Source organism: Peromyscus eremicus, chromosome 6, assembly GCF_949786415.1.
Source record: "Peromyscus eremicus chromosome 6, PerEre_H2_v1, whole genome shotgun sequence".
NCBI classification, from domain to species: domain Eukaryota; kingdom Metazoa; phylum Chordata; class Mammalia; order Rodentia; family Cricetidae; genus Peromyscus; species Peromyscus eremicus.
The window spans coordinates 87837588-87981766 of record NC_081421.1 but is presented as its reverse complement, the minus strand read 5'-3'; the positions used below and the strand labels follow the sequence as shown (position 1 = coordinate 87981766).

General features: G+C 41.5%; 2 protein-coding genes and 1 non-coding gene across 3 annotated transcripts; 2 read left to right on the top strand and 1 right to left on the bottom strand.

Moving 5' to 3' along the window:
- The first annotated feature begins 17750 nt into the window (after positions 1 to 17750).
- LOC131913952 (small nucleolar RNA U13) lies at positions 17751 to 17854 on the top strand. Its single transcript, XR_009380021.1, has one exon. It is a non-coding gene; the product is annotated as a small nucleolar RNA U13 (small nucleolar RNA).
- A 32194-nt stretch (positions 17855 to 50048) lies between these two features.
- On the bottom strand, positions 50049 to 69878 carry Extl2 (exostosin like glycosyltransferase 2). Its single transcript, XM_059266131.1, has 5 exons — positions 69322 to 69878; positions 66923 to 66996; positions 53786 to 54213; positions 52729 to 52799; positions 50049 to 51396 (listed from the first exon to the last, which is right to left on the bottom strand). The coding sequence occupies exons 2-5, from the start codon at positions 66925 to 66927 to the stop codon at positions 50911 to 50913; spliced, it is 990 nt and encodes a 329-aa protein (XP_059122114.1). The 5' UTR covers positions 66928 to 66996; positions 69322 to 69878; the 3' UTR covers positions 50049 to 50910.
- A 590-nt stretch (positions 69879 to 70468) lies between these two features.
- On the top strand, positions 70469 to 143548 carry Slc30a7 (solute carrier family 30 member 7). Its single transcript, XM_059266130.1, has 11 exons — positions 70469 to 70732; positions 70951 to 71052; positions 85135 to 85248; positions 88195 to 88282; positions 88891 to 89017; positions 91942 to 92103; positions 99524 to 99574; positions 103072 to 103207; positions 126667 to 126757; positions 129434 to 129583; positions 137894 to 143548. The coding sequence occupies exons 1-11, from the start codon at positions 70653 to 70655 to the stop codon at positions 137939 to 137941; spliced, it is 1149 nt and encodes a 382-aa protein (XP_059122113.1). The 5' UTR covers positions 70469 to 70652; the 3' UTR covers positions 137942 to 143548.
- The last annotated feature ends 631 nt before the right edge of the window (positions 143549 to 144179 follow it).

Below are 144179 nucleotides of genomic sequence, written 5' to 3'. Positions count from 1 at the left end.
AGAAAAACTAACAGTTAAACCTTACAGTACTGTGGCAAAGTCCTTCCTCAAGAGGACCTGGCCTCCCCTTCATTTCAGAGACTCTGAGTTTGTAAACTGACTCCAGTCTAGATATTGTTTGAAGAGCCTTATTCTCTGTTGGTATGATTCAATGTATGTAGCTAGAGTTTTTCTCTCCAGCTCCTACCGGGCCCACAGTCAGGACAAATCTCTCTCACCCTCCAGTCCCCAACCGAGTAAACACACAGAGACTTACATTGTTTACAAACTGCATGGCTGCAGCGGGCTTCTTGTTATCTAGTTCTTATATCTTAAATTAACCCATATCTATTAGGCTATAAGTTGCCACGTGGCTCGTGGCTTACCGGTACCTTACATCTCATTTTCCATCGCGGCAGCTGGCCGAGTCTCTCTGACTCAGCCTTCCTGTTCCCAGAATTCTCTTCTCTGCTTATCCCACCTATACTTCCTGCCTGGCTACTGGCCAATCAACATTTTATTTATACAGAGCAATATCCACAGCAAATATAGCCTTTTTATTAACTTGTTCTTGAATTGTTCTGTCCAAACTGTCTCATACAGTTTTAAGGAGTCACTGAGTAATGCTCTTTTATTTATTTATTTATTTTTAAGAGAAGTCTTACTATATAGTTCTGGCTGACCTGAAAGTCACTATATAGAACAGTTTGGCTTTGAACTCACAGAGCTCTGCCTGCCTCTTCTCTGCGTGCTAGGATTAAATGCATGCATCAAGACACTAGCTGAGGAAACACATTTACATTTATAGCATGATGCTTAGGGATCTAAGTTGATCTGTTTCATTCACAAATTTGGGTTCTTGTATGTAAAACCGAGTTTCTCGAAATGTTGGTCTTCAACATTGTACTCAGTGTAATAAGCTGAATTAAGTTTGGGAATGGCAGAGAGGTCACTTTAAGGCATCAGCATACTTTAGACACATTATTTTTAGGCCTTTCTGTGTTATCTTGTGCACAGAGCCCTCCTGGGAAGCTATTTTGAGAAGACTGTCATTAGTGACACACTCAGTGCTGAAGTATGCTACTACTAAAGGAATCTTAATGCGAGTTGAACCAAGCAAAGAGTGTGAAAGTGGAGGCAAGATGTTCAACAATCTCATGAGCTGGGGGTAGACATGGTATATATCTGTGATCCCAGTACTTGGGAAGCAAAGTCAAAAGAATCAGTTCAAGAAATGGGCATGGTGGCACATGCTTTTAATCCCAGGGGTCAGGAGCCAGAGGCAGGCAGATCTCTGAGTTCTAGGCCAGCCTAGTCAAAATTGTGAGTTCTAAGACATCCAGGGCTACACAGAGAAAGAACGCTTGGAGTGAGGGGGAGTCAGTTCAAGGCCATCCTTGGCTATGTGGTGATTGTGATACCACATTGAGATACATGAGACAAACAAACAAAAACCATAGTCAGCTCCAAGGAGATAATCTGAACTAGTAATTTTCAGCTTTACTTCTCCTTGAATGTAGATTCCAGACAGGCTAGTTTTGAATGACTTGGAAAGTAGCTTAAAAAAACAAAAACAAAAAGTGACTGCTTGGTCATCTTTCATATCCATTTTCTGGAAATAGAGTCAAAGGAAGAGACTCACTCCCTACAGTCCAATCAGGGACCCAAGTCCATGGGACATCCTTTTCCTTAACTTATTTATCATTAAGTAAGGGAAAAGAGAAAAATCTGGGGAAAGGGAGGTTTTACCACAAAAATTGTTATTTTAATTTTAAAGTGATTTTACTCTGAATTCATTGGTCAGAACTAATCACATAGTCCCATTCTTAACAAAAGGGGGACATAGAAATACACACCTTCCACCTTCTCAGAAAGGAGCAGTAGCAGGAATATTTGACAAATAGTATTGATGATGAAGCTTGACATTAAGCCTGAGATGGGATTAGTTGTCCTAGAATTATAAACTCAAGTTGGGACCTGAGGACAATCTCTCTCTTAAACTAGCTTGCCTGATTCTGTGTATTTCTTACATTGATTAAGTAAATAGACTTTTGAAATGAGTCAGAGATATAGAGCCCATCTGAGATGAGCAAGCCAGTAAGTTTTATCCGTGCTCTATCCATGCTTCATTAATGGTGACATTATAGAGTCGTCACGAGATCTTCCTGGAAAGCCACTCTGAAACAGTCCTGGACAGGAATGCTATCTGCTCTGTCTTCACTGGGTATGATTTACTTTTCAAAAGTTAATAGATACATGTCTATCTACGCAGACATATTCATGTATATTTTTTCTTACTGTAAATACCCCGTGCTCACCAACACCTACTCATGAATAGTTCCCACAGCTGTTTGTATTTCTAAATACTAAACCTGCTAAATAAAAAATTCTCAGTAGATCCTCATAGAACCACCAAACAACCACAATAGCACAGAGCATCTACTGGCACCAGAAATACAAGAGAAGCGGTAGTGCTTACCATAGAAGTAATGAGGTATTTCATCAGGAAGAATATTTTTGTAACGTGTTGCAACAACTGCCAAGTTGTGGGGTGTTGAGGTCAGAACTTTGGGGTTTGCTGCTCAGCTATGTAAATACAACTGGATTGATTTATGTTCTTCCATCTGCCTCTCATTCCAGGTTGAAAATAGACTATTTGTTATTGGAGTGTCCCTCAGCTGTAGTTATGTGAGATTTCTGTCAAACCCTGACAAGACAGCAATTCATAGAGAGGACTGATGACACTAGAGTCACAACAAGCCCCATAGAACATCCCCCAAAGTTCTCAGTTTAGTACTAAGGAGAAAGACGAGTCCACTGACTTCAACGTCAGCTGTATAAGTCACTGTGTCACTGCACCAGATTATGTGGATCATCCTATGGTTGTGGTGTCCATCACCCAGCATCTACATACCTGTGCTCTACTGGCTGGGTACATGTCAATGTCTTCAGAGGACTTCCCATGAACTACTGGGGTCTCTTTGCCAAGCTGTCCCAAGAGCAGAAAGTAACCAGCAGCCTCTACCAATGATGGCCTGGTGCAGGCGCAGAGAAACTATAACCCAGTTGGCTCTAGACACTGGAAGGTGGAAGAAAACACAAAGCTGATCATGGTGTAGTGGGGGTATCCAGGACAGAGCTTACCTCAAAAAGGAGGAAAGTGTCCTTGCAAAAGGCACCATCTTCCAAATGGCATATACCATGTGTCTACTTCATTAAAAATAACACGTGATGCTGAGGCCTTCATTGTTATTTGTTTTTTTTTCAGAAACAAGAGTCAGAGAGACATATGTAAAATGTCAGAGAATACAACAGTTAATTGTAGATGTGAGGTTACCAGTGTATTTAGAAGGTGAGCTGGCCAAAGAAAAGATTGAAGAAGATGATATTAAAATAAAAATAGCAGGATAATCCATGTTAAAGTGCATGCACACACACACACACACACACACACACACACACACACACACACACACACATACTTGAGATTTTGACAGGCAAAAGCCCTGAAATTCACAAAGAAATTCAATCAAGGTAACGTCACCGTGAAATGGGCCCAATTTGAAAGCTGAATTATGCTCATGTGCTTGAGCCTCTAACAACAAGACTAACAGAATGGAAATACCTGTCTTGTCAACAAGACTCAGGTCCTAGGGTAGTGCCTCAACAAACTGTCTCCCAATCTCCCACCTTTCACCTACTGGGAACTTAAATGATGGCTTAATGTCTGGAGATGTGAACTCCAGAATCAGTACTCTTGTGCAACTGCAGTTTTTTGTTGGTGCCTCATACTAAAGTTGTATAATGGTGAGTGTTATGTAGGTGCTAATACTCCATGCTGCTTGTGAATTTATTTATATGACTGTATTTTATCATAATGAATTACCTTCGCAGGCTTTATTCTATTTATTTGTGTATTTTTGTGAGACCCAGTTTAGACCCTGGATATCATAAGGAACAGATTGCTGTGGGTGAAATGCACATGACTTGTGATAAGAGGTTAATTCCTGTGTAAAATAATCTCATGCTTGCCCTAGGCCTGAAAACAAAGATAGCAATATGTTCAGCCTTTGTCAAGTAGCACTCCTTCCTGAATTGAAAGTACATGTATGTGTGAGGGGTAAATATAGCCAAGTTCAAGGACTGTACAGTTCAAGTGAACAAGAAACGGTAAATGAAAATAGACCATAAAGAAGATAAAGTAAAAGGAAAAAAACAAAAGGAAGGAAATATATGCAAGAAAACATTTACCATTGTCAAGTGAAGGTAACTCAACGGAAAAACCAGAGAAAAATCCTGTTTCTGTAATATTGAGGTAACATACAATTGTCAAAAAGAAAAAAGCCTCCAGAGAAACCCCGTCTCAAAAAAAGAGAAAAGAAAAGAAGGAAAAGGCCTCTAAGAAATCTATTATGTCTGAAAAAATAAAAGTTTCCCATTGTAAAAAACAAGTTTTTTTTTTTTGTTTTTTTTTTGGTTTTTTCGAGACAGGGTTTCTCTGTGTAGCTTTGCGCCTTTCCTGGAACTCACTTGGTAGTCCAGGCTGGCCTCGAACTCACAGAGATCCGCCTGGCTCTGCCTCCCAAGTGCTGGGATTAAAGGCGTGTGCCACCACCACCCGGCAAAAAACAAGTTTTTAATAAGTCAATAGCTAATATTTACTCCCTGTTTTCTTTTTAAAATTAGTTGTGCTTCATATTCAACCCCAAACTCTGCCCAGATCCACTCTCCCCTTCCCTACTCACATACCTTTGTGTCTTAAAAAAAATCAAGACTAATTTGTGCTGACCAAATATCCTTGAATGTGTGGTCTTCTACTGGAGAGTACTTGACTTTACCAGGGACTACACTCTTAGAGAAAACTCTTTCTCAGCAGCTAACAATTGCCAATAATTCCATGGCTAGGGGTAGGATTCTGTGACCAGTTCCTCTACTCATTCTGGGATTTGGTCTGGCTTGGGCTTGCACAGGTTTAGGACATTCTGACATCTGGACACTATGAGTTCATATGTGTTCCTGCCCTGCTGTGTCCAGAAGACATTTTTCTTAGATTCATTCATCATCTGCGAATAGAAACTTCCAAGACAAGGGTTAAGAGATACATTGGCCTATAGGTATAACGATAAGGAGTTGGTTTAATACTATGTCCGTTTAGTAGCACAACAATAGTAGATTCTCCCCTAGGGCCTGTGATTTGTCTATCTATAGGTTCTGAGCCCAATAATGATGCAACATATGAATCTCATTTTGTGGAGTAGGGCTTAAATCCAATCAGAAAATTGTTGGTTGATAGGAGCCATAAGCCTAAGCGACTCTTGACACACATGCTGCCATATTTGGGCTTCTCTCCTCTTTTCTTAGATGTAGGCCTTGCTTAAGTCTCCATAGCACCAGAACCTCTTCTCACAGATACCAGAACCTCTTCTCAGATATCAGGTGAACGAGCTGCAGTTAAGCAATTAGGCAGTTAGGCAAGAGTAGATAGATAACCCCCAGAGCAACATTCCCTGCTGGCTGAACAGCCCATAATTAAGTCCCTTCCCAGTTGCAACCCCCATAGTTAAGTCCCTTCCTGCTTGCAACCCCCTTTGCCTACCTATATATGCCTTGAGAGAAAAATAAAATTTTGGAGCTTGATCAGACGTCCTGTCTTGCTCTCATTTTTTGTGTCTCTTGTCCCTCTCATTCGCCAGCCCTCCCTTTAGGCCCTGTTGAGGACCCTGCTGGCCAGGGCAGTTGGTCGCTCCCATGAAGTTTGTGCCAGTAGTGCAGCAGTAGGTATGTCTCTCTAGGTTAGTATTTGTTGTAGCTCAAAGGGTTCATAGCTGGATACAACTGATACATACTTTTCTCTTCTAGTAGTTTGCATAGTACCTTCCAGCACTATGAAAGCGAGCCAGTAGTAATGAGGTTTCCAGGTCACACCAGCTGGATTTTTCCATATTCTATGACTCAAGTTTGTAGTGTCTTTAGTAAAAGGATCTTACCATCAAGTTTGGAAGATAACCAAAAACAATGGCGATAGCTTATAGCATTTGGGGGTCTACAAGACCTCATGGCCCACAATTGCTAAAGAAATAACATATTTCTGACACTGTATTTTTTTTTATTAGTTTGCCTCTAATGCTTTCTTTTTTTTTTGTTTGTTTGTTTTTTGAGACAGGGTTTCTCTGTAGCTTTGCACCGTTTCCTGGAACTCACTTGGTAGCCCAGGCTGGCCTCGAACTCAGAGATCCGCCTGGCTCTGCCTCCCGAGTGCTGGGATTAAAGGCGTGCGCCACCACCGCCTGGCTCTCTAATGCTTTTAGTAAAAGCATTGTTGCCCTTTTATAGGGTAACTCTACTTTAACTCTTTTTATGAACATATATATGTAAACTTCTACAGTAGTCATAGATCATAGATGTCATAGATCATATTTTGAGCATGCTCATGACTTGCAAATTTTAATACCATGACAAGGCTATGCTATAGGGAAATATTCAAATGTGACTCTGTGTAAACTAATTTCAGTGGACCAGGCTTCAAAGCACAATACAGGATAAGCAGAGCTTGGGGTACTATACAAGCACCTACTCAAGATCTGTGTTTGAGAGATGAATTAGACTACTGTAAGTGCTGACAAAGGTCACTGACAGATAGTATGAAGGACATGTAGAATTTGTTGTTAAACATAAAATCTGTATGAAGTCATCCTGAAAATTATTGATAAGAAAGAGAATTAACCATAAGCAATAGTCAGTAAAAGATTTGGCAGAAATGAGAACTTGGGTAAACTTAGAGGATTTGTTAAGACTGAAGCCTTACTCATTGATGAGAAAGTGTTTGCAATGAACCCTGTGTGTCCAGGCAAGTTAGAGTTTGTTATGTCACTGAGGGTCAAGATCTGAATTAGCCACAGGACTGCAGGCAATGCAAGTAACCATCCTTTGATGCAATTTCACTAGGACTAAGGTCTTTTCCAAGCACAACACAGTCAGTTCCTTCATGGAACATGCAAGGAGAAAATCAGACACTCAGCTCAGCACTAGGAATATGGCAATGATCAAGATAAACATTTTTATGACTCCCAGAATTATGGTCTAATCAGACAGATTCTATTTTGAAGAACAGGTCCTGTGGAGGATTCACCCTGGGATGCTCAAACTGAGAACTAGAACATATATTGCATTTGAAATGATAAGATGTCTACAGGAAGAAAGAAAAGCAAATAAAAGGCTTCTTGAAATATTCTCAGAATTGAAAGGGAGCCAACAATGGGAAAGGAGAGGATGAAGAACATCAGGAAGAATCTAGGCTGGTCCACAGAATCTTGGTCCCCACAGCCACCCAGACCAGAAGCTCTACTGTCTTAACTTCAGCTTCTAAAAATGTCTCCTGACCTCACCTTCCAGGCTGATGCCTCTAATAAAATTCTATGTGAACCCAAACTACTAGATCTCAGAGATTATTTCATGAATAACCATTAAAGGTTTTGAAGCAAGGATGTGAAGTAACTAAGTTTTCATGTTAATATGTTAACTTCTTTGTACAGGACACACTAGAGGGGGCATCTTTTCAGTTAGCAGTAGAGCAAGCCACAGATGACAGTGATGGGGCTAGGGTGGCCTATGTCTATTGATGTAGATTTATACCTAGTGAGACAAACTAGTAATAAAGACTAGTCTGTTTTTCTGGAGAGGACCAGATGACTAAGTATATTCAAAAGGTAAAAATAATAATTGATAGGACATTTAAGATGGATAATATAGATGACTTTTAATATATTTCCTGAAGCTCCTACAAAATATTGATTTTGTGAAATTATTCATGTATATTCATATTAATTTGATTAGATGAATACTTTTTTGAGTATGAAAACTATTTATGGCATCGTTATTTGAACCCACAGCAGCCCTTGGAAAACTTAAAAGTAGCAGCCACTGAACCATTGTGAGTTCATCCTCAGAAATATGGGTCCAGAGGAAACAGCATTAAGAAGTCCCTGACTTGGAGCTGCAGGAGGAAGAAGCAGGAAAGTATATCTGTCTACAAATTTCATTGGGGCTTAAAACAGGAAGCAGGAGATGAATGACATGCCCCAGACAGCTCCCGATAAAAATAGAACACGTCTCCTTAAAATAAAAATTTTAAAAAGGTCAGGAATTTAAACTTTGGTCTCATTAATATTCAGATTTCACCAAAAGCAATTAGTCACCCTGAGGACTGATGGATGACTGACTTCATCTGGGGACCATTTCAATTCTAATGAGCAGCATTTTGTTGGATATAGAGTGCCAAACTAATAAAAATCAAATAAAAATATTGATGGGGATTATTGAATGTTGCTAATACATGACTATGAAAATGGAAATTTCAATTTCCAAATATAAACCAATAGGGACAGCTTAGCCCGTGGTCAGTTCCTGAGTGAGAATCAGGTAACCTGTTGCTTCCAAGTTGATTCCAAGTGCCTTATTGGTATCTCCAAGGGAAAGAGTTCAGACTGGAGATTTCATAACAGCAGTAGGGAGGTCAGCTGTGGTGAATGGTGACCCACATAATTAATCCCTGCCTAGTATTCTCAGCAACATGCCTGCTCTGTTCATGTGTCAGTGTACTAGCACAAGAGTGGCTAACAACAGAGGCTGGATGATGTAACAATTGTCTTTTTGGTTACTCTTTCCATATCAGATGTTCAAATGTGGGGGGAAAAAAGGTCCTCCATACTTCATATCCAATCCCTTAAGAGCTCGCCCATACGCCTCATCTCTAAACTTTCCTGTTCTTTATCTTCAAGTATTTCTTTTTACAGGTCCTTAATAAACAGATAAAAGAATACTTTACTTAAAAATCTATATAGTCTCACTTGGGACACTTCTATCCAAAGAAAAAGATGAAGTATGCAGTGATATGCTCATTGGAAAGATATCTTTCACTGCTGAATTTTTGGACCAACTATCCATAGGACCATGGAACCATGGTGCAAGACTCTTTAGCCACACATTAAGCCAACCTATCTTTAAGTTAAGACTTCTGTTTTGTTGTTGTTGTTGTTGTTGTTTTGTGTTTCACTAGCTTGTTGTAAAGGACTGCCTACCCTTGTTGATACAGGTATAAGTAAGGGAGTGGGGACTATGCTTTAGTCATTGATGATAATGTGGTTCTGGAAGACTTGTTCATGAAGCTACTTGTGTCCTCTAGACATGCTCATGCATTCTTCCAGATACCCATGCCATTGTCATAATTCAGTCTTTCTAATCTTGTGACTCAGTGGGTCCAACAAAACTCAACATTTCGTAAGCAACTCCGATCATGTGCTTGTTCCTGCCTCCCTTATAAGGTAGGTCTCTTGATTTAATGTTCCTTTTGTGCCACTTAGACATCAACGATTTCTCCTCTTTTTCTCCTCTATTACTGACAACAGAGATGACAATTTTCTAGGCCTTTGTGAAATAATTAGATTATTCTCAAGGGTAATAACACAGATCCTAAAATTGGTTTTAAAAGGTGACCAAATGTCTTTGAAAAATATAACATGAATTTAAAAAAAAAATCTATCATTGATTTTTGTGTAGAAAATTAACAATTCTATCTTCTTTCTTCAACAGTGACTATCATACACAGATTTTTTAAAGCACACAAAAATGTTGAACAGTTATATAGTGAGATTTATTATTATTGTGGTGGTTATTATTTTATTAAAATCACCATTGAAGTTTTTGTTGTTTTGCATCTTACAGTTTCTCATTATTGACTTCATAAAATCCATTTTGCAAACTATTGGCAGATACGTGATGTAGTTTATGGATAGTAAAATAAGGGAACTGTCCTTAATTTTAATATCATATTACAAGATAAAGTGGGAGCATATCTAACATATGGTTGAACATATTTCACTGTTCATAACTTATATATTTTGAATAAACCAAGTAACTCACCCAATAAGCTGTCAAGAATATTTCAAAGTTTCTCAACTCCTATCTTTTCTCAGAACTTTTATGAAAGTGCACCCTTTATTTCTTCAGAATTTCAGGGTGTATGACTACAGGAAATGAGGTTCAAGCATAGGAAAGAAAACCAACAGGTGAGAGACACAGATAACAAGGAGGTTTTAATTTGTTTGTTTGCTTTTGTTTTTTTGAGACTTCTCTGTGTAGACCTGGCTGTCTTAGAACTCTCTCTGTAGACCAGGCTGGCCTTGAACACAGAGATTCTCCTGTCTCTGCCTCTTGGGTGCTGGGATTAAAGGTGTGCACCCACACCACTCAGCATTATTAAGAAAATATTTGAGTTGTGTTATCAGAGAGTCCAGAGGAGAACAAGCAGATGATGATGTCATGGACACCAAAGCAAGTATCAGGGGGATTGGACTAGGTGGCACACTATGAGAATAGTGTAAAAGATACACTATTATAGGTCGGTGGCTAAGATTTCACTAATGTCCTTGAGGAGAGCATGTTTAGTATGAGCTGAGGACAAAATAAAATTGTGTTTCACCTGAGAAGCAAAAGTGAGCTGAGAAAAATATGAAGTACTTTTTACTTTTTACCATTTTAAAAATGTTTTATCAGAGTGTATCAATTACACATAAAGATAGATTTACTTTTGACAGTTTTATACATATATATATATAATGTATTTTGATCATATTCACCTCTGATTACCCCCGAAGCTTGTGTAGAAAGAAGAAAGATATTTTCAAATGATGTTAAAGCAGTGTTCAGCAAAACTTTTTCTTTTGTTGTGATAAGAGAAACAGCAACTTCCAAGAGCTTTTTTTATAGAATATATGTATATAATAGGTTTTCATATATTCATTTTTTAATCATATAATCTTATTGAATTTATTTATTACTTCTAGTAAGTTATATGCTGAGTTTTTGTTTGGTTGATGGGTTGGGTTTTGGTTTATTTTTATTTTTTTGTAAATTCCTTAGTATTTTTTAGGTAGGTACATGATTATATAACCTGGTATTTTGTCCTTACTACTAGATACTTTGCTTTTCTTCTCTTTTCTTATTGTTTTGGTGAACTAATATAATGTCCAGTAAAAATGTTATGGGAACATATCCTTGCCTTGTGCTTGAACTTAGAGGGAAAGCATCCCACATTCAGTCTGCTGTTAGCTGCACATTTTTAGTCAGTAAGCTTTGGGGTTAAGAAAATTTTCCTTTATTCATAGTTTAGTACAAAATTTATAAAATACTTCATGCATTTCACTTAACTGTTGAGATTATATGCTTTTTGTTTTTGCATATTAATGTGATGATTTACTCAATTTAGCAGGAATACCACTTTGCATTCCCAGGATAAACTCTGCTTGATCATGGAGTCAAAGCATTGCTCATTTTTGTCTGCCCAAAATCTTCATATATAGTGAGTTGGGAAGTATTTTTTTGCTTTTATTGTCTATAAGCTATACAATTAGTATTACATGTTGCTTGAATTCTAAATTGCTATTGTAATTAAAAAAAAAAAAAAAACAACCTGGAGCCAGATATTAGGGTAAATGCTGAAAGATCAGAGAGACAAAGGAACAAGCCACTGCCACGTCTTACCTCTAGGACTCCTCAGCCAGAAAAGGCTTTAGTTCCTTTCACCTCACGCCTTATATACCTTTCTCCACCCTGTCATATAACTTCCTTTCTAGTGCTGGGATTAAAGACGTGTGATTCCAAAGTACTGGGATTAAAGGTATGTGCCACCACTGCCTGGCTCTGTTTCTTTCCTAGACTGAGTCAATCTCATGTGGTCCAGGGTGACTTTAAACTCACAGAGATCCAGTCTCCTGAGAGCTAGGATTAAAGGTGTGTGCCACCACTGCCTAGCATCTATGTTTAATCTAGTGGCTTATTCTGTTCTCTGATCTTCAGGCAAATTGTATTAGGGTATACAATATATCACTACAATTACATCTTTCTTAATGATTTAGTAGAATGGCTTTTTTACCATATAACTATGCCATTTTTTTGGTAGTATTAAGATTGAATTTCTTTAATAGAATATAGTATCCCAATTATCTATTTATTGTTTAATTAAGTTCATGAGTTTTTTCTATTTCACTTCATTGAGATTTATAATATGCAGTTGTTCATAATACTTACTTATCAATATTATAATAATATAATATCTACAGAGTCTATGATGTCTGTTCAATCCATAAGGGGGAAATTGTGTTGTGAATATTCCCCTAAAGACTCTCAGCTAGAGTACTAGGAATGTTTGTGAGGGGTAGAGGGGTGAGTGACATTCTCAGTTGTAAGAATCATTCCTGGGCTTCTGCATGATGGTACCAGTTCCATAACGGTGGGATCAAAAGTGTCTCCTGACATTACATGTACCCTGAAAATCAGGGAGGGGATTGACTCTGATTATAGCCCACTAATACAAAGAATTTACAATCATAGTGCTCTTCACAAAAGTCTAGTTTGAATTTTTCCCTCTATTGTTTCTGTTTCCTGTTTCGGTGATTTCTTATTTTTAAATCCCCCTGCTCCACACATTGATCACAATTTTTAAAAAGAGCTACAGAGGTGGAATTGTTGACAATTGACTTTAGATATTTCTAATATAAGCATCTAATAATGTAAAGGTTTCTGGTAAACTGTGGTTGGCAGCATCCCCACATATTGTGGTTTTGATTACACTCCAAAGAAAATATTTTCTGATTTTCTTTATGACTCTTTGCTTTTTAAATTATTTTTATTTTACATGCATGAATGTTTTGCTATGTAGGTGTACTGCATGCATGCCTGGTGCTGAGAGAGGCTAGAAAAGAGCATAGGATCCCCTGGAACTGGAGTTATAGACAGTTGTGAGCCACCATATGAGTACGGAGAATTGAACCCTGGTTCTCAGCCAATGCTCTTAACCACTTAGCTATCTCTCCAGCCTTACTGACAGTTTTATTCAAGTCGTACTGATGTATATCTATAGGTTTATCAGCTTCTAAGAGTTCTGGTCTATATTCCCAATTTGGCTTTCTCTGTTTATCACTTTAGCTCTAAATATGTATTTTAGGTATAGCCCATGTAGGATTTTTCTAATTTCTCAGAGGCTTAACCCTTCAAGAAAGTGCCATTAATCTGTGGCAATCGTCCTGTGTTAGAGCCCACTTTGATGTTAGTAAGGCCACTCCATGTGCCTGTCATCGGGTTTGCAGCATCATTTTTATATCATTTTAATCGCGATCCACCTATGATTCCAGCAGTTTGTTTTATTTTAATTTTTAGAAGCCACGTCATCTTTGGTTTTTTTATCCAATCTAATAATTTCTACTTTTTAAATTTGGAGCTTTTAAACTAGAGTTCAGTGGTTATTTGTATGAGTAGCTCAAGTCTCACCTTTCGCCACTTGTTTTGTGCTAACCTCTCTTGCTCACCGTTATCCAGCCCCCAATCCCCCCACCAACCCACGCCCTATGTCTTTGATTACTTTCGGCAACATTAGCTTATTAGCTCCGCTCCCTCTTCTGGAGTGATTTCTCGGAAGTATACCAAACGTATCTTTAACTTTTCAAATCCTACCTTCATGTGTATTATCAGAAAGGACGGGCCATGCACTGCACTTTGACCACCATAGAGCTGACTTACACTGCATCACAAAGATACTAACGCTTTTTCTTTAAGCACTAATAACTCAAAGAGATTAAATTTAAAAAGAAAAAAGGTCTGATATTTCTTGTATTTTTTTATCTTTGTGTAGACATATTTTCCTTGTAGTATTAATCTCCTACTGTCTGGACAAGTTTTACACACACACACACACACACACACACACACACACACACACACACGTTGTATATATGTATGCATCATTGTACATCATATTGCATTTGGAGGCTGCTTTTCCCAATCTCTGTCAGAATCATGGGTGGAGTTTTCTCCATTATTCATTGTGGGGACCAGATTTAGCTCCTTCAGTCAAAACTCACAAGTCTGTGGGGACGTCCTCTTGGGTCTGCACGCTCCTAGAGCCTTTAGCTTCCAGGCTTCTCTGCGCTGATTTTCCAGCAATTCCTGTAGCTTTTCTTGCCAGGCATTGGTTCCACAGAAACTTCTGCCCTGTGACTCTCCTTGCTTGTCTTTCTAACTCTGAGAACAGTGACATCACTTCTTTGGCAAATCTATTTTCCTCGCTTTGGCAAATCTAAAAGGACATGCTGGTTTTCAGTGTGTTTAGCCTTTTGTGTGTTGTGAAGATGGGGTGTTGGTTCTAAATGCCTCACATACTAGGCCAGAAGCTGAAGTCAATTTTTTTTTAGTATGATCATTATTTTTCACTCTACCAAATCTGTCGTGTTCAGACTGGTAATGTGTATTGTGCCAAAAGCCAGAGTTCTGGCCAATGGAGCAGGGTGCTTTGTGGGAAGAAAGTCTTCGATATTTAAAGGAACAGAGACCAGAATTAGAGGAAGAGATCCTGGATCTGAGGGTTTCTTGTCATGTCAATAGTGCCTTCTCTTTTGATTCAGCCACTTTGACTAGTTGCTTCTAATTAATGTCTATGAGTTTAATCTCTAAAATGATTCATAACAGAAACATTAAGGATGCAGACATATATAACCGAAAGCCTACTTCAAGTACTTACAAACTGACTTCTTTAAATCTGTACATACTTTCTCATTTAAAAAAAAAAAAGTCTTTCCACAGGCTTGCCTGGTGCTACTCGGCTCAGGTGGGTGAAAGACACCCACGGGCCAGCCTGGGTCCTCACAGTCAGGACTGGATGAAGGCATCCACACATTGGAAGGCACTGGGCAGGGAGGTGCCATTGTGATGAGCAAATATGTGATGGAGAAATGTGGGAGAAAGAGAAGCAGAATGGTTCACGTGCTGTGGAAAGAGGCGGAACTGAAGAAGAAAAAGTGGTGAGGAACAGGCTGATATGGGAGGCCTGCTTGCCACCCGGGGCCAAGGTGACACTGTGAAGGTCTATGACTGGGTCCACGGTCCTACTGCAGCCAGAGTCTATGTTGACATCCATTACCTATGTTGCCACCGAAGACCACAAAGCTGTTCCAGGTCTGGGTCGCCACGTGGAGCCATGTTGGTTTAAGAGGGCCACACCACTGCTGGGGCATTGCTGATCTACGGGGCCTGTGCTGCCAGCTGGGACCATGATGACATCCGGGCCTGAGCTGCCGCCAAGGCCCTGTCTGGGTCTGTAGCTCTGTAGCAGCTGTTCCGCTGGAATCTCCGGTTCACCCTGCTTAATCCAGCCATTCTTCCCTCTCCAAACCCCGCCCTCTCAGAAAAACTGCCAAGCAGCGGCTCCTCCTCCGAGGCTGCCAGCTCCCCAAGTCCCCACCCAAAGTTTATCATTGGGCACAAAGCCAGCTTGTGGAGGGCGCGTCATCCCCCAGCGCCTACAGGGTATGTAAGCCCCTCCTTTAGAATGGCCATGTGATTTCTATCCTCCCCCATTCCTCCTCCTCCCCTCTCACCTCTGGGGGCAGGAGGACTCACCCAGAAGTTGTTTTGCTCAAATATATCTGGTCTTTTATTTTTTAATTTGGCTTGATCTGACTTACTGTGTTGGCGGAGAAACCTATTATCAGTCTACAGAAAACCTATCAGCAACAAGGGTCTGTTTTGACGTCCATGGCTTCAGTAACCACTGAGGGCTGTGCAGATGCCTGGGGTCTGCTCAGCCACCTATGTCCATGTTGGTGTCAGGGGCTTGCTGACCTGAGTGGACTGTGCTGCCCCCCGGGGCCATGGTGATGTTGAGGCCCAGGCTGCTGCAGAAGGCCATGTCTGGGTCCATGGCCCTACAGCAGCCAGGGTCTGTGTTGATGTCCGTGGCCCATATTGCCATCAAAGGCTACATGAATGCCCAGGATCTAGGCCACAACCTATGGCCGTGTTAGTTTCCATAGGCCATGCCACTGCCAGGGCCATGATGATCTGAGTGGCCTGTACTGCTACACAGGGCCATGGTGTTGTCCAGGCCCAGGCTGCTACAAAGGGCCAAGTCTGGATCCATGGCCCACCACAGCCAGGGTCTGAGTGGATGTCCATGGCTCCTGTTACCACCAAGAGCCATGCACATGGACGAGATCTAGTGAGCCATCTGGGACTATGTTGATGTTCAAAGGCCATGCTGCTGCTGGGCCTATACTGATCTGGGTGGCCTGTGGTTTCACCCAAGGCCATGGTGACATCCAGGTCCAAGGTGCTGCCTAGGGCCATGTCTGGGTCCATGGCTCTGCAGCAGCCAGAGTTGTTGTCCATGGCCTGTGTTACCACAGGGGGTCATAGGAACCATGTGTGTTGGAATCTGAGGGCCATGCTGAGCCAGCCCTACCCTTCACTGGCCCCTGGCCTTGCCCTTCGCTGCACGTTACAGCAGGAAAGATGGCCCCGCCTCTCACCACGGGCATGGGAGAGCTGGCGCTGCCCCCTCCTGAGGGAGGTGGTCCCAGTGGCCTGGACTGACCCAGTCAGCTACCACCCAGACCTACATCTTGGGCCTTGGGTTGGCCCACCCTAACATCTACCTTACCTATGACCTACTGGAGCACATGAAGGGACTGTTCTTGCAGAATGATAGCTGCAGAGTCTCCATGACTCAGGGCAACAGCAGGATGTCCCAGAGGAGTTTTGGTGAGGGTCCAGTGATGAAGGTGTGCCAGAGGCCAGAGGCCTTGAACAAGATCAATGACTAATTGCAATGAACATTTGTGGGTGGAGCTGATTGGACAAAAGAGTGTGACACACCAGAGCTCCTGATGCCACTAGGACAAATGAGGAAGTGTTGAAGAGACCGGAAAGATGGAGGAGGTAGATTTTTTGTTTGTTTGTTTTCTTTTTAATTAATTTTGGGTTTTTTTTGGGGGGGTATGCTACAGGGGTGAGGGGTGAATACCGAGGAACTGAGAGGTGAGTGAGATTGGGGTACCTGATGTGAAATAAAGAATTATGTTATGTAAAAAAAGATCAATATGGAAATGTACAAGGGAAATAGTTTTAGAGGTGATTGTATGAATATTTACAATAGTGGATAAAAATTTACCAATTTTTGAAACATTAAATTGGATAGGAAAAATATAGGTTCACATAAAATATTCTCAAAAGAAAACTTTGCTCCTTAAAAAAGAAAGTCAGTCCTGAGGCTGGAGAGATGATTCAGCAGTTAATACAAGATACTGTTCTTTTTTTAGACTTCCATTGTTTTCTTTTTTCTTTATTCTTCTCTCATATATTACATCCTGAATGCAGTTTTCCCTCCCTCCTCTCCTCTTAGCCCCTCCCCACTCCTCTCATCTAGATCCACTCCTCCTCCATTTTCCTTTAGAAAAGAACAGGCCTCCCAGGGATATCAACCAAACATGGCACACCAAGTTACAGTAAGACTGGGCACATATCCTCATATTAAGAATTGGATGAGGCCACCCAGTTGGAGGAAAGGGGTCCCAAAAGTCAGAGACCGCCCCCACTGCCACTATAAGAAGTCCCACAAGAACACCAAACCACACAACCATAACATATGCAGAGGACCTAGCTCAGACCTGTATAGACTCCCTGATTGTTGGTTCAGTCTCTGCGAGCCCTGGTTAGTTGATTCTGTGGGCCGTGTGCAGCATACTGTTGTAAAAGACCCAAGTTCAGTTCCCATATTGGTCCACTTAAAAGTGCTTGCAACTCCAAGTCTAAGGGGATCCAACTCCTCTGGCTTCCATCTGTATGTAAATGTACGTACACACAGACACAGACACACACACACAGAAATGCGTGCGTGCGCGTGTGCACACACACAATTAAAAATAAAGATTAAAATGTGAGTGTTAATTATTTTGTAGTTCATTAGCAGGATAGCTGGGTTGTCACACAGTTGTGTGAGGTGTGCCTCTCTCAAACCTTGCCACAGTGTTGGCACAATATCCAAGTGATGGGAACTTAGAGGGGAAAGAAAAGTAATGTCAATCCTCTGCCAGAAATTTCCTTCCATCCCCTCAGCTTAAATGATACACAGCAACCGACTCCAGCCAATCCTTCCAATGCATCTGTTTTCTTCCACATGCCTTAAAATGATCCCCCCACCCCCGGACCCTTTGTGTTTCTGAAACAGGCCATAAATGTTCATCACCAGTGTCATTTAACTGGAGCTATATAATACAGCCAAGCATCTTCTAATGTTGACAATTATACATGAGTAATTACATGCAACTAAAAAATGCATCAAATGGTTTATTGAGGAAATGTTACAGTCCCTTGTGATGACTAAGTGTGCATATTATATGAACTAGTGATTAACCTCGAGTCACCAATAAGGCATCGGTGTCACATTAGGGGAAGAAATAAAAGCACTTCCCTTTGAAGTTACTTAACCAAGGTCAAGTCCAGATTTGAATTCTCTTCATCATGCTCCCTGTGTCTTCTGTCCTCTGCCTGTCTGTTGCATGTCTGAAATCTGGGCCTGCCTGAAGTCTGTCTTGTAAATCTGTCCCTGTCCCCATGTCTGTCTCTGTGTTTGTGTGTCTTTGGCTGTTGTATGAGCTCTGTGTGTCTGTTCCTAACAAGGACAGGATATAGATCTTTGCTCTATTTCTATTGAACAGTACAGGAAGAGTCATGTGGGGGAAAGAACAGGTCACTTTACAGAAAACTCTAGTAGAGTTTGAGGGATTGTTAGTGATTCCAACTGATCTAGGTAACAAACACTACTGTCTATCAACCAGCATCCATAAACGGTTGCTTTTAACCTCTATGGTAGGGTTTTGGAAGTTGCCTTCAGCTTCTGTATTTGCTGCTTTCAGCAAATGATGCATATGCATTTTCTGGGTCAAGGGCATGGAAGAGTTCATTTTTTAAGATTGTAGCTATGCATTAGCTTTGGTTGTAAAAGCTCTGGAAAATCCAAGGCAAGGGAGGTTAACCGTTACATTGTACTCCTAAGAGCAGGTTAAACAGTTTGAGTACACAGTAGGCTAGCAGTCTTCGGTGATCTCAAGGTGTATTAATTATGTGAGGTCTAGCAAAAGTTCCAGTCTCTTAGGATGTGTGAGATAATTTTAGACTATTGTATCTATACAACTAAAGAGCATGGATATTCGGTAGGGGCATCCAAAAACATTCATGATCTACTTTGATTAAAATATGGTTATTATTGTTGATGATGTCTGACCTCACATCAAATTTAACACTTTCAGCTTTTCTGGTACCATAAACACTTTTAAGATAGCCGCTATGAAGAGACAGGTGATGTTGTGTGCACAATGCTTCACACTCTACTGATGTCCCTTTCTCTGACCCTGACTCTGTCACCTTAAAGGCTCTCCATCCTCCCAGCTGACATAAATTCAGAGTAGATTAGCATGGGAGCTCTAGACCAGTGGTTCTAACCTTCCTAATGCTGTAACCCTTTAGTACAGTTCCTCATATTATGGTGAAGCCCCCACAACCATAAAATTATTCTGTTTCTACTACATAGCTGTAATTTTGCTATTGTTATGAATTGTAATGTAAATATCTGATATGCTGAGAAAGGTCCATTCCTACAGCTAGATTCATCAGATTTTTTTTTAAATATGGTTATTTCTAGTTGGTAGAACTAGAATGGTCAGTAGCATAGAGTCACAGATAGATGCATGGACCTTCATCTAAAGTTAAAACAGAATGTGGCAGAAGCCCAATCTTCTGTCCTTCCCACTCCAAGAGAGGTCCTGTCATAGAAATGCTAACCTGCCCCTTCAGAGAAGAGCAGAGAAGCCTGGATCTGAGTAGGTGGTAGCCTCAGTCATTCCTGGGCTAGCTGGTCTCCCACTGATCAAGCAGACATGCATAGGCCCAGAAAAAAAAAAAAGAGGAAGGCAGTCTTGCTGGAGGTAGTATTAGTAGAGACAGAAGAAAAATCAGCAATCATCACTCAGGTAGCTATCCTTCTGATCCTGGGGGCCTTTCTCACTAAGGGGCAAACCAAGCTCCCATACTTTCTTGTTATTAGGAATTCTTATATGGACTGTAGATGTTCATCCAGCACTGATAGACAGTGCCAGCAAAGACAGCCCTAAGAGATTAATCGAAATGAAAGGTCCTAGAGCTGAAAGGAGAAGTGGACACATGTCTCCATCCCTAACCCGGACGCTGTCTCCAACTGATAACCACTTGCAAATAGAAGTTTAGTTTTCTCCAAGGGAGTGTCACTGGGAAACAAACCACTCTTAAAAGCAGGCTGCATGCCCAGCAATAGATGGCCAACAGAAAACTAACTCAGTGGCATTTTTGGGAAGTTTCTTGTCTCATAATGTCATGTCAGGGTTTTTAAAAAATTTTTTTATCTTATTTTAATTATACAATTTTTAGTTTTTTTCTCTCCTTTAACCCTACAGGTCGTTTGTGCATATCTTATGGATTCCAGTTTAGTGTTTTGTGTTATTCCTGAGGATACAAATACGGTGGTTTCTGCATCTCTGTTTCTTGTGCCTTTTCTTGGGTTCTTTATCTTCTGTTTGTTTTGATTTATTCCTATGTGCTAGTTTTATCTTATTTATATTAATTTTATTATTATCCCTTTGAAGCTTGTTTGTTTTCTAATGAAAGACAGAAAGGGGATGGATCTAGATGGGAGGGGAGGTAGGAAGGAACTGGAAGGGGTAGAGGGAGAGTAACCCATAATCACAATATATTATAAAACAAAAAAAAATCTACTTTCAATAAAAGGGAAAAGAAGTTCACTGTGGTCAACGAGTGTGGTGATACATTGTGTACCCCAATATATTATTTTTCCTAATAAACTTATCTGGGGCTCAGAGGACAGAGACAGCCACTAGATTAGACATAGAGGCCAGACAGTGGTGGCACAAACCTTTAATCCTATCACTCAGGAGACAGAGATCCGTCTGGATCTCCTTGAGTTCAAGGCCACACTGGAAACAGAGCCAGGCAGTGGTGGCACACACCTTTTAATCCCAGGACTTGAGATCCCATGTCTTTGCTTGGGAAGGACACACACCTTTAATCCCAGGAAGTAATATGACAGGACACAGAAAGGTATAGAAAGCGTGAGGAAACAGGAACTCGCTCTCGTACAGTGGAGGATTTCATAGGGGTAAGAACTAGTGGCTTGCTCTCTGCCTCCCTGATCTTTCAGCTTTTACCCCAATTTTACTCCAGGTTTTCTATTAATAAGACCTTTTAAGATTCGCGTTACATCCAAGGAGATGATATTTCTCTGAATAAACTTGTAGATGTCCTACCATATGCCCTGGGCAAAAGTCATACATATCTCTCTCCTAAAAAGTGTACATATGCCACCCACTGTTTTGTTTGGCACTTCAGTAGTTACAGGGAACCGCATAGACAGCCTCTCTCAATAGATGTGGATATGAACGCTGGACTCCTGTTCTTCCAGGACATAAGCACACTGATTGCCCTCTGCAGACTCACGGGTTCTCATCTGAATATCGCTCACTCTTTTCATCTCTGCTCCCATTTGTGCGAAAGAGATAAATTCTGCACTTTATTCTCCTAATTATCATAATAAACCAATGAAAGGACATTAAAAAAACCCCAAAACTTTCCTCTTTCTGACTGCCGGGTTTTCTAAGTGGTACATTAGCCAGCAGCAGTAATATAGCTCTGCAGGCTTGTCGTCAGCATTAGCTTTCATCTTAAAACTAATTACTGCATTACAAAGGAATAGATGAATGTGAGAACAAAGACAGCAGACATGTCAGCACCACCCCACCATGCACAGGAATCAAGCACAAAAAGATGAGCAGAGAGAGTCGCTGAAGATGAAGTCTTTAATTTAACAGTAACGTGGTGTGGAAAGGGGTTTTCATCATGTTCCTTAATGTAAAAGTCTGGACACTAAGTCAATATGATCTCTCCTTAGATATATGATTCTTGTCACACAGGTTATGTATTTGGTAAGAAGATGCTAGGAAGTAAATTAACTAAGTAAAAATATAAAATGTGTAGTAACTAGCGTTGGTGTAGCAAGGCGCAACTCATTTCCTGGGAGTCGGGGATTTGAGGGGTTGTGTTTGTTGTTTGTTTGGATAAGCTGGTTAGCTAGGTGAAGAAATGTGTACTCCTCCAGGCTCCTCCAGGACTGATGGCCAAAGGCTATAGGATTAGGCTTCAGACTACCTGGAGGAGCTTTCACAGTGGATCCCCAACCCAGTACCTATTAAGTTAGCCTTTGCCAGTGGTCCAAGTGGTCATTCATTGGCAGTTCTCCAGCTGATTGTAAGGAGTAGTGAGAAAAGAGATCCTAGTATAGACCTCTATAGTAATTTAGGACTTAGTCTCTTTCTCTGTTTCTGTTTCTGTCTCTCTGTCTCTCTCTCTCACTCTCTCTGTCTCTCTTTGTCTCTCTCTGTCTCTGTCTCTGTCTGTCTGTCTCTCTGTCTCTGTCTCTCTTTGTCTCTCTGTCTCTGTCTCTGTCTGTCTGTCTCTCTGTCTCTGTCTCTCTCTCTCTCCTCACCCCAGTGTGTGTGTGTGTGTGTGTGTGTGTGTGTGTGTGTGTGTGTGTGTGTGTGTGTATGTGTGTTTCTTTAGTATGACTAATGGGAAAATTTTGTTCATTCGATATTTGAAGACCAAAAAGTCTATTAGGTAGAAATAAATGTTCAATGACTTGCTCAAATAAAAAACAAAAATGGAAACTAGAAATAAGCCATTATTTTTCAGAGTAGCAGTCATGAAATTCAGCAGTACTCTCATGAGCCATGATAGATCATTCATGACAGGTACAACTGAAGTATCTCCATCATAACAAGAGAATGGAAAAAACATTAGACTTGATTCAATTTGAAATTCCATTATGCTGCTTGCTAGTTGTAGGAGGATGGAAAAATTCCTAACCTTTCTGCAGATAATTGTTTGTGAGGTAGAGTCCCTCTTTTATGCATGCTTATTTGTTGCATGCTAGACAAATTTTATATCACAGAGATACATCCCTAACCCTAAATGCAGTCGTTTGCATGACTGGAAATAGCTATTCAATTGAAGGCAGTTTTCAGCTCAAATTGTATGCCTACTTCCTGAAAGCTTTGTAACTTTGATGGAAGTTGCTTACCCTCTCTTAGCCCACTGGGGAATAGTATCAATCTCAACTCACTGAGTTGTGAAAAAAATGAAAAAATTAGGGCAAGAATAGAAAGTCAGTGAAGAGGTCATTTTAAAGAAGATAATAATGGATTGGTTACTGCTGTGACTAGGAAGAAAGGTTTATTTTCGCTCACAGTTTCAGAAGGTTCATGGTAGGATTCATGGCAAGAGCATGTGACAGTAGTTTCTCACATCATGTAAACCCAGGAAGCAGAAGGTGCCAGCAGGTGGTCACGGGCTGAGCCCACCCCTGGCGACATACTTACATGGGACATCTCCACACCTTAGATTCCACAGCCTATCAAAAACAGTACCACCGTGTGGGGAACGAGCATTTAGCAGATGACCCTGCAGGTGACAGTTTAGATTCAAACCATAACACACGCACCTTTTGGACACTCATGGACTAGTACAGTGACCAGCTGTGGAGTCCAGTAGGCCCGATGAACTGTGTGACTCCTGGCAAGTTCCTTAATGACTTTGAATCTGTTTACTCTAATCACCATGGAGACTAAATAAAAGTGCCATGTTTATGATGTGAATACTTGTTTTCAGTGGCCACTTATTCTTAACGTGGGTGAATGAATATGATGAAATTAAGAATAAAGTTCTCCAGCTTGCTCCTTTTGGCATCCGTGCTTTTGAGGATAGCAACAGTGATGCTGACTAAGAATGCCTGGTCTGGTCACAGTTTGTCAAAGTCATGAGACTTCAGATTTGTGTTTGTTTTGAAGACCCAGTGTCTCCCGACTAATAAATACACCTACCTCCTTGCCTAGAGATGTTCTCAAAGTAATAGAGAGTTTCTAAAAGTGCTGATGAATATCTCCAGCTACTACTCAAATCCAGCAGCACTCAGGAACGGGCTGGAGTCACCTGCTGGCTTCTTCCCTTTTCAACTCTCTCCCTCAAAATGGCAAAGCTGTGCACTGTGTTGTGATAGAAACTGTGTGTCTCATTTGTGTTGCACCAGTTAGAGGTCTCCCAGGGTTGTGTTGCTGATAGCTACATACTACCGAGTTCCAGTGGAAATCCCTCCTACTTCTTCCTGACCCAAACAGGCTCCTAGGAAACACGCCCACGTGACTCGGGGCTGAATGACCTCAGGCTTGCCCCTCTCTCCTGATAACCAAGGCTTTGGTGTTTGATCATGTGATATCCGACTCTTCCCCCACTTTAGCTCTTGGCCAGGATCTTTTCAGCACCTTCATGGAAATAGATTTGCCCGAGTCTGTTCAACATGCATCAACTGCGTGAGTGGATTCTCTTAGCTTCACGCTGAGCTGTCCACTCGTGCATGTATGTGAAGCCAGGTGGACCACTGCCATGTGTAAGCCCCATACATGATGTTGTGTTGAAAGCTGTCACCAGCAGCTTATATGACAGATTCCTCCAATTTAAATTTTCCTTTCTTCTACTCATAGTGGCCCACACCTTCAATCCCAGGACTCAGGAGGCAGGTGCAGGTGGATCTTTGTGAGTTCCAGTTCAGTTTGATCTAGTAGCAAGTACCAGGACAGCTAGGGGTACATTGCAAGACCTTTTCACAAAAATAATTAATTTGATTTAATTTTATAAAGGTTCCTTTCTGTCTTGGTGCCTGTTCTGTATTGGATGCTTTTGAATCATTACTGTCAGAAAGTTTGGTTGACTTTGGTTTTACATGACATAATGGGGCAGCATGTCCTGGACGCTGAGTTTGACTTACTTTTATATCTGATAGGAATCAAGTCAGAAAAATGGACTCAGAATGCCTCACATCCGGGCCAGTTCACCCACTATTGTTTTAAGGTCTGTTTTTAAAACAAATTGTTGGTGAATTTTCTTTCAGTTTTCATGAAATATATAAATCTTTAAGCTTGGCGAATTTGATAAACCATGGTGATTTCCCAAGGAAAATGAGAATGTTTGATGCTACAGAAACTTTTTAAGGCGTTTGATCTTCCTTTAAGGAACTCTTCAAGCAGAACATGTTTGCCAAACTTTCACTTAGCCGATATTGCCACTGCCATGAACTATCTCATTTCCTGCAGAAAACATTAAAGGGAATTTTCTGCTGCTTTTAGTAGGCAAAATCTAACAAAAAGCGGGTGTTAGTAAGTATAACAAGCCTTTGGGTGTTACTTTTTCCTGTGTTAGTATAAACAGTCCCACTTATAAACATTAAATCAAGCTATTAATACCAATGGAATTTAAAACTAACAGTAATAATTTGTTACTTTTGTCTTGACTTTTTTCTAAGTTTGTTTACTGATTACAAATTTTATTGCAAATGAAAGCCTAAATAATAGAATATTTGGACTGAAAGAAAGTTTATTTAACCTAATCACCTTTTCCTTTTCTTTTGTAGTGCTAGGAACTGGGTTTTGCACATGGTAGGCAAGCACCCTACCACTGAGATACAACCCCAGCCCTAACCAAACCATTTTAGCATACATACTAACATGCTAGCCAGAGGTATTTCATCATTTACTCAAAGACATTGTTTTAGTCCATTTGGAATGCTATAATAAAATACCATGGACAAGCTGGTTTAAACCAGAAACAGTTCTTTCTCACAGTTCTGGAAGTTAGGGAGTTTAACTTCAGTTGAATTTATGTGTAACAAGGGTTTACTTTGTGTTTCACAGACTACAGTCTTCCTGGTGTCCTCAAATGGAAGAAACAGCAAGGGAACCCCCTTCCCAGGTCTCTTATTCCATTCATGAAGGCTCCACCCTTATGGCCCTCACCTCCCAAAAACCATACTTGCCAATACCATCACTTTTGAGTTTGAGATCTCAATATATCAATCTTTGGGAGAGAGAGTAAATGTTCATTTCTAAAAGATACGAAGTTGGTTAATGAAAGAGTCAATTCATGGTAGTTTACATGTGTTATATGAAAACGACTTTTTTAAAATAAGCATTCATTTATATCATAAATACTTATGCTCAGATAGAATGTCAGCAAGAGTTAAGCTAACCGTTCCTCACATACTATGAGTATGTACTAAGAGTTAAGCTAACCGTTCCTCACATACTATGAGTATGTACTAAGAGTTAAGCTAACCGTTCCTCACATACTATGAGTATGTACTAAGAGTTAAGCTAACCATTCCTCACATACTATGAGTATGTACTAAGGCTCATTCAACTCTGTCACCATTCTGTAACAGCTGCACACATCTTCTACTGCTAAAGATACGTTAAGAAAGGGAAAGAGAGAAGTGTTTCAAAGTAAAATGCTAAAGCCTAAATTCATGAGAAAAGTAATGTTAATCTGTTTACCATCTTCACCCAAAAGGACATTGTATTTTTAGAGACTCTCAATGTCCCACTGTTGACTTTATGACTTTAGTATTTCACACTGTTGCACTAAGAACATGTAAATTTCAACTTTGTTTTTTTTTCTTTGCTCTTATGGGGGGAGGGCTGCCACCCAGCTCCCAAATAAATACAGGGAGACTTACTCTTTCTTATGAATGGTCGGTCTTAGCTTGGCTTGTTTCTAGCCAGCTTTTCTTAACTTCAATTATCTTGTCTCCTTTTTGCCTCTGGGCTTTTATCTTTCTCTATTCTATATACCTTTCTTTACTTCTTACTCCATGGCTGGCTGTGTAGCTGAGTGGCTAGCCCCTGGTCTTCTCTTTCCTTCTTTTCTTGCTCCCTCCTTCTCTTTTTCTCCTCCTATTTATTCTCTCTGCCTACCAGCCCTGCCTATCCCTCTCCTGCCTAGCTATTGATCATTCAGCTCTTTATTAGACCAATCAGGTGTTTTAGGCAGTCAATGTAACACAGCTTCACAGAGTTAAACAAGTGCAACATAAAAGAATGTAACACATCTTTGCATCATCAAACAAATGTTCCACAGCATAAACAAACGTAACACATCTTCAACTAATATTCTACAGCACAACTTCATGTTGACATGCTGTACTTTCCAAAGCAACAAAAGCATCAGCCTCAAATGAAATGTAGATATTCATCTGAAACCTGAAACAATCCAGGGCTATGGTATGTAAGGGTCTTCACGGGGGTAAAGGAAGGACTGTGTGTACTGGCACATATTTAAAGACTCGGTTCTTCAGGATGAACCATAAATCTCTCCTTGCTAGTCCTACCTCAGTGGTATTGGGAATTTCTTTTGTGTTCAATCCTTACTTATATCAAATGTCTACTGGGCACTGCTTAAATGCTTTCAAGCTCTTGTTAACCCAGCCAGCACTGTAGTTACATAACACTTGCTTTAGTCATTCCTGCTAGACTAATAGTTCCTCTCTCTGTGCCTCTGACTTCTTCCTTTGCTGGGAGTTTCTCTGATATCTGCAGGTACAGGACATCCATGGAATCCTGCTTCATATTTATATCTGTTAAGGTTCAATAAGAGTAGCAGGGCCATTCCTATGATTGTCTTATATTTATAAGGATTACAAATATATCTTATAAGAATTTGGCCTTATAAAATCCTTATATCTCATATGGATTCGGTCTTATAAAACTGATGCGGGTTAGACTACCAGTGTATGGCTCTGGTTTGTTTTATTAGTTTTCCTTCTTTATTAGTCTATAATCTCATCAAAGGTAAGACCTTGGATAGGTGCTGGATGTACTTATTTATATATCTACCCATAAGAAAGGTATCCTGTAAACACATACTTGTTAACTAAATGCACTAAAATGTTTGAGTGAGTCAGCTCATCTAAAAGCTATTATTAAGACTAAAATACACACTAACCTAAAGGTTTATTAATGGTATTTTCTTTAAGAGTAAAAACTAGAACTGCCCTCCCTCAACCTTTTAAGAAATAGTCTCAGAAAATACAATATGGTAAAATATTTTGCAGTTTTAAAAAGTCTCTTCTTAATAAAGGAATTAAAAATCTATGTAAGTAGCATGAGATTTTTAGGGTTGTATATAAGATGAAAATTTGTACTAATTTTCCATATGGATAGACATACCAGACTGGTGTAGTAGAGAAAAATTACTAAACTATAGACAAAGGCTAACTGGCCAGGAAAGAGCCTCAGAACTGCAGACAGCCCGAAGAAGTCATGATCTCATGCACTCTTCTTTTCAAAAGGCCCACCCTCATCTTACTTAAGAAGGAAGCTGCAAGTGGTGGCACTATGATGAGCTTCTTGAACTGTTCAAAAAAGGAAGCTTCATCCCAGAGAGAAGGGTGGTGCTGTGCCATTCTCCAGGGTGTAGGTGGAGTTTTCCCATCCCAGGAGCCACTTCCAAATTACCACACTGGGGCTTTGATTACTTATATACGCTCGGCCAATAGCTCAGGTTTATTACTAGCTAGCTCTTACATTTTAAGTTAACCCGTATTCCTTATTTATGCTCTGCCATGTGGTGGTACTTTTATTAGCATGGCACTTTCATCTCCTGCTTCCTCTGCATCTGGCTGACAACTCCTCTGACTCTGCCCTTCCTCCTCCCAGAGTCCTCTGTGTCTGGCTGTCCCGCCTATACTTCCTGCCAGCTACTAGCCTGTCAGCTTTTTATTAACCAGTGAGAGCAATACATATTTACAGTGTACAGAAGGATTATTCCACAGCATTTACTCCTTTTTGACTAATTAAAAAGGAAGGTGTTTTTAACATAGTAAAACTATATATATATAACAGAACAGTTATAAGTAAGAATTACATTTAAAGTATCCAGTCTATTTGTATTTGACAAAATTAGAGAAAATACTCTATTATGTATCTTATCTTTGTGAGTCCAAAGTTTTGTACCTAATTTACCTTTTACCATAACTGAGAAAAACTATAACTATCTAGTCTTCAAAGACCCCAGAAGGATGAAATGTTACCTTATGACAGGGACATCTTGCTGCCTAGACAGTCACCCAAAGTTTCTTTGTAATGTTGGGGCACCCAACTCTGGCCTACAGGCCTAGCATATCTGACAGACTCTTTTGTGAAGCAGGAAATTCTGAAGGACTGTCCTACCTTGTCTTGGGAAAGTTCAGCAGTCACCTTTCTTGCATTGTGCTGGTTCAGTTTGGACAGTATAATGTCAGCAATTGAAGCAAGGACAGTTTCTTTGCTCACATGGCTAGCTTTTGCCATAAAGAAAGCAAACTTCATACGGAGTTTCATTGGTGCCCATCATCTTCTGTGGAGCAGATTGGTGCTGCCAGGAGCAGGCATGTCTCACTGTTATGAAAAGCCTTAGATTATTAAACATATTAAATGTCATATTCTGTAGGTCTTTGAGTTATTTGAAGACCATCTATCTTTTGTTTATGACCTTGAAAACATATCTAACATGAATATGTTTGAGTATTATAGATGATTATTAATCTGTACTTTTTAATTATACATGACATTTTTGAATGAGCTGCATAAACACAATATTTTAAACAAGAGTAGAAATATGCATACAGTATAACAAAATTAACTTTAAATTTGTATCAATAAACTAAAATCCATACCAATATAAAATATTTAATATTAGTAGTTTTTTGGATTAAAGTGGATTCAATAATCTACCCTCTTATCCTATCATTTCTATATCCTCCCATTTTCTTTTCAGAAAGAAATCCTTGAATCTAATCTCCTTTGTTCAGCTTTTTTTTTCCTGACCATTACCAATAACAACTTATAATCAACCCTCCCCTTAAATGATAATAAATATCTATAAGGTACTTTTTGGGGAATATGGGCATAGTTCTCTAGACTACTTCCTGTTGTTCAGGGGCCCTGGTAATCTTTGGAGGACCCTGAGAAAATTTAGGATTATGGTCAAGTCCTGACTATGAAGCTGGATCATCTCAGCCAGCAACCTTGAAGCTGTCCTAGATGCAGAGTTCTAAGAAGATTGGAACACCAGGGTCTGTGGTATTTTCAGCAGAGAGTTGTGTAGCAAAAGGATGAGCCCCTGGTTAAGGTCAGACCTATTATTCCAGTCACCCCATGTCTGTCCCAACTGATTCATCTGCTCTGAATGACGATGCATGTGATACAACTGTTTCTTGAGTGAATGCAGAGATTTAGGCACAAACAACCTGACTCTAAAGCCTTTCCTCATAGAAGGTTATTATGTTTTATATCTGAAACAACTCCTCAAAAGCTGGTGTGCTGAAGACTTGATCCCCAGTGCAGTGATTTGCAGGGATTTGCGTGGATCATGAGGACTCTCACTTCATCCGTTGGTTAATCATTGATTGATAGCTTTATAATTTGGTGAGCTGCAGGGAAATGATGGAGGTTAGGAGGTGAGACCTTCTTTTGCCTGCCTGCCTTCCTTCCTTCCCTCAATCCTTCCTTCTTTTCTTTTTTTCTGTAATAAAACACTCTCCAGAAGAAACAAGATGACAGAGAGAAAGAAAGGGCTTGTACTGCCAGGTCATAGTCCACCACTGAGGAGAGCCAGTGGAAAAAGTGATGCAAGAACTTGAACCAGAAGCCATGGATGAGTGCTGCTGTCTGACTCATCTGTAGGCTTATACTTCGCTAGACTTTTTATACAGTCCAGAATGACCTGCCCAGGGGCTGGTGCCACCCACAGTGGGCTAGGTCCTCCTAATCAGTTAACAGTTAAGACAGTCCCCCAGAGGCCAATCTGATCTGGGCAAACCTCCATTGAGACTCCCTTCTCAGACGACTCTAGACTGTGAAAAGCTGATAATTAGAGCTAAAATTGGCCTTGTTGAAAAGAATGGACTCTTGGGGACTAAATCTTGTCTCTTCTTCTTAACCTTGCTCACCTTCCTGGCTTCCATGAGATGCTTTCCTCCATCACACTCTTCTTCTGTGACTTCTGTCTCACCATAGATCACCTCAGAAACAAAGAAGCCAAGACACCACAAACCAAAACCTCTACTACTGTGAGACAAAAGAAATCTTCCTTTCTTTCCATTGTTCTTCTCAGGCATTGTGTTATAGTGATATGGAACTAAAACAGTGTCATTGGTTTTTAATATTGAAATTTTATAACACAAGTAAACATATCCTTTGTCATAAAATACCTGTGTGTGTATCAGCAAGAATGAATCGGCATTAGCTGATCATATTTGGAAAAGTTTAGACCTCTATTTCCTCAAAATTGTTTTCTGTCCATTAATCTGTCCTTTATCTTTTCTCTTTTTGAGAATCTAATTGTGTATGTGTTATATTAACTTATTTAGTTATTTATGCTTAATTATACTTTTTAATATATATTTTCCTATATTATCCTTAATATCCTGTAATTTCTCGTGATTTATTTTTTAAATAATTTTTTTTTATTTTTTTGTTTTTCAAGACAGGGTTTCTCCATGTAGTTTTGGTGCCTGTTCTGGATCTCGCTCTGTAGACCAGGCTGGCCTCAGACTCACAGAGATCGGCCTGGCTCTGCCTCCCATGCACCTCTACTGCCCAGCTTTTTAAATGATTTTATATTTTGGTTTAAATTTTTAATTGTATTCATTTTTAGGGGGGCCACATGCATGGCATAGTGTGCATGTGCAGGTCAGAGGTCAACTTGTGGGAGTCAACCCTCTCCTTCCATTGTCTAAGACCTAGGAATTGAACTCAGGTCATTAGACTTGACAGCAAATGCCTTGACCTATTGAGCCATCTCAGTAACCTGTTTCATTTTTATTATTATTATTATTATTATTATTAATTCAATTTATTCATTTATTTTTACACCCCAACTGTAGTTTCCCCTCCTTCCTCTTCTCCTATTCTCCCCCAACCCCCATCCACTCCTCCTCTGTTTCTGTGCAGAAAGGGGCAGGCCTCCCATGGGTGTCAATAAAACGTGGCATATCAAGCTGCTGTAGGACTAAGCTCCTCCCCTTGTATTAAGGCTGGACAAGGCAGCCCAGTATGAGGAGTAGGTTCCCAAAAGCCAGCCAAAGCACTAAGGACAGCTCCTGCTTCCACTATTAGGGGTCCAACAAGTAGACCATGTTATACAACTGTCAACATATGTAGAGGTCCTAAGTCGGTCCCACGCAGGCTCCCTGGTTGTTGATCCAGACTCTGTGAGTTCCTATGAGCCAGGTTAGTGTTTCTGTGGTTGCCTTGTGATGTTCTTGATGCCCCGTGGCTCATACAATCCTTCCTCCATCTCTTTAGCAGGATTCCCTGAGCTCAGCCCAATGCTTGGCTGTGGGTCTGATGACAGTTGGGGTAGTCACCAATCTGTGAGTGTAGCAGGTATCCTTAGGCATCGTTATGTTGACTCCCCCCCCCCCCCATTGCGTTTGGTTCTTTCCTAGGTTTCTGGGCCATTCAGACCTATTTTGGTTTTAATCCAGACAGTTTTTATTGACTTATTTATAAGTTCACCAATCCTTTTTTTCCCCTAGTGATCAATCTATTCTTAAATATGCTGAGTGTGATTTTTTTTACTTCAAATATTATACTTGTCCGTTTTAAAACATTGAAGGGTTTGTTTTGCTTTTGAATTCACTTATGATTAGTCCAACATTCTCTTACATTTTTTTAATTAGATCAAGTTAACCTGGGGGTCAATTGTGTTTCCTTTTAAGATATTTTTAGTTCATGTTTTATGATTAATAAATTAGGGCTTACAATCTAATTGCCACAGGAGTGCAAAAGACTACATCCCCCCTCCATCCTTTTTGAACTCTAAGGAAGCTTGCTGTGTAGTTAGAAATTTGCCTTTAACTTTTTTTTTCGCAAATAAAAGTATTTATTTATTTATTTAAATTATTTTTTAGTTTTATAATTTAATTTAATTTTACATATCAGCCATGGATTCCCCTGACCTCCCTCCTCCCACCCACCCCCCACCCTCTCCTCAATCCACCCCATTCTCATCTCCTCCAGGGCAAGGACTCCCCTGGGGATTCAGCTCAGCCTGGTAGATTCAGTCGAAGCAAGTCCAGTACCCTCCTCCCTTCACCCAGGCTGAGCAAAGTGTCCCAGCATAGGCCACAGGTTCCAAAAAGCCAGCTCATGCACTGAGGACAGGTCCAGGTCCCACTGCCTGGATGCCTCCCAAACAGTTCAAGCCAATCAACTGTCCCACTTATCCAGAGGGCCTGATCCAGTTGGGGGCTCCTCAGCTATTGGTTCATAGTTCTTGTGTTTCCATTAGTTTGGCTATTTGTCGCTGTGCTTTTTCCAATCATGGTCTCAACATCTCGCTCATACAATCCCTCCTCTCTCTCGCCGATTGGATTCCTGGAGCTCAACCTGGGGCCTGGCTGTGGATCTCTGCATCCGCTTCCATCAGACACTGGATGAGAGTTCTACCAGGACAGTTAGGGTGTTTGGCCATCCGATCACCAGAGTAGGTCAGTTCAGGCTTTCTCTCGACCATTGCCCGTAGTCTATTGGGGAGGTATCTTTGTGGATTTCTGGGGACCTCTCTAGCATTTTGCTTCTAACTTTTATTTAGTGTTCCAGGCTTTTCTAAATATCATTCTGTGTTTGTCAATGACAGTTATCGGCTAACATGCCTAGTTCAGTCTCTGCAACAACAAAAGACTGGTTCTTTCATCAATTTATTCATATGCAAAGGGTGTCTGTCTTTCCGTCCTGGGAGAAAAAGCAGCCAAGGCTCTTTGTTGGAACATAAAAAGCTCACTCTCTTGCACAATTTAGTTCCTCAAAATCTTCTCTGGGTAACCGGTCTGAATCTCAGGGAAGAAAGACTCCATAGTTCCAGCTACTATCCACCATTGGGAGGAAATCACAGTGGCAGGAACTCGGGAGAGCTGTTCACGGCATATCCACAGTCAAGTGTGCTCAGCACCCTCTTTTCTTTTCCAGTCCTGGATTCCTTGTCCAAGGAAATGTGCTGAGCATGGTGGACTGGGTCTTCCCACATTAATTAGACTGCGTCTTCCCACATTAATTAGCACAAGACAGACAATTAACTATGTCTGTATATGCATACAGGCCAAGCTGATTGGGACAGTTCCTCACTGAGACTCTCTTCGCAGATGATTCTAGATTCCATCAAGGTGACAATTAAAACTATCACCTGACTTATTTTTTTTCCTCCCTGGTCCCTTTGCTTTGTCTCTTTTTGGAGTCGGCTATGACCTTGAGGTTTATATTTATGTGAAGCCTTGTATTAATGTGACTTCAGAATCCACAGAATATATTTTGATTTTGAAACTCAGAAAAATGATATCACACAATATGAACTGCTGTCAGTATTCCTTCACTTTAAATAGACTCTCCAAATAAGGGCTCTTGTCTATTTCATTCACAGATGTATCTGAATTGATAATTAGCATTAATTCATGATAGGATGCACACATATTTGTTACCTGAGTGGATGGGAGTGAAATCTTCCAGATAACTTATTCTTCTCACACATGAAGCTCAGAAATTTGGCTGAGCATGAAGGTCAGATGCTTTTGGGGGTGCTTACTAGTCTTTCTAATGTAGCCATTTCCCTGTCTTTAAATAAAACTAAGCTGTAATAAGTAAGTCCAGTTTATTAATGTGAAATGTCTTCCTGATTATCTTTCTGTGTGATTATACTGTGCCTAAGCCAGAAATAACTTCTCAAAGCAATGAATTTTGCCCGTCACAGAAGCACAAAGATAAGACAAAAGTGATTTTCTTTTATCTATTGCTGACTTTTAACCTGTTCTAGGTAGAGAATTCTTGTTTAACCCAACAAAAGCTCAGAGATTCAGATGTCTGACTAAGCATTAAAAATATTAATATATACAATGTCTATACCATCTTTTGATATCCTCATTAACATATTATATACATTATTTTTTTTCAAACCAAAGTTCTCTGTGTAGCTCAGAGGGACCTCAGACTTTCAATGTAGCCCAGGCTGCACTTGAATCTAAACTGACTTGGCCTCATGGCTCACTTTTTTTTAAAAGATAGGGTCTCACATAGCCTAGGCTAGCCTATGTAACTGAGGATGACTTTGAACTTCTGATTTTCCTGTCTTCACCTGCCAAGCACTAGGGTTACAGGTGTGTACCACCACCCCATTATATGTGGTTCCAGGGACTCAAACTCGGGGCTTTATGAATATTAGACAAGCTCTCTACATGGTGCATCATTTCCTTCAATTAAATGTTTTCCTTAAAAGAGTACTCTTTTTAATTTTTTTTTTTTTTTTTTTTTTTTTACTGTTTCTTACAAAACACATCTTAGATGCATGTCACATAGTTTCTGTATTGTAGAAGAGGAGCCTGAATTCTGTGTGATAAAACTTCCAAAATGCGGGATGCTTACTTACACTTGCATTTCATACGAAAGACACCACATACAGTTTGAAGCTTCGCAAATGAGGAAGCCGTGCAGTGGGGGAGAGTCGGCTGCTTGAGATTGCAGGAGCTCTGTAAGAGGCAGAGGGGAGCCAATCTTCTGTGCCTCTACCATGTTGCCATGGGCTTCTATTCATCAGCGAGGCATTCCTGTGTATTCTGCTTTGCAAGACTGGAAATTCCCTGAGAACGTTCCCAGAAAGCTGCCTGCCATTTGAAGGGAAAGAAAACTGAAACTCTGTGTGAGCACTACATGTGGGAAATAGACTCAGGAAAGCAGATGATGCATGGCCCTGTCTAAGTGGTAGTATTTTCGAAAGCTATAGCAATGCTCTTTCTTAGGCGTGGGGGGTGTATGCATTGTTGTCTCTTGTGTTAGATTGTCCTGATCTGTAATCAACAAAAAAAGTGTCTTTTGACTTGTAATACTTACTTAGCTTGCTTGAGACAGTGGAATTTCTACCGAAGAATCTGTATATTCCCTGCCCTTTCAGAGCTTTCCATCAAGGACAAAGAATAAAATCAACATATTTAAGGCACAAGGCAAAGCAAGATGGTACTTAATTGCTCTAAGTGCTAAATTATAATGTACAAGCTATTAATACCATACAATTGATTGGAGAAGGATACTTAAAGTTCAGGACTTGCTCCAAGAAGTCTGATAATCTATTTCCTGTTTCAGAGGGATGCATGGGAGTTCTTTTCACAATCAGCGGTAAACTGAACTCATTAGTTTTATTCACTTTGTTTATTTTACAATTCACATTACAAATCTTAAGAGGAGATGAATAAGACCTACAACAATTTGGGGGAAAAAAACCCGTGGAGAAAATAGAATTATTGTTGCTACTAAAGTTGGCAAAAAGAACAGATCAGTGTAAACACAGTGGGTGAATAGGGGTGCAGAGAGGGTGGGTGCTGGCCAGAATGGACTGGGAGTTTTGTGGGAAAGTCCAAGACCCAAATGAAAGCTGAACAATTTGAGAGTGGGAGAGAGGAATTAGAAGGCTGAGTGACTTTGGATAGAGGCAAACGAAGAAACTTGATGGATATTTTAAGATATCAACATGTCATAGATTTTCAATTTGGTTACAGGTGGATGACAGCGGAGCTGAAGGAAGAGGACTGTAGCTGTGGTATCCTTGTAGGGGAAAATGGGAAGCTGGAGTGATAAAGAGAAGCAGAAACTGAATCACCAAGTGATAAGGGCCTCCTCTCACTACTGCTGGAGAGGCGTGGATGAGAAACACTACAGAGAAGAAAATGCCCGCCACTGGCTAGACAGCAAGATGAAGGAATGGACAGGAATAATGAGCTCCATGCTCTACAGTGCCTGGGAGATTATGTTGCCAGGACAGCACAGAGGTGGCGAACTAGACCTAGACCAGGTAATTTGATCGTTCCCAGGTAGAGTTAACATGACAATGAAACTGGGCAATAGAAACATGGTAATGCTGCAAAGTTGCATAGAAACATTCTTGTGGGCAAATTGCTAAACAGTCTTATTAAATAAAAAACACGGAGCCAGATAGAGGGGTGAAAACCTGAGAGATCAGGGAAATAGGGAAAGCCACAGCTAACCTTACCTCACCAATTCCGCAGCTTCCAAAGAGACCTGCTCCTGTCTACCCACGCCTATATGCCCTTCTGTTCTGTTCTCCCATTTGCTCTCTCAGCCCAGCACATCACTTCCTCTTCTTGCCCAGCTCTGTCACTTGCTGTCTGTCTGTACAGACCTCCAGACCACTATGGTTAGTGCTTGGATTAAAGGTGTGTGTTACCATGCCTGGCTCTGTTCCCCAGTGTGGCCTTGAACTCACAGAGATCCAGACAGATCCCTTCCTGCCAAGTGATAAGATTAAAGGCATGTGCTACCATTGCCTGACTTCTGGTTAATATAATGGCTGGCTTTTTCCTCTGATCTACAGGCAAGCTTTATTTATTAGAGCACAAATAAAATGTCACCACACATTCTGATGAGCATATTTAAATGTAAAATATCCCAGCCATAAGTGAAGCTCCATACCATATCGTATGCTACATGATATTAAGTACCTATATAGTAATGCTACCTTTTGGTGGAATGAAGGATAAGAAAATCAAGACCATTTCTGTCCCCTGGAAGTTGTCACCAAACTCACCATTATTCTCGTCCCTTTCTATTTCAGAATGGTCTGTGCTCTATCCATGCTTGAATTAAAAAAGAACAACTGTGTGTTTTACTGGGTGGTGGAGAGGGAAAATTTTTCCTTCTGATTGGTGGTGATTTTAGGTTAGATGAACCATCATAGTAATATTTAAAATAAATTTGGTTCTATGTCTTTTAAAAATTGTGAAGAATAAATAAGACCATAGAAATGAAATTTATAAAAGTCCAAGGGACAGATAGAACCAAGGAGGCAGATTTTTAATTCAATACAAAAAGCACTTTCTAAAAATATGAACTACCCATAAATGGAAAAAGCTAAGTATATTCCCTCTTCTGGAAATATTGTGGCAGTAGCTCATCTCTGCAGAGATGCTATATATAGAATTCTTACTTGGGGCTTAGGACTCAGAGACCTCCATAGCAACTTTTCTATTATCTTCCTTGAGTGTACCACGGGTAAGCAGAAAGCTTGTTAAGACTACTAATCATGTCCACTTACTCATGCAAGCAGGGGTTTGGGGTTTTTAATTAGACATTGGGGACGTAACAGTGCACAGCCTGACCCAATCTACGTGACTTGGCAGATAGTAAGAGATGCTGGTAGTAAAGGGCTAAACACTGTCCTAGAAGTAAATACATGGCATTCAGGGAGCATGTAGCTCAACCTTCCGGAGCCAAAGAAGACTTTAGGGAATAGGTGACATATAATCTGAAATATCAACTGTTATACTGAATCTGATTGATGAAGACAGAGAGACTTCAGTCACTGTAGTCTGTTTACATGTTCAGTGCTTACCATCTGAACACAAGTCTACTGACAGAATATAAAGTTTAGGAAGAGGTCTTTCTATATGACCAAATGAACTACGTTCTCAAGAGTGTATTTCTGTTTTCTAGAAAAATCTAGGTCTACTTGCAATTAAATATTCTTTAAAAAAATTAAGTGCAAACCAAATCTTTACACATGAGATAATGTTGTGAGGTATTCATGTCTTTCTCCCATATAACCTTGACATTGAATCTTCCCTCTCCAAGGCTGCTAGATCAAACTGGATTGTTCCATTGCCCTAAGCAGAGGCACGAGAGGGAAGCAGAGTCATAGCAAAGCTAGAAAGTAACAGCATCCAATTCAAGTAATACAAAGATTGAATCGAGTATTTGCTGATAAAATTTCCCTCCTGGGAAACAAGATTCTAAAGACGTTACTGAAAACCTCTATCAAGTGTTACCTGTTCCAAAGCCGACTTTCTCATGCCATTCTTTCAATTGTTTGCAATGGCTCCCTCCCATTGTAGTTCTCCCAGGTAGATGAAAAACACCCCGAGGCTGCCTTAAACAAGCTCTTACCCTTCTTGAGTTTCAGTTTCTGTATTTGTGTGACAGGCATCATTATTCTTACTCCTGGGATGACGGGAAGATTAAATAAGACAACATGTTAAACCGCTGCCTTGTGCCTGACCCACTGTAAGCAAGGAGTGATTGGAAGCTATTAAAACGTCTGAGGTAGTAATTGCGAAGTTGAGAAAAGTGGGTAAGCCTCAGAGATGTTAGGGACAAGCAAGCTTGGGAAAAACTGACCATTTTATGTTTGGGGATAAGGGAGAAGAAAAGCACAGCACTTGGAGTCTTGACACTGGCAGCCTTGTAGACAAAACAAAGCAGTCGCTGTGAACTTTCTGAAGAAGAAGAGACCGGGTGGTCTCTACTGCAGAAGGAAAGTCCCTCCACTTCCATCTTTCATAGTTCCTGTTCCCCACCGTCCCGCCTTCCTTCCATCTCACAGTTCGAAACTTGGTGTCCATAGATCTCCTCAAGTGCCACATAAATCAAATTTAAGGCTGTGTTAGGAAAGAAAAACTACAACTTTAATTTCACCGCACTAAAATCTAGTGTTTTCACCGTCTGTCCGTTTGGGGACAAAAGAAAACTACAGACCCTAACAGTACCCTATGATATCAAAAATGCATTTTGGCATTGGTGAGATGGCTTTGCAGGTTAAGGCTCTCGTCACAGCCTGGTACCTGAATTGGATCCCCAGGACCTACATGGTTGAAGGATAGAACCCACTCTCCCAAATGGACATGGTCGTCGTGATATATGCAAGCCCCTCAAATAATAATAATTTTAAAACTATATATACATTTTATATTATTTTTGAAGTTGCCATAAATTTCTCCAAATATCACTTTTAGAAATTGTAGTATTCTGTGTATTTTTCACGTAAACATTATTTAAGGAACCCCTAGACATCTCCAAATGTATTTGGCAGGAACAGGTTAAAACTTCCTGCTAGGTCGTTACATAAGTCACACATCTTTTTCACTCTATTAATTTTTTTGCTGCTTGTTGCTGTGTATTGCTGCCCTTACTCCTATCCATAAGCCTCAGTCATCCAAGGAAAACAGCCTCCAATGAACACAGCCACATGACTTCAAGTGTTTGTCAATTGTTCTGATCACTCTTTGGACCTTTTACTTCTCATTCAGTCTTAAGACATAAGATTGAATCAAGTATACTGTTCACTCACTTTTCCACATTAGTGAGCAGAGGGTCTCATGCTACATGGCTTGCTGTTTAACACGAAAGGTAGCAGCAATGTATCACTTGAGAGTTGCAGTCAGAAAGGGAGACTTGTAGGGAAGTTACCAGACAACATGGGAGTTACTTTGCTCAGGATGAAATTTTATGGCGTGTGAATTCCCAGAGATTTGTCAGGAGGTGACACTGAGAAGAAAGGAAATTCCATTAGAGGACTGAGTTTGCCAAGATTGGGTAAGTAACGTTTGTAAAGCTGTTCCTGCATTTTCTAACAATCTTTGAAACATTAAACAGAGTGAAGCACATTTTGTCCTCGGATCGAGGAACAGGTGGACTATTTAGGATATTTTCATTCCTTCAGTCATTGGTCTAGAGTCACGATGTTGATGATCACTGTAGATACAAATATTAGGCAAACATTCACTTTAAAAGCAGTTTGCGATGTGTTGCTGGTTTTTCCTAAAGGAATGCATGACACCTGCTGGCTGACTGTGGAATTTTACTTAGCTTATTGAAGTGAAGAAGTTTGTGAATTTTCCATACAGTGAAATCCATCAATTGCCAATGTACAATTCTATGTACATAACCACCGTCACAGTCAGGATTTAGAACAGTCCTAGCAACTCCCAGAGCTTCACTGCACCCTTTTGTAGCCCATTTCATCCTTGGGACCAGGGGAGCACTGGTCTGCTTTCTGTTCCCCTAGCTTGACATTTTCAAACTGTCATGCGCGTGGAATCGTGTGGTATGGAGCCTTTTGTGTCTGCCTTCTTTCCTTTAACTCAAGGCTTTGCAGATTCGGCCTTGCTGTTGCAAATATCAGTAGTTTGCTCTTTTTCATTCTAAGTAAACTTTACAAAATGAGTCAATCACAGTGTGTTTATCCTTTAGCAGATGGTAGAAATTTGGGCTGTTTTCAGTTCGCTCTCTGTCTCTGTCTCTCTTTGTGAATGTGTGTGCATATACTTTTAAACTTGACATGTAATTGTGCATATTTATGAAGCACAGCGTGACATTGCCATACATTTAAACAAAGTGTCATGATTAGAGTATGACAATTGGTCTAACTATTATTTCTGGCATTAACCATCTCCTTGTATTGAAAGCATTCAAGATCCTTTCCACTAGCTTTTTGGAAAGATACAATTAGCTGTTTTCCACCACAGTTCTCCTACTGGGCCATAGAACACTAGAAATTATTCAGCCTACTCAACAGAACCCCTGTACCAGCTCTTTATTCTTCCCCCCCCAAACCCTCTCAGTCTCTGGTAACCACTGCTCCTATTCTATACGAAGTCAATTTTTAGCACACATACATGCAAAGGAGAACATGAAATATCTGTCATTCTGTGCCTGAAGTATTTATTCAACACAATGTTCTCTTGGTCCACCCATGTTGCTACAAATTATGGGTTTCATTCTTTTTGTGGCTAACTAGTATTCCAGCATGAATAATAACATTTTCTTTACCCATTCATCTACTGATGGACACTTGGGTTGATTCCGCATCTTGACTATTCTTGGCAGAACAGTACTGTAACAACCAAGGGAAGGCAGGTGTCTCTTCAATACACTGATCTAATGTCTTTTAGTTATCTACCCAGTGGTAGGAGAACTGTGCCCTGTGGGAGTTCCATTTCTAGCTTGTTTGAAGGAAACTATTCTGTGATCCACATATCAACCACATTCCTACTAAAGTACCAAGAGCTCCACTCTTGCCTCCTCCTCACGAACAATTGTGTGTGTGTGTGTGTGTGTGTGTGTGTGTGTGTGTGTGTGTGCTATTATAACAAGCCATTCACTCTTTAATTGTTTTAACTGGGGTGAGAGGATATCTCATTATGGCTTTGATCTCTTAGTGATGCTTAAAATTTTTCATACATTCACTAGTCATTGGGTATCTCCTTTTTGCAAAGTGCCTATCAGGTCATTTGCCCTGCTGAAAGCTGGATTGTTTGGTCTTTTGCTGTTGAGTACCTGAGTTTCTCGCACTATCTGAATACTAATCTCCTACCTAGTAAACAGTTTGCAGTCCTCATCCCCTTGTATCATTACTCCATGGTAAAAAGAGAGAAAAGGATTGCTTTCTCTGTTGTGCAGAAGCATTTTAGCTCAATAAAATCCCACCTGACAGTCTTTGCATTAGCTGCCTGTATTTTTTTTTTGGAAATGTATTTTTGAAGTATATGTATGTTTCATATATATAGGAGATCTCCTTCAGTCTATGTCTTAGTCTATAAAGGTGTATTAATTTTTTTTTTTTTTTGAGACAAGGTCTCACCGTGTAGCCTTAGCTGGTCTGAAACTCACTCTGTAGACCAGGCTGACTCAGAGTCATTAAAGGCATTGTGCCACCACACCCAGTTAAAACATAATGTCTTGGTTTTGTTGATATTCATATTTTAGCCTCAATGTCATCCATTTACTGTGATCTTATTCATTTGCTTCTCTGAGTTTTGGACTTGATTTCCTCCTTGCTTTAGTCATGTTGCTAGCTTGCTTCATGTTGCTAGCTTGCTCGTTTGAAATCTTTTTACTTTGTATTCAGGGTGATCTTGAACTTCTCATCCTATTTCCCTACCTTCTAAGCACTGCACCACACTGCCCACTGTATGTGATGCTGGGGGTTGAATCTAGGGTATTTCGCATACCAGGCAAGCACTCTGTCAACTGAGTAGAGTGTCAACATCTGCAGCCCCAGAAGAGGCAGTTATACACTTCCCTCTTAGTGCCACTCTAGCTCATGTGGCTTTGGGGACGATGTGCTTCCATTTTCGCTTGATTCTAGGACACTTTTAACACCCCTGTCAACTTCTTTTTAAAAATTCTTTTGTTTCTTGAGATTTTCACATGATTACATCATTTTCCCCCTTCTCCCACATAGTGTTTGTCAGAAGCTTTGGATTCCTTGAGGGGGTTGTGCTTCCTTGCTGTCCATGTTCCTCGGCCACTCCAGCTGGAAGAGAATTCTTCATTGGTGCAGATCCTTTCTCGGGGGACAGTGAGTGACAGCCTGCTCCACTCTGTCTTGCTGATTTTATATCTGCTTCTGGCTCTTGATGATTATAAACAAGGTTTTGATAGACATTTGTGTCTTTGTGTGGATCCATATCTCTATCTGCTTGGTAAATACTTAGGCCTTGGGTACTATTAAAGATGGGTATACATTTGACTTTATAAGAAGCAATGTCTTTTCAAAGGTAATTTTATACACATTTCTTATGGTAAATGCATGTTTAATTTTTTGTAGTTCTCTTTATTTAGTTTATTATTTTTGAGACAAAGCTCTTACTATGTGACACTCTGGCCTGCAACTCACTATGTGCCCCCAACGGTCCTTGTGACAATTCTCCTACCTTTACCTCGAGTGCTGCGATTACAGATGTGCACTACCACACCTGGACGCATGATTCACTTTATAAGAAACATTGACTTTTGCTTTTCAAAAGTAATTTTACCCCTCATATACCTAATTTTATCCCTGTTCTAGTGTACTTCTGTATTTCATATCATTGTTATAGAAATTTTTGGACAAATTCATCTTTAGTTTCACTTGAGACTAACAAGAGAGGTTTTCTTAAGATTGTCATGAGTTAGCACTTAAAAAGAAATAAGCCGGGCGGTGGTGCCGCACGCCTTTAATCCCAGCACTCGGGAGGCAGAGCCAGGCAGATCTCTGTGAGTTTGAGGCCAGCCTGGGCTACCAAGTGAGTTCCAGGAAAAGGCGCAAAGCTACACAGAGAAACCCTGTCTTGAAAAACCAAAAAAAAAAAAAAAAAAAAAAAAAAAAGAAATGAGTTGCTACATAAAGGGAAGAGTACAGCCTTGAAGGCAGCAGGGAGATTGCTGCACAAACTTTACTTGATAGACAAATTCCCTCTATGAACATCCGTTGCTGTACCCTCATCCTGTGGATGGTACAAGTATCTACATTGCAGGCTTGTAGCAGGAAGAATAAGTGTAGACTGCGGCCAGCATGTAAGAGGTGATACTCCTGCTGACTGTTGTTAAATTTAAAACTTTTGCTGTGGTACGGCACGGAGTTCATGAGGCACCGCCTCTAGCTGGGAGGCTATTGCTAATTACTGGCTGCTTGGGGAAGGAGAGTCATTTTCTTCAGTGGTGTAGCTGCTCGCAGGGGTCTCACGATCCAGTAAATAACCCTAGAACCACACACATGCAAGCAGTTCTAATTAAACTCAGTGGGTCATTTTAGCAAAAGGCCTGGAAGTAGGAGGTAAAGAAAAGGGTTCCAGAGAGAGTGGGAGAGGGGAGGAGACGGGGGGGGGGGAATGCGAGGGGCGACCATTATCAACATACATTGGAGACATGTATGAAGTTGTCAGTTAATGAGTGAACATTTATTTGGAAAACTAAAACTTTGGCTAAAAGCAAAAGGCTGTGTTCTAAAAGCAAATGATAGCACACGATTTCTGTTTCTTATTATTTGCTAGAAAAGTGGTTTTTTTTTAGAAGACTTATACTTGCCAGATATAAATGAATTTTTGTTCCTACTCTTTGGGATGTATGAATTTCAAAACAGTATGGTATTCTGAAACTTTATCACTCAGAATTCTACATTATGCCTTTGATTTAACTGAGAAACCTCGTTATTGCACAAATTCCGTTAATAGATGCTATAGCTTATTTAATATGATCAACCTAGGCTGGGATTCACTATAATTTAAAAACATATTTATTAATTTATCTATCTGTTTACTATGGGTGAGGGCATGCACATGTTATGGCACACAAGTATGGGTCAGTGAACAACTTTATGTAGTTGGTCTCTTTCCACTATGTGGGTTTCAGAGTTTGAACTCAGGTCATTGGGCTTAGTGGCAAGGGCCTTTGCCCTAACTCAATTTCTCCATAATTTCACTGAAGAAAGACCTTCTTAAGCAAAAGCAGGAACAGTGGGTCTTAACATTGCTAATATAAAGCTTTGCTGAGTTTACTGGAAGGCAGCTAAACTGGCAGAAATCTTAGTTTACTGGCCTGCACTGACACCTGCTGGTAAGAAAGCCAATTTCTAAAAACTGTGTTTTATAAGTAGGACCTTACTTTAGTCTTCAAAACTGTATTTGCATTCTGATATTAATGTATTTGCATACATTAATGGCTGTAAATAGAAATTTTTGATTCATAGTAAGCCTATGGCAACCCTTCGTGGGCACCTTATAAACCAGTGGTCCTCAGCCTTCCTAATGCTGAGACCCTTTGATACAGTTCCTCATGTTGTGGTGACCCCGCAACCATAAAATTATTTTTGCTGCTACTTCATAACTATAATTTGGCTACTGTTATGAATCTTAATGTAAACATCTGTGTGTTCTGATGGTCATAGATGACCCGTGTGAAAGGGTCTATCGACCCCCCAAAGGGGTCGCAAGCCACAGGTTTCTATAAACAGAAATGATGTTAAGGAGTCAGTATCCTCAAAGATAACCTTTCCGTGTCTACTTGTCACCATGACATTCCATCCTCAGACACTACAGCACAGAGCAATCCTTAAGTCAGAGCCCACTCCGAGACACTGCTTTGGACAGACAGGCCTAGGTCAGAGTGAGGGCACCTAGTTTCAAGAGGGGGACATTCCAGGGTAGTATTTTCTCTTGCCAGAAAGGGAAACATGGCTGCTACTGCTTTTGTTTAAGATAGGGCTTCACATAGTCCAGGGTAGCCTTAGACTTGCCATGTAGCCAAGAATGACCTTGAATTCCTTCTGATCTTCCTGTCTCCACTTTCTGCATGCTGAGAGTGTAAGTGTGTTCCACCACATGCTAGGTGAGCACTCTACAAACTTAACTGTATGTTCAACCCATGGATGCTACTTTTTAAGACCAACTGATTCAACACTCTGATTTAGGGTCATCAAATTTTACAATTGGAAAGAAATTTACTAAGCATTTAGTTTGCCCCTCTCTTTCATAAATGAGGAAGGTGAGAAAAATAAATTAAATAACTTGGATACCTGGAAGATTCTAGGGGAAAAAAAAAGCTCCCTGATGCTCCCATTCTGGAGTCCTTCACTAGATGCATATTGCTTGTGACTTAAAACAAAAAAATAATACATGCAAACATGCTTTAAAATTTATATTTAGTTTTTTCCAACTCATTTATGCCAGCTTTCTCAAACTCAAGATGTGTTATTCAAATACACAGGGTATTATGTAACATTGCTATCTGGTGCTTCCAAAATATGCCTTTTTCCAAGTCCTTCTCAGAAAAGCAAGCTGTATTGTGTATTTCCTCAGATGTGAGAATGGAAAGAGGAGTGTGGATAAGAGGGGGGAAATCAGTCAGAAGGCTTCACCAGAGACCTCTGTGGCTTTCTGATCGGGTCTGTGCTCACAGCATCGCATGCTGGACATCTTATCAAACACAGACACACATTTCTCCTTGTATTTTTCTCTCCAGTAGGCATCGTCACACAGGCAATATGTTAGAATGCAAAGTACACGTGAGAAAGCATGCCATGTGGACAATTAATAGCCAAATGGCCTGCAGGACGATGCCAAGCCGGCTTCTTCTCAGCTATGGCACTGTCAAATCCGCCCCGCTCATTGGTGGAGACTGAGCAACATCACCCTTACCATACCAGAGGTGAGTAGCATCTCTCCAGTTGTAACAACCAAAAATATAATCTTTCCCCAATTGCCAGATGTCCTCCAGACACACCACACACACACACACACACCATGCGCATGCTCGTGCAGTAGGTCTAGGTTAACATCTGGTATGAAATAAAGCTGCTTTCTTGTGATCAAACAAAAAAGAACTACTTAAAAAATCCCAATGGGGTATTTAATTTTCTCTTAGAATTAAATGAAATGCTGAGATACAAAAAGAGTTCCAAGAGTCAACTTCCGATGAGATAAATACTTCATCGAAATATCTCTTCTGGAGCCGGGCATGATGCTCAGGCCTATAATCCCAGGGAGCAAGAGGCTGAGGCAGGGAGACTGTAAATTGAAGGCTAGCCCACGTAATAAACTAAATTATTTATTTAGTTATAGCCTGGACTACATAGCAAACATGCATGTACACACACACACACACACACACACACGCACCTTTGCTGCAGTGGGCTTATTAAAGTTTATTTTGGTATTGCAGAATTTGTTCTCTCTTCATGCTGTACAGTGTAATTTTGATACAACCATACTTCTTAACTTTAAAGTATGGCTGCACTGCCCGTTTTCTGGGATGGTGGTAAAGAATCCTTCTGTTCCTGTAGCACTGTCAAGTTCCTTCCCAAACAAGCACAACCTGTAAAGTTTCAGGGTGGGGGTTTCATCCTCACCCTGCAGGGAAGGAAATTAAAGGAGGGTCAAGACCCAATGCAAGTGTGTGTGAGAAAATAATTGGGCTTTATGTCATGACTTTATGAAAGGAGAGAGAATGGGGGTGAATAAAAACCAGGGTGTGTGCTGGGGAGGGGATAACGAAGTTAGGAGTCTTGGGAAGACAAAGACTGTATGATAGGACGGTGAATTATGTGTCTATACAGCAACCTTGAAATAGTTCCCAGTTTCGAAAGCATCCTGAAGCTTCTACCGGCCTTCCAGCCGTCACTGGATAGTTCCTGACCACCTTTTCAGCCTTCTCAATATCAAGTTCTGTGAAAGAGAAGTCTTTAAAATCCTGTAGCACTCAAATATTTTATGTGGAAGAAGTAGATGACAGGAGAATTGAAAGGGTGAGGTGGGGAAGGCTGATGATGGGAAACAGGTGTTCTCAGATAGGCTATTAATAGCATCACCATGGCAACACTTCTGGAGGAATCTAGCAATATGTATCAAAACCCATGAGAAGAGGGGATGAATCCCACTAGATAGATCCAGGTGTTCACTTTTGTTGGACTTCATGTTAAGGAAGGACATGCTCAAAGATACATGCATAAGGTAGTGTTGCTGGTCTACCCATTGTTGTACAGTAAGAAGGGAACAAGTGAAACGGAGCACGCTAACTGGTTACAAAACCATGGTTTCCTCGCACAATGAAATAACAAGGAAACAGTGGTATTAAAACATCTGTTGAGATGTCTTAGTGGGTATAGGCACTTGTCATGAAGCCTAAGAGTCTGATGCCTCTAGCCCACATGATTGAAGGAGCTAATTGACTCTGGAAAGTTGTCCTCTGACTTTTACATCACACACACACACACACACACACACACACACACACACACACACAATGTAAAACAAAAAAATCTTTCTTGAAAATTATTCTTTTAAACCATATGCTCAGAAAGATCAACAGAAATACAAATCAAAATGTCATTTTGATTTAGTTGGTCATTTTTAATTGTTTCTCTCAAAAATACAAATATTTCTCTCTCAACACATACACACATATACATATATACATATATATCAATACAGGGTCTTACTCTGTAGCAAGTCTGACCTTCACAGGAATTTTCCTGCCTCAGCCTTCTGAGTGTTGGGATTACAGATGTCAGCCACCATATCTGGATCTTTAATTTCTTTACACTGCTGTGAATATGCCAAAGCTGATAGAATAAATACATATTGCCTTAATGTTAAGAATAAAGGCATTTGGCCATATGTAGTGGCCCATGTCTGTAAAACAGCATTTGGGAGACTCAGGCAGAAGGGTCATGAGTTTGAGGCCAGCCTAGATTATAGACTAAGACTTTGTCTCCAAAAGAAACAAAGCAAAGGGGAAAAGTATTTGAAAGAAAGGAAAATAATGAAAACAAGGAACAATCCCCATGGTTCCTGTGTACTGTGACACAGACATTGCTCTAAGGATCTCACTTGTTGGGTGTTGGGTTTTCTGGCATTAGCTTGAATGATCACCCTAACAGCTTCTGAAATAGGGAAGCCACTGTGCTCTACCCAGGCACACCATCTTATCCTTTAAAACCAATTCCCAATACAACCATGAGTTTTAACCTAGTCTCAGTTTTCCAATTTTGAGGATATATAGGCATTATTTAAGAAAAATGAAGAAAAACAATCACATTTTGATGAGGAAATAGGGGCCTGGACTGGTTAAACAGTGAGTTGTCTAGCAAGATTTGAGCCCAGAGTCTAAAGGCAGAGCCTGCAGGCTTCACACCTGAGTTACATACACTGCTTTGTGGGTGTAGTTTTGAGCCTGCGCATGTGGGGCATGAGTAAGAAGTATTCATGGAAAGATGGTTGTAGGAAGCTAGCCACAGGGCAGGGGTCTTCTTGTATAGACAAAAATGTATTCTTGTTGACTACTCTATAATATGTGGGAACATGGTATAATTTATATGCTATAATGTTGTGCTTAATTTAAAACACCAATAGGAAATCAAATACAGGAATATTTTTCCAATAGGGAACTTACTTCTGGTGAGTATATCAAGTTTTCAACTGCATTGTGAGTAGTATTTTAGAGTATGGAGAAATATGTAGGATACCACAAAAGTAGTCTGCTCAGTTATTAACACAGAATGTCTGAAGAGTTGAAGTTTATTTATTTGATAGTGGACTACAAAGAGGCAAACACATACTGCCAAATTTGGAGAAAGCAGATAACTGACATGCCTTTTAATGAGGTCAAGGTTAAAAATATTTACATATATATGTGTATATATACATATATATACATATATATATATATATATATATATATATATATATATATATGATTGCATGAAGACACACACATCCACTCGGTTGTTAGACAGACACTGAACTGACAGCAGGAAGATCTTACAGTGGAAATTCAGCTGTCATTATTCTGCTATTTTCACACCTTTGAAAATGTGGAGGACTTATCTAAAGAGAAGAAAATCGATACACAGAAGCCTTTCCAGTAGTGGTGAACAAGGACAAACTATAAAAACAGCAGACAGGACAGACACCGGTTCCCATAACAACAGTGCCAGTGAACAACTGTGGGTACCCCACATGATGGCTCAATTCTTTTACTGAATTTTTTCACAACTATGTTATTGAAATTTTATCATGATGAATAGTGCCTTGGGACTTAAAAAAAAAAATCCCAACAAAAATCCAGGGTTCTGGATGCAAACATTTCTGTGTAACACAGTTATTAATTATCTACAAGATAACCTATGGTTTAATAGTAAAGATCTTTGATACTAAGGTTTTTAATTTCTGCTAGCTTCTACTTAACTTCTATTCTTTCAGAAGTTCTTTTATACTATTTATTAAACACATTCTGTAAAATGTAAGAAATAATGTACATTCTCCTGGTCACACACAGTGACGGACTGCAGTAACACATTGACTCCTTGTTGCATATAGGTTGCATGTAAGAGACATGGGCTGCACATTTTAGTGATCCATGCAGGGAAGGCTCACAGAAACACCAAGCAAACAATTAGAGACTGGTCAGCCATGAAAACTTACCCTCCCAGTCACAACACGCTTAACAGCAAAATTACCGGCATTGACTGCTTCATCAAAACCATGCTGGGCACAGTTGTTTCTGGTTAGAAGGGCCACAAAGGACACTGGCTACCAGGAAGTTTCCTGGTTCTCGACACGGGGTTCAGACTAAACTCTCCTTACATGGCTTTTCCCTATATCACAGGCATTAGCTGAAGAAATATTTCAGGCTTCAAATAAAAAAAACAATCAACCTTCACTGAAAAGCTGGAAATGGTCTATTTGAGTCTCTGGTCCTGGAAGCAGCTTGCTGCCGGTCCTTAAGGCAAATGCCAGGGCTCAAACAAATTGGAGAGCGGTCTCGAGATGTAAACAATAAGATCACGACCAAGGAGTTTCAACCTTGGACAGAAGCTTTTCACAAACAGGCCTGTCTGGGTAAGACGGGCTTCTTGGCTTTTGAAGTTCATGTGTTTTACATACTAGAAGTACTGCATACGTTTCTTGTTTTGTTTTGTTTTTCTATTGTAGAGACTTGTGGACTAGATAAATGTTCATGGTGTTGCTTAAAAACCAAAAATACACAGCATGGAGAAGCCACTCAAAAACCTAGCAGTATTTCGGGTCTGTTTTTGTTTGTTTCCTGTTCACATTTTACTTTTGTGGTTGGCATATGGAAAACCAAACTGGGAAATCATAATGTTGGAGTATTTTAAGGGCATGCCATCGTAGATATTAACAAGCTTATTTATACAGTAAGATCTCTGCAGAAAGTGCTCTGCCCGATGCCACATTCCAGAATAGCCATTGGTTTCTTTCTCCAAATTGACCATGTTTATAGGTTTCACAAATATCCCGGAAGACTTGCCAGTGTGCTTGGTGACGATGAAATTCATAGCGATATCATCGCAGTTTTGTGTCTCATCGATCAGCGCATGGACGGCCGCAGGCTGTCGCTGAAAGAGGTCAAGGTATTTGCTGTTGAAGAAGGAGGCTCCGATGAGCACCATGGAGTACTGGTCACCGTTCCCGAGCCCTGGTGTCTGCAGTTCAAAACCTCCATAGCTGTAGATACCGGACGAAGTAGAGACGTGTTTTCTAGGTACAAATCCTACAATCTGATCAGGAAATTGCTGAAAAGAGGAGGAAAAGAACAATTAAGCATGGCAGTTCTTCAGAGAAGACATAGACAAAATGTTTATTTATCACAGAAGATGTGGTTGATTTGTGCTCCATCTTGCTTGCATACACAACACATTATGAAGAGCGGGACACTATCACACAGCCAGATTCTCCTGCACAACGGACTGAAATGGTTCTTGATATTTCATATATAAAACTTAAAATACCATTTACATTTCTTTATAGTTCTATTCAAATTGCTCTAACTAATCACATTCTTTTACATTGTACCCGATTCTATCTTTATATTTAGGGTAGATTGATTTTTTTTTTTTTAACCCTTAAGTAGAAATCCCATTATGCCAGCCTGTGTTGACTACCCAAGGGAGGCCTTACGCCCTATGAGGAGTGGATGGGGGGTACTGGGGGAGGAGGGGAGGGAGGGGGAACAGTGATTGGTATGTAAAATGAAAAACAAATTCCTAAATAAAAAAAAAAAAAAGAAATCCCAGAGCTGAAGTATGATATTAGAACATTTTGCCTAAGAAGATTTTATTTATAGGGCAGAAAAAACTGTTAATATAGAAAAAAGGACAATTCATTAATCAATATGCTAGGCATGAAATTAAAAACTGCAGGTTTAGAAGGCTGGTACTGGTAGGGCACTGTCACTACCCTCCATGTAGCTCTTAGGGGGGACTTACTGCAAATCTGACCATCTAGGATAGCACAGTATTTAATCACAAGATCTACACACAGTTCTGGATTCAGGTCATTTCTAATGCAGCTTGTAACGCTCAGCTATTATCAGTGTATGTTCATTGGGAGAGCTAGTGAGCTATTTATGCCTGCTCAGTCAAGCTGGCATCAGGAAAAACCAAGCCAAAACAAACACCTGCCACTACAATGGCACACACACAATTATTACCTCAGAATTTCTCAACATGGTCTTAACGAGGAGGCATTTTTGTCAAAGCGATAAATACTTTCTTTTATAACAAGTTTCTTACATTGTGAATATACAAATACACTTGCCATTTGAGACACAAATGGTCTGGGGGAAAACTTTTCTGCATTGTAGTTTGGCTACGCCAGATCATTTCACTGTTCTTGGTAAGCTAATTCTAATTTCTCTTCCTACTACACCAAAATGTTAAGCCAATTTTCAAATTGTCTTAATTAAGCTCAGAAACTGTTGACTGCTGTATGACAGTTTCAGCTATGTTTTAAGATCCTGCCTATACGGTTTTAGTGACCTCCATGTTAAACTAAGCTACCCTGGTTAGGTACTACATAGATAAAACTTTACCCATATGGTGTCATAAAACATATAGCAACATTACCTGCCAAATTGAGAAAGCAAAGACAAGGTCCTGGGCACTAATGAGAGTGTCATCATCTACCATTAATACTGCTGCAATGGAAAGAAAAAAAAATCATTGAACAGTTTGCAAATGAATAAAAATCAGTAAGATACAGTTGCGTCTGTACAGACCATTCAAAACAAGTATTTTTGAACCCAGGTAGTAAATTAAAAAGTATTCTTGAAGAGATTTGTCTAGTAGGAAAAGAAAATCCTGCCTGAGGGGGAAATATCATCACACAATTATAGTCCATCAACCCAGAGAGCAATGAACCCTTACATAAAGCCAAGGGTCTTTTAAGAAAATCACACCCTGGAGAAACTGCTACACACGGGAAGAAGAGAGTGACCCAAATACATTAAGCATAAACTGTGCTGGCTGGCTTTACGCCAACTTGACATAAGCTATAGTCATCCGAGAGGAGGGAGCCTCAGTTGACAAAATGCCTCTATAAAACGAGGCTATAGGCAGGTCTTTATGGCATTTTCTTAATTAGCGATTGATGGGGGAGGGTCCAGCCCATTGTGGGTGGTGCTATTCCCTGGGCTGGTGGTTCCAGGTTCTATAAAAAATGTTGTGCAAGCCATGGAGAGCAAGCCAGTAAGCAGTGCCCCTTCAGGCCTCTCTGTATTAGGTCCTGCCTCCAGGTTCTTGTCCTGTCTGAATTCCTGTCCTGACTTCTTCAATGATGAACAGGGATGTGGAAGTGTAAGCCAAATAAACCCTTTCCTCCCCAAGTCACATTTGGTCATGGTGTTTTATCTCAGCAATAGTAAACCTGACTAGAACAGTCATCTTATGACTTTTTCTTAATGAATAATATACACTCTGCAAGTATTATGCCACACAGCATACCTTTTAAAAATATTTTAACATTACCCCCTTTGTTATCATTACAAGGAAGCTGCTTGTGGGAATCTTAAGTGTTTCAAAGTGATTTTTTTTTTTTTTTTAAATGATAACTTCCCTGGAAGCCAGAAGTCCACCCACCCACCCACTCGAGCCCTTTCCGTCTCAGAACCCAGCTTTGACTCACCATTGGTTTCCAGTTCGGGGAAGACCTGGAGTCGATTTCTCATTTTGTTCGTTGTTTGTGGTTTGAAGACGACAGGGACAGGGTGAGGCCCGAGAGAATTCCATAACTCCTCCGGCCCCTTCTCGCCCACATTGTTCCACACCACGATCACTTTGTGCAGATTTGGTACTGCCTGATAATGGTTCAAGAGTCTTAGCAAGAGGTCCGTTCTGTTGTATGTCTGCATAATGAGAGTAAAAGAATCCAGGGCCGGCGTGCTCTGGGGCTTGATTTCCCGGCGCAGCGTGAGCATCTTGTCTTCTTTGATGTTGGGGAGCAAATTGGTCAAAGCTCCAGCTACGAGCAGTAACACAAGGATGACCACCAGGGAGAAACGAAGCACTCGAATCCCCATGACTCTTCCAGGAAGTTTGCAGATGTGGCAACACCTGGAATAGAGACCGGAACGCTCTTATCATGGACTTAAATTAACTTCTCCATTCTTTCATAAAGTGATTTGGCCTAACACATTAAAAAAAATGTAGTCTTACATTCTTTAATCTTAAAAATTTTTTTTGTCAGTTCTTTGAGGATGCCATACAATGTATTTTGACCATGTTCGTTTCTCACTTCTCCCCACCAGCTCCTCCCAGCTCCACCACCACTTCCTCATTCCTTCCTGTCCTCTTTTTGTTGTTTTAAAGTAACCCACAGAAACCAATTTGTCCCTCTTTCTCAGCCTGCTGACTACAGAGATCAGGATGTAAGCTCTCAGCTACTTCTCCTGCACCATGCCTGCCTGCCTGCTTCCATGTTCCCCACCATGATAATGATGGACTAACCCTCTGAAACTGCTATCAAGCCCCCAATTAAATGCTTTCATTTGTAAGAGTTGCCCTGGCCATGGTGTCTCTTTATAGCAATACAACAGTGACTAAGACAGGGCTCTTGTTCTTCCAAAGGACCACATCTCACAGCATAGATCACAAGATACAGTGATGCATACTGCAATCCCAGCATTCAAGAGGGTGAGGAAGGGGGATTGCCAGTCTCCAGGCCAGCCTGGGCTACATAATACATACTAAGACCCTACCTCAAACAAACAAAACAGTCTTCCAGAGCCAGCCATGGAGTAGCAGGAGTGAACACAGAACTAAAGAGAATAGCTTGGATATTCACTAGTCAGAACGTTTTATCTAATCAACCTCTCAAATATATATATACATATGTGTGTGTGTGTGTGTGTGTGTGTGTGTGTAAAAAGGTTAAATCTTACTGTCAGTTTTACAGACTCAGAAATGATTTTCTGGCTCCACCCATTTCCAGGATTGCTACCTCTTGCTCGAACACTAATGGTTTTTAATTACCCCTACTTCTGATTCTAGATGATTTATTACTCCACAAACCTCCACGAAGCTTTTCAGACATGTCCTTATGCTGTACTTTGGCAACTGTGTCCTGTATCCATTTTGTCAATGTATGAATTCAGCTTGTCATAGCTGCAGCCATCTTCACATGTAACTTCCATGACTGCCCCTGAGTAGGAAGCTGGGTTTCCCTCCATAAACAGATAAAACCATGGGAGTCACTAGGCCTTACTATCAGACCCTGCTGTAAGCATGTCTTTACTGTTATCTTAAGATAAACCAGCTACAATCCAGATAAAATGGCCCCACTTGTCTCAGCCTGTAAATACGCCCTTTTCTGACCCACACGTCAGGAGGTCTGGCTGGTGCTTCTGCCATTTAGTGCCACACTTCTGGGTCAATTTCCCAATACATTCCAGATCTGTCTGCCTTTCTTCCTTGGGCCTCACAGCACTTTGGAGCCAGTCCTCACACACTAGGACCTATTCTACAAGTACAAAAGCCAACCCTGGGGAAAACGGATTATCTGAAGAAATTCACCAATGAAGAGACTAGATAAAAAACAAAACAGCCTGGTGGTGGTGGTGCACACCTTTAATCCCAGCAGTCGGGAGGCAGAGGTAGGCGAATCTCTGTGAGTTCAAGGCCAGCCTGGGCTACAGAGTGAGATCCAGGACAGGCACCAAAGCTACACAGAGAAACCCTGTCTCGAAAAAATGGAAAAAACAAACAAACAAACAAACAAACAAACAAAAAACAAAACAAACAAAGAACACTAGGCATTTCTGGTCAACATTATGAAAGTACCTTTAAGTCAACACAACAGATTTCTCAGCATCAGAAAGAATAAGAGGGTCTGGGAAAGAAGGCAGTTCAGTGGAGGAAGTGTCTGTCATGCAAGCTTGAGGATCTGAGTTTGATCCTTAGCACTCCTGTGAAAAGCTGGGTGTGGTAGCAAGCATGTAATCCCAGCACTGCAGAGACAGAGGCAGGTGGATTCTTGGCCAGCCAGTCGAGCTTAGTGAGTGAGCACCATGTCCCAGTGAGAGACCCTGCCTCCGATAATCAAGGTGACAGGAGCCTGAGGAACACTACACCAGAAGTTGACCTCTACCCTTCCCATATCCTATATATGTGAACACACACACACACACACACACACACGCACGCACGCACGCACGCACACACGCACGCACGCACGCACACACGCACGCACGCACGCACACACGCACCTACATCCCTTATACACAGAGAAAGAAAGAATATGAGATTATTATTACCTGTTTATTTGTTTGGAGACAGGGCTTGGGATATAGCCCAGGCTGGCCTTGGATTATGTAGCACAGGCTAACTTCAAACTTGTGATAACTCATGCCCCAGTCTCCAGTACTGTAGTGTGCTATTCCCAATGACTTTGATCCATCTCTACTCCCTTTTCATTTCTACTGAAACAATCTCTCTTCCTAGATTACACAGTAAACAGGCACTCTCATTTACTGACCAATATTGATTTAAAAAAATGAAGAAGCTTTTAGGACTTCTTACTGGAAACTAACCCATGGCTAAGGCATAGGATCAGTCAGTACAGAGCAGACAGTGCTCTTCTTAATACAAAACAGCCTTTACATCCCACGCTCTGTTTCTTTCCACCTTCTTGGAAAGGTATGGTAATGCTTAACACAGACCACATCTAAGGTCGTCATTTCACATCTGTGGTTGAACTCAAGACAACTGCAGCTAGGCCACTGTCCCACGAGCAATCCCTTAGACTAGTCTACAAAGTCCTTCCTTCTGCCTAGAGGACACCTTGCAGGCACATTGTGTTAAAACCATCACCCACGACCTTGCTTCACATCCTGAAGTGTGTTTTATAATGGTAGACAGGTTTCTCTAGTTCAAGGGCAGAGAAAAACCACATAGACTAGCTTTTTCACCTTCCCTTTAAGCTTCTGAGAATTCAGAACTCAGGGCATACATACATTCCCTGCTGTGACAGTGTGCTGAGTCACCTGCAGCTTAACTTAGCTGTTTATTATCTGAGACAGGGTCTCTCTCTTCGTAGCCCAGGCTGACCCTGAATGCACAGTCCTCTGGCCTCAGTCTCCTGGGTGCTCTGATTCCAGGCATGCACTATCGTGCCCACCCTTGGGAAGTGCTTATTCACAAAGACAAGTCACAAAACCTCTCATGTTTCCAGGCCAGACTGGAAATGCACTATTACTTATAGAGATTTTTGGAGAGTTTTCAAGGATATTTGGTCTTGGACTATTTTCTGCCGGTTTTTTTTTTTTTTCTATTAAGAAAAGCAATTTTGTGTTTCTGCCTCTAACACGGCCTCACTCTAAGACATGAATAAAATTAGTAACCTCAGCTTTCATGTAATTACTTTTCATGAACAGTAATCTAAGGTTTTGGAGCACAACATTTTCATTCCATGTACTCTCTTATTAAAACAACACATACTACTAAGATAGTCAACCAAAGAAAAGATGCAGGAATTAATAATCTTGATTCCAAAGGCTTGAAAATCCTTTTAGCACTGAATATAAAAGTAGGTCTCATAAAGCACATATTCAGTTCTGCATGGTCACGTGTGTGTGTGTGTGTGTGTGTGTGTGTGTGTGTGTGTGTGTGTGTAGGCATTTTATTTTATTTAAGAATTTTTTTTTTATTCATTTTACATACCAACCACAGATCCCCTTCTCATCCGTTCTCTCGCTCCCCTCCAGCCTTCCCCATCCCCTATCTCCTCCTCCAAAAAGATAAGGCCTCCCATGGGGAGTTGGCAAAGCTTGGTACATTCAGCTGAGGCTGGTCCAAGCCCCTCCCCCTGCATCAAGGCTGAGCAAGGCGTCCCACCATAGGCAACGAGCTCCAAAAAGCCAGCTCATGCACCAGGGATGGATCCTGATCTCACTGCAACATTCAGGGTACAGCAAGGTTTTACCAATTGCATTAAAGGACACCGGGGTCAAGAGCTTTGTACTACTTTATGGAGTTCAGCAGAAATGGCATATTCTAAGTGTTTCTACCCACTAACTGCCCTGCAGAAATGGCATATTCTAAGTGTTTCTACCCACTAACTGTCCTGCACTCTAGTCTGGAAAAAGTAATGGAGATTAACTACCATAGATAATTGCAAACTTTTGACAATGTCAAACACACTCCGGAGCGACGGCTTCCCTTTCATTTATACTTCTAAGATGGAGCTTATTCCCTGGGCCACCGCACACGTTTTCTCTTTCAAACACCTTCTAAGCCTCTACTTTACCTGTATCAGCAAGGTTTCAGGAGCTCTGAATAATTTATGTCTTTAGAGATAGATCATCAATATTTCATTTGGCATTTATTAAATAATGCACCTCAATTAAATTATGCAAATGCCTTAATTTGCATGGAAGAGCAAGAGAGAAAGGACTTTCTAAGCTGCAGTACTGGGGGCACACTACTTTCAGAACAGCCGAAGTGGAGCACTCTATTGCAGGCCTGTCGCAAACAACCTGGATGCACTTTGGAGAACGGTTCAAGCTTTTTTGTTTTTGTTTTTCTAAAGACGGACCCTATCACCGACTCCACAGCTCTGAACGGAACATAAAAGAGCACACCTACAAGAGGTGAAGAAATCAGAAGTAAACAGAGCTGGGCACCTTGCTCTTAATCACAACATTTCTCCTTTATTTTTTGTTTTGTTTTGTTTTAAAATCATATCTGTGCGTATTTACTGACACTCTGTCTCACTCCAAAGTGGATCTCATAGCTCCTTCCCCCCTTCTTTTGGAAGAGTCTCTTTGTATAGCCCTGGCTGGTCTGAACTCCCTGTGTAGACCAGAATAGGCTAGAATTATGAGAGCCGCCGGCCTCTGCCCCCCTAGTGCGGGGACTATACCCAGCTCACAGCCCTCAGTCTATGTTCTCTGCCTTTCTCTCACCCCACCCCCACACTAGATGAGAGAGAACACTGTGAATGTCAACATAACAGAGCAAAAAACAAAACAAAACAACAATAAAACAAAAAACCCAAGTTCTCCCAGGGGATCATTTCTACTTGCACCTGGGTTCACATCTTAGTTCTGCATAGAGGTAAAGAACTAATCCTTTTGGTTATTTTCATAAACTATTACTCCACACCAGAGGTTTTTCAACCAGGGATGGCTATACCATCCAGGGAATAGCTGGCCAAGTCTGGAGACATTTTGGGTCATCACGTCTGAAGGGAGGTACTATTGCTATCTAGAGTAGATGTCAGGGGTACGGCTGAACACATACATCACAGTGAGCAGGACAGCAGCAAAGGACTATCTGGCGGGCTATGCTCCAAGTGGAGAAGCCTTGCTCTGCATCTGAGTTGCCTCATAAGATCCATTTGAATACGACAAGAAAGACGGCCAGCGAGTCCACGGCTATTGGTTATGCTCAAACAATCAACAAAACTGTCAAAGAGGCCCCAATATTTTCTCGCCTCCCTGCAAAGACAAGTAAACTCGGAGTTGGACAGGATCTCAAAAGCCAACTTCTTCTTTCTACAGATCAACAGTTGGGGGTCCAGGGAGAGACACTTGCCTAAAGTCATGCAGCTAGCGGCACTGGGCTATGCCGCAGCAGCAGAGCCAAGGCATGCCTTTCTCGGTAGCACAGTCCATGACTGTCCACTATGGCATGGCTGTCACTAAAATCCCTGGCAAGAAATGTAAAAATTAATTCTATGTATAAGACATCTTTTATAGCTTCAATGAGATGTCACATTCCACAAAATGCACCCATTTAAAGAATATGGTTCAGTGTGTTCTTTTAATATCCTCACAGTTTTGGAAACATCGTGAGTTTTTTTTTTTGTTGTTGTTGTTATTGTTTGTTTTTAAGATGGGGTCTTGACTTGTAGCCCACACTGGCCTTAAATTCTCAATCTTGCTGCCTCAGCGTCCTGAGTGGTGAAAACACAGGCAAGTGCCAATAACCTCATTCATGACTTATTTTTAAAACACCTTTGGTGCCCCCAAGGAAACTCAGACCTATGGACAGTCCCTTCGATTTCCATTAATCTCATCCTCAGCCTCAGAAAAACCACAAATTTACTTTCTGTCTCAATGAACTTGCCTATTCTAGACATTTCTATGAATGGAACTATACAATAAAAGGCTTTTGTATCTTACTCGTTTAACTTAGCAAAAATATTTTCAAACTTCAGACACAAATATAGACATCTCTTCTGGGCATTTATATGGATGTAATGTGCGTGTTTGTGTGCATATGCATTTTGAATGTGGGCAGGCACATGTGTGTGGAAGCTAGAGGCTGACATTGGTTGACTTCCTCAATCACTATCCACGTTCTTAACTGAGGCAAGGTCTCTTGATGACCCAGGAACTTGCAGATTCGGCCAGTCTAAGCTAGCCAGCTTGCCCAGAGACTCTGTTTCTGCCTCTGGGGGGAGCACAGGGACTAGGTGGCCTGTGTTATTTACGTCCATTTATGTCGGTTCTGGGGACCCTCACATTTGTACTGATGGCACTGACTGGACTGAGGCATCTTCCTAGTGCCCCCCAATTCTATTTTTACCCCAGATAATGTTCTATTCTACAGATACTGCACACTTTGCTTATCTGTTCATCAATGGGTGCGCACTTTGGTTGTTTCCATATTTGGGCTATTATCAATATCGCTGCCATGAATACTTGTGAGCAAATGTTTATGCAGACATTTGTTATCATTTCTCTTGGGTAAATGCTGAACAGTGGAACTGCTGAGTTATGATGTGAGGAATGTTTACGTTTCGGAGGAAAGTGGTTTCCAGAAGATCATGTTTGGAAATTTCCAAAATGTGGACAGAAGATAAAGTAGCGAGTTACGAATACGTGTATGTATTTAAACGGAAAGGGAGTTTTCTAAGGCACGCTACTTATCAACAGTCCCCAGAAGCAGTACTGCTGAAGTCTTTTCTTGGGGCTATTTTCTTCAGACTGGAAGAGCAATCATTATGCAGAGAGAAGCTGTAAACAAATATGCCAGAGTGGAGTGGGAACAAAAAACGTCCTCTGGCTCGTCAGGTAGAAACACAGCGAGCAGCCTGGCACCAGACAACGAGGATCGCCGCTTTCTTCGCGATGCCACAGATGGTAGAAGATTGATAACTATTCTGCCATTTCGCTGCGAGATCGGCCCGCTACAGCACAGACTGTTTCTCTTCAGGCTCATTCTCCAGGATACGTACTTGCATAAAAACTGATGATGATAGACTACAGATGCTCAGAAAAAGGCCTTCATCTGCCAGGCGATAAAACCCTCCCAAGGTGGAACGCAAAGGTCGATTCAAAACGTGGGGCTTCCCTCTACAGACATGCAAGACGAGAGCTGGAAGAGGCAGCTGCCAATGGCCTCGCAGCTTCTGGCCAGGTACACTGCATGCAGATGACCCTGTTCAAACTGAAGCACAGGGACTGGTAACATGCAGCAAGCTGATCGCTGATTCCTGTATAGCCTTTTACCTACAGAGCGCTTCCTTCCACCCATGTGGACAAACATTCCTCAAGCCTTTCAAATATCACCTGCATTGTGCAACTTTCCCTCACTGCCCTCCATCCTGTGTGCCCCTGTGAACTCTGGGCATGGAGACAGACCTTTACAGCTGTGCCTCCCGCACCTTTTCCAGAGTGGATGGATCTCTTTTGTTACATTTATTTATTTTGGGTGGGGAGTGGCCCTTGTCACACATGCCTGGGGAAGTGAGTGGACAACTCGTGGGTCATTTCTCTCCTTCCACCATGTGAGTCCTGGGGACGGCTCTCAGTTTGACAGCCTTCTCAGCAGTGGCTTTTACTTGATGACAGGGAGCCATCTCTCACTGTCTCACTGTGTGGTGACATTTGGAGGAAGTCTCTGGCAATCTTTACCAATCACAAGAGGATCTGGCTCGTTGTTTGAGTCCAAGCAGTGACTGTAATTCCTAACAGTTGAATGGACGGAGGGAGTCTGTGTTTAAATTGCCCTAACTTTAGCAACAGATGCCTAAAATGTTAACAGAAGAAATTCAAAAGGTAAATTAGGTCCAAATAAGAGAGTGAGCACCCAGTAAACTTTTGCCTACGTAAGAGACCTGGGCAATCACCATCCAAAGAGTTGTAAATGTGACTTCAAGCCAGAGCCATACCGGTCACCTTTCTACTTTCAATACCAGGATTTGAACTTGCTTTGATTAGAGACTACAGATGCTCAGGAAAGGGTGTTCACCTGCCAGGAGATAAATCATCCCAAGGTGAGAAGAAGAGGTCACTTCAGAACCTGGGCTTTCCTTCCATACACATACATGCACACGATGCAGCCAAACCACTTGAGTAATAGATAGCCCAAATCTCCGGCTGGTTTTGTTTTGACTTGTGGACCGCCCGCGCCTCCATCTTTCTGGGGTTATTCTGAATTGAAATATTTTTTAATTTCCCAGTTTCTACAGGAGCTCTTGGTGAACAAACCTGTTTGTCTTGGGAGAAAAACACCATCTGTTAGACATTATCACCCTTTGAGTTTCCCCAAGGAGGTTTAGGAAGTAATGACAACCAGAAAGTATCTGATTTACTCAGGCAGGCAGCTGACAACGTCTGAGCAGACAAAATTCTTACCTACTTGACTGTTACAGTTTGAACCAGAACTGCCTTTCACAGACAGGCTCATGTGACTGGATACTGAGTCTAGAGGTAGCAGCACTCTTTAGGGAGGTGTGGAGCCTTTAGGAAGTGGGTCACTGAAGGGCAGGCCTTATGGGTCATAGACCCATCCAGCAGATGTCTCTGCCTCCTGGCTGGCCCCATGTAACAGGCAGCGTGGAATCAGGGCTGCCACACCTTCTCTGCCATGACCGACTGTATCCTCCTAGACAAGGAGTCAAAATGAATCCTCCCTCCATTGAGGTTGTTTCTATGAGCTAGAAAGTAATGAATAGATTGACAGATTCAAATTTAGTTAAGTGACAAAGCTATAGACTTTATTGCCCCATAATGATCTTTTCTATTAAAATTGTAGGCAACATAAAATAGAGTTCACTGCACTCTTAAGTTTTGTTCCTGGTGTTATAGGGTAGTTTAGGATGAGGACGATCATATTTTTAAAGATTTAATTTTATTTTTATGTGTGTGAGGGCTTGCCTGCATGACATGTATATGTACTACATGCGTGCTTGGTGCCCACAGAGACCAGAAGCATATCCGAGCTCTTTGAACCGAGTTACTGATGGTTGTGAGCTGCCATGTGGGTGCTGGAGACTGAACCTGGGTTCTCTGGAAAAGGAACTAGCGCTCTTCGCCACTGAGCCATCTCTCCAACCCCAGGCTGGATTTCACCCGTATTCAGGACTCCATTATTGTCAATGTTACTTCAGAAATGTCCCCCCTACCCTTCTTTCATCTGTCAGTTCTGTTCCCTCACTTTCTCCCAGAGAGTCCACCAGATTCTTAACTTCTGATATTTGTTTTGCAAGTCTAAACGCATCATACATACTTAAAAGTTATTCTGTGTTAATAATAAGCTTCAAAAGGCAGGAATAGATCACACACTCACACACACACACACACACACACACACACACACACACACACACACAAAGGTACAAATAAAAGGTCATGTACCCTGTCCTTTAGAAGCCTAGTTCTGTCTTTACAACTTTTTTGAAACTATAGTTCTGAAACAGAATCACTGAAGCATTATTTTTTAAAGCTCCATATATACAGCATCACATTTGATTAGGCAATTGCTGCTGTACCAGGTCATTCCTCCGTGCAGACTGTGAGAAAATCATTTCTGCCCTGATTACATCCAAGCCCTCTGCTGCGGGCAGCCAGGTTGAGTGAGTCATTTTGTTACGGATAAATCAAGTTAGAGGGAATAACACCAGCATCATTCAAAGCAGGATACCCGTCACTACGCACCAGTGTCTCCATTTCCCTTCCTGGTCTCCCTTGCCTGTCTATACAAAAAGCTGTCTTGGGTTTTTCAGCTCCTCCTTCTTCCCTTTCCTGCTTAAAACATCATATTCTCAACACAGCTCCAGGAAACCGTTATCAATAACTAGAACTTTACTATCACTGATTTATGGGGAAATAAAACATAAATATGTATAATTGTTTTTAATGCACAGCCTGCCTCCTTCAATCCGGCCAACTGAGGCACACACTGAGGTCCTCTTGACTTTCAAAGTGCACAGGTGTGAATTATCATAGATAAAGGCTGTGCCTTGCCTTGTTCATTTCTCTTGGAATTGTCAGTTAATTACAGATGATTATGACGATAATGATGTGTTGGGAGATGACCAATCCAATGGAAGCATATTAGAAGAGTCTCAAGAATGGCCTTATTCCTAAGAGGAACACTAGACTCTACAAGGATCCAAGGCATCAATGGTTACTAAAAACAAAGCTAAAGAAACAAAAGAGTTTTTAGGCCAGCAGAGTCTAACGCAAAATTAGTTTGAGAACTGGGTCAAAAAGATGTCAAGTCCATCTGCAAATCTATTGTTTTTGCCATTTCAGGGCACAGGTGCTTTTCATTTGGACCTCTGTTTCAGCGATAGGAAGACTGGGGAGGTGCAGAGCAAGATTGTTAGGCCACAAATCCCCGGACTGTCCTGGGGAACTCTTTCCCTTCTAGCTGAAACTGGTTTTCAGCAGCTCCCAAAGCCACTTCTTGAAGAGAAACAGATTCATGCATATGAATTATGGCTTACACAGATTTTCAGATACTAAGCCTAAGAAAGAAGCAACACCAATTCACATGAGCTTTCTCCCTTTAGTGGGGGGGAGGTCACAAAATTCAGGGCGCTCTATCCTGGCAACAAATATTTACGGGTTCTTCCCAGGTGCCCAGGACTGTACCGAGGTAGACACAGCTCCTCCCCTCGCTTCGCTTAGTGATGGCAATGAGAGCTGTCAGAGCTTTCCTCCTTCACGTTGTATGACGGTTAAATGATAGCATTTCTAACTTTTGGAGAGAACAAAATAAGATAGGCACACTACATTTTGTAGCTGGGACAGCTGAGACAGAATAGGAGTAGTACTTCCTGAACCGCAGACAGAGTGAGTGGCGGGCCAGAACCAAACTCCGGACTCACACTTGAGCGACTCTGTACTCTCTCCATGTTTTGCAGGGCCACTGTTGGCAGCTTTATTCCAGACTACAAGAGTATTTCACACACAGAGGTAATGGAGGAGCGTGGGGTGTAGGCTCAGTGATGTGACAGAGTGCATGCTTGGAGAAAGGGAAGCCGCAGGCTCAATCATCAGATTAAATTGATTAAAACAAAACAAAACAAAAAAACACTATGGTGATAATTTATTTGTATTAAAATGTTATTTGTAGGTTAATAAATAAAGTTGCCCGGAGGTCAGAGCTATTAGCAAGCCATAGGAAAGCCGGGCAGTGGTGGTGTACGCTTGTAATCCCAGCACTTGGTAGGCAGAGCTAGGTAGATCTCTGTGTGGTCAAGGATACAGCCAGCATTGGATACACACACCTTTAATCTCAATACCAACCATAAAAGACCTAGAGGTCTGTACAAACAGGCAGTGACGAGGCGGTCGTGTGGTTGGGTTTACAGCCAATGAGAAGGCAGAACAGAAAGTCTATATAAAGACAAACACACAGGAAGTAGCTCTCTTTTGGAGAGGTAGGACCACCGCAGGAGGAAGGGTAAGGTTTTAGCTCTTAGCTCTGACCTCTTGGCTTTCTTCTTTGCATTGGTTCTGTGTTTCTTATTTAATAAGACTGTTGGTTACATCTACAAAACACTGTACTTGATCTTAGCCAAAAGGCCAAGTCACTCAATCTTAGAAAGGCCTCCATCCACCTAAAAAAAAAAAAAAAACCTACAAGAATTGATTTTATCCTAGAATCTGGGTCATGATTTTGGTGGATCTACCCTAAAAGAGGCCTTAGGGTATTTTATAATAGGTCCTGGTTCCAGCCAGAATTTTTCTTTTTTCTTTTTTGAGACAAGGTCTTACTATGTACACAGTCAAGACTGGCATCAAATTCGCAGTCCTCGTGGCCTAGCCTCCCCAGGGCTGCGACTGCTCCCATACTTGCCAGAACTTTTACTTTCAAGAAAACCAAACTGCCAATGTAGAAAATTTGAACTAAGCCAGGTATGGTGACATATGCCTTTAATCCTAGCACTTGGAGGCAGAGCCAGAAGCAGTCAGATCTCTGTGAGTTAGGAGGCCAACTTGGTATACATAGTGAGAGGGTTCTTGGCTAGTCAGGGTTATAGAGTGAAACCCTGTGTCAACAAAACAAACAAACAAATCCAAAGGAAAATAACTGCAGACAAAAATAGTGGAATTTCACTATTGTCATAGCAAATTTACAATAGTCCAAAAAAAATCACCCAAGTGTCCACAGATGAATAGACAATCCATTTGGGAAGTGTGGTATGGACATACAATGGACTTTTATTTAGCCCCCAAAAGGAAGTTAAACTATGCGAAACAAACACTCACACAAAAAGGACAACTATTGTATGATCGAAACATGAGGTATGTAACCAAAATCATAGAAACGGGATGTGGACTTAGGAGTGCCCAGGGCTGGCAGAAGGTAGAAGAGGCTAGGTTTTTTTGTTGTTGTTATTTGTTTGTTTTTCTTTTTAGTGGGTATAAAGTTTCAGTTTTACAAGATGAAAAAATTCTGGAGATTATACAACAATATAAAACTACTTAAGATTCCAGTAAGGGGAAAAATGATGAAGAAGATACATTTTGTTGTATGTATTTTTACCATATTGTTTTTTAAAGAAAGAGAATCTGTTACTTACCTCATTGTGTTGCTAATTTTTCACAGCAGCTTCCCTACGGCTTCAGTGCTCGACAGGAACAGGCTCTCTTGGTGCTAGTAAGAGACATCAAAGAATTTTCTGTGATGTTCTGAGTGACTTTTAAATTAAAAATTGCTATTCTTTGTTCTCAGAAGAACATTTGGGGAACAAGGCAGGCAGTGTTTTCCTGTTGGTTGGTGCTAACAGCTGCAGCACTTTGTATTTAGATCTCTCTGGAGGGTCCGGAAACAGAATAAACAGATCATCCCAATTACCTAACACTGACACACTTGAACCCAAAGCAAACACATCATGAAGTTAATCCAAGGCCCACGTACACAGTTTGCATCACCATTCAATTCCTAGGCTTCCATGCATTTTTACTCTCAGCCACTGCTCTAACTCCCTTTTTTTCCCCACCAGCAGTACACAGGACATTAATCTGAAGTATCTAATAAACCATGGCTCTAAAACAGGGTTGCAGATAAATGCCAGCCTGGATTACTGAGGTTGACAGATGGCATCCTTCTCACTCTTGCTGTCTGCTATTGGAAAGGACCTGGAACAAGAGGAGTTTCCGTCCTGTAATCCTCTCTGCTTTCCTTTCTTGATCTTTAACCACATGTCTAAACAGCTGGGTTTCTAATCCCCCCCCCCCATATAGTATGTACAATGAATCAAAAGCAACTAATTGACAATATAAACAAATATTTAAAAGTTCACAGTAGAAATCATTGATTAATGTAAGGACATTTATTACTGCATCTATTTTATAGTCTTCCCTAGCCATTTAATCTTGTAATGCATGAAAGAATGAAGAATTATCACTGGAGACTTCCAAGTACCTCATCTGATTGGAGCCTTGCTAAATACTGACCACCAAAACAGAGCTGAGGAATCAAAAACATTTTCTTTCCAACTCATGTTTTTCTTTCTTTTTTTTTTTTTTTTTTTTTTTGGTTTTTCGAGACAGGGTTTCTCTGTGTAGCTTTGCGCCTCTCCTGGAACTCACTTGGTAGTCCAGGCTGGCCTCGAACTCACAGAGATCTGCCTGGCTCTGCCTCCCGAGTGCTGGGATTAAAGGCGTGCGCCACCACTGCCCGGCTTTTCTTTTTTTAATGATAAAAATTATTGTGGTGGTTAAAGGAATGGATTAACACACAGACTCACTGAGTGATAGCTGTTCCCAGTTCATCTCTTGTGCACAACTTAAACACCACACAATCCTAAAATACGGGTCTGACTTGTCTTTATCTCCACTTCCCTCTCTTTACATCCACTTGTCCTCTCCAAAAAACTGTTTCAGGTGAAGAACTTTGCCTTATCCACCTTTATATTACCAATACCAATACAGAGCCTGACGCATACTAGATCCTCACTAAATGATTATTGAATGAAAGAGTCAAATTTTGACAGGACAACATGCATAGGGTAACATGTACAGGACAGATATTATTTCGAGGTCAAAAAAAAGAAGCGTGGCACAGTGGAAACAATTTCTATCCCTAGAACTTTTCCTGATTTAAATGGTGTTCTTTTGTGCTTTATGTTGCAAACAAGAATTCCTTTAACGCTGAATTGGCCATTATGCTGTCCAGGGCTTAAGGATGCGAAATAGCATTGCCACTTTTAGAAAGGAGAAGATTCCCAAAAGAGTATCTAGCTTATATCTTGGAGGGAGGAAGCTAAATCTAGGAGTCTCTGGAAACTCATAGAGCTGAAATTAAATTTCTTTAATGTATTTCAAAACTATTCAATAACGGGTAATGTGGGTTTCTTCCTAAGCCAGCAAAGCAATTTCAGATTTACAGCAGTGCAAGATGGAATACAGAAATTATTTCCAAAGGCAGAATAAAAAACCTCATAGGCTCAAATTGCAGCTGACCTTGATGCAAAGGCTAGACATCAGTTGCTGAAATTTGATTATTTCTATGTACCATCCCCACCATCATACTGAAATAAAGCAGTCTTGAAAGAAAAAAAAAATCAACTGCAATGGAAATATTTAGCCTTAAACTACCTTAGTCTGCATCCAGTTAGGGCTTCCCCAGCAATGCAGCAGGGTAAGATTCAAAGACTACTCTAAACACAAAAGTTTCCTTTAAAAAGTAAATGCGATTAATTGAAAATATTCGCTTAAATTAAATAATGAAATATAACCCAAGAAAAGCAAAGACAAAAATGTTCTTCCCAGAACTTAATATATAGAATCAAACCGTTTTTACCAGCAGATTTTAAAGACAAACATTTTTAAAAAAAATTTACACGATATACTTTCAAAAATCAAATTACAGAATAAACCCCTCCTACACACAAAGTTCCAAGAACCAGGGAAAAACAGGCATAGATCCCAAATGGAAAAATAAAATCAACGAAAGCGCGTTTTACAGTCGCCTCACCTCCAGTGCAGAGGATTGCAGCGTGGCCAGCAGGTTTATTTGCAGCTTGGTTCGCATAAAACGGAAAGGGAGTCTCCTTTGCTTGCCTCTTTCCCACCCCCTTTCCTAAATCAGGCTTCCAACCTCTTTACTGGTCCAATTGATAACCTAGGAAATGCGCCTCCCGCAAAGTGAGCGCCCGGAGCAGGGGACAGTCTCCCTCCCTTTGGGTGACGCTCCACTTCCTGTTAGGCAAAAAGGCATTCCCAAGAAGCTCAGTTTTGTAGTTTCCAAGCCAACTCCCAAAGCCAGACCCTCTTTCTGGTTTCCTCTCCTAGGTAACAACTTTTAATCATTCACGTGACGGGCCAGCTGACCTTGTCTAAACAATCCCCCCAGGAAGATGCTGGAGTGTGTCCCTCTACCCAGCTCAGGCCCGCAAAGGCTCATCTCCAGCGTCCCTCATCCAGCCAGCTAGTGACTGCACCTCCTGAAATGGACTAGAGTGACAGCCACTGTCCCGGGGTGACCGAGATGCTAAAGGGACGTGTATGCGTTTGTCTTCGGGGCTGCAACCAACTGAGGTTGCCCGGTAGGGAGAAATAGCATGAAGCCATAGCCTCTATGGCCCTCTTCTTAAAAGACTTTTTTTTAAATACCTGTCAGTGTCTCTTTTGCAAGGCACCCAACGATCGCCTCCCGTGTGGCGGTCCCCGCGGGTGGAGTGCACTCCCTCAGCGTTGACCTCGCGAAGCCATCGCCGCGCATCCTGCGCAGTGGCGGCGCAGCACGTGGCTGCCCGGGTCCTTCCGTGGTGCTGCCTTGAAGCCCAGCGTGGGGGATTTGAGGTCCTTTAGGGGGTTAACGCAGAAGGGGCAGGCGCGGGCAGCGCTGCATCCGGGAACGCTGGTGGTGGGCGACCCGGGTGGGTGACAGCAGGCCCTGAGCCCAGCCAGCTACGTCGGCAGAGCCGCCGCTGAGGATTTCCTTCGGGACTTCGGGCGATGGGACCCCCGCCCCCCTTACCAGCTCAGCTAGGGATGCCCCCGAGGCTTGCTGCCCGGGCTTTCTGCAGCCCTCTTAGCCCCGCCTCCTTCCTCCGTAAGCCCCGCCCCCTCCCGAGCCCCCACCCCCTCGCCTCCCGCTTTCCCGTCCCAGGACGCGTTGCGCGGCCCGGGCCGGAAGTCCTCGAGTTCCCGGGTGTGTGTCTGTGTCTGTGTCTCGCGGCGGTACGCCGCCGCGGTCAAGCGCCTAGGGGGTCCGCGTCTGAAGCGTCACCGCTGTCACTGCCGCCACCATACCGAGTCACTTCTAGAGGGACGGAGGCCCCGGCCCTTCGCCGGGTGGAGAAGATGTTGCCCCTGTCCATCAAGGATGATGAATACAAACCACCCAAATTCAATCTGTTGGGCAAGATCTCAGGCTGGTTTAGGTGCGGGGTGCTGTGTCTGCTGGGAGGGGGCTGCCTGGCAGGAGGAGACAAAAGCCGGGAGCTAAGGATGGTCCGAGGTCCGGGGTGGGAGCGTCACCCCCCTGCTGTGGTGGAAAGAGCATGTGTGGACTGGGTGGGTTTTGAAAGGGGGACTCGACTTCGGGGTCCCCGCACCCCCTTGGCCCCTGCCTGCTTCAGATCACCTGTATCGTGCGCAGGTCCATCCTGTCGGACAAGACATCCCGGAACCTGTTTTTCTTCCTGTGCCTGAACCTCTCTTTCGCTTTTGTGGAACTACTCTACGGCATCTGGAGCAACTGGTAACCAAAGGGGAAGATGATTGGGGCGGAAGCAGAGGGTGAGGGAAACTAGCCACTATTTGCTTAGTGCCACGTAGCTCCTCACCGGTAGGTAGGTAGGTTCAGGTCTTACCTTTGCCACTACCACTTCTACTGAGTTGCTCTCTCATACCTTTCTTATCAGTGCGGAAGGGATGCTTTTCTAAGATCAGGGCCCATAAGGAACAGACTCTGATTTCCTGCAACTCCATCAGACAGGACTGACAGCCCCCCCCCCCTTTCTTTTTTTTTTTTTTTTTTTTCCCCAGATAAAATGAATCTCTTCTCCAACTGCTTGCCTTAGCTTTGCCTGGGGAAAACTGGGAGGATCCTGTTAGCTAACCTCCTGTGGGTGTGGCGTTTTTGGGATTTTACCCTTAAGATTCTGAGAGGGAAGATCTGAGGGTCCCTGTTTAATTTATGATTATCTTTGAATGACTCTTGAAGAGGTTTGTGAAGAGACCTTTGACAAGGCATATGCCATTCTCTTTTACAGTGAAACTGTCTCATTATTTTCCCTCTTGTCTTTACTGCAGTAGAAAATCCTGGACAGTTTTCTGAAAGTGCCTCTTGATTTGATGGCTTTTGGTGTCACCTTTGAATTTTTGTTTTCTCCTGTCATGCTTTGGGTAGAGGAGAGTCCAGTGTGACTAAGGAAATCAAGTCTCTAGTATTTAAGTATTTACTAGGGGATAATTCTGGGCTTGTGAAGTTGCTCTGCAAATAACAGCATCAGCACAATTCTCAAGTGTGCTAGCTCCATCTGCACATTTTGTTCCCTTTTAAGAATCTGCTAAGAGCCGGGCATTGGTGGCGGCGCACGCCTTTAATCCCAGCACTGGGAGGCAGAGCCAGGCGGATCTTTGTGAGTTCGAGACCAGCTTGGTCTACAGAGCGAGATCCAGGAAAGGTGCAAAGCTACACAGAGAAACCCTGTCTCAAAAAACCAAAAAAAAAAAAAAAAAAAAAAAAAAAAGAAAGAATCTGCTAAGAGAGGGGCTGGAGTGAAGAGTGCTTGCTGCTCTTGCAGAGGATCAGAGTTTAGTTCTCAGCACCGTATCTGGATGCTCACAAGTGTCTGTAAGTCCTGCTTCAAGGGATCTGACACCCTCTTCTGGACCCCACAGGCACCCCCACACACGTGGCAGACACACACAGATAAAAATTTTTAAAAATGTTAAAGAAAAAGAATCTAATAAAGGATGGGGGATATAAATCTCCCAGAATCTTTGAGGGCAAGTTATATAGGGTCTTAGATTATCCTGTGCGATTTATGGTTTCGTTTTCGTTACTTCTGTTAAACTAACTTGGTCTCTGTCTTTTAAAATTCATTTTCAGAGAGGAATAGGATGATAGTCTTTGGTCTCTAGCTCTGCTGGGTTTGAACAAAGGTATTCTTTCACTGGGTGGTGTAAGATCTCTTCTTTGGTGCACATCTTCGATCATTTGTTGGGGATTGTGGTATGACTTAGTGGTATAGTTCTTGCCTACTGTTAGACAGGCCTAGGATCCAGTCCCTGGTACTGTCAAATAAACACACACACACACACACACACACACACACACACACACACACACACACCCAGACCCAGGAGGATCTCTGTGAGTTTGAGGCCACCCTTGTCTATGTAGTTCCTGGACAACCAGGACTAAAGACCCTGTCTCAGACTAAAAAGCAAAAACAAAAAAAACAACAAAAATCCCCCCAAATAAAATAAAACTTTCAGTAAGCAGTAGATTATTAAGATTATTGGTTTTGTTATTACTTGGGGCACAAAAGTCATACTGACAATATTAAATCTTGATGTATTTAATAACCATTTTGATTCCCGTGAGAATTGTGTGTATATTTTGAAGGATACCCCATAACAGATTTTTTTTAGACTCATAAAGTTTATAACCTTCAATATATCATAAATACTAAAAGCACTGTAGTCTTAACTTGTATTTGAATATAATGCTTTAATCAGTGATATATACTATTTATAATATATTTTATATTTTCCTCTTTCTGAATTATGTCATAATTTTGGCATATGTGCTGCTTATTCTATGACTACATTATAGCTTATATCACACATTTTTCTAGTTACACTATATTGCTACATACTATATTTCATTATGACCTTTCATTGGCATAAATCACTTCATGGAATGCTTCGTTCTAGGGCTTTCTATCTTAAGTGTCTGAACCACCTGTTTCATGGAAAGTTGGGTGTATAGTTCCTTTCTGATCTGTAGAGATCAATTAAGTACTAAAACCATTATTGCCCAAGCTGTTTGTTAATACATCATTGAATAAGGAAAATATTAGTGGTACATGACTTGGTCTGTGTCCTGAGGTGATTTGCTCTTCTGCTTCTGCATAACTTTCTGCTGTCCTTAAGGGACTTGTTCTTCTGGACCCTAGTGGTTTATTCTCTCATTGTGTTGTTAAATCCTTCAGACTTGACGTGGTGCACCTTTGTTGCCTGCCTTGCTGAAGTCACTTATCCTGTACCCATGCGTATCAAGTTTCATTTTAATAGTTACTTATTCCCCAATTTCGATTTGTGTCAGTGGCTATGAAACGTAAATCATTTGGTGCTTGGAGGATTTAGAAATTTGTTGGAGCCGGGCGGTGGTAGCGCACGCCTTTAATCCCAGCACTCAGGGAGGCAGAGGCAGGCGAATCTTTGTGAGTTCAAGGCCAGCCTGGTCTACAGAGCAAGATCCAGGAAAGGCGCAAAGCTACACAGAGAAACCCTGTCTTGAAAAAAGAAAAACAAACAAACAAACAAACAAAACAAAGAAATTTGTTGGGAATTGTGGTATGTGATATAGTTTATATAGCTTAGTGATATAGTTCTCGCCTACCATGTAGTAGGCCCTGGATTCAGTCCCCAGCACTGCCAAATGCACGCACGCACGCACACACACACGACTGTAAACCTAGAATCCCAATATTTTGAAGGTGGAGATAGTAAGATCAGAAGTTAAAGATCCTCTTTAGCTACATACTGAATTCCTAAGCGCCAGAGCCACTTTCAAAACAAGAGAAGTTTGTTTTTAACTTAATTTTGTTTTCATAATCTGGCTTCCTGTGTTGTTTGGACACCAAATTTTTTAGTTTCTTTAATTGATCATTTCTTTATGAGATTGGATTTTCTCTGTGCTTGTTTCTCACCTAAACCCACTTTGTTTTGGTCATTTCTATCTTCAACTTCATTCTTTAAAAATAAGTTTCAGGGGGGCTGGAGAGATGGCTCAGAGGTTAAGAGCATTGACTGCTCTTCTCAAGGTCCTGAGTTCAATTCCCTGCAACCACGTGGTGGCTCACAACGATCTATAATGAGATCTGGCCTGCAGGCATACATGCAGACAGAGCACTGTATACATAATAAATAAATAAATGAATCATATATATATATATATATATATATATATATATATATATATATATATAAAAGTTTCAGGTTGTTGAACATGAAAGATTAAAAAGTTATTTTTCCCAATGTAGGGGATTAAACCATGGATGAAAGACTCCCCTCACAAACATTCCCCTCACAAAAACGCAAAGATATATTTGATAGAGTTGTAACAAATATGAAATTGTTCTGATTTTATTTCCAGGGCTCCATTTTCAAGGAAGAGCTTGGTTATAATAGACTGTATCTGATGGTGAGGCGGTGTCTTCAGTGGATGAAGAGCTCAGTTCTGTGCGCTTCCCTGCTCCCTGTCCACTCCCCTTTTCCTTTTCATGACATGGTAGCTTTACTTAAAGCTCAGCACACGTGCCATGTGTTATGGTGCCTAGTCAGGCATCTTGGCACCTGGCACAGGAGGAGCTTATTTTGTGTTTGCGGAAAGAAAGAAGGAGTGATTGAATGCATGGATTTATCTGTCTGTACTCATGACTGTTCTGTCAGGGGAAACAAAACAAACGCTATAAAGCAAAAGTTAAGCTCCTTTCTTTGGTTCTCAGAAGTTGGGAGGAAAGTGTAGCACTAACTTCCTTCGAGAATGCTTTTCTTTCTGGAATTTTCTTTTCTTTTTTTTTCTTCTTCCTGTTATTGAAAATAGATTTTTTTTTCTTACATAATATATCCTGATCATGGTTTCCCCTCCCTCTACTCTTCTCAGCTCCTCCCTGCCTCCCCTCCCATCCAGATCCACTCCCTTTCTGTCTCATTGGAAAACAAATGGGCTTCTAAGGGATAATAATGAAATAAAGTAAAATATAAGATAAAACAAAACCCACACATTGGAATTGGACAAAACAAACAAATAGAAGGAAAAGAGCCCAAGAGAAGGTACAAGAAGCAGAGACCCACTCATTCATGCATTCAGGAATCCCATAAAAACATTAAGCTGAAAGATGTAATACATACGCAAAGGACCTGGTGCAGACCTGTGCAGGCCCTGTTAATTTTCACTCATTTATTTTTGAGTAACTACATAATCTCAATAAAAGAATGCAGTTTTGTATCATTAAGAATATTTTTTTCCAAGTTACAGAAAAAAGCAAAGCCAAGAATTGTTTAAACAGACAGTACCTTCTTCCCAGGATGGTTGACAGAGTTCCACCTCTCCCTCGTGTCAGAATGCCTGGAGCATAGGGAGAGCGAGGCACAATTGTATGTAGTCTTTTAAGACTTATCTGGATGCTAACACATAATGCTTTCCCTCATACTTTCATCACATGGTCATACCTAGAAGCAGTGTGGTTTATCCTATGAAACCGTGTAGGTTGATACAAGCCAAGGCTTTGTTACTGAGGAAGAAAGGGCATGTGTACTGAAGAAAGAGATGAACCTATTCAACACAGAAAGTTGAGGTGTAGGGTTTTTGTTTCTTCTTTCCAAAGTTCCAGCAAGGCCTCCAGCACGTTTTATCTGAGTTGCATGGTGATTCCCACCCCCATATATTCTAGTATACCACTGTTTGGCTTTATGTGTTTTCATGCTCTTCTGCTACACATTTACTTCACCATCTCTTTAAAAACTGAATTTCAATTGTACCATACACTGAAACTATTGAAAATAGTTTCACTGAGACAAGTGGTTCTCAACCTGTGGGTCACAACCCCTTTGGCAATCCTTTATTTCCAAAATATTTGCATTACAGTTCATAACAGCAGCAAAATTACAGTTATGAAGTAGCAACAAAATAATCTTATGGTTGGTGTCCCCACAACATGAGGGACTGTATTAAAGGGTCGCAGCATCAGGAAGGTTGAAAACCACTGGTTTAGACACTGAAGAAGCTCATAAAACAGACTGTAAAGGTTGATGTTTCTGTTTTGATAAATACTTGTTCTAGAAATGCTAACGGCTGTATTGGGGGGTTATTTGTCCCCGTTTTTATGTGTGTAGAAGATGTTTGTTTAGTAATTCCTTGGTGAAAAGTGCTCTCATTCATTAATCACGTATTTTTCTACATATTAAAATTTGATAATGTTTTTGTCTTATATCAAGCTTTCCCTTTTTGTATGACAGCTCATCAGCTGTGGTGGGGCCCTTTGCCTTCTTGTTCTTTTGGTTTTCATCTTAAAAACTCAGATGAGTGCTTCGTTTTGATGACCATTAAGGATCATAGAGTGGCATGGAGTTGTATGTTATTTAACTACAGTTCATTAGTTTATTAACTTTACTCATGTCGTGATCCTAACAACTTTCTTTTGGTGCTTTTTAGGTGTGTTTGTGTGGATTATGTGTGTGTGCATGCATGTGTGTGTCAGGGGACCTGTGAAGGGCAAAAGTTGAATTCAGTAGCATCCTAGATCACTTTCCTTCTTGGTTTTTGAGACTGATTCATCCCCAACCTAATTTTCTAATTTCTTGATAGTAAATATACACTTAGCCCTCTTAGTCCACATTATAGAAATCAGCTGGACAGGGGTTTGTGAATTATGATGATCCCTTGTCTTCAATTGTGAAGTAATGTTTAACAACCACCATGAGTACACTGTTAGCTCAGTTCCCAGTTGACCTTTAAGAAACGTTTTAGATGGAAAATCTTAAGCATGTGTAAATAGTGTAATGGACGCCATGCACGCCTCACCCGTCTTTACCACTCCAGCCTGTTTCACCCGTTTTGTTGGCATGTCCCAGTGCTGGATCGACGTAAAGAGATAGAAGACCCAGTCTTTCCTAACTGCTTAGGGCTGACTCCTTAAAAGACAAGAGCCGCCCTTAACAGTTGTCAGTGCTCGTGTGTCCTTCCTTGTTTCATACAGTCTTCTCACATCACATTATACAGAGAAGACTCTAAATACGACCCACAGTGTTTGGCTGACGTGGGAAGATCATACATCTCTTAGAATTGATAGCTATTTCTTCCTGCCTTTGTTTTTATGAGTGAACCTTAAACATAATTTTTTTTCTTTTTTAAAAGCTGATCTTAAACTCCCCTGTGCCAGAATTACAGATACATGCTACCACTCCTAGTGTTAGACAAAGTCCTTCTCAAGAATTTCTTTCCTTCCCTTCCCTCCTCCCCTCCCTCCCTCCCTCCCTCCCGCCACTCCCTCTTCCCCTCTCCCCTCTCCCTCCTCCCCTTACTCCTTCCTTTGTTTTCTGTTCTTTGTGGACAGGATCTTACACTGTAGCCTAGGATAGCCTTAGTATTCATTAGGTAGCCCAGGCTGGACTCATGGGGTTACTCTCGCCTCAGGCTCTTGAATGTTGAGACTACAGGTGTGAGCCATGCTTGGCTTCAGGTGTTTCTTCTGTTGTGGAGTTCTGTTCACATTCTGTTTTACTCAGTGTGAAGATTTCTCCTTTATACCACAGGAAATCTCCCTCATTCAAGTGTCTTTAGAACTAGTCACAGAAAAATATATCGTAACACTTTTTAAAAGAAATTAGTGTTTAAAGAGGAACCTAAAACAAGTATGCTGATTGTATGAAATAGTTTTTCCTTAGCACATTTTGTTGTGCAAATCCATAATTTTAGGTAATATCTATGCTGCCTTTATGTTTTATTTACTTTTTATTTTTCAAAAGTTTTTATTACATTTTATTTTTCCAGTGTGTGTGTGTGTGTGTGTGTGTGTGTGCGTGTGTGTGTGTGTGTGTGTGTGTGTGTGTGCGCGCGTGTGTGTGTGCGCGCGCGCATCTTGGTGCACATATGGAGACCAGTGGATACCCTGTGAGAATTGGAGCTGTCTTTCTACCATGTGGGTCCTGGGCCTTGAACACAGGTCTTCAGATTTGGTGTCAGGTGCCTTTCTATCTTGAATCATCTCGCCAGCCTCTACCTTTACATTTCAAAGAATTTTGTGCTATACAGTCCAGATAATAATTCATATCGAGTAACACTTGCTCGCACTGAAGATGAATAGCAAAATTCAGTATTTTCACAGTGAATGTGAACTAGAGGCTTTTCATGTGAGTTTATCTACTTATCTGTAGCTAAGTAACTTTCATATCATGATCCTAGGTTCAGGGAAAAGGCTTCATATCATCTGCTGGAAGAGAACATGGTGCTTTTCCAGTTCAGAAGAGGAAGCAGTTTTTCAAGTTCGGTTACATTTTATTCAATGCTAAAACTGCCTGGGAATATAATGCATTGGTAGATTCCCCAGCACTATGAAAATAAATATAAGTAAATAAGTATTAAAAAGAACTTGATTGCTACAATCAATAGGACTTACTGTTTTGTATTTCCCTTAGGGCAATGTTTTATATCCATTGAATGTATAAAAAACAAATTTGTGTGGGGGGGGGAAGTTTGCTGGGGTTCCTGTAAAAGTACTACAAATTAAGTAGCTGGCACATCAGAAGTTTCTTGTCCCATGGTTGGGAGGTATAAATCTGACTTCCGGGTGTCCATAGGGATTTGGGGAGAACCTGCTTGATCCCACTGTCGTAACTTCAGGTGCTTTGCTGGTCATCTTTGACAGTCCCTTGGCTTGTAGAAGCATCCCCTACATCTCTGTCTTACCATCTCTTGGTGTCCTGTGATGTGTCTTCCTCCAAATTTCTGGGCCTTTTAAATAAGAATACCTGTCAGGATCCATTTATGATCTCCTCCTACCCAAGTAAATCTGCACTTATCTCTAAACAAAGTCACATTCTGAGGAGAGAGACAGCCCATGACAGTGTTTTACTAAATGTGTAGACAGATAGGTACGTACATACATCATACTGTGTGAGGACTGGTGCACCTCATTGCTGTAGTAGCAATCACGATGTCCCGTTCACTTAATGAGATGTGTAGCTGAGGCCAAGTTGGCTGCCCAGAGGAAACTTGCTTGGATAAAGGAGGAGATAATTATAACAGAAAAGGGGCCTGAGGCTAAGCCCTTCTGGGTTAATCTCTGATTTGGAAAGGAAAGAGGTTAAAAAGGATGAAGTTGAAGTGTTGGCTTGCTACTTCATATGGCTCTGGGGACTAAAGGTAAGGAGAGTACAGCCCAGGTTTATGTTAAAGAGCTCTCCTGGGATCCAGAACCTTGGAACTCAGGGGAAGAGTTGGATAGTAAAGAGTTAAAACTCGAGGTGAAAGTGAGAGGTGGTGGATGAGACCCAGTTCCCCAGGCAAGATGGGACTACTTTCACCAAGGGCGAGTCAGCAGGGAGTTTGGGATTGGGACAGAGCTCTGGTGGTTCTCATGAGCCACACCGTACCTGCTGCTGTGGGAGGAGCTCTTGTGAGGTGACAGCCACTCCCCTACAAGGTGACAGAGCACCCTTGGGTGAGGCCTGCGGTAAGCTCTGGGTTGAAGTGTAGATGTATCGGTCTCCTGTTTATGTAGTGGTTTATTTCTGGACCTTAGATTTGGTTCAGTTGATCTCTGTTTGTCTTAATGTCAGCACGCACTGTTTTGATCAATGCATCTCTTGAAATCGAGAAATATCCTCTATCTTTGCCCCTCTTCTTCAAGAATATTATTGCTTTATAGAGAACCACTGCTTTTTTATAGGAATTAAACATTTTTAGGTTTATTTATTTTATGTATAGGAGTGTTTTGCCTGCATGTGTGTATGTGCATGCCTGGTGGAGGTCAAAAGAGGGTGTCAGATCCCCTAGAACTTGAGTTATGGGTGGTTATGAACCACCGTGTGGGTGCTGGGAACTGAGAAAGCAACAAATGCTTTTAACTACTGAGCCGTTTCTCCAGTTCCATGCTTCTTGTAATGTGAATTTTAAGATGAGTGTGACACTTTCTTGATAGGGAATGAATTGAAAACAGAGCTCCCTTGGGGAAGTACGTCCTCTGGTTCCTTGCGCATGCGTCACATGAGCTGAAATTGAAATGGTGCCGGGACCAGCACGGGCCGTGAGCAAAGACGACTCACATCCACGAAGCTTCGCTTAGTTCTAAAATGAAGGCCACGGAGCACTGCTTTATGGGTGTGGGTGCAGCTCAGTGGGAGGGCATCTATTTAGTGTGTCTGAAGCCTGGGTTCAGTCTCAAGCATTAGTTATAAACCTCCAAGTCTTCCCACTCATTTAGGCCATCTGTAATTTCTTCAGTATTTTGTAGTTTTCGGAGTATAAGTTTTGTAATTTGTTAAATCTATCTTTTAAAATGTTAATTTTCCTTTTGAGTACTATTGCAAATGGAAAAATTTTAATTTACTTTTGTTCTTTGTTACCATGTAGGAATGCAAATTATTTTGATACTTATTTTTATCCTGCAAGATTACTGAGTTAATTTATTAATTCAAACAGGGATTTGGGGTATTCTTTAAGATTTTCTATATGTAACAGCATCTATAAATATATGTAATCTTACTTCTTCCCTTGTCTGAGGAGCTTTGATTTCATTTCCTACCTTATTGTCCTGTTTAGATTCTCCAGGACAATCGTAAGTAGAACCAATAAAAAGGGACATAATTGTCATGTTCCTGATCTTTGAGGGAAAACAGCCTTTCACTATTAACTAATTAGTCAATTAATTTCACCATTTACATATGATATCAGCTACATATTTTTGTAGCTACCATGCATAAGGTCGAGGAAATTCCTTGTATTTTAAATTTATTGTGTTTTATTACCAGGGATGTTATATTCTATGCATTGTTTTTCATCTGTTGGAATTTTTTGTCCTTTATTAGTATGATTACAATGATTGATTTTGATATGGTAAACCATACTTGCATTTTTGGATTTAGTCACAGTTGGTCAGGGTATGTTTACTCTTGAAGTGGTATGTTTACTCTTGAACGGACACTTGGTCTGATTGCCAGTGTCTTGTTGAAGGATTTTGGATTCATTTTTATAAGAAATACTGCTACAGAGTTTCTTTCTCATAAAGTTCATCTGACTTTAGTCTTAAGGTAACACTGGTCTTATCCTAGGGAGGTATTCTCTTCTGTTTTTCCCCAAGTGTTTGTGGAAGATCTGTATTAATTATGTTTTGAGTGCTTGAGAATTAGCTAGTGAATCAGCATTGGACGTATCATTGGAGGTGTTTGTTGCTGGAAATTTCAAAACAGCCAAGTCAATTTTCTCACCATAGGCTTCAGGTTATCAATTTGCAGAGAGCTTTGTGAGAGTGGTTGCCTCTTGGTACTTGTTTTTAGATAGCTTATTGACATACGGTTCATAATCTTTCCTTAGTATTCCTTTCAGTACTTTCCAGTCAATGGTATCCCTCTTTATTCCTGACTTTTAGTAGCAGGAATGTTTTTTTGTCATTGTTCTTTTGTTTTTTGTTTGTTTGTTTGTTTTGTTTTTGACAAAGACTCCCATGTAGCCCAGCTGCCTTCAACTGCTCCCTCAGCTTCTGAGTTCTGGGATTACAGACTCACGCCTGGTGCTTATATCTTTTCCATAGATCAGTTGATATAAAGGTTGCCAATTTCCTTGTTCTTTTCAAAGAATAAACTTTTGGTTTTGATAATTTTTCCCTTTTAAAAAAAGTCTCAGTTGTCCTTAAAGATAGTAGAGGCAAGCAAACTTCTTCCTTATGTTCTTTGAACATGGTGCCATATTATGTTCTGACTTCAACCATTTTCAGTAAGAAAAATCTATGACCCTTGTCCTTTTCCCTTTCTCTTTGGTGTTCTGTGTGAAGTGTGAGGGTCCCCCTTCCCCTGTGTGTACTCACTAATTATCCTGGATTGTGATTGGCTGGTCCCCCTTCCCCTGTGTGTACTCACTGATTATCCTGGATTGTGATTGGCTGGTCCCCTTCCCCTGTGTATACTCACTAATTATCCTGGATTGTGATTGGCTGGTCCCCTTCCCCTGTGTGTACTCACTGATTATCCTAGATTGTGATTGGCTGGTTCCCTTTCCCTGTGTGTACTCACTAATTATCCTGGATTGTGATTGGCTGGTCCCCTTCCCCTGTGTGTACTCACTAATTATCCTGGATTGTGATTGGCTGGTTCTTCTCTCCACCTATGTGTACTCACTAATTATCCTGGATTGTGATTGGCTGGTCCCCTTCCCCTGTGTGTACTCACTGATTATCCTGGATTGTGATTGGCTGGTCCCCCTTCCCCTGTGTATACTCACTAATTATCCTGGATTGTGATTGGCTGGTTCCCTTCCCCTGTGTGTACTCACTGATTATCCTAGATTGTGATTGGCTGGTTCCCTTTCCCTGTGTGTACTCACTAATTATCCTGGATTATGATTGGCTGGTCCCCTTCCCCTGTGTGTACTCACTAATTATCCTGGATTGTGATTGGCTGGTTCTTCTCTCCACCTATGTGTACTCACTAATTATCCTGGATTGTGATTGGCTGGTCCCCTTCCCCTGTGTGTACTCACTGATTATCCTGGATTGTGATTGGCTGGTCCCCCTTCCCCTGTGTATACTCACTAATTATCCTGGATTGTGATTGGCTGGTCCCCCTTCCCCTGTGTATACTCACTAATTATCCTGGATTGTGATTGGCTGGTTCCCTTCCCCTGTGTGTACTCACTAATTATCCTGGATTGTGATTGGCTGGTTCCCTTCCCCTGTGTGTACTCACTAATTATCCTGGATTGTGATTGGCTGGTCCCCTTCCCCTGTGTGTACTCACTAATTATCCTGGATTGTGATTGGCTGGTTCCCTTCCCCTGTGTGTACTCACTAATTATCCTGGATTGTGATTGGCTGGTCCCCTTCCCCTGTGTGTACTCACTGATTATCCTGGATTGTGATTGGCTGGTCCCCCTTCCCCTGTGTATACTCACTAATTATCCTGGATTGTGATTGGCTGGTCCCCCTTCCCCTGTGTATACTCACTAATTATCCTGGATTGTGATTGGCTGGCCCTCCTCCCCACCTGTGTGTACTCACTAATTATCCTGGATTGTGATTGGCTGGTTCCCTTCCCCTGTGTGTACTCACTAATTATCCTGGATTGTGATTGGCTGGTCCCCCTTCCCCTGTGTGTACTCACTAATTATCCTGGATTGTGATTGGCTGGTCCCCTTCCCCTGTGTGTACTCACTAATTATCCTGGATTGTGATTGGCTGGCCCTCCTCCCCACCTGTGTGTACTCACTAATTATCCTGGATTGTGATTGCCTTTCTTTCAGGAATTTTGGAAAATCCTCAACTACTTCATTTGATTCCTTTATGTGAAATTTCTGACTGTAGAAATTCTCCATTTGTTCATGAATGTTTCATGAATGCTCCACACCATATTGTTTAACATATTAATTATTTTTGTATTTGTGTTTTGCCTGTATGTATGTCTGTGTGCCACATTCATGTCTGGTGGCCACAGAGGCCAGAACTGGAGTTGCAGGCAGTTGTGAGCCACTGTGAGGGTGCTAAAGACTTAATCTGGTGTTTTTAACTGCTGAACCATCTTTCCAGCTCCTAATCATAACTTATTTTAAAGTTCTCTGACACTTCTAACATTTGGGCCATTTCTGGTTCTGGTTCTGTTGCTTGCTTTAGTTCTTAACAGAGAGTCTTTGATAATGTTCCTCATTTTGTCCTTTCGAGTATTTCCCCAGCAGCTTTCCTTCTGGATGGGTATTGTGGTAGGGCTTGGAAGCCGATGTGGTCAGTTGTTGGTCTAGGTATTAGTTTGGGGATTTGTTTTTGCTGGTTAATTTCACTAAATGACAGTTACGGTTTTCTGGTGGTTTCTCCTGTCCTGTGTTTAGTGTAAACTTTAGAGTATTAAAGTACTAGAGGGTTCTTAATGATACTGGAACTTTGCTCAGCTTGCAGCAAGTGTCCTTCACCACAGCCAGATCTCTCTGATCTTGGTAGATCCCTGTTGCCATGTCACAGGCTTGGTGAAGACATGGTGGTGAGTTCTGCCGCAGCTGTAGACTCAGGCAGTCCTGGTACCCTGAGTGTCAGAGTTCGTTCCTTTGTTCTTTCTCTCTCTTTTTAATCACTTTTTAAATAAAGAATGGAGGTTTGCTAAACTCGTGGTTCTGGAGGTTGTGAAGTACAATATGAAAGTTCTGACATTTGATGGAAGGACCTTCTCGTTGTATCATAGTGTGGAGAGGCATCACCAGTGTCGTAGGAAGAGTGTTCTTCACGTTCCTACATCTCCTCCTCCTCCTGTCCTTCCTTCCACACCCGAGAGTCAAGAGCTGGGAGCAGGACAGTTGATGACAGACTTGGGGCTGAGGAGATGACTCTGAGGTTAACAGCACTTGCTCTTGCAGAAGACCTGGGTTCAGTTATCAGCATCTCTGCAGCAGCTCAGAGCTGTCTATAACTCCAGATCTAGGCATCCGACACTCTCTTCTGGCCTTTGGGCATCAGGCACACATGTGGTACACATATATACATACATGCAGGCAGGCACTCATACACATAAAACAAATAAATCTTGAACATAATAATGATAGCAGACTTCTTGGCCTCTGGATAAGAGCCTCTCCCCCAGCGGCAGTGTTTTTTCTACCCTTCTTATCTTAACAGCAGTTGACCTTCATTTGTGACCAGTGAGCAACTTCTGTCCTGCTGCAGCACATGGCTGTTTTTGTTTTGTTTTTAACCATTCTTAGCAGCACTAGGCTTTTAGTTAACAGGGTCGTTCTGTGTGTCATGTTTCAATGCTACCTTAGAAGGTAGTTCCAGGTGAACCTTAGTTTTTAGGGAGAGTGCATTACTGTTTGTTTTGTATTATAATGTACCGTTATATTTGTTCTTTTCAGCCTAGGCTTGATCTCCGACTCTTTCCACATGTTTTTTGACAGTACTGCTATATTGGCCGGATTGGCAGCTTCTGTTATATCAAAGTGGAGAGATAATGATGCTTTCTCTTATGGGTAAGACTTTAAAATGCTTTTCTCGAACTACAAGATATACAGAAAAATGTACAGCTCTTAAGGCCATGAGCTTTTACAAGTTGAATTTACTTGTGTGGTTTGAGTACTTGAACCCCTCAGGCCTCTTAGTCCTTCTTCTTCACCTCCCTCAGGGTGACCCTTTCACTTCCTGGATTAGATGTGTCTGCTTTAAAAGTATATGGAGGAAGGAAAGAGATGGGGAAGTGATGTAATTATATTCCAATCTCAAAATAATAGAAATCAGTTTTTAAAATTATATGGTCTGAATCTATAATGTAACTTTATTTGTATACAGAATCCTTTGTTTGGTGGATAAGCCCTTAGTTTTACCAAAAGAATTTAGGAGATATATTGTTGCTATATAAGTATTTTCTCAGCCTGTTTTTTGAAAAAAAAAAAAATCATGTGAAACTGATCATATTTCTTTTCTTTCTTTCTTCCTTTCTTTTTTTTTTTTAATTGAAGAGATACTTTGCTGTCATTTATTTAAAATTACTTCGTAACACGGTCTTATTCATCTTTTTAGCTTTGCTCTTATGCATGGTGATTTCTGTCTCCCCCTGATTTGTACACTCAGCCACATACTATGCACAGACCTTTGATGAACCAGATTAGAGGCAGAATTGGCTTCCTGCCCCCACTGACTGGGGAAGCCATGGAGTTTTCATTATTTGATTCAAGCTTCTGATGTTTCCTGTTTTGAGCTCATAGACCATTTCCTAGTATAATTCTGTTCATGTGTAAGCAGAGATGAGGACTAACACCCTTTTCCACCTCTCTTGTGCATGCTAACTCCTTCCTCCTTTATCCCTGCTTCATCTTGTGCTTCCTCACACCTGCTCTTCAGCTGCACTTCCTCTTTCCTCTTGCTCATCTCCTGACTCCCCTGTCCTCCCCCACCCTGTCTCTTGCTCACTTTTGCTTACATCCTCATACCCTCATGCCTGTCATCCCTCGACTCTCCCTGTTTCCCTGCTCTCTCCCCACCCCCTCTCGGCCTCTTTCCTCCACACCTTCTCAGTTTGTACTTGCTCTTGACCCTCCTCTTGCCTTGGCTAATTGGCACATGAGATTTGCGCAGGCAGTTCTGCTTTCACAAATGACATGTTTGAACTCTAAGACTCACTCTGTTCAGGTGAACATAATCATCTGTGATCATTTGTCTAGTTTTCCTTCTTTTCTTCGTTTTAAACCGGGGCCAGTAATATGCCAAACTAATCCAGCAGTTTATCAGAATGCATGAAACATCTTCTGAGCTAGAAATTAGGAACCAAAAGATGCTTAAAAAAATGTCTTGCCCTTAATCTTGAAATTCAGTGAGCTAAGGTAAAGGCTTTCTGTCCAGCATTAGCTATGGGACTAGATGGGGAGATTAAAAGAAAATGATCTTTGTTTTGGACAGTAGTCCTGCTGATTTAGTAATTAAATCCCTTTTAAGTGTAAATTATAGAGAACTGAGCTGGGCGGTGGTGGCACATGCCTTTAATCCCAGCACTCAGGAGGCAGAGCCAGGCAGATCTCTGTGAGTTCAAGGCCAGCCTGTTCTACAGATGAGATCCAGGAAAGGTGCAAAGCTACACAGAGAAACCCTGTCTCGAAAAACCAAAAAAAAAAAAAAAAAAAGTTATAGAAAACTGGCTGTGTGTTACTTGAATTTAGTAAACTTTTCTCCAAAATGTACATGCTTAGACAAGTAATACATGAATTTAATTTACATATATATATATTTGAAATATATATATTTGAAAATGGATTGTAAAATTCATATTATGTTAGATCTACTTGATAGGATGAATTCAAACATAACTAAATAGAGGACCTGTAAAGAGTTTGTTCAGCCTGGCATGGTCGCACATGTCTGTACCCCCTGAACTTGGAAATAATTTCAAGCCCTCAGAAGCTCCATAGTGAGTTTCAGGGCATCCTGAGAGGTCCTCTACGTAACCAGAAAAGAAAATTTTCTATTTATTTAAAAAATGTTTTTATAACAAAAAATATGTTTAGAAGTTGATGTACAAAGCTAGCAAAAGCATTTTTTCTTAAAGACAGGCTCCTTATATCGTCTGACTTGGCCTAGAACTATAATCCTCCTGGCCCAGCCTGTGTGCTGGGTTTGCAGGTGCATGCCATCACATAGTGTCTGAAGGAACAGTTTTGATGCTTTGCAATGTTGATGAAGGACAAGGTGCCGTGGACACACTTTGAGTTACAGTTATTTCCATGGCTTTAGGTCAAACATGTGTTGTAGAAAATGAGCTTTTTCCCCCGTTCTTCACCTAAGTAGGAAGCAGAAGACTTTGGAAGCCCAGAGACAAGGTATGGGCATTGAAAAGTGGTTTCATAGAATGATGTGAAGATAGAGTTAATTCTAAAAATAAATAGTTAAAAGTTTAGGCTGAATATATTAGTTTAGAAAAAGATAACAAACATAAATCTCAAGTTGTCTCTGACATAACGCAGGGATACTTTAACTTTATATGAGATCATAGCTCCATTTTCTGAAGATTTCATGCCATAAGGTACAAAGCAGAATAGGGTAGGAAAGGAGAAATAACTACAGTAAAAACCCAATTTCCTAGACATTTTCTCTTCCTTTGTTTGGACCCTCCTTCTATGTCTACTTGCCTGGTCTTATCCTTTTGACAGTGGCAGCTTCAGATTCCCATTTCTGCAGCTTTCTCAGCCCACTTACTATCAGGAAGTCTTTTGCCTCTAAGTGTGTGTTTTATGGCATTCGCTGTTAAATGTAATTCATATCAATTAATTTCCTCATCCGTTTTACAGTATTATATGAAATGTATCCTGTAAATATGAAGACTTTACTAGCACTTAAAAATCATGTAATATGGTTTACAGTCTCTGAAACATGTACATTCCTTTGGAGTTTAAGAAATATAATTCTCTGTTTGCCTTGCTCTTCTTTAGGTATGTTAGAGCGGAAGTTCTGGCTGGCTTTGTCAATGGGCTGTTTCTGATCTTCACTGCTTTCTTTATTTTCTCAGAAGGAGTTGAGGTATAGTACATAATCATTAGAGTCAGGAAATGATGGTTTTTAATGAAAATGTTTTAAAGATGTAATAGAGATCTTTTCAACTATCATTTATTGAGGTTTGTCTTGGATTAGAGAAAATATTATGCATGTAAGAGAGGATTTATGAAATAGTAGAAAAAGTTACATATGTGTGAAGTATCTTGATGGAAAACAGTAAAATGTATGAAGTGTTGCCACAGAGAAGTAGAGGTGCAGTCTGGGTAATGAAGTCCTTTAGCAATTGTCTTAAAATATCTAGAATCTGTGAGTTTTGCTGGTGAGCATTTAATACTTGGTGTACATTTTCTAAGAGTAGAAGGAAAATGTGAAGATTAGTAAACTTACAGAGAGCAGGAGGAACAAGTTTGGAACAAAATGTCATTGCACATACTTACATTTATTTAGAAACAGGAATTGTTACTTTGTCTGCAATATGTGAATACTAGCTTCAGCTGTCTCAACTTTGGGCAGGTAGTTTTGAACACTTTTCCTTCAAAAAATGACTAAAAATTTTTATATTGCATTCTATTGCCACCAGTTGCAATCAGGAGTTCTATCAACGCCATCTCTTTGTATTGTGTGTTTTCTAGAGAGCATTGGCTCCTCCAGATGTGCACCATGAGAGGCTGCTGCTTGTCTCAATCCTCGGATTTGTGGTAAACCTAGTAGGAATATTTGTGTTCAATCATGGAGGTCATGGACATTCTCATGGCTCTGGTATGATGGTTAGAACTATTTGTTTCTTCATTTTTTTTGACATTGATTTGGGGTATGTGTGTGTGCGTGTGTGTGTGTGTGCGTGTGTGTGTGTGTGTGTGTGTGTGTGTGTGTGTGTGTAGGTCAGAGAACAGCTTGGGAGATTTGGTTCTCTCTGTCTACCCAGTTCTGAGGCTTGAGTTTAGTCTTCAGACTAGGGGGGAGATATCCTTGCAAGTCCCCCCCCCCTTTTTTTTTCTTTTTCTTTTTTGCATGCTTCTGTTGTTAAATACTTTAGAAAATTAGTAATTTTAAAGTTACAAAAGTATCATATCTAGATACTTAATAAATATCTTCCTAGACCTTCCCTTGTACTTCTCCATAGCCCTCCGTCCCAGTGCCTTTCAGAGTTGTTATGCACGTTATCATATTGGTATGGATCTCTCCAGACTTCTGGAGCTCATCTGCTTTATGTAATATTTACCCATATTAAAAAACAGGTATCCGAAAACCACAAGTCTAGTTACTAAAGTAAATTGTGTGTGTACCTGTAATTTACCATATAATGCATTTTAAAGATTCTTCCATTGGTAGATGTTGGTCCACTACCTTGCATTTTTTTATTAATTTATGAAATCACTTTATTGTAATGAACTCACAGAAAACTCCATGGTATGAAGCCAGGCCCAGTGGTGCTTGCGTGCTACAATCCCAGCACTTGGGAGACAGAGGCAGGAGGATTAATGCTAGCTTCAGGCTTACCTGTTCTGCGTAGTGAATTCCAGGCTATCTAGGGTACATAGTGAGAGACCCTGTCTCAGCCACAAAGCAAAAGCCAAAAATGAAAAAGAAAAAAAAAATCAACCAAAAAACATACCCCCAAACAAAAACACCACAAAACCCAGAGGGAACAAGAAAGCTTACGAAGCTGCCATGTTGCACAGTTCAGATCTAGAACATTTCTGTCACTTCAGACAGTTCTTTTAACTCAGTGTGTTAATGTATACATAGAATTCATAAAACATAGTATGTGTACGTTTTTACTAGATATACTTCTTTTCACATTGCCTTCCACAATGACTGTTATTCACATTCACTTCCAGAAATAAATGTATTCATTTTCTCCCCAGCCCACATCAACCTTTAATATTACAGATTAAAGTGGTTTTACTCATCTTTGATAAAGGCAGCTTCTAATTGTTTCTTGTCTCTTGCTAGTAGTGAAGTTGAACATTCTGCTGGTGTGTTCCTAGAGTATAATTGCTTCTCTATTGTTTTTTTTTCCACTTGTTTATAAGTTACAGTGTTACTTAAAGTATTGCTGCTTTCCTTTGTTTTATGTGTTGTAAATACCTTTTCCCAGTTGATGCTTGTATTTAAGTTTTCATATAGAGATTAATTTGTATGCAGTCTGTGATGGCTGGCGTTAATTGTCACCTACACAACCTGTAGTCTTCTGGGAAGACAGTCTCAATGAAGGGTTGTGTACATTAGGTTGGCTTGTGAGCATGCCTGGCGAGGGACTGTCTCACTGTAGTTGTTAACTGATGTGGCGGCACCATTCCCGAGGCAAGGGTCCTGAAATTGAGCTTAGCAGCAGGCAAGTGAGCTTGATTGTGAATGTCATATGAGTAGCTGTTTGAAGTTACGTCTTGACTGAAACCTAGAAGTGCAAACTGAAATAAACCCTTTTCTCTCCATAATTGCTTTTACTTTTTTCAGGGTATTTTGTCACAGCAACAGAAATGAAAGTACAACATAGTCTGATTTTTGTTTTACATTTTTTTATGTGTAGTTCCTTCTCTGTTTCAAGAATTTCCTACTCCAGGGCATGAACACCAAATCCTCTATATTAATGCTTTCATTTTGGTTTGATGGTTTCTTGTTACCCAGTTTGTTTTTCCATCTATTTATACTTTGTTCTTTGAGATATTTCCCACTTAGGAAGAATAAGCATTTTTCCAGTCATTTTCCTAAGAAAGCTTTCAGGGATTGTCCTGGGGACAATGGCATCTAGTTGAGATGCTTAGTAGGTTAAACCAAAGCCTCTGTCCCCAGGTACTCTTGTTCTCTTCTTCCTTCTTTATTATTGAACTGCATGGGTGGAACCCATCAATATAGTTTCGCACTAACTGATTTGTGCACTCTCTCTTCAGACAGAGTTGCAAACACAACTCTGTGCCTTTGTACTTACCTTTGTACTTTATTTTTCTTTGGGTGGGTTTGAACTACTCTTTAATGTCCTTTGATTTAACCTGAAAGCCCTTTAATATTTTGAGGGGACAGGCTTTTGTTCATCCGGATTGCCTTAATTTCTCCTTTATTTTTAAGGAAGTTTATAGATTATAGAATTTTTTAGTTCTGCACCCCACCACTACCATTTCGATATCCATCTGCTGCCTTTTGGCTACTAGGATTTCTTTCTTTTGTTTCACTTTTAGATTATTTATTTATTTAGTATGTGCGTGCGTGCGTGCGTGCGTGCGTACACCATGGCACATATATTGACAAAGTAGATATTCGGCATGTGGAGGAGCAGCCAGCATTCTGTTTGCTTGCTGGCTTGGTTGTTCCATCCTTTCTTCTTCCACCTTTGTTCCAGAAGCATCCTCCGTGGAGCAGATTGTAGGCAAGAGATCAGGCCACATGTGTGTGTACATGCTCGTGTGTATTGTGGGAGTTCAGCTAAGCCCCTGAGTCAGCTTGAGATCACATCTAGATTTGCGGGTCTCCTGGAGATCCTGCAGGATTTGCATTTTCTGGCCTTCAGAGTTTATTCTTGTGCTCCATGGTAGAACTCAGGACTGCTTAAGTACGTTGGCAGTAGTTATTAGAAGCAAGTGTTTCCTGACTTGAATCTGGAGACAGGATTCTTCTAACTAGTATTATTGCAATCAGTTGTGCATTCTTACACATTTTCTGTTCAAATATTGTTTGTTTTCTAGGCCATGGGCACAGTCATTCCCTCTTTAATGGTGCTCTAGATCACAGCCATGGCCACGAAGATCATTGCCATAGTCATGAAGCCAAACATGGAGCTGCACACAGCCATGATCACGCGCATGGACATGGGCACGCTCATGGACACGGGCACTTCCATTCTCACGGTGAGTGCAGCCAGAGCACCTGCAGAGGGCTAGCCTTCCAAACAAACAAGATGTGTGAGGTGTCTTTTCCTGGCTGAAATGGCCTGTTGAAAGGACACGTGGCCTCTCATGAGTCTGTTTAAATGGTTTCCAGCGTTAGTTTCTGTTTGTTGTACTGTAACATGAAAGAAAGGCGGTGGATTTAATTGTTTCCTTTATTTTTCAGTGACTAAAGTAATAAAATAGTAGTCTTTTGATGTGTGAGTGGGAAATAGTTGATGTTTAGCAAATGAAAACTATGGTTGTTTTAAGTCTGACAAGACCTTTAGTATATGTTATGAAAATAATAGAGATTTTTCAATTTTTATTATAACTGTTTATGCTGTCTAATGTTCCATGTTCCTTTAGAAATCTTTATGTTATAACATTAGATACTAAGTTATAATGTATTTATCAATGTATTTTATTTCAGATCATTTATTCACGAGTTGTGAGTATAGATTAATAGGAACTGCTTAGGTAATACAATCTGCCTACGTCTTAAATAAAGTATGCACTTAGATGTTTACCAGCACTGGCCATATGGATAGAATACTAAAGCTTTAGATATGGAAAAAGTGAGAAGAGCCTTGAAAATTGAACATTCCAAGGCCCAATTTTTCGGTCTTCCAATTTTCAAAATACCTTATTGAAATATGATTGGCAAACAAAATGCTGTGCACATTCAATGCTTATGCCTTGATCTCAGGGACTAGTTTACCTTTGTGGAACCAGTACCTCAGTTTAAGCTATAGACATCACTAGCAAGCACTTCCTCCTACCTCTTATTATTTATTTATTCATTATTTACACATTATCTAGATGAGAGCACGGCATAAGCTCTACCCTCCAGACAATTGGAAGTGTGTAGTCCAGTGTTGGCTATAACTACTCCGGTGTTGTACAGCTCTCTGGGCCTTCTGCAGAGATAGCATAGCTTAGCCTTGTGCCCTTCGACAATTCCTTCTCCGTCTCATAACCTCTTCTCTGTTTCTATGAGTTTGCCTCCTTCAGCTTCCTCATAGAAATGGCAGCTGCTATTTATCGTTGTGTTTTACTCACGTCACCTGTCTTCTGAATTGGTCCCTGATGTCCTGAATTGCAGCTTTCTCTTTAGAAGAAGGTGCCCTGTTGCTGCACTGGCACATTGAGGTTGCTCCCCTGTCTTGAGTGTGGCGTGTTGTGGTGCAGTGAATGGAAGTACACCTAGATCTTGGGCTCTGGGTTCCGGCTCCTTGCTTGTGTGCTCATGTTGTAACCACACACTAGTTTTCGTAGTGGTTACACCAGTCACGTTCCTGCTAGTAGTGCATAAGGGTTCCCTTTTCTCCACATGCTTGCCAGTACTTCTTTTTTTAATAGCTAACAATTTTCTTGAAATTTTTATTTGAATTTCCCTACTGAGTACTGGTGTTAAGTATCTTTTTCTATATCAATAGGCCATTTTTCGGTCTGACAAATATTTTCCTCTGGGTTGTTTGAGCTCTTCGTCTACTTTAGGTATTAAGAATCAGTTTGTAGGTATGTTCTGCACCCTCAGAGATTCCTTTTCCTTCTTTTCTTGTTTGTTTCCCTTGCTGTGCAGAGACTTTCTAGTTCTGGGTAGTAAGTAATCTCCTCAGTCAGTTCGCATTACCTCTTTATGCCATGTTTTGAAACCATAACCCTGCCACATGGTGCCAAGCCTCAGCTTCATCCCATAACCCCTTGGGTCTTCATCCCCGAGTCCTTGGGTCTCCACCTTCATCAGTGGTCTTCCCTGCCCTCGCACAGTGCCAAGCCAAAGCTGCTCTCATTATCCATTCAGTCCTGTAGCTTGTATGTCACCAAAATCAGTAGTATGTGGAAGACGCTTACCCATGGCCAAGTTTGGCCATCAGCAGGAGATACAGCCATGGCCTACTCTGGACCACAGCGTCTGTGTGCTGGCCCTGAGGAAAACTTCCTGCAGGATTTCATTTGTGATGCTGGTCTCTTCTTAATCAAAGCTGATTTTTAAGCCCTAGCTTACCAGCATTAATTGTGCCAGTATAGCAACAGTTCCGGTTCCAGATTCTTAATCCAAAATATCACATAAATGGTCCCGATAGTGTCGTTACTTCCCACTGTAATCTCACAAGCCAGACCTCCATCATCTGCACTTTTCTCTTAAGTCCAATCTTCCAAACTCCTGTAACAGGTTAAGCTCTGAGCAGCCTTCCCAGTGCGAAGATACGAATACTTTCACAGGCCTCCCTAAACACGACTAAGCTTCAGTTTATATCCTACTTCGTTTTCTATTGCTGTGATAACGACCAGGACCAAAAGCTACTTGGGAAGGAGAGGGTTTATTTCACCTTACAAGTGGCAGTGCATCATGGGAAGTCAAGGCAGGAACCTGGAGGCAGGAACTGAAGCAAACATACTCAGTGAATTCTCGCCACCTTAGTAACATGAGACTCACCAGTCAGAGCCATAGAAAACTATAAAGCTCCCATCATCTCATTTCTCCTGAGTTTCTCCGTTTTACTTCCTTTCTGGAATTTCTTATTGATGGAGTATGCTCTTGTACAGTCTGACTGCTCACCTGTCCTGCGTCTTAGCAATGAGACAGGAATGTGAGCCTGGGGAGATGGCTCAGTTGGCACAGTGCCTGCCACACATGCACAAGGACCTCGACTGGTCCTCAGCACCCACATAGAAAGTATGGGGGCAAGAGGTAGTGGAGTGCTCCTGAACTCTGCCCCTGGGTGGGGAGACACAGTGGATTCCTGAAGCGCATTAGCCAGCCAGCCTAGCTGAATAGATGGACTTCAGGGTCAATGAGACACCGTGCCTCAGAAAGTAAGGGTGGCGTGCAGTGGAGGAGATCATGAATGCCACCCTCAGGCCTCACACACGTGTTCATACCCATCACATCACATCCAAAAGTTAATCCAAGTCAATAAACAAACATGAATAGAAACTTCATTATTCTTCCCTGTGAACTTAGTACTTTACATTCAGAGATTGCTTTTAACCAGAATGATTGCAGTCATCAAGTACAAGCAATTAAAGTAGCTTTGTCTCAAATTTTGTTAGTTATGGACTGTCAAACGACAGCATTTAACTTGAAATACATTTCTAAAATAGAGTTCTTTCTTTCTGTTTTGTTAAGAGCCTTTATAGTGAGTCTGTACAGCTTTTCTGGTCATGATAGAGAAGGTACAAGGTGGAGAATGACTGGCCTTACTGACCATGCTCATTACTTCTGGGGTTTACAGCCTGGGGCCCACGGGCTGCATGCAACAGCTACTAATGTAGCCCAACACAAAAGAGCAAACTTAGACCTTTTTCTTTTCTCTTTTGGTGTGTAACTTGATTTTGGGTTCTGGAGTATGAATTGTACAGCTGTGAACATCCTGTGGTAGTGGGAAAAGGTTGACCATGCCTCAAGTTCTATGTAGAAACTGACTTGCTTTTGCATGTCACTCATATTAATCCCAGACAGCTCTTTTACGTTGTGGCGTTCTTGCTGGTGGAGTATGGAGCATAGTGTGATCAAGGGACCGGGGTAGCCATGTTTGTGGGCCTCAACACAGAAGCCTGTGGTGGTCAGTTGACCTCTGAACTCTTGCCCTTCAGTAGACTGAGTTTCTTGTGTCACGCTTGATTCTTGTATAAAATCCTAGCACAGCTCTGGCACACAGGAACAACTCAGTAGATATTTACTGGGTTCCCAAATGTTTACCTATTTTTTATACTCATGTTTTTAATTGTTGGGTAAATTTTCTCCAGAGTTCCCAGTTCCAACATACAACAAGGTTTGAATATCCCTTATCCGAAGTGTCTGAGGTTTTCGGATTTGTTCTGTATTTGAGGTATTCGCAGTAGGCTGGACTAACTGAACATTTCTAGTCTGAAGTCCAAAATGTCCCCAAATCTGGAACATTTCGAATAGCAGAATGATGCTCTGAACTCCACAAATTTTAGAGTATTGCAGATCTTGAATTATGGCTTCTCAGTCAGGTTTGAAAGAAAAGAATAGAAATTTGATTCTCCTTGTTGTGAATAATTGATTAGAAGAAGAATTTTTTTCCTAATTTACTAGAAAAGACATTTTGTGCTTAGGTTTTAATAAAAATAATGTATTTTGGAAGATTGAGAAAAACTTTAAAAATTACTCAGGTTCATTTTGTGAGAGTTCAATTAATATTTATTGTAATCATTATCCTAAGTGCTCAGTATGTACTAGACATACTCTAAGAGCTTTCTATGTGTTAATTTTTATAATTTTCTCATAATTGACTGAAGGGTATAATAGCTGTTGTCCCTATTAACTGAGGCACAAACAAATCACAGTAAATATTAAGAAGCTAGAATTCTGGACCAGTGAGAGGCTCAGCATGTGAAGGGTGCTTACTGTCGAGCCTGATGACCTGAATTTGGTTCTCAGAACCCACCTGATGAGAGAAGAGAACAACTCCCTCACCTTGTCTCATCATTGCCACATATGTGAGTGTGTGCACACACATAAACGTGTGAGTGCATGCACACACATAGATATAGGATTGAATAAGTCCACATGTTAGAGTGCATGCACACACATAGACACAGGAGTGAATAAGTCCACATGTGTGAGTGCATGCACACACATAGATACAGGAATGAATAGGTCCACATGTGTGAGTGCATGCACACACATAAACACAGGAATGAATAGGTCCACATGTGTGAGTGCATGCACACACATAAACACAGGAGTGAATAGGTCCACATGTGTGAGTGCATGCATACACATAGACACAGGAGTGAATAGGTCCACATGTGTGAGTGCATGCACACACATAGACACAGGAGTAAATGAGTCCACATGTGTGAGTGCATGCACACACATAGACACAGGAGTGAATAGGTCCACATGTGTGAGTGCATGCACACACATAGACACAGGAGTGAATAGGTCCACATGTGTGAGTGCATGCACACACATAGACACAGGAGTGAATAGGTCCACATGTGTGAGTGCATGCACACACATAGACACAGGAGTGAATAGGTCCACATGTGTGAGTGCATGCACACACATAGACACAGGAGTAAATGAGTCCACATGTGTGAGTGCATGCACACACATAGACACAGGAGTGAATAGGTCCACATGTGTGAGTGCATGCACACACATAGACACAGGAGTGAATAGGTCCACATGTGTGAGTGCATGCACACACATAGACACAGGAGTGAATAGGTCCACATGTGTGAGTGCATGCACACACATAGACACAGGAATGAGTAAGTCAAACAGCTAGGCTTTGAATGGTGGCTCATACGGTGGGATGTGTAAGGAAATGGGCCTCCATTCCACTTAGCTCATGACCCTTGTCCGTCTCACTGAGCTTTGTATTTACTGAAATGTAACACTGTGAGGGAGCTGTGTCGTCGTTTTTAAGGCTCTTAAGCCAGTGGTGCAGAAATTGGGAGCTTCTTATAGCAGTGGATGGTCCGGGCTTCTCTCTAAGGCATCACGTCTGCTTGAATCGCCCAGTGGCTACTCTGCAGTTCCCATGGTGACATTCCCTCGCACCTAAAAGAAGCTTGTGTCTTTCACATCTTTATCCACAACTCACCACAGTGCAGCACCCCTACTCAAGGAGCTGAGGAAACAGTTAAGTTATAGGCGCTCTCGGGTGTGCCTCGCTGTGGCAGTGCTCAGGTGTGCTGCCCTGATGTGCTTCACTGCAGCAGTGCTCAGGTGTGCTGCCCAGTGCTCTCCAGAGTGCTTCACTGCGGCAGTGCTCAGGTGTGCTGCCCAGTGCTCTCCAGAGTGCTTCACTGCGGCAGTGCTCAGGTGTGCTGCCCAGTGCTCTCCAGAGTGCTTCACTGCGGCAGTGCTCAGGTGTGCTGCCCAGTGCTCTCCAGAGTGCTTCACTGCGGCAGTGCTCAGGTGTGCTGCCCAGTGCTCTCCAGAGTGCTTCACTGCGGCAGTGCTCAGGTGTGCTGCCCAGTGCTCTCCAGAGTGCTTCACTGCGGCAGTGCTCAGGTGTGCTGCCCAGTGCTCTCCGGTATGCTTCACTGCAGCAGTGCTCAGGTGTGCTGCCCTGGTGTGCTTCACTGCGGCAGTGCTCAGGTGTGCTGCCCTGGTGTGCTTCACTGCGGCAGTGCTCAGGTGTGCTGCCCTGGTGTGCTTCACTGCCGCAGTGCTCAGGTGTGCTGTCAGCCGTGGGCAGTGACCACTCAGTCACCACACTTCACATTCACGAAGCTTGGCTGGTCTCCTGATGGTCCCTTTAAACAGATGCTGCCCATCTTTTCCCACTTACGTGGTTTTTGTCTCATTGCAAAACTGATTAGTCGTCTCTGATGCCTTTAAGTATAGAAATTATAGTACCTTTTATCTTTTCATCTTAAAGAGAATTTTAGTTCTTCAAAATTTTATTAAGAGAGTTAACACCGTCCCAACAGTAACCTACTGAACATGTCACTGATGTAAGATTTTGAAATCCTTTTCTTATTATGCTTGGCAGCCCATGTATGTCACGTACGTTGTCCACTTTCCACCTCACCCTTTCCCACAACTACGTTAGCAGTGAACCGAGGCCTTCACAGTTAGTGTTCGCCTGGTGCTGCCAATCTTCTGCAGCTCGCTCGCCTGTAGGCCTGTGGCACACAGCCTTTCTCTCCGTGGAGACTCCAGGGCACAGCTGTAGTAATGACCTCGCTTTTGCCTCTGTGAACAAGGGGAAATGCTTCAGGCAGTTCCCATGATAAAAGGCAGGATTTTAGTAAAGTGACTCTGTCTTCTGTGGAGAAAGTGGCACAGGTAGTGTCTGTCTGTCCTCTGTGGAGAAAATCACAGGTAGCGTCTGTCTATCCTCTGTGGAGAAAGTCACAGGTATTGTCTGTCTGTCTTCTCACAGGTAGTGTCTGTCTGTCCTCTGTGGAGAAAGTCACAGGTAGTGTCTGTCTGTCCTCTGTGGAGAAAGTCACAGGTAGTGTCTGTCTGTCTTCTGTGGAGAAAATGGCACAGGTAGTATCTGTCTGTCCTCTGTGGAGAAAGTGGCACAGTCATGCAGATTCACTGAAAGCTGCTGTTCATAGTCCGCTTACCTTGCTTCAGCCCTGGCTTTCATTCATGGGCCTCTTCAAACTTTATTAGTATAATATTGGTAGGTCTTCATAATATTTGAATTTCTTGTGATTTTTATTTATAGTACAATAATTTCCAGAATATTCTATACCCTTGTTACATTTCAAAATTGCCCTCTCTAAATTCACCTCTACTTAATTACTTGATTAAGTTTAAAAAATAATTTTGTAGGTGTAATATGACTGTCTACTCACACCTCCATCATACACTTGAGTAAAATGGACTCTGAATTGCAAACATTTGGATCAGGAATTGAAGACATGTTTTAAAGTAACTTAACTTAATTCTCTACAGATGGTCCATCCTTCAAAGAAACGGCAGGACCCAGCAGACAGATTTTACAAGGTATGACAAGTAATTGTGTGTTTCTTGATTTCATGAAACTGGCTTCATCATTTTCAGTTGTCCAGAGTTCTCTTTTAAAAAAATTAGTGCATGGCAGGCATATTTTAAATGTTTTCCCTCCTTGGAAATGTACACAAACACACACTATGTTGAGTATATTAGCCATATTTTGTCACTTGGCTGTTTTCTTAGATTTAATTAAAACCCCAGCCTAGACATTGGAAACTCCTGCTAAAGGTAAGTGCTAGGCCTGACTGCGGTGGCCCCAGGTGTGTTTGCTTTCTTAGGGTTATGACAGTTTCTCCAAAATAATGTTCAGTATGTTCTTAAGTTGTAGGGAAATTGAGAGCTAAAAATGAAATCCAGTGAGACCTTTGTCATATGTGAAGGCATCAATTAATGATACCTAAACAGGAGCTTAATGTCATATAAACAGTATAAACAGCACCAGCTAGAGAAAACTAATCTGTCTGTGAACTCTGTTACTTTCCTTTGGGGGTGTGGACTATATTGTCCAGATTCCCAGCTCCCTGCTTCTTGATTTTTTTTTTTTTCCCAGTTAACTCTGGTTTTCTTGGTGGCTTTAGATCTAGCCTCTCCTGCATATGTTTTTCTCAACAGTTTCTTGGTCTAATTCTTACTTTTTTGTTTCTCCATAGGGAAGAGTTTATTTTTAAAGGGCTTGGTTACCCTCTAGTCACCAACAGTCTTTGCACATTTTTGATGCAACTGTGTCAAGTGCTGTCATTAGCTTTGATAATAATTTATATTTAGTTATGAAAAATCATGATTGGGAGGGAATAAGCTTAATAGAGCCTTTTATCATCTTTGTATAAACTGTGATGAAAATGAGTTTATATTTCTGAAACGCCTGCGTTTTGGGGTCTCCAGAAGGCCAGGCGGAAGCTGAGGACAGCTGTTACCTCCTGGTGTGCAGACTCAGCGGCTCTGCAGACGCTCATCGCGAGCACTCTGAGCTAAGGCGGGTCTCAACTGCTTGCTCTGCCTCTGTTTGGCTTCTAGTGCACCAGGTGTTAGAGGTGTGAGAGCAGTGGTGTGTTACAAGTCTTGCATAGCTTCAATTTTATATGAGTTAGACATACTTTCTCTATTTCTTTAGTGATTTTTCTCATGAATAGTTACTATAAAATAGAGTAGTTAATGATGTGTGCTAATAAAACCTACTTTCTGGCTAGGAAATTGCATGTAGGCAGGGACTTTCCAACCTCAGGAGAAGCAAGAGCAAATTATTTCCCCCCTTTTTTCATTGTTCAGAGCTATTTTTATTTCTGTTCCTACCAAAACACTGATTGAAGAATTTAAAAGCTTAAAACTGTGTTATCATGTTTAAGAGTTTGTAACGTAGGGACTTTCAAGTGTATTGATTTAATATCCATCTTTTTCATTTTTATTTTTTAAAGCCAAAGTGGTTTTGATGGGAATATATTTTATTCTTTGGTATTTAAAGTACCATAGGAAAGCTTGTTACGTGTAAGGATTTGCCAGTGAATTATTTGTTAGAGGACAACTCTGGGGCTGGTGAGGTGACTGTGGTGTAAGGGCACCTTACAAACTTTCAGGGCCCTCGTGGTGGAAGGGGAGAATCGACTTCTGTTGTTCGAATCTTAGATGGTCTTTTAATAAAAAACCCAGAGCCAGATATCAGGGCGAAAGCCGAAAGATCAGAGAAGCAGGACAGCCAGCCACTAGTTTACCTCTACAAAATCCTCAGCCTCAAGAGAGCAAGTTCCTGTCACGCCTTATACCTTTCTGTGCCCTGCCATACTACTTCCTGGGATTAAAGGTGTGTGTCACCACTGCCTGACCTCTATGTCTAATTTAGTGGCTGGCTCTGTTCTCTGATCCTCAGGCAAGTTTATTAGGGTATGCAATATATCACCACAGACCACCACAAGTTGTCCTGTGCCTTCCACACGTGTGCTGTGATATGTGCATACACATACACACACATCCGCACACAGATGTAAAATTTTCTGTGGAGTAGTCTGCACGGATGAAAAGGAATAGGGGGTGTGATGGAGTGCCATTTGCTGTGGCCTGCTGTCCACTACACGGTGGCAGTGAACGGTCTTTCACCAGCAAACATTAAGATTTAATGGAGCCAGGTGGTAGCGTTGCACGCCTTTAATCCCAGCACTCGGGAGGCAGAGCCAGGTGGATCTCTGTGAGTTCGAGGCCAGCCTGGTCAACAGAGCGAGATCCAGGACAGGCACCAAAAGCTACACAGAGAAACCCTGTCTTGAAAAACGGAAAAAAAAAAAGAAAGAAAGAAAGAAAGAAAAGATTTAATGGGACTCACTAGTGGTCACAGTTTAAACTGCTACACAATTTCCTTTAGTTTAAATCTGCGCATATTTACCATTTATTGTTCAGGGAATCCGACATGAATTTCTTAGCTGCTCACGTCTTCCATGTAGAGCAGTTGATGGTGCTCAGGACTAATGGGTTTTTTTCTGAGTGAAGCACACTTAAGTTTAACAACTGTTTTGCTGTGTGGTGAATTTTGCTCATTAAAGATCTACAGGTTGAGCCAGGCTGTGCGTGGCGCACCACACGCCTTTAATCCCAGCACTCAGGAGGCAGAGACAGGTGGATCTCTGAGTTCAAGGCCAGCCTGGTCTACAGATCAAGTTCCAGGACAGCCTCCAAACTACACAGAGAAACCCTGTCTCCAAAAACAAAACAAAACAAAAACAAAAACAAAACAAAACAAAAAACCAAAAAACAAAAACAAAAAATCTACATGTTGAGTAGATTATTATCTTCAGTATTTTCTGGAAGAATTGTATATGCAGCTTCTTTCTTGAGATTTTTATGGTTTTCCAGGCAAATGTCACTTATCTTAATAGTGTATTTTAGTTCTTAAGCAGCTAACTAGTGACTTACTTAGTACCTAATATTAAAGGTTCAACGTATACTTTCTAATCATTTAAAAGTATTCAGATACTTGTTTTTTTTGCATGGTGAATTTGAGCATAATAACAGATTTCAGTGGTGAAACTGTTTGGATAATTAACATCAGGTTAAGCTGAGTTAGGATCCATATGAAATTCTAGTCCTAAGGCAATAATTTTAATCACCAGCAGAGGGCTCTGTGTGTACATGTTTTCAAAATGAAAATGCTTTCATAACCAGTTTGTTTCACCTGATGCGCTTTCCTTGTCTGAACAAATTATTTAACCTTTGTCCTTTTTAAAGTAAAGGTGGATTTCATAAATAGCGTTTAAAATAAATTCTACTTTCTCATTTGTATTGTTCTATTAAGATCGAGTATAACCTACCGGTGAGATGTTTAAACTGGTGGTTGGGAAAACAGTGTTTCAGTTCATAGGTATTCTGCTGTGCAGTTCCTAAGCAGTCAGTCTCCTCCTAACTGATTCTTCATTGGGTAGGTAATGGTATTTATGACATTTTGGGTCCAGTCCCAAGAACTATTCCTATTTTACAGTTTTGTGTTGATGATGCTTTCTTTCCAGGTGTGTTTTTACACATCCTCGCGGACACACTTGGGAGTGTTGGTGTGATTGCCTCTGCCATCATGATGCAGAACTTTGGGTTGATGATAGCAGATCCCATCTGTTCGATTCTCATAGCCATTCTTATCGTCGTCAGGTAAGTGGCACACTGGGTATTATCTGTCGTTCAAATGAGAGGGAGGCCGCTCAGAACCACGTGATTAGAGGTCTACAGTGCACATTGTCCTGGGCTTCCCTGTGGGCTTCAAGGAAATTCTTGTCCAGATTCTCTTTTCATCTTCACATTTTCATGCCTTTTCTATTTATATCTTGCCTGGAGTTTAAACATTTCTTTGTGGTTTTGACATTTAAGCCTTTGATCATAATTCAAATCTTTAATCATATACTGTATCTGTAGAATAAAATATTGGCAGTGTAAACTGCATTAACTAGACTATTATAGTTTATATCTAGACGTGGCAGTGTTAGACCGTAGTATCGATGCTGCCTCTGCTAGATCTATCTTGAATTGTACAGTTTTGTTATTCTTTTTCTTTTCCTCACCTACCCTGGTGCTAGTGCCCCATAAAGACATTGCATGTCCATCCTCGGTGACTGCCGCAGTGCATTGTGTAGCTAATATTATTATCATCTTAGACCCTTTGTCCTAAAACACACTTCACTGGTGGCTTCATTTTTATTGTTTTAAAAAAATGGAAATATGTTCTTTAATCTTGCAGCCTTTTTTACTTTAAAATTTTATAGTATGTCTCAGTTGGAGTGTTATCGTTTCTCCATCTCTCTCCATCTCCACTCAGTAGAAGCTTTTGTGATGAAAATGAAGACTGATTAGAAGTGAGACTGGAATGACAGTTTATAACTCAGAGTTGACTCGGGTCGATGTAGGAGATTGCAGTGCTAAAGTTGGAGGTGCTTGTTTTTCCCTTTCTGCCCTAAAAATAGAACACACATTTTAAACATGCAGATTATTCTTTAATTATTTGCACACGGAAGCAGGTGTGTATGGCAGCCTTTCTAAAGCTCAGAATGCCTTTTCCTCATCTTTGGAGGTCTTAGCCAAACTCTCTTGAGTTAGTGTAGACGTGCCAGGCTCCTGACAGGAACGTTAATGTCTGTAACCACCTGTCTTGTTGGGGGCGCCTTCAGTGCGTTTTGCCTTAGTGTGTGTTACAGTCTTAGTTGTCCTAGTGGTTTGGAAGAGTGTGGTCTTAGCATTCCCTTTGCTCTGGCGCCACTTGTCACCGAGTTCTGCTGTGGTTTGATGGGAAGCCATGCTGGCCTCTCTGTCCCCGCCTTCTCTTTTCCCTGCTGCAGTGACAGTCCTCTGAGGAGGACTGTGTGACAGACTGCAGTTATCTTGCTTTCAGTCCTTGGACTCTTTATCTCAGAAGAAAGTTCAAGACCCATAGCAGTTCCCCTGATAGTGTTTAATCCTGTCAGCCTCTCCCTCCCTCCCACTGCCTCACCTCAGTTCACTCTCTCTTCCCCAGTGACAGTCTCTTCTCTTCAGTGTCCTAAATACATCGTCAACTCTCTGCCTTCCTGTCTGTCTTTTCTCGGTCTAAACTCTTCTTGCATTTGATACGCCCTTTCCCTCAGCCCTAAAGATGTGTGGACCCCAACTCCACATCCTTCCTATGAAGCTTAATCCAAATAGCACCCCTTCAGGAAACATTTCCTGACATCCCCCACCCACCAGCTGCGAGCTGTGTGAAGTCCTTCCCTGTAGTGACTTCTAGCAACGTTCCCTTCCAAGGCATTTATCATAGTGTCCAGAGTCTGCCTTATGTGTCTGCAGCTCCGGGAGGGCAAACTGATACCCTGTTATTACAAAGTGACCATATGATTCTCCTGGTGAAGAAATTGGCACACCCCAGATTTGAGTCAGAAGAGCTTAGGTTTTTTCCACTCTAAAGAGTTACATTTTATCTAATGTCTGCCCAGGCTGGTCTCAGACTCACGGCAGTCCTCCTGTCTCCGCCTTCTGAATGCTGGGATGACAGGTGTGTACTGTCATGCCTTGATTTGTTTTTTTCTTTTAATAAATTTGGTCCTCTGGGGGGAAAAAAGAGTGATGTTTTATAGCTGGGCACTGGTGGTATACACGCCTTTAAACCCAGCACTCAGGAGGCAGAGGCAGACAGATCTTTGTGAGTCTGAGGCCAACTTGGTGTACAGAGTGAGTTCCAGTACAGCCAGGGCTGTTACACAAAGAAACCCATCTCAAAAAACAGAGTTATATTTTCTAAATTGGAAATTCTTTCATTGTTATATTCTTAGTCATTTATTCTACAAACAATAAACAATAAATAAATGCATATATGCACACACAACAATCTTATCTTGCCACAATGTCTAATACATTTTTTAAAAATCTTTATAAGCCGTCTTCAACAAGTAGCCCTGAGATTCCTGCTCTTTTGATCTTATCTTGCCACAGGGGAGAGAAAATCAAATCAATAGATTGACACTCCGATCTGAAATGATTATTTCTTGTGCAGAGCTAAGGGAGGACGTCGTGGTAGTCACTGAGCTGTCATCTGAGGTTAAATGATAAGGCAAGTCCGCCACTAAATGTCGCCAAGAGCTTTCCAGCCTAGGGACCAGTTGATAAAACGGCACATGGTTAAAAACAGCTACCCTAAAGGAGGCCAGTGTGGCTGAAGCCCAGGGAACAAGAGGAGAGTGGTTTGGGATGGAGCTGAAGAAACATACCAGGGAAAATTACAGGGCTTGGAGGTCGGATTTCATTTCAAGTGCAGTGGGAAGTGATAATAGAGTGACCCTTGGTCCATAGGTTTTGTTTTGTGGTGCTGGGGACCAAGCCAAAGCCTATACATGCTAGGCAAGCACCCCGTCACTTATCTACATCTTCTTACCCTGATTTATATTTTTTAAAATTTATTTTATGTGTGTGAGTGTTTTACCTACATGTATGTCTGTGCACCATGTGTGTGCCTGGGGCCTTCCGGGGCCCTGGAACTGTAATGTGAGATAGTTGTGAGCTGCCAGATGGTGTAGGGAACTGAACAACCAACGCTGTTAGCCACAGAACCATCTTTCCAGCCTCCTGATGTGAATTTTTGGAAAATAGTTTTCAGCTGGGCATGATACCCTTAATCCCAGCACTTGGGAGATAGAGGCAGGCAGATCTCTGTGAGTTTGAGGTCAGCCTGGTCTACATAGTAAGTTCCGGGATAGCCAGAGCTACATAATGAGCTCCTGCTGCCAAGAAATTAATTAACTGAGTAAAATAAATAAAGATAGAAAGGAAGGAATTCTTGAATGAAGCCGAGGTTGCAAGGGGTCCAAGTACAAACAAGTAGGACCATCTAGAAGCTGCCATAATGGACCAGGGAGAGGCCGTAGTAGCCAGGTCTAATCTAGCAGTGGAGAGATCTGAATAAAGCCAAGAAATGGGGTAGAACTAGTGAGATTTGCTATGGATGTGGAGGTGTGGGTCAGGCTTAAGCGAATGGGAGCCGTGGCAATGCTTAGAGCTCTTACCTGGCATGGACAGAGGCGTTGTCACTGAGAGGAGACTAGAAGAGTGGTGTTTCTCCTCCCTGGAGGCACTGTAGATCAGCGGCCATGTTCTGCTCATTGGTGGTTTGAGATGCTGCGTTAGTTACACGTGTGGAGGCTCCCAGCAGGCAGTGGGTGTGTAGATACAGGATTGCTACCATCACTCGGCTAACCCAGCGGGGAGTTTAAAATCACACAACAGTGGTCAGCTAACAGCCGGGCCACCGCACCCACTCCTGTTCCCTGGAGATGTCCAACAGTTCCTGCTCTTCCCTCCTGAAACTGGTGTAGCATCAGTTCCCTTTCAGTGTAGTGCCTCGGGCAGCCTCAGTCAGCCAATTACAAGTACAAATCCTTTTTATTTTTGTTTCTGTCCGACTGTTCAATTTCCAAAAATTTTCAGTTTCCGTATACTTAACATACTGAAAAACAAAGGAAGGCATCCTGATTATAATACAATTAATTACTGAAATGTATGATGTGCCTATTGAAATGTGTCATATCTCACCTCTTTGAGACAGTGGATAACTCCAGTATATTTGATAGTCATTCAGCAAATGCTGTGGTACCTACTCAGCTGGGCAGTTGATCGCATAGCAAATACCTTACACCCATGGGGGAGCTAGTAAAGCAAATGGGCATACAAGTAGATAATAAGACATGCACAGTGCAGGGCAGCAAGGCAGGAGGAGAAACATGAACACACTGCTCCAGAGGCCTTCTGAAGAAAGTATTTTCAACAGGAAATAATAATCGGCCCCCATCAAATGCTCTTGGGATGATGGGTCACTTACACCAGACCCTGGGGAGAGTGGTCGGAATGAAAGCTTGATCAGAGAGCATCAAGAGACTCTGTGTGTGTGTGTGTGTGTGTGTGTGTGTGTGTGTGTGTGTGTGTGTGTGTGTATGTGTGTGTGTGTGTGTGTGTGTGTGGCAGGGAGTAGCCATAGTCAGCTGCCTTTCGAAGCCTTTCACTGTAAGGGGAAAAGTGTGATTGCCTGGCAGCACCCAAGACCCACTTTGAGGTTTGTGGTCATGAATTTAGTATAAAAACAACCAGTATGGGTGTATGTTTCCTCTAGTCTTGTTCAGCTACTTAGTAAAAGTCATAGAGTGATACAAAGAATTGGGTTTAATAGGTGTGCAGTTTTGCCAGATGAGTGCTACTGTGATAGGGGCAAGGTAGGAATTAAAATAAAGGGAAATGAACTGACAGGAATTAAAATAAAGGGAAATGAACTGACTGTGTCAGTTATACTCTGGAGCAAACCCCCTGCTCAGGAGTCATTAACCAGTACAGATCATACGTACGTGTGTGTGTGTGTGTGTGTGTGTGTGTGTGTGTGTGTGTGTGTGTGCACGTGCCCGCATTAAGATGCAGGCAGAGCACTAATACAAATAAAATGAAAGTAGTGTGACATGCTTAAAATCAAGATCTAAGGTCTAAGTTATAGTCAGCAAGGTGGAGGAAAAGAGCATCGTAAATAGAGACCAAAGGAGGGCTTGTCCATGTGGATACTTAGACCGAGAATAATGAAAGACAGGAGTAGAGGTGGCAGGTAAAAAGCCAGTTGTCAGCTCTTGAGTGACTGAAGGAATGACCAAGAATTGTGCCCTGGGATTCAGATGGTTAGACGAGCAAATGACTTGATGGGCTTGGCCTTTAAGGGAGGTGTGGTGTGTATGGTGGGAGGATGGGGTGAGCAGAGAGTTAAAAATAGAAATAAGCAAGCAGGCCCCCGCTTTCTACCCAGAAGCTGACCTAAGAAATTCTAGACTTTGTCTAAAGTATCAGCTTTTTTTGTCTTTGCTCTAAAACCCACGGTTGGATGAGGAACTCCACATTCAGCAGTCAGGTTATAAAGGAAGGGTTCCATTCCACTCACAAGATGTACTTTCTGGCGTCATATTGAGCCTGTAGAAGCAGAGCATGGTGACAGGCACCTGTGATCCAGCACCTGGGAAACTGAGGGAGCAGTCCTCAAGTTTGAGGCCAGCTTGGGTTATACAAGACCTTGTCTCAAGAAAAACAGAGAAGCATTTTTCTTTCCTACCCCGTACGTGTTTTCTGTATCATTTTGCCCAGGGAAAATGTGTTGGGAAACCTGCCCCGAACTGTCTCATCTACCTGGACTCCGTTTCCCCCTTGACAGTGACAGTCTTTCCCCACAGTTGGTGGTTTTCTCTCGGTGTTGTCGGCACAAGCCAAGGGGAGTGAGAATTTCTGGGTAGAACTGCTTTGTGCTGTGATGGATTTTGTTTCCCAGTGAAAAGCGGGGGGTGGAATGTAGCAGTGAGAGAATGGTTTATTTCCTGGAAATGGACCTCGGGTAAGGTTTACAGTGGTTGGCTCCCTTCTTCTCCCATGAGTAAAGCTGGAGTTGAAAGGAAGTAGAAAGCTGAATAAATCACTGTGTCACTGCAAGTTTTAAATGATGCCATTGACTTAGTTTGGTTGTGTTAACCACTTACATAAAAAGGGGTCCCTTATGCTTGATGAAAATATATAACAGGACACAGCAGTGTGTGTTATTACAGGTGTGTTCTGGAAGCCTTTTAAAATCACTTTTCTGAAGTTTACCAGTTAGCATCCTTATTGTGCTTTGAACTTATTAAAAAAATGATATAGATGCATAAACAAAAGCTTTATAACCAAAAGAATCTCTTCTTCTTTGGTATAATAAGTTTTTAAGTAATACACTTATTTCTTATCCATGTTGAGGGAAAAAGACTCCAGTTTTAGAGGCTTTGGTAATGACAAGCAATGGTGGTAACTAGAGACAAGAAATAGAAAGGCTGTGCATGAGGAAAAGCGGTCATGCACCATCTTATCTTAGTCTCTGTCTTCAGTGAGTTAGTCATTGTTCACACGTAAGTGATTTGACCGTGACTCCAGTTTTGGTCAATTGTAATTGATTCTAATTATTTGTGGTTTATAATAAGCAAAAAGCACACACAGGAAGCTACTCTATCTTCATATAGTCACATATGAGAAATTGTAGGCATTTTATCTTTTTCAGAAATGTTTTTGGGTGTTCCCTAACAATTTCCGTTGTGGTTAGCCTTTCAAGTGGCTACATTTACTATTCTTTAGGCAATGTGAAATAGAAGAAAACAGTCTATCAGAATTTTACCTGCTGCTTGTATAAATTTTCATGTTGTACAACTGAACGAGTTGGAGCACTGTCACCCAGGAGTTACATATTTAAATCGTATCTAAAGCCGCTGTAGTGAGAGAGAAAAGATGGACTAGTCAGTCTCGCTCCCTTTCTAAACTGACTACACTCTGGGAAAGGTCCCAGTATCATAAGGCATCTGTTTATAGGTAATGAGCACTTGTCCCTTGTGCATGTAGAACGTGCTGGACCTGTGTTATTCTTGGGGAAGTAAGTAGTCTCACTCTGGTCATGTGTGTTCAGTGGTTGAGATGAAGAATCCTAGTTGGGAAATGCTGGCAGAGCGGGTCTTTGGAAATCTGAAAGAAACCAAATGGCTCAGGAATGCTTTTCTGATTCTATTATGTAACTCTATCATTTACAAACATTCAGTAGTGTTTACTGAACCTCCTTTTCTTAGGTTCTGAGGACACTATACAGAGCACTAATTCAGTCAGATTTTGTCATTGTCAATAAACCATGGTGAATCTAGAAATTTGTGACTTCGGCAAGCTCTCCATTCATTTCCATTTTTCTCTACACCCCCCCCCCCCCCCACACACACCACACACACACACACACACACACACACACACACACACACAGATCATAAATATTCCTCAATTACTAGTGTATGTAAATGGTTTCAATTCTTTTCATGAATTGGCTATGTAAGAACAGGGTTATGTCCTGGCGAGTGAAGAGGGAGCAGGGTTTTAGTTAACAGGATCATAGTACAGGAGTGAGTTAGGAGTCACTTTACCTCCTGTTGAGTGTTTGTTCTTTACTGAGGAAGCACCGGCCGCAAATCTAAAATGGTTATTTGTGTGCAAAGTGAAAAGAGCAGAGTTCTGTGAGGTATGGTCTTCCCCAGTGAGCTTCTCAGTAATCCATTTGCCCTTTCAACCTCACACACATCATATTGTTTTCCTCTGTCCTAAAGTCAGATGGATAGAGCTGCATACCCAAACACCTGCATGCCTGTGCACACACACACACATACACACACACACACACACATACACACACACCAAAAAAAGGAAAAAAACCCCAAACTTATATGTGCCCTAGCGTCTGGATCTTAGGTATCACCTGAAGAAAGGTCCATATGGTAAAGGTCTTGTCTGGACCACAGTTGGGAGATGGTGGAACCTTTAAAAGGTGCAGCCTGGTGAGAGGTTCTCACATCATTGGCTGTGTGTCCTTGAAGGAAGTGGTGAGACCCTGGCCCCTTTTCCCGTGCTGTCCTCCCTGGCTGTCTGTGAAGTGAGTGGTTTTGCTCTCCATCCCTATTTTGCTATGAAGTGCTGTCCTGCTATGGGCTGGAAAACAATGAAAACTGAGCCAAAATAAACCCTTTCTCTTTATCATTTGGTCATCTTGGTGTATTTGTTAGAGTGATGAAAAGCTGATATACATAACAAAGTCCAGTGTTAGTACTAATGTGGTGATTTTACTAAGTAGACATTTCAGAAACTTTCTAAACTTGTAAGTACCTTACTGATGCTTCCAGAATAAGTCTCTTAGGATCAAAATGCTCTGTTATCTGCCTTGTGTCTGTTTCTCAAGCTATGGTTGTTAATAGCACACTTTAGCTTGTTGTTTTTGGGAGACACTCTGCACATGGTTGCCTTTGTTGTGCCTTTGCTCATAGTACCCTGGTCTGTGATTCCTTTCTTCCTCCTATTTCCTGTCAGTCCTGAGAGTCTCTAAGGCTCAGCTCTGATGCCCGCACTTCTGAAGCTTCCCTGGCCCCTGTTCCTAACTACCTAACACCGGAATTTATCATCCTCATTACACTACATATGTGTAGCAGTGTGTCAGTAGATAGACCCTCCAGTACAACAGGACCCTCACCCTCGGCCTGACATCAGTGTTCTTTGCTCACGATAGTGTTTGGAGTTCTGGAAACCTAGGTTGAGAATTGGGAGGCTTGGCTTATGGTTCTGCTTTGTCTTTCATGAATATGGACTGTTGTTCCTTTCTAAGCTTCTGTGTGATTAAATGCCTTTTCATGGGTTGTTGACATAGGATACTTCCAGCATTATAAGCCAAAGTTAGTAATGGAAAATAGGAATTGACATTCTATAGATTGCTTTATGATGCAAAGGGAGTTTTCAAAACCAGAGGGCAAAGATTACTAAATAACAAACAAATCTGACGTTACAGATTCAGAGGCCATCAAGGCCGTTTAGATTTGAACTGCAAAGATATGAGGATTTCATCTTTGCTTTATAAGTGGTAATAAAAACTTAGATATTTTCATATCATAGTAAATGTGGAAGTCAGAGGTTACACCTTGTTCAAGTGTTGAGTTGAACTGTTTGCTGACCAAGTACTCAGACGGCCCTATCATGTGCGTGGAAGTGGATTCATCTGGTAGGGTTGCATCCAGATTCTGCATACTGTATGAATGTTTGTGTAGCCCTTCTTTTTTTATTTAACATTTCACATGTTCATGCCTGCCCAATATTAATCGGTGTTAAAAGTTAATAAAAACCTGCGGCTCTAGATTCAATCTTATACTCCAGGAAGAAGCTGCTCAGTTGCAGACTTTTGAAATTCGGAGCATTGAATGCTGTGCTTTTTCTAGTCATAACTTGGATTGGAAACTTTAAACTATGTGTATAATATATTTTAATCTAAACCTTTATGGTTCATATTCAGCTCATTTGATTTGTGGAAGTGCATCTTTATGTGGCAAGTGCATCTTTATTGACAACCCTGTTGATCAGATCACACTGTCTTGAGAGTCCTGTCCATGTAATAAAGTCAATTTTTACATTTGATTTTTGCCCAAAGGCTAAAAAGTACTTTAAACAATGTGTTGTCCCATGACAACATTTTACTTTTGACTGTGTCAAAATCTAGGCATAGCACTTTTTAAGGCATTTGTTAACTGTGTAACAATGGCATCCAGTGCTTTATAAAAGTCAGTTTCTTTGGCTTGATGGGTTTGTTTTTGTTTTGAACAATGTTTCCAAATTAAAGTTAAGTGTGAAGCAGCAGGAGAAACAGTAAGAAACCTTTCCTGCTAAGTCATCCCAAGTTCTCAGTGTTCCCTAAATTATGAAACAGTAGTATCCAAATTTTGAAACTTTTCCCCGGTTTATTCATACAGTGTTGCTGCAGTTGTGCCAATGACACCCTTTTTTGTTTTCACTGGAGTAGCTTGTGTAAGTTACTGGCGACGACTCTGGGCTTATCAGTCGGTCAGAAATAGTTTATATCTGTTTATATCAAAGATATATGCATCGATATCAGATATTTGGGGCTCATTCTGGTGAGCTGCCTCTTCTGCCACTTTGGTATATTATGATGCAGAGTGTGTCTGAACTGCCGTCCGTCCGCTTCCTTCCTTTCTGTTTGCTGTGACCTCCAGTGAGGAAGTTCTCACCATCAAAAAAGTGTTTCCTGAGGATCCTGATGCCAACCATGGCAGCCTGAAATTCAAGGCTTTTACTTTTTAAAATCAACCCTCCCAGCCCTCCTCATTTGAAAAGTTAGCAGCTTTGTGTGTTGCATAAATAAATGACATTATTTTAACAGAAGTTTCACTCTTCCCTCAAGAGTGATGAATTCTTTCTCAGGACCTGCCAAATAGAGGAGAGATCATTAATGAAATATACAGTATATCCAAATCCAGACAACCCTAATGTAGGGCAGAATTCCGTATTTCTGACCACTTGTCACTCTTAAGAATTATTAGAGGGAGCCGGGCGGTGGTGGCGCACGCCTTTAATCCCAGCACTCGGGAGGCAGAGCCAGGCGGATCTCTGTGAGTTCGAGGCCAGCCTGGGCTACCAAGTGAGTTCCAGGAAAGGCGCAAAGCTACACAGAGAAATCCTGTCTCGAAAAACCAAAAAAAAAGAAAAAAAAGAAAAAGAATTATTACAGGGAAAGCATAAAACTCTACCTTAGATTTGTTGTTTTTATTAAAGGCTTATAAGATACCACTTCTCTCTCTCTCTCTCTCTCTCTCTCTCTCTCTCTCTCTCTCTCTCTCTCCTTCTCTTCTCTCTCTCTCTCTCTCTCTCTCTCTCTCTCTCTCTCTCTCTCTCTCTCTCTCTCCTCCCTCCCCCAAAGATTTGAATTAAGTCCTGGTATATTTTCTACACTGTTATTTGGGATGAATGAGCTATGTTTTTGGGAAGTGGCTGAGGACTGTGTATGAAAGAGGGAAGGAGCAGTGAGGATCTGCTGACTGCATGGATTGTCCCAGGCTGGTCAGTTATCTCACAGTTTCCACCATCAGTATTCTGAGCAGAGCCCAGCTGGCTTCTCTGCTCAGGCCTCACAAGGCTGTAACTAATGCGCTGGCTGGGGCCGCAGCCTCATCTGAGGCTCAGGGTCATCTTGCAAGCTTCTGCGGTTGTCAGCAGAAATCCTCCACTTGCAGCTGCTGAGCTCATGGTGGCTTATTTCTTCAGAGTCAGCAGGGGAGCCGCCGACCTCAGCCAGCCCTCCAGACCCTCTTTTAAGGGCTTGGCTCCGATTTAGTCAGGGATACCCAGGTGTAGTTGGGTTTTGTTTTTTTTTTTTACTCTTTTGGGGGCCCGCCACCCAGTTCCTAAATAAAAACATGGAGATTCATTCTTACTTATGAGTGCCTGGTCTTAGCTTGGCTTGTTTCTGGCCAGCTTTTCTAACTTAAATTATCTTGTTTCTCTTTAACTACATTTTACCTCTTGCTTTTTACCTTTCTGTATTCTATATTCTTTCTTTCCTTCATATTCTGTGGCTGGCTGGGTGGCTGGGTGGCTGGCCCCTGGTGTCCTCTCCTTCTTTTCTCTCTCCTCCTCTTTCTCAAGCCTGGATTTCTCCTATTTATTCTCTCGGCCTGGCAGCCCTGCCTTTCCCTCTCTCCTGCTTAGCTATTGGCTCCTCAGCTCTTTATTAGACCAATCAGGTGTTTTAGACAGGCAAAGTAACACAACTTTACAGAGTTAAACAAATGCAACATAAAAGAATCCAACACATCTTTGCATCATTAAACAAATATTCCACAGCATAAACGAATATAACACATCTTAAACTAATATTCCACTACACCCAGGGTTTCTCCCTTGATGAACTAAAAATCAACTTACTTGAACTTAACTACATCTGTTAAGTCGCTTTGCCTTAGTCATGTTCTGTTGCGTTGAAGCAAGTCGCAGGTTTCACACACACTTGGGAGTGAAGGATTCCGTATCTGAGTGGTTCATGGAGGGTCACTTTAAGGTATGTGACTCACACATTTCCCTTCTCATCTGTTTTCTGAATGTCCCAACCAAACTTAGAGAAGAGCTGATGTCATCGGTGTGGACTGGAAAAGTGGATGGTGAATTGCTGCCCTGGGAGAAGAGTAGTTTAGAGCACAGGGTACCAGCCATTTCCCCAGGGTCTGTCCTGGCTTCACTATCCACTGTGATTTCCTCTGCAGGGTTGCATTGTCTCAAGGCATTTTCTTGTTATAGCAGTAGTATGACTCTGTTTCCTTATAATAAATCAGCATAATGGCATCATTCTTCAGTGTTTGTCAAAGCCACCAGAAATGATTAGCAAATCCATCCCTAGAGGCCTCAGATTTGTAGTTTATGAAATAACCTTCAGGCTACAAGAGTTAAGAATTGTTTGATACTTACTCAGTTGCAAATGTATTACAATTCAGAATATTAAGTGCTGTTTTCAAAAAGTATTCTGGAAATCGTATACAATTTGTGTTCATCCTGAGAATGCAGTATTAGAGAGTTTGTGCATATTATTTATCACATTAAATAATGTAGAGAAAAAGCCATGAAATCATTGCCAGAGATGCCAAAGAAGACATTTGAAAAAAATATCATGGTCCTTCCTTCCCTCCCTCTCTCCCCCCTTTCCTCCCTCCTTCCTTTCAGCCTGGACTACATAGTGAGTTCAAAGCCAGCCTGGGCAACTTAGTGAAATCATGTCTTAAAATACAAAGCTATAAAGGGACTGAGTATAGAGCTCAATTATTGAGCACTTCCTCCTTTTTCCCTTCTTTCCTTCCTTCGTCCCTTTCTTTTTCGTGGTTTGCTTTTGAGACAGTCTAACTTTGTTGCCCAAGCTGGCCTAGAATTCACTCCATAACCCAGACTGGCTTCAAACTTGTGGCAGTCCTCCTGCCTCTGCCAACTGTCGGAGCTAGAGCTGTGAACACCGTACTGTACTGGATTTGATTCTGTACCCGGTTTTGATTTTTTTTTAAAAAAAAAAAGTGCAAATAAGTGTGTGATGTTAATGGCTGTCACCTTAATACCAGTTATATCCGTCACAGCCCTAAGCCACTGTCATTGTTACACAGATAATGCTAGAGACATTCCTACCTGTTTTCTAGTTTCCTTTCTGTTGCTGTGATGAAACACTGTGACAAAAGAAACTTGGGGAGGAAAGAGTCTATTTGGCCTACCCTTCCAGGCCAGTCTACCATTGACAGGAGCAGGGGATGATCTCAGCCAGGAACTCAAGCATACTGAGTATGTAGCTCAGTTACTAAGTACTTGCCTAGCTTGTGTGAGGCCTTAGATTCAATTTCCAGCATGGAAAAAAACAAACAAACCCCAAAAAAACTAAAGAAACCTTTTCAGTAGCAACAACAAAGGTAATGTGGAGATAAAATATCTAAAAATTACATGAGGAGATTAACATGTCTAAAAACCCCAAAAGTAGATGTCAGCAGATCTGCATCACTATCAAAGATTCAACGTCATAACCATGCCTGTTGTTCTTATGCAATTTTATGTATTTGAAACTTCTTGTAGTAGTACTTTTTCATCAGGACCGCCAGCCAGCAAATAACGACATGGAGACTTATTATTAATTATGAAAGTTTGGCCTTTAGCTTAGGCTTGTCCCCAACTAGCTCTTATAACTCAAATTAACTTGTTCCTAGTAATTTATTTCCTGCCACGTGACTTGGTTACCTCTTCTCTGTACCATACATCTGACTTCTTCAGACTCTCACTGGCGTCTCCTCCTCTCTGTCTAGAGTTCTCTCTCTCCTTCCCCGGAAGTTCCGCCTTTTCTCTCCTGCCTAGCTATTGGCCATTCAGCTCTTTATTAAACCAATCACACTGACACATCTTCACACAGTGTAAACAAATATTCCACAACAACTTCTAATAATAAAAATTCTATCAGGTCTTCTCTCTCTCTCTCTTCCTCTCTTCCTCCTTCCCTTCTTCCCTCCCACCGGTCCTCCCTCCCTCCCTCCTTCCTTCCCCTCTGGGGAAGAGTTAGTAAAAGTTGATTTTTAAGGTTAGTAAAGGAAAAGAAGTACAAAGAGCTAAGGAAACTGCAGAAGAACAAAATGCGGTCTTTATAACGAAAAGTGACTTGGCCTGGAAAAGCAGATAAACTTAGGGAGCAGATCAATGAGTCCAGAAACAAATGACGTATAAAAGTGGTTCAGTCCCCCTCGTAAAACAACAACAAAGACAGATTCAAACTGCAATGAGACAAAATGTTTTACCGATCAGGGTGAATTTCCAACCCTGTAGTAAGGATATGGGCAGAATAGGCCTTTTAACGGACTGCTGATAGGAATGAAAATTGTCCCTGTAAAGAGAAACACTGCATACCAGCATTTGTGTAACCAAGCAACTCCACATCTAGGGACCTATCCCAGAGGTAAACTGGCAAAAACACAAAAAGATACATTCATAAAATTATTCTTGTGGCTATGTCTGTAATAGCAAAATATTGGTAGTAGCACAGATATTCATCAATAAGAAAGTTCTGTGCAAGAGACTTCTAAAAAAGAAAGAATATAGATGGTGTCTGATGATGTGATATGATTTCCAAGATACAATATTCTGAGAACAAGATATTCCCTGAAAAGCACTGACTATTGTCACGTGTAAGATGTATAACATATGTTCTGTAAGAGCACTGTAATCATGTATATAATAAGGAAAATAACAAGCACAATCTACATAGTTTGTGAAAGGAAAAAAAACCTTGGAGGAGAAAAACCCAAACCAGAGTAAATATAGCTGCCTCTAGGAAGACAGGAAAGGTGTTTGAAATGAGACTTTAAATACACTTTAACATCCTTTTTGTGTAAATTGTAGTTTATTACTGTACATTGTGTAATGCGTGTGAGGTGAGTGTGCCACTGTGTGAATGTGATGGGGGTCAGAGGACACCTTTGTGGAAACCATTCTCTCCTGCCATTTTCATGGGGCTTTCAGGGCTCAGACTCATGTTGCTGGACTTGCAAGTAAACACTTTGCCTTCTGAGCATCTTGGTGGCCCCTTGATGTCCTTTTGACGTGAGAATTGTCAACAGTTTTAGCAAACTTTAAAAGGCAGGAAGCATATTGGCGTGTCCTTCATTACTTGCTACAAGAAGAAAAGGGTGACCTTTACTTCTTCAGTTTTAATGTTTGTTATTAATCTATGTATAGTTTAAAATTGTCTGCTGCTAGATACAGTCTGCATGAAGGCTACTTGGTTCTTTTGCTTAATTAGTCCTTTGAAAACATGATTTCATCTGTAACTCAACATTTCAGAGTAACCTGCATCCAGTGCAGTATAGCAATCAGAAACCCGCTTTGAGATTCTCATCCACACACACTCAGGGTGGTTTTCTGTTTTTAGGTAAAGAATTAAACATAAATTCCTTTGCTTTTTACTTCGTGTGTGAGCTTTACTTCTAGCAAACGTGCAGCTCCTGAAATTGGCGTTCAGCAGTTGTCACAGGGTCAGGGACTTGCTTCTGATCAGTGCTCAGGTGTGAGAAGTGCCCCACACACTGTTCCTGCACACTGCCAAGGTCCCCTTGGGTCACTTCTCCTGTTCAAATGCCCCCAAGCTGCTTCATTTCTTTTAGTAGTCCAGGCCTCACACACATCTGAAAGTCATGTCTTTTCTGTAGAGAAAGGTGCCTTGAAGAACTAGAAAGCTATTCCCATGACATCTCAGACTGGTTAAAAGCACTAGAAGTGAAGCCTGTCTCAAATTTTACATTTAGACATATGACCTTGAGCAAATCACTTAGCTTCTCCATGTCTTGATTTTTCCACCTTGAAAGAGGATAAGATTATACCTAGCTTGTAATTTGGTGTGTGCCATTCTAATGGGTTATCATTTATACAGTCTTAAACCTGCCGCACCGGGCATTGCTAATGGCCTGCTTGCCCACAAAACAAGACTGGCAAAGCTTGACAGCAGCCGCTTCCATAACTGTGTTCCTTTACTGCTGGGGTGTGCTCCTTTTCATGGTAACTGGTTCTGCTGAGCTCATTATCAAATGGAGGGAAAGCAAGAGGAAGCTGCTGCTTGGTTGCAGGTGGCTGGTTCCTCCAGCTCTCACTATCTCTTTGACGCGTTTGTCTCCTGATGGTGAATACACGTGTGGGAGTTTATTCCGGCCTCTTCTAAAGCCGTGTGTATGGGGAGCTTTTGGCTCCCTTGGTTGGTTGTGTTGTCTCCTACGTTTTTAGATTTCCTTTTTATTATATTGATGGTTTGATGGCATGAGTATTAGTTTCTCGTTCATGAAAATGAAGGAAAGATATTTTATTAAGCTAAAAAGTTCGGGTCTGCAGAGATGGCTCAGTGGTTAAGAGCACTTGTTGCTACTGCAGAGGACCCTGGTTTAGTTTTAGCACCCACATGGTGGCTTACAGCCATCCATATCTCCAGTTCCAGGGGATCCAGCACCCTCTTCAAACCCCATGGGCACCAAGCACAAATGTGGGTACACATACATACATTCAGGGAAAAGTAAATAAGTCTGAAAAACAACTTTTTGAAAAAGATAACAAATTGAAGTAGGGCATGTCGTGCCTGTAATCCCAAAATTTAGGGGGCAGAGATTGGGGGGGCAGGAGGGGAGGTCCTGTTCAGGGTCATTCTCAGCTACATTCTCAGTTCCAGGCCAGCCTTGGCTACTTGAGACCCTGACTCAAACACACAAAGATAGTAAATTATACATCAAGATCTGAAAGTGCTGAATATTCTTCAATAAATTCTTCCTCACCTGTACGTAAGCATACAATGAAATGCCATGTTGCCTTCTGCTTATTAGAGGTTCTTTTTTGAGAGTCACAGAATTGGGGGTACTTGACTCTTACTTTGAAGGGTTCAGTGCCGTATAAATAAAGGATATCCTGTATTCCAACTATTCTCTGTTAGCAATTGAATTTTTTATACTGCGTATTTTGCATATGCTTATGTGTGATATATGTATGTGTCTGTGTTTGTGACTTTGTGCATGTAAAGGCATGTGAGCACTTCTACACATGCCTGTGGGGTCAGAAGCAACCCCCTGTGCTGGTCCTTGCCTGCTACCTTGTTTGAAGTTGCGTGTCTTTGTTGTTTGCCCCTGCATATCGCAGACTAGCTGGCTCACCAGCTTCCGTCCATTCTCCTGTCTCCACCCCCGTCTTGTCTCAGGGTCACTGGGATTACAGATGTGCTCTACTGCATCCTGCTCTGTGTGGCTTCTGGGGATTCAAACACAAGTCCTCCCACTTGGATCCTTCTCACCCACTGAACTATCTCCCCCAATGTGTTGTCTATTTGATATGTAATTGGACAGGTGCTAAGTGCACCCAGGAGACCTAACTGTGCCGAGGAGCTGCAAGCTCTTCGGCAGCTCGAGCCTTGGCTTTGTGTCACTAACAAACCACAAGCTGGTTAAGCCTCTTCGAGTTGTTTTTCCCATCTATAAAAGGAGAGAGTTGGGTCAGTGATCCCCCATGATCCTGCCTTCATCTGAGATGCTGTGACCCCAACATTTTCTTAAGGATACTTTGGACTGTTGTGATTATAAAATTGGAAAGCTTTTATGAAGTCACTTTAAAAGCTATTAAGTGCTATATAAACAAAATATTATTCTTTACTAATTTGATGCTATATGCTGATATTTTTGTTCCAAAGGTTTTATGAAATCACTTTAAAAGCTATTAAGTGCTATATAAACAAAAATAGAATTCTTTACTAATTTGATGTTATATGCTGATATTTCTGTTGCAAAAAGCAGACACATGAAGTGTTACAACTACGTCCCAGATGCTTAAGGAAAGGGGGCCTCTTCATGACTGTGGGGGTTCCGTAGCGTCTGTTATTGTCCTCATTTCCAAGTAAGAAACACCCACTGTCCTGTGCACTGATTGAGACCCCAGGGTCCAGAAGTTTAGTATAGTTATATGTGAACCACATCCCCAGATGGGATCTCTTTGAGAGATCTGTTCTCTACTAGGTTTATGAAATTCAAGATAATCATCCATGACCATGGGTTGGTTGTTTAAATACAACATGTCTACATGTACCTTGCAGTACTGTTAGAGATGGAATGTCTTTGTCTTCTTTTGTCCATTAAAAGATTTTTGAGTGGGGCTCTCAGAGAGATGGCTCGTTAGTTCAGAGGACTTGCTGTTCTTGTAGAGGTCCCACCACCTCTAACTGCAGTCCTCTGTGAGCACCAGACATGCATGTGGTGCATCCACACATGCAGGCATTCACACGCATATTTTTGGGTTTGGTTCTTTTAGTAGACAGACATATACACTTGACCTTTAGATTTACATTAATTTAAAATTTTCATTTTTTCTCTCTCCATATTTATAGGTTATAAAAATCCTTAATGATGAGAAGGAAGCATTCACTAAATAAACCAATTTGTAAGAATCATGTAGGTTTGAGGGGCTTTTGTTCTTTTCTTTCTTTTTTCCCTTTTTTCCTGAGTCTCACTGTGTAAACCAAGCTGGCCTTGAACTCATCTGAGATACACCTGCCTCTGTTCTCCAAGTGCTGGGATCAAAGGTATGCACGTGCACCACCACACACAGCCTAAGAATTGTTTTAATTATTGCTAGATTTTTTTCTCAGATTTAATTACTTAAACTCTGAAGTTTTTAATTATCATTTTCCTTCACAAGTTTCATAATGTGTATGCTTTTAAAAGATGTAAAGATTTCACTATTTTTATTTTTAAGTGTGTGAGTGTTTGCCTAGATATGTGTATGTATGTGTTCCACATGCATGCCTGGTGCCCACGGAGGCCAGAAGAGGGCGTTAGATTTCCTAGAGTTGTCGTTGGAGGCTTGTGAGCCATTATGTGGTGCTGGGAACTGATGCTGGTCTTTTGCAAGGGTACAGAGTGCTCTTAACCTTTGAGCCATCTTTCCAGACTCCCAGAATTATTTTATTTGTATATATCTAAGTGTGTCTGTGTATGTACGCATCCATGTGAGTGCCCGTGGAAGCCAGAAGAGGGCACGAGCCCCCTGGAGCTGAAACTATAGGCACTTGTGTGTTGCTGGTATGGGTGCTGGGAACTAAACTCAGTTCTACTCATTCTGCATGAGTAGCAAGTACTATTAATTGCTGAACCATCTCACCAACCCCAATACATTGTTTACCTTATTTACAGTTACTGTTAGGTTATTTAATTTACTATTGAAATATGCTGATCTTTCCCTAAAAGCTGTGTCTGAAATAAAACTTGAGTTTATTTCCATTGCAGAATTACTTGAAGCACAGAGTAAATGTTGCTCATTTAACCTGTTAAAAGGCTTTGGAATTAATTTTATGTTTATAGTATGACCATAGATTTATGTTGAGTTTTTGAAGAATGAAACCATTACTTTGTTTTACTGGTAAATTCATGCTTAATGAGTCATCTCTTGTCATTTATGAAAGGAAACTAGCATTCCATTGTGAAAGCTAGAATTGAGTTAGTCAACTAGAAGCGAGCCTCTGACTGTTTCCAGATGCTTGCTCTTCCTTTCCCTGCAGGGTTTGGATGCAGCTCTCAGTCTTACCTCAGCCAGGAATGTGCTCAGCTTGCCTTTTCCTCCATATCCTTTCATTATGGCTAGAGAGAGCCATGCTGAAGTCCGTTTTATGATTCCCCGTTATGATAGTTAATCAGAAAAATATGGACAGAAACTCCTGAGCTAAACACAATTTAAAAGGCAAAAGTGGAGTCCCTACAGGCTTTTTTTTTTTTTTTTTTTTTTTTTTTGCGTTCTATGGACTTTGAAAATGACCTTGGTTCTGAATTCACTTCCTCCTGTGAGTGAGCAAGCACTGTCTTCCCCAGCTGTTGGCATCCTCCCCAAGCCCACACCTGACCCCCTGACACACTTCAGACCTCTGTTAGGAAAGCTAGGTGGCATGCCCATGGCTGCAGTGGGGGGCTTGCTGTGACTGGTAGCCGATCCAGTTTTCCTAGAAGAGCCCGGTCAGTAAAGGTGATGGCTGACCCTTTAAGTATGTGAAGCCCTTTTTGACTTAACCCTTTCTTTTCCTTGAGAAATGAAGCTGGAGGGAAGAAAAAAACATAGAGTAATCATACATCGTCCCTCTCATGTCTTTGTTCCCACTCGAGTCTTCATTCATCTTACTAGTGTGGATGCTAGACAGAAACAGGGGTTCCTCTGCAGTGTAGGTGAATTCATTGACAGCCAGTAGTCCTAACTGTCCAACTCCTTGATTCTTCTCCAGTTGGTTTTCTTCCCAGCCTTCTCCGACCTAACCATGACTCCCGAAAGTGTGTGACGGAAGGCCTGGACTGGAGCATATTGTATTGTTTTAAGTAATGGCCTTCTGGTTGTATTTTCTTCCTTCATTGTGACTGTAAGCTACTGGAGATGCCTTTTCTGTTGCCACGTGTTTCATTACTGAGCTTTACAGTCTGCACTCGTGTGTTTTCTGTTAATATTTCATATATTCTGAGAGGTTTAGTAATTTTCCACAACCTAAAGTGTACTCCTTGAATTAATTTTATTCAGTGGATTTAGCTGTAAATTTTGTTCCATACATAGTTATACACCAAACACTCAAATGCTGGGGACACAAACAGAAGTCCTAATCCATAAAGTACTTTTCAGTATATAGAGAGGAAAACAGCTTGATGATTTTGCAATATAACAATCCCATAGATACCACTGATATTTTTTCCGTCTTTTTCTGAGACAGTCTTTCTAGGTGTCACAATCTGGCCCCAGGCTCATGAGTGCTGGGATTACAGGCATGTGCCACCACGTCCCACATCATTCATGTTTTTATAGGAGCTAAGAGTAGACATCGCATAGTTTAGAGGACAGGTCATGATCAACAAACACACCCCAACGGAAGTCAGACTTGAGTTTTATTAAAGAAATCATAGAAGCTGAACAAAAGGCCCACTTAAGAACGTTCTAGGCAGAGATTGTAGCATTAGCCAAAGTGTGACAGGAAGGAACAAGATGAGCTATGTCATGTTTGAAGAGCTTACATGTGAAGCAGGGATTGAGAAGCAGTAAAGGTAGAGGGATCAGAGACCTCCCTCCTCTCCCCCAAAATAGTACCATGTTAAAGAGCTCACATTTCATCCCTTAGGAAGTGGGGAGCTTCTGACCCAGCATTTAGTAGGGAACATAGGATGGGGTGCTTGTTTTTTGTGGGTTAGCCTCATAGCTCTATAGAAAATAGCTGTTATGTATAGATGCGGAACAGATCCCACAGAAACCTAGTAGCTAATATGCATTCTTCTCCTCTAGTCTCTGTAGCTCAGGAGGCTGTGGGCCTGGCTAACTGGGAGTTCTCACAAGGCAGCAATCACGTTGTCAGCCTGGCCTGCAGTCTTTGCAGGGTCAGCTGAGGAGAAGCCACTTCAGCCTCCCTCAAGCAGCTGCTGACAGTCTTCTGTTGTTTGGGGCTAGTGGACTGGATTCTAGTTCCTCTCCAGAGGTGTCCCTTCTTCTCTTGACCCGTGGGCCTCTTAGGAAAAGAGCTCACAATATGGCGGCTGTGAGGTAGGTAGCAAGTGAGGGTGAAAGAAGCTAGGTCAGAGGCCAGAGTGTTGACGCTAATCAGGAAGCTGATTTCATCACTTGTCGTACGTACTCTGTCCATTAGTAGCAAGTTGTTAGGTCTCCCTCCACCCTAAACACATTTTAGGGGGTAGATGACCTGGGAACGTGAATCCCAAGGGAGCCATCTTTGAAGCTGCCTGCCAGGTGGATTTAGGGCAGTAAGATTAGATGCCAAGGAGCACTTTGTGGGCTAATGTAATAATCCAGGTGAGTGATCTGGAAATCACTGTGGCTGTGGAGCAGGATGAACTAGTCACAAACTCTCTTGGGTGTAGGATCAGGACATCTCGTTAATGGATAGAGCATGAAGGCTCTAGGGTTAAGAAGGAGTCACCGATGATATTTAATTCTTCATTCTTGTAGCTGTCACTAAACAAATACGTTTTACTTGAGTATGACTGAAACTCTGTCCAGGTTGAAAATGCCATCCTCTCTGCTCCCTTGCCTCCATGCTTAGTAAACTGGCTTGTCCTCAACCTGGCTGTCACTGTGTGCTCCCCTATATTGTAAGATCCCAGTTATTTCCATCTGTTGAATCTCCTCTGTCTTTGTTCCCATTGTATTCTTTTTTACTCAAGAAATCATTCCATACTTAAAAGTTGGGAACACACTTCTAATTCTTTTTCTGTGTCCTTTTCTTTAATCTAGATTCTAAAATGCCTGCTATCTGTGTATCTGTCAGTTATTCAGTCAATACTTATCACGGGCATACTTGGTGACCAGCACTTTACTAGGCCTCCTTGGGAATATGATGGTGAGCCAGACAATGCCCCTGTTCCTTTGGTCTGCGTTAGTAGTTGCTCTTCCTTCTCATCTGTCAGAAATAGCAGGAATCCTTTAGGCACAGTTCTGACTATGATGGTGAGCCAGACATTGGTCTGCAGTAGTGTCTCTTCTTGTGTTAGAAATAGCATAAATCCTTAAGGCACAGTTCCATTGCTACTTTGCTGTGAGATGCTTTGAGATCACAGGCCTGAATTCCCGGGGTCCCCACCTCCTGCAGATGCTTCCCAGAGAGCTCTGCATTTGCCAGTTAGAGACTGCCCAAGGTTGAAAGTGAGCAGTGGCCTCAGTTGTTAAAGGCAGTGAGGTAATTTCTGATCTCTCCCCCCGGTCTGTACCAACAGTGGAGCAGAGTGTCACCCCCTGACTTACTGGAATCACCTGCAGAGCTTTGCAGACCTGTAGATGAGTGGGCCTTCTTTAGATAGGCTGGTTCATCATGTCCAAACTAAAAGCAAAGTGAGCTCCAAGGTTAGAGGGTTATTGCACCTGCATCACCCTTAGCACTGTGCTGTTCGTTTGCTTTCAGCACAGTCATCCAAATGACCTAAAGCAATAATTCGGATGTTGGGTGAAGACCACCTGTGTCCGTAGTGACCTTTGCACCCCATCCCTAGAGGAGTCCTCATCCGTCTGTGGGAGTAACCAGGCTACTCTATATTCTAAATAGTGAAAATATGACTGAGAGGGCTGGGGGGGTGGGGGCGGCTTAGCAGTTGTGAACACTTGCTGCTCTTGCAGAGGCCCAGAGTTTAGCTCCCAGATCCTACATTGGGTGACTCACAGCTGACAGCCCCAGGGGATCTGACGCCTTCTTCTAGTCTTCTCAGACATCCACAGGCACAGGTGCATGAGTACTGTGCATGCACACATGCTTCTTTTTGAGCTATGACTGGTAAATAAATAACCAAATTTAGAAATAGTAGATAGGCGGGGCGGTGATGGCGCACGCCTTTAATCCCAGCACTCGGGAGGCAGAGGCAGGTGGATCTTTGTGAGTTGGACACCAACAGAGTGAGTTCCAGGACAGGCGCAAAGCTACACAGAGAAACCTCGTTGGGGGGGAGGGGGAAATAGTAGATAAATCAATGGATACATTAGTGGATATTGTCTCTCTAGATCCTTTACTCAATAACTTTCTGAATCTATGAGAAATTTGGAACAAAGACCAGTAGGTTATTTTTTTTCTGAAATTCTATTAAATCATACTCTGTACTTTAAGGAAGTATAGTATTACCATCTTGCAAACAGGGATTTTTTTTTTTTTTTGCAAACAGAGATTATTAAAACATGGCTTAATAAGTTTTTTTTTCCTTTAGTGTTATTCCTCTTTTAAGAGAGTCTGTTGGAATATTAATGCAGAGAACTCCTCCCTCGTTGGAAAATACACTTCCCCAGTGCTATCAGAGGGTAAGATTGGCAAACTTTTGGAGTGTATGTTGTTTCCAAACTGTTAGGATTTTCATCTTGTATAAATATGGGTGGTATGTGCATATAATTTAATCTTTCTTCCAAGACTGCATGGTGACCATGAATGTCATTCATATAAACCCAAGTAAGCTCATTACGAAGTAATGAGTTTACTAAACTTCACTAAAGAAAATATGTGTACTGTCCATGTCTAGAAATTGAGCTATTAAAAGAAATAGAATATGTTAACTGATTAAATAAGCATATATTATAAGTATATAATTATCTTATTCACTGTTCTGTTGCTATGAGAAACACCATGACCAAAGCAACTCTTATAAAAGAAAGCATTTAATTGGGGGCTTGCTTGTAGTTTCAGAGGTTTAGTCTGTTTCATTATGGCAGGGAGCATGGCAGCAGGCAGGCAGGCAGGCAGGCATGGCACTAGAGCAGTAACTAAGAGCTACATCCTGATCTGCAGGCAGAGAGACAGACAAACAAAGACACACATACACACAACTGGGCCTGCTGTGGTCTTTTGAGACCTCAAAGCAGCCAGACGGTTTAATCCCAGCACTCAGGAAGGAGGCAGAAGCAGGCAGGTCTTTGTTAGTTCGAGACCAGCCTGGTCTACAGAGCAAGATCCAGGAAAGGCGCAAAGTTACACAGAGAAACCCTGTCTCAAAAAACAAAAAAAAAAAAAAAAGAAAGAAAGAAAGAAAGAAACCTCAAAGGCCTCACCTAGTGATACATCACCTCCAATAAGGCCACACCTCCTAATCCTTCCCACACCCTGGGGACTAAGCATTCAAATATATGAGCCTATGGGGACCATTCTCATTCATACCACCACACCAGTGTATTTGAAAATATCTATTTCTATGCATATGCATGTGTTTCTGTGTATGTATGCCACGTGTGTGGGTACCTTTTGAGGACAGAAGGAGCATCAGAGCCCCTGGAGCTGGAGTTCCGGCAGTTGTGAGCTGCCTCACGTGGGTGCTGGGAACTGAGCTCCAGTTCTCTGAAGAGCAGCAAGTACTCTTAACTGCTGAAACCATCTCCCCCACCTTCTCGATGATTTTGTTTGTTATGTTTTATTTTGTTTTGTTTTTGTGGTCTTCACTGTGTATCAGATCCTCTTCTAAAACACTAGAGACAAATGGTGAACAAAGAAAGACACTGTGCTCTCATGGAGCTCACAGTCTAGTGGGCACAAACATGTTAAGTGATGTTAGTGATATGAAAATATCAGTGATGTGCACTGTGAGAAATGAAATGACAATGTGGTAGATATGGATGGCTACATCAGATTCAGCAAGGAAGCTATATCCAAGGAAACTGAAACCCTGATGACCAGAAGTGTCCAGGCATATACAAATCCTTAAGAAGAATGTTCCAGAATGCACACACACACAAAACCACTAATGGGAGGCAGCTATGGCTGGAACTAATTTAGTGTATTTGGAGACTAGCAAAACAGGTTTTGTGGCTGCAGCATGATAAATAAGGGGGAAAGTGATTGGCAGGTTGGAAAGAAGGCAAGGACCAGATGTTAGGAGGTCTTGGTCATGTTAAGAGGCTTAGACTTCACTCTCAGTGGGAAGATCTGGAATGCTTTGGCGCAGTGGGAATGTAATGAGTTTTGTGCTTTAACAAGATTGTCCTGTGTAGAGAGCATGTTTTAAAAGCTGGCTCAGACTTCTGTCCTTGGCAGCAAGATGGAGGCAAATACACATTTGGGATGTGTTTTTAGAGGTTTGCATTAGTGAAGGGGAAAGGGTGCTGTCTCACAGCTTGGTGTACGGTAATGCTGCTGTTGAGGCTGAGGGGAGGGTGGGAAGTGTTGGAGAGCAGGAAGTTAATTCCAAATAAGACTCTGTTTATAATACATTAAGATTGAAGTACTCAACAGACATTTAGGGAGAATGACAGCTAAGTAGCACATCTGGCATCGTGGGCACTGATTAGGACTGAAAAGATTTAAAGTCAGGCCGGGAAGTAGCTCAGGAGTAGAGTGCTAGCCAGCATGTGCAGGCCATGGGTCAGGTTCTCGGGGGTGGGGACATGAGGACAGAGGAATGTCTGAAGCATGGAGAAGGCATGTGGTGACCCTGGGAGAGGACAGAGTTCTGCTCTCTGGGCTCTGTTTTCACCTCCAAATGCAGAGCACGGGTGGAGAGGCGGAGCAGGAGTTAGGGGAGTGGTCATCTCACTGCCATACTTCTTCTTAACTGTGTGTGCTGTGTTTTGTCCATTTGTGTAGGTATTCAGATTTATCTTTAATAAAAGAAATGTCCCTCTGGCCATTAACCTTTCAGTGGAATGAATTCAGTCACTTCTAAGTCTGTGTTGATTTCTGGCCTTTGTTTCCTCCCCCTTTTTCTGTGGTCTACTTTGTCATACTTTGTCCTGCTTTGTAACCTGGCTGTACTTAAACACTTCTCTGATCCATGTGTGAAATGAGAACTTCCCTCTAGTTCCCCTCAGATGTCTCTACAGATTTTGATAAGTGTTCGTTCATTCTCTTTCTCCAGTCTGTCTCAATGTCACCGGAACACGAGTACTCCGTAGGCATTTGTCCCAGAATCCCTTTTTTCTGATTTGCCTGATAGTTATATGTAGGTAAGAGGGGGCTGTCTTGATCTTGACGCTGACATCTGGCCTGTGTTTCAGGTGCAACAGTTACAAGGTGTTTACAGCTTACAGGAACAGCACTTCTGGACGCTCTGTTCTGATGTTTACGTTGGGACCTTGAAGCTCATAGTCGCCCCTGATGCTGACGCCAGGTGGATCTTAAGCCAAACACATAATATTTTTACTCAGGTATGACTTGTTACAAACCTCTTTTAAGAGTTTCTCTGTATCTGCTAGCTTTAAAAATCCTATGTTTAATGTATCAAATATTAAGCTACTAAAGGGAAAGGGCAGGAGACATTGCTCTCCAACCTGAGTCAACATTTGGAAGGCCTTTAAAAGTCCTTAACGATCTTCTTTCTTTCTTTTTTTCTTTTTATTTTATTTTTTCCAGTGCTGTGTATTAACCCAGGGCCTTCCACTTCAGTTAGTATTATTGAATGGAGTCTAAGCATCCCTCTAAGCAGAATTACTTTTCTATGATGTATGTGTCACTGGGTACATATTTCTCTTTCTCTCTCTCATATCTTTAGACATGAATATAATATGCAGTCTAGTTAAATTCAAGGCATTACAGAAATTAGAGATTCTGCCTCCTGATGAGAGACACCATGCTTAGGTTCCTTATGAATGAATTACTGACAGATCTAATGTTAATTAGGATTTACATAATCCCAGTCTTAGATGCAGTTAAGATTCTGCTATACAGTGTGCTGGTACCACTTGCTCAGAATTTTAACATCTTTCTGAGAGACACAGTACGTAAATGTGTCTCATCTCTATAAACGTGCATCATTGTGGCTTTCTTAATGAAGCCTTGGAGGCCTATGCAGTGTATCTGAATACTTCTCACTGGCTCCATGTTTCAGGGACAAAGGAGAAGGGACGTGGCAGTAACCTTCTGCTTACTGCCCCCTCCAGACCACGGTCCTCTCCTTTACCCTGTGTCTTCTCCTAGTGCTGCGTCCATCCTCGAAGTGGGGCTTCTGTGAGCTTCTAGGACACCCTGCACACCTGCACACTCACGGCTTTGTCGCCGAGTCACAGTTTTCTCTGTGAAAAGGAGTGCAGTTTCTAGTTGGAGAACTGCGTCCGTAGCAGCTGCCTGTCGGGGCTCTGAAGCTGTAACCGCGGGAGCAAAGGGAGGCTTCGGAAGTCTTAACCCTGCCTTTGGAAATGGCTGAGTCTGAACGTTCCTTCTGCTGCCTCTTCTGTTTCAGAAGCGATATTTGAGCTTTGAATACTTAAAGCTGTTTATCAGCTAAGGTCCTGACTAGTTGATTTCACTCCTTGTAGCTACCAGGGATTCTCTTTGAGGCTTGCTGTAAAGGTAATCAAAGCCCTTCCCCACGCCACCCAGGAGAAGTAGGGGTCACATTCTAAAATAACTTTTATTTACACTTAGTGATTCTAAAGTGGTTTTTTTTTTTATCTTTTTTTTTTTTTTTTAGTGCTCACATACCAGAATAGAATATTTAAATAATTTATTTCCTTTTCTGCTTATGCAGTGGTAATATGTGTCCTTGAAGCATGAGTAAATGTCAGGGCTTGCTGTAACAGATTTCATTTCATGAAAGTAAATTTTTAAATTACTTTGTGTTTTAAGTTACATCTTACTTAGAACTCTCACTTATCAAAATGAAACCTAGTTGACTGCTTTTTTGAGGGGGGCAAAAATGATCACATACAGTGAGATGTCTCAGCAGCTGAAGGACCTCGCTGCCAAGCCTAATGACCTACCTCACATGATGGGAAGAGAAAATTGACTCCCCTGACCTCCACAAGCACCCCACACAAAATGAGTAGATGTAAAGTAAATGAATCCACTTTTTAGACTCGTGCTGATGCTTTCTGTTGTAGAAAGTGTCTATTCTTGGTTCTAAAGGAGGAGGACTTCCTGCTGCTGAGTTGACTCTGTGTGTTTGGTGTCTTTCTTCCCGCTGACCCTGAGTGAGAATATAAGGGGTGGGCTTCAGTTACAGACCTTTTCATGAAAGCTTGTGTTAGGTCACTTTAAAGGGAAAGAAACAGAAATCAGACAGTTTGAAGTTTCTATTTAGTTACGTGGTCTACGTCTGTGTGATTTTAGAACTGTGTGGCCTTGTCCTTTTATCATCTTCCAGAGGCACCGATTTCTCTTCAGCTGCTAAAGACAGGCTTGTGTGTGAGTGTGGGAGAGGGGAGGGAGCTGCTGGAAGTCACTTGGGGGCTCGTACTCCTTTAGGAACAGTAGTGAGGTGATCCAGTGTGGACGGTCCAAGTTGTCTTGTGCAGCAAAGTCTTCCTCGGTGTCCATGTAAACTAATGGTTTGAAATGAATGATCAGTTGATAACTGGAGAAACGGAGAGTTTGTTTCTGTGTTTACTTAGAAACAGACAGAAAGTGGGACTCTGGGTTAGAAGCAATTCAGTGGTTTATGGCTTTTGTTTAAAAAAGGAATGTTTGTCCATTCCTTAAAGCACAAAAGCCAGCCAAACTACTACACATTCTCTCCTGGCAGAACCCTACTCAGTTTCCCAGTTTGCTCTCCCCACTAGACCAGTTAAGTCCTGAGCCCCTGGCTTCCTGAGCCCCCGGCTTCCTGAGCCCCCAGCTTCCTGCCTTTTGTGCTCTGTCCTCTGACCTCAAAATAGAAGTGAACAGTATATCCAGGAAGGAATCAAAAAGCCTCCTCCCAAACACAAGTCAGGGTCCCTAAATTACAGAAACCCTCCGCCTCCTCCAGCCTCCTGTGTTCATAGTCTCCCCTTTCTCTGACCAGCAGCATCGTTCAGGCTTGTGCTCTCTACTTGAGTGGTATGCACAGAAGAGAGGGTCCTATTCCCTCCTCTAAGTAGGTTTCTGGTTTTCCTCCCTTTCCAAGTCTCTTTTTTTCTTTCTGTAATGGGCTTTAATGTTTATTGGGTATTGATTGATTTTGTTTGCCTGCTCTGCAGACTTTCCCTTAGCCATTTTTCTCACCTTCCTTTATCACATGTACCTAAAGTCCAGGAGGCTAAGTAGACAGCTATGGGATCTTATGTATCCCTAGGTCTGCTGTTTCCATTAAACCGTATGGTCTGTGTGTTCACTGGCTGGTCGGTAGTAGCGGACATAATAATGATGGCGGCGGCGGCGGCGGCGGCACCACCAGCACTGAGAGCCCGCGAGGTGTCAGTTACAGTGAGAGGGATTAATGTGTTCGTTACCACAGGCGCTTTACAGAAAAAGACGCCAGATCTGGTTTCTTTCCTTTTCCTTGTGTTTGTTTTGTGATGTTAAGTCAGCACTGAGCTGTATCCCCAGTTCTTGGTTCTTCTCACCGGCTGTGTCATTAAGTAGCCCAGGCTGGCCTTGAACTTGCTCTGTAGCTAGGGTACCTTCAAAGTTATAGGCTTCCTGCCCCTGCCTCTGTTTCAAGAGCACTGGGATAACAGGTGTGTCATGCTAACCAGTTATATTGTTGTTCTTGACTTACAGTTTAGTCATATTTACTTACATTTCATTAATTCTGTAGTATCTCTTGTGGAGAAGGAAGATAGTTCTGCATGACTTCATTTTACATTTTAAAAAATTTATATGTGTAGGTGTTTTGCCTGCACATATGTCTGTGCATCATGTGTGTGCCTAGTGTCAGCAGAGGCCAGAAGAGGGCATCAGATTCCTGGGACTGGAATTACAGATGGTTGTGAGCCACCGTATGGGTGCTGGGAATCGAACCTGGGTCCTCTGGAAGAGCGAGCAGTGCTCTTAATCTCTGGGCCATCTTCCTAGCCCCCCTTTTGCATTTCAAAGGAATAAAGATTAACATGTTCAGTCAAAAACTCAAGCAAAAATGTATCTATTGCTTTGGTCCAAGAGATACAAGTAAAACAACCATTTCTGCAGTCATATTCCTGTTTGTTTTTCTGACTTTAACTTCTTTCTTGGAGCTATCCCAAGCGGGTAGCACCAGGCTAGCTTTTGGGGTGGAGACAGGGCAGTGAACTGAGAGGGTTAAAATGACTAGCCATCCTTCCCATTAAAGAAGGTGCAGACCACTGGGATAGCTGTCACGTCTTCCTGTCGGGAAACCCTAGATCTCTTTGTATCAGGCATTGGTCACTGGCCAGAGGATTCTTTGGAAATTTGGCTTTCTCTTTACTTTGAAGGAGATTGGAATGAACATGGGAACTGGAGAACCAAGCTGCCCGGCCCTCTGGGACAGGCGGATGCAGCAAATGACTTCTTTATCTTTGCTGTTGGACTGAGCTTTTGTGGAAAGCTGCTGTCCCCTCAGGGACTGATATCAGATTGAGTAATTAACTCATGATTATGCAAAGATAATTTATCTAGCCCCTTTGTTTTTCTGTCCCCTCTTCATCGCCTTGGGCTACTCATTTCTTATTACTGTCTTCCCCGTGCTAAGACTGGGGTAATGAAAATGGCAGGCAATAAAAAGGAGCCCAACTGTTTTGCCCATTTTACTTTCATTAGCAATTTTGTTTAAAAAGAAAAGATATTAAACAATATGTTTGGGCAACATTTTTACTTTCTATTAAGATTACACATAGAAGATCCCAGAGCCATCTGGGTTGAGTAAATCAACTCATATCCTTGCAGTAAATCAGAATAATTTATAATAACAGCCTTTGTAGCGAGTGAAATTTTTGTCTCATATATTCACACATGCTCCTGACAACAGAGCCCACTCTAGGGAAGCGGGTTTATTAACTACTTGTTAAATATTAGATGAGCATATAACGCTCCCGCAAATCAGTAGCACTGATTTCATCAACACTATTTCGGTGAGGAGAACTGGGCTTAGGTTTTAATTTGTGGGTAAAGACCATACAAATGCGAAGTTCTTCCCTACAAGCCTGTTAGCCAAAGAGAAGTGGAAACAAGTTCACTTTTCTGTAAGCTAAATAACAAGAGTTTTAGCTTGTCATGGAAGGCTTTCTCGGGAAGGCAAAAAGCATATTTTCTGTGCTGACAACCTAGGGTCTGTCTACTTTTGTATTCTACTGGAATAGGTCCTAAAGCTAGTTCATGCATTCATCACTATTGCACAGAACCTTTCCACCTGAGTTCCAGAAAAAATGAGCCGAAATAGAAATGAGTAGTGTTTTGAGGAGCCCAGTGTTACTGTTCTAAGGTCACATTAATACCTCTTTATCCTCTGCTGGGAACCTCTCCTTATAAAGTATTGGCAAGAGCATTCTCGTTTCTTTCCTTTTTTTTCTGCTTCTATTTAAAAGTAGTTTTTGCTTGAAAGAAAGAAATTAATAGGATTTTAATTCATTCAGTAATATTTATTGACCTCTTGCTGTGTGCCAGATATTACGAAGGTTCTGGGAGTCTAGAATGCAAAAGAAGACAAATATGTTTCTCTTGGAGAGATTACATTAGAGTGGAAGAACAGAAGTGATAAACAGACTGAATAAGTAATCTTACGATCTTAAATGGCAGTGTAGGTGTGTCTGGAGTGTCTGGTCCTGGGCTGACCTGACAAAGTGGCAGGGATGTGGGTGAGGGTGCAAGGAGGCTGGACTGTCTGAAGTATCTGTCTTCTCCTAAGCGGTCTTTGTTTTTCCCCTCTGGCATTACATCTGACAACTGGTGTTTTCTTCTCTTGTCCTTCCCTCTTCTTCCTCTCCAGGCCCTGATAGAATATAAACTGTGAAGACAAGGCTATTTTGTCAGGTTTTTCCCCCTTTTGTATTCCTAGGTGAGAGGCTATTGCTTGGAAAGCAATAAATGCAAGAGTAAATACTTACTAGATTAAAAAAGTAAATGCAGCCGGGCAGTGGTAGCACACGCCTTTAATCCCAGCACTCGGGAGGCAGAGGAAGGTGGATCTCTGTGAGTCTGAGGCCAGCCTGGGCTACAGAGTGAGTTCCAGGACAGGCTCCAAAGCTACACAGAGAAACCCTGTCTCGAAAAACGGGGGGAAAAAAAAAAGTAAATGCATTTTGTAAGGGTTGTGTAAGACAAATCTTAAAAGGTCTTATTAAATAAAAAAATCTAGAGCCAGATAATGGGGTGAAAATGAAAGATCAGAGAAGCAGAACAAGCCACAGCTAACCTTATCTCTCCAACTTCTCAGCCGATCCTGTTTCCTCAAACTGGAAGCTTCTGAGTCTTCATCTGAATTGATCTCAGCTGAACTACTGTTAAAAGCCTAAAAGCTTAAAAGCCTCTAGTTCCTGGTCCTCACACCTTATATACCTTTCTGCTTCCTGCCATCACTTCCTGGGATTAAAGGCATGTGTCTTTCCCAAGCAAAGACATGAGATCTCAAGTCCTGGGATTAAAGGGACCTTGCCTGGCTCTGTTTCTAATGTGATCTTGAACTCACAGAGATTCTGATGGATCTCTGCCTCTGGAATGCTAGGATTAAGGGTGTATACCACCACTGTCTGGCCTCTATGTCTAATCTAGTGGCTGTTCTGTTCTCCAACCCCAGATAAGTTTTATTAGGGTACACAGTATATTGGGGGACACAATATATCATCACAGAGTTGTGAAGACAGCCCTCACTGATGTCTTCATAGGGGTGTGATGAGAACATCTTCTGTAGCAAGTCTTTCTCTGTACCACCAGCTCCCAAATACTAACACATAGACTTTTTATTAATTATGAAAGCTTGACCTTAGCTTAGGCTTGTCCCACTAGCTTTTATAACTTAAATTATCTCATTTATTTTAATTTATGTTCTGTTGCATGGCATCTCTGCATACTGTTCATGCTGCTTTCTCCATGTCTGGCTCACAACCCCACCTGTTTTCCTCTCCAAATCCTCTTTGTCCCCAGAAGTCCTGCTTAACCTCTTCCTGCCTAGCTATTGGCCATTCAGCTCTTTATTAAACCAATCACAGTGACACATCTTCACACAGTGTAAAGGAATACTCCGCAACAGTCGTGTGGCTGTCATAAGGAGCAAAGTTCCCAGGAAGGCTGTATAGCTAAGGGGAGTAAACAGAGGAGGAGGAGTGATCAGTGAGATCAAATGGCAAGTCAGGAGCCACATTCCACAGCAGCCTGGTGGCCATTGTAAGGACTTAGGGAGATCCGCTGTCGGGTAGTTGGAGGCATAGAGGGACACTTGTCCTTGTAGTTAGTATTCTGAGAATAAACAGAAATGTGAAAGCCAGGCAAGGGGCATTGATAACATCTAGACAAGAGGTGATGGTGGCATTGATAACATCTAGACAAGAGTTGATGGTGGCATTGATAACATCTAGACAAGAGAGTTGATGGTGGCATTGATAACATCTAGACAAGAGTTGATGGTGGCTAGGGTTCGTTCAAAGTGATGGAGATGATGTAAAGTGGTCAAGTTCTGGTTTGGATAATATTTTGAACGGGAAGCCACCAAGTTTTGCAAGTAGATTGGATATTGGATGTGAGAAACAGAAAGAGGTTTTGAAGGAGCAGTACTGAGGGTAGGTCAGCTGGTTTGATGGGAAGAAAGAGTACAGTGGCCCTGTGCTGCTTCTTAGATACCCCCAGTACAATGTCAAGTTCCAATGCAAGGGGTAGGTGCAAGCTCCAGTCTGGACATACAAACGTGGAGGTATGAACACATGCAAAGGTTGACTTACAGTCTGGCTGTAAAGAGAGACCATTAGAGAAGAAGTATAGATTACAAGGACTAAGCCTTTTGTCAGTGTTTATTGCTCAATTATAGCAAAAACAGTGAAGGAGACTGACCAGTGAATATTCTCAGAAAGTGTCATAGGGAAAGTGTTTGGCTCCAGGAGACTGGTAATATGTATTATTCCTGATAATCAGGACTGAGAACTGGGTGTGGAATGGTATGAGCAGTTTGGAAGTTGCTTGACAGATAGTTGTAGAAAGTGGTGAGATGTAAAATCAGGGTTGAAATGCCTGCAAGAGCAACGGAATTAGAGACTGTGACTGTGGACATGTTTGGGTATTTTGGCTACCCACAAGAGCAGAGATTGAGACTATCCAGGCAGGAAGGGATGCTGGGTGAAGTAAAAGATTTTTAAGGTAGAGGAAACTATAGTGTGTTTGACACTAATAGAAATGACCCAATTGAAAGAATAAAATTGATAATATAGATGAAATAGGGGGTAATTTAGAGAGCAGTGTTCTTGAATAGCAAGTTCATATCCCAAACTGAAGGAACTGGCATGTAAAATAAGTAACCAGTTGCTGGTTGTGATTATTAAATAAGTGCCTATGTTGTCATGAGAAGAGCTAGCCTGTGGTAAGCTGGTTTTAATAGTGGCTAATCAAGCACTGTCGTGTCCTCTGAACAGTGATGGCAAATGGATAACCCCATCTAACAGCACATGAGTAGGGCGTGTGACTAATAGCATAGAATTTTTTTTTCTGTAGTGGTTTGACAACTTAAAATGAAAATAGATTATTTCTTAGAAGCAGAAGACAAAAATGATTCCATTTTCAAAGAAAACTGAGGTGGTGCTTGCTTTCCTGCCACTTTTTAGAATGTTCATCTGTTACAGGTTTTACAGGTTTGGTTCTAATTGTTCTCTCTAACTTTTCAGGCTGGAGTGAGGCAGCTTTATGTACAGATTGACTTTGCAGCGATGTAGTCAATGAGAAGAAATTGTTTGAGGACCAAAATTTTCCAGTACTGTACAATCCAAAGCATTGTACTACCCAGTGCTCGAAAACGGAGACATCATCACTACAACACGGAAGCACCCAGTAGTGCAGGTAGAGTCGGCGTGTGCTGGGGATCCCAGGCGGATCCTGCCCAGACTGTGGCCTTGTGTGCTCTCCTCCAAGCCATTCCGATTGCTAAGGTTTCTGGGTTTGTTCTGGGGTCTTGGGTTATCTCTCTCTTTTTTTTTCTGGGGGTTCTTGCTGATCACCTTCAGCCCATCCTATCATCACACCCAGCCAGTGAGAAATTCAGACCGTGGGCCGCCAGTCTTCTGAATATCTTCACTAAAGCTGCTGGAAACCACTGCTTTTATTCCCATAAAACCAGTGTTGTTTTTACAAACAGAAGTCTGTTTTCTACGTGATGTCACACTTGTTGACCGCTCTTCAGTGTAATCATACGTTTGTAAAATTGTTTGTACCTTGCAAACTTATGAACCAAACCATATTGGGTTTTCAAAGTGCCTTTGTATCCGAAAATATATTTGCCAGCATAGAAATGTACCATCCAAGGTCATATGTATGGTTTTTTAATGGATATTCTGTAATTTGTACAAAATAAGACTTGCTAGTAACATGTATAATTGTCTTTTGTGTATTTCCAGCATAGGTTTAAGTATATTAAATTTCTTGTCTTGTGAAAAAGAACATTATTTTGCTTTATAAAAAATTCAGTGATCACATTAAGATACTTTGTAGACTAGCTTCAAAAGTGCAAATACATTGGAAAAACTCATTTAAACCAAAAACTCTCCTCTGTTACAGGTTCTAAACCCTTCACCTGTCTGTGGGAAATCCTCCAGTAGCTGTCCTCATCATTTTTATAGATTCTGATAGTGATGAGAAAAAGCACCCCAGAGTTGGCAGAAATAACTGTGACAGTGACATTTTACATCTTCATCCTCTTTTCAGGTGCCAAGTAGTACAGGGTTTTTGTTTTGTTTTGTTTTGTTTTCTGATTTTGTTTGCACAAATACAAATTACTTCCAGGAATTCTAGGACAGCATTTGATTGAGTGTGAACTGTTATCACTGTGGAGCAAATATGGTGATATAGGATTCTTTCTAAAATGGGTATCTTACAAATAGTTGGTTTTCTAGAGTCTCGAGTACTTGAAAAATAAAATTTCGATGGGCATGATGATGGACACTTTAATCCCAGGACTCAGAAGGCAGGGACAAACAGATCTCTGGAGTTCAAGGCCAGTTTGGTCTTGCAGGACAGCCAGTGATACATAGAGACCCTGTCTTAAATTATAAATCAACTATAATTAGAGATGACAGGTGCTTAACACTCAAAGTTCTTCTGGAGAGATGCTGTTTGGGTGAACATTTCCCCATTGTACTCCATTTATCCCTACAAATATTCTCCTTAGTTTGAATAAGTTAATATTGTTAGCAAAATTTTAAAAACCTTGAAAGGCAAAAATGAAGAGTGTAGATCAGTGACAGACACTTTATCAGTAAGGTGGCCGAATTTACTGTTGATTTTTGCCTGAGTTTTTGAGTTCCTTTTGTCCTACTTCTGACCTACAATTTTTGAACTATTCTGTATTAGGAGAGCTATAGCAGTCTCGACTGCAGCAGAATACCACACAATGTCTGTGGTGCCCTTTTTGTAAATCAAGTGGTGATTTCAAACCCTGTTTGCTTTCTGCCAGGTAGTTGTAAAGCCAAGACTCCCTGCAGTAGATTGTGTTTGATTGGAACAAATTCGGCAGTCTTTCAGGAGGGAATGTACAAATGGAAATGTCCTGGTCCTGTACTGCTTTTTCATTTCTGTTCTGAGTAGTTGAGTCGGATAGACCCCAGGATATTCTATGGGTTGGGGCATACTGCTGGAGATGAGAGGTCTAGATGAAGGCACAGACTCAGATGTGAGCCTTCCCAAGCTAATCTTGGTGACTCACTGTATCGACACTGCACACATGGAGTCCACTTTATGGTTGACTGGTTATAAGATTTACAGAAGTGAAGTTGTTGTCGAAGTGTGTGCTTCTGGTTAACTAGACCCTCAGTGCCCAATCTGTGAGTGTAGCTTTTCCTTTGGTGAGGCATGGAATATGTTTGATGTGAACTAAGTTTGCACTTTGTTCCAAGAGCTTGCCAGCTCCTAACATTCTGCAGGTTGGCATTTACACTTTTGCTTAAATGTTGGCATACCTGTATGTACACAAAGAAAAAAAATGTGAGCAGAAACAACCTTTCACAGAAAGAAAGCTTGTCTTCTAGTGTTCTTGATGCAGACATAATACTAACCAGTGGTCCCACTAAGAAATACTACCTGGTTATGGTAGTAAAATTAAATCAGAATACTCCTAACATTAGGCTAATATTCATCTTTAAAAAGCCAATCTGAGTATAAATTTGCCAATCTATGAATAACCAAAGTCTTTTCCCTGAATAACAAACCTGCTTTGTTCAGGGAAAGTTACCTTACCAGACAAACAACCCCAACTAGGTGTATTTTCAAAATTTGTTGTATTACTTGATGAAGAACTTGACCGAAGTGTGCGTCTTCGTGAAGGACAGTATCTAGTTATGTGTAGGTTAGTGTTCCTCGACTGCCATCCACTCCTCCTCTTTGCGGTGGAGGCATAAGATCATAGCAACAGATGTCATTGTGATTTCCCTTTATCTAGATTCTTCAGAGCCTACACATACGTACTGGCAGCCAAACTACTGTGACTTCTATGTACCTCTATAAAGCAGCCAAATCAATAACCCCCAGTGTAGCTGATCGGAACTTCCGTGTTTTTACAGACAGTAACATGGGAACCAACAAGGTGTAGATGCTGGGATTTAAGAGTAACGTGTCACTTACCGTAGAATTGCACACCTAAGCAAAGACTGTGCTGGCAACAGTCTGGTACTACCTCTCATTTTCATGAGAAACCTGAGGTCCAGAAAAGCTCTCATTTCCTTAAGATTACAGGGCTAAGTGGTGGCAAAGCCAATGTTCGAATGCGATTATCCGATGCCAAGTCGAGAGTTCTTTCCACTGTACTGTGCTGCTTCCCTGTGTGACCTTGCCTTTCTGTAAATGTGACTAAATATGGCTTGTCAATAAAGAACTCTGACCTCTAGTTTGGGTCCATGAAGGCACTTTATAAATGGAATGTTGTGTCAGTTTTCATACATAATTGTGAAGTTTAGATTATTTCCATAGTATTTGTTGCAGAATAAATTATAGTAATTATTTTTTATTCTTCCAAAACCAGCTCTTGACTTGGAAAAAGGAAACAAAATTGTACTTTAGATACTTTTAACTTGTGAGTGAATTTTTATTAATTGCCCAAGGCTCAGTCCAGTTGAATGCTGGCTTACTTTCCTAATTTTGCTAATCTGCTGTAAACTGGTTCCTTTTAGATAGCATGCTGAGTCACAGGTCATGCCATTTCAGCCCTGCCTGCCATGTGCTGTTTCAGCCACTGGAGAGCATTTTTACTTTAAAAGTTCTCAGAGCTGTGCAAATGGGGGAGAGTAAATGTATGGAACACATCTTTTACTTCACTCGGGTAAAGTTCTGAAATCTTCATCAGAACTGCAAATATTAGGCCACTCCGTAAATATACTACCTTGGCCAAGTTGAGGTCCTTTGTTTGCTTGGCTTTCTACGAAGAGTCACCATTGTTGAAACACATGGTTTTCCAATTCTCTGTTCTGTGAAAGAACAGAAAGACTCTCAAGATACGATTTACAGAGGCCTCCTTAGTGATTCAGATCTCTACCACAGAATCAAGACAGACAGTGAAAAACTGTATATCAAGGGAAGTGTTTGCAGAAATACAGCAGAGAGGTGTAACTATTTAAAGGCCAAATGGGTGGGGCTTTTTTTGATGAGGTCATCTTGGGTTTATATTTAGCCATTTCCTAACTACAAAAAACAAGGTAGATCGTCTCTGCTAAATATTTATGTATCCGGGTACTTGGTGGCTTTTCTCGTGTTCTCACATTTTTATAAAGAGAATTTTGCATGATTTTATGATTGACAGCATCTGAAAATCCAGTCCATGATTCTCACAGCATGAGGAAGGAGTCCTTATCTGGGGAGAGTCTGTGGTATGGCAGCAACTCAATCTTTTCTGATGACTGTTTTTAAAAGACCCACGAAGTGGTAGCACATCTGTGTAGACTCCTGGAAAATCAGTGAACATTTGAGGTGCCGTTGCTATGGGAACATTTACAAACTGCCTCCAGCCTGATTCTTCCTATGCTCTATATGTTTGCCTCATAATTTGGCCATGGAACCAAAATGGTGCTGAGGAAATGGCACTAGAACTCTTTAAGTCCATTTAACAAGCAGTCAGAAGAAAGTTTCATTGGAAGTCGTGGTGGTGCTGCTCACTGACAGCATCCTCTGTGCCAGCATGAAGAAGAGAGTGCCCGCCCTCAAGAACGTCATTGGGGAATCGTCTGCCGAAAAGCACCCCTCAGTCTTCAGAAGGGTTAAGTAGTATCTGATTTACAGACTGCATTTTACACAAAGCTTTTCAATATGAAAAGTCTGTTTCATAAATAGAAGCCTGGGCTTCCACCACAACTTTGAACACAAATTTGTAATTTTGACCGTGATGTTGGAAAGCATAAAAACCAAAAAGAAGTCTTGTATGTCCTTTTCTGCTTTGACTCAGTGGGTTTGTGCGTACAGGCTCATGACACATGTAGTTCCCAGTCCCTCGTGGTAGATGGGGCGATGCAGCCTGAAGGGTAGGGTCAGGAGGCCACTGACACTCACTGCAGAGAACATCTCAGCAGCTCTGCGATCTTTGTCCAGACTGGATTTCTGTTCACTCTGTCCATTTCTCCCCAGCTAGCCTCTGAGATGCTCAATCTGTTGTCTACTTTCCATGTTGTTGGGGGTTTGGAAGAACTGAGACTGCGCTGGGGCCTTCTGGACTGCACAGCCACGATGAGGATTTTGTCACCTCCCACAGTTTGGTGGAGAATTGCCACAGTGCCATATCTTTTAAGGACTGTCTACTCCCCCTGGATATCTTGTCATCCAAAACTCTTTCAGAGATACCTCTTGAAGGGGTTTCTAATGAAAACACCATTTCATGTCCCTAGAATACACTTACCATTTTTGTCTAGTTTATCTTCAAATATTTTTTGTATATTCTCTCCCCTGATTTGGAACTAATGTGACTGACAATTTGCCAGCTCCCTTCTTTACGTATTCTGAACAGGCCCACACTTCCCTCCCCTGCTCTTGATGGTTTTTAAACATGGCTAATTTGGGGTTGATTCCTTTGGTGAAAATGATAGCTTCTAAACGTTTCTAAAATGTTTACATACGAGGCAAGGCTAGGCAGGAATGTCAGAGGTAAGCAACCTGGATGGTTTAACAATGCTGCAGTGAACTATTAGGACTTGCCCAAGTGCACTACAACAGGTCCACAATGTATGTATCTTTCACATTTTCTACGTGCGTACATTCACATATATATTTTTGTTTAACCGCAATGTATTTGAAAATGATCATAAACAGCTGTATTGAAAATTTGTTTTCAATTAAATTTCTGTTTAAAAGTCTTCTTGGGTCATGTCTCTGAGTTGAATGGGCCAGAATCTACAGAGACCAGATGCTGAGGTGTTGACCCAGAGCCTCTTGCTGCATACTCTTCCTTTAGCACTATAGCTCTGTTATAGTGCTCTTTGGAGATTTCCACCAGCATTGGGTTGTTCTTACCTCCTCTCTGTGGATGGCCTCATCTGGCATGAAGCTGACCTAGTCTCCATAACCCTCCCAAAGCTTTCTTGTCAGCAGTAATTCCCTTTTAAAAGAATCTTTGCCAGGCATGATAGTGTACACCTTTAATTTCAGTATCCAGGAGGATGCAAAAGCAGGTGGATCTCTGAATTTGAGGCCAGTCCAATCTATAGAGTGAGTTCCAGGGTAGTTAGGGCTGCAAATTAAGACCCTGTCTCTAAATAAATAAAAATTTTAAATGAAAAAAAAAATTCCAGAAAAACCCATGCCATCTTGTCAAAAGGATTCTTTTGTTTTCTTCTCTCATATATTACATGACTGCAGTTTCCCCTCCCCTGAGCCTCTCCTCCCCTCCCTCTCCTGCCCCCCAAATCCAGCCCCCCCCCACCTCCCCTCAGAAGAGAGCAGACCTCCCAGGGACATCAACCCAAACAAGCTACAGTAAGACCACAA

Bases quoted from the DNA above. Each gene is read 5' to 3' on its own strand.
- Extl2 (XM_059266131.1), bottom strand. The intron at 52,800-53,785 runs GTGAGTCAAAGC...TTTCCATTGCAG, and splicing joins CCCCGAACTGGAAACCAATG to CAGTATTAATGGTAGATGAT. The intron at 51,397-52,728 runs GTAATGTTGCTA...TCCTCTTTTCAG, and splicing joins TTGCTTTCTCAATTTGGCAG to CAATTTCCTGATCAGATTGT.
- Slc30a7 (XM_059266130.1), top strand. From the start codon at position 70,653: ATGTTGCCCCTGTCCATCAAGGATGATGAATACAAACCACCCAAATTC. The intron at 70,733-70,950 runs GTGCGGGGTGCT...TATCGTGCGCAG, and splicing joins AAGATCTCAGGCTGGTTTAG to GTCCATCCTGTCGGACAAGA. The intron at 89,018-91,941 runs GTATGATGGTTA...TTTGTTTTCTAG, and splicing joins TGGACATTCTCATGGCTCTG to GCCATGGGCACAGTCATTCC.